This window comes from Ostrinia nubilalis, chromosome 4 (assembly GCF_963855985.1).
Source record: "Ostrinia nubilalis chromosome 4, ilOstNubi1.1, whole genome shotgun sequence".
NCBI lineage: Eukaryota > Metazoa > Arthropoda > Insecta > Lepidoptera > Crambidae > Ostrinia > Ostrinia nubilalis.
In genome coordinates, this window is record NC_087091.1 from 18009016 (window position 1) to 18153194 (window position 144179).

Sequence of the window (144179 nt, forward strand, 5' to 3'; positions counted from 1 at the left end):
ACGTGTATTGTTTTTGATGGGATAATTATTATACGAGTATACTATTTACATAAATTACACATCAATATTTACAAATTGTAAGTAATAGCTACTAATTTTGTTAAAACATTATGTACACTTGGTCCGTTAAGACAATGTTTTGTGATAATTTACATACATAATATACATTTACATATTTAACACAACAAGAGTTTGGATAAGCCTTCGAATCGGGGCCTCCTAACACATGTATTATACTTAAAAGGAGACCCCAGCCACTTGCAACAATATGTTAACTTCAAAGATAATGAAAAAAAAATTAAAAAAAAAGATACTGAATAAATGTTTTTTCATTTTCATTTAACATCGTCAACCTTAATAATAATAATTAAACCTTACATAATAATAATTAAAAAAAAAAACAAAAGATTATAGCCTCGTTAGACACTTGACTAGGTACCAATCGAAAGATCGCTGGTAAAATACACCTGAGTATCCATCGTCGGACTACTAATTATGCTAAACCTACACAATACAAAGTGTTCCTTATTCAGGTCGCTTCAGGACTTTAAAAGGTCTTTGTTTTATATTTCTCTATCTTTCTAATAACAACATCAATGATCCATCACGTTCCAACTGCATTGCACGAGACCTCGAGCGGATCCTACGCTAAGCAAATACTCGGGTGTTTATTAGCTTAGCCTTAAAGGCTGCAAACGTAGACACTCTAGTGTCTTGTATCGTATACAATCCACCAGTGAATTTTCATTTTTTAATCAACATGAAATCATGACACTTTTTGTGTAGATTTACTTCCACATGATACATAGTAGATACTCATCTCCGATTAAAAAGAGTTTAGTGGGTAACCAGAATCTAAAAGTCGTTAGTAAACGACACGAGGTTTGGCCAAACCATCGCCATCGCTCACGCAGGCTAAGCACGTTGATTTGGCCGAACCATTACAATAATTGTACAACAGCGATAGCCCACAGAGTACCTTAAATAGAAATGATAGCCGACAGTCGCTACCTGATACAGCAACTTGCTTTCATGTAACTTGACCTGAAACCTAGTTGCTGCTATCCGGCTGAGTTGCTGTATCCAGCCGAGTTGTTGTATTTGCCGTGTCGGTAAATGTTAGATTGACACACGACACAGTTTCCTGCGATGTAGTGTGCCGTGTCTCTATCAAAAAGTGTCTACGTTTGCGCAGCCTCTTAGACGCTCTACCCACAGAGCACGTCGCCTTGCTTCAACACAATTACGCCCTTCCATGAAACATTGAGGTTGGTTAGCAATGGAGATGAATAGCTGAAAATCGATACACTCAATTAAGTGAATAGTCAGATACACGAAGAGCTTTGTATTTATTTATTGCAAAAAATATTTCCCTAAAATTGTGAGCCAACGAATTGCTTTTTATTCATTACTTCTTGTTGTTGGTTATGAAAATTGAAAAATTACACCGAGAAAATACAGTCTATTACTCATAATTGATGTTGCAAATAAGTTTCGCAAGTATTTTAATTCGAGATCTTACTTTGAACTTTGAAGGTACAAATTCTAAGTAATTGCCGTCTGTTTGATGTAAATTTTTTTTAGGAAATATTTGATGTATTGATGTCAATAATCAATTAGAGAATGATACGTCCTTTACATAAGTATTTAAACATTAATAAGATTCTCAATTTAATCTTCTAAAAGTATAATTAATGTTGCCATAAAATTGGCTTCGTAATAATCTATAAAAATGTTTCGATCAGTGTTTTTATCTAAAAACAATATCAATATACAGTATACATAAAATACGGTTAAATACTTATAGATGTAATTATAAACATAACATATTGTTTTAATAGTTATAATATTTACAAAAGTCGTATACATTACGCAAGTAACTAATGAATTTTTGGTTTACCACAACCTAACCTAACTCTCGATACCTTGTCGCCTACAAGGTTATACACGTGGTTACCTACTGACGTTAGTCAATTATTATTAGGCTGGGTTGCACCATCTTATTTTGACTGTAACAATCGTCAAAAATCTGTCAAACTCCAAACAAAAAGCACCGGTTATCGTTATAGTTACCGTCAAAGTTAGGTGGTGCAACTCAGCCTTAGAAGCGCACTCGAGATACTCATAATGGCCGGCTGGTACAAAGCTTGAAAACGTGCCGATACAGAGGACATATTAAAGAACAGCCAACATAAAGTAAAAGAAACCTTTTCCAAGTATTTGGAGCGCTCGTTTGTGAGCCAGACTGCAGTCAAAAGACTTATCAAAGCCCGATGGCCCGATAGAAACGCTTTGCCGATGTTTTAAACGCGCTGCATTTCAGGCTGCAGAATGCACAAGTTTGCAAATTGAAAGGCAATTCACAGACGTTCGAATTCAATGTTTGTATATCAAGGCTCAAGCGAGTTATTATACGTTATTTTTAAATCATTGTAGAGTAGTAATTTTTATGTATAAAATCTTTAACTAGGTTTAAGGTGCAATTTGAGGTTTTTGTATTATTACCATAATAAAAGAACTCGTTATTATAACGACTGATAACAAATTAATTTCTTGAGAGATTAAGTCTAATTAGTATACTTTTTAGTTGAGCTAAAATAATAAGTCTTCGTATAAAAGAAATACGAGTAAAACTAGCGAGACTAACGTAATGACTTTGCAGTTAGACTTAGGCTATTTAATTGACAAACTTAATTGTGTTTTTCACGGCGTTATATTGCTAATTATTTCATTGTAATTTCGTCGAGTCACGTTTTGTTGAAAGGTACCATTGCTACGTGACAGGCCACTGTTACAGTTTACTTTATGGTCCATTTTGTGCTCCAACAAGAAGGGAAGAGGAAAGTTAAGTTTCCTCGTGACAAAGCCATGCCTTGCCATTCTTCTGCCGTAGTTGTTTTTAAGTTAATTCGGCGTTTTTGTCGTTTTCTTTTGACCTTACAAAGTTTGATTGGCACACTTTCATTAATTTGGTTCCTGAAAAACTTTTTCCTTTTATTTTCTTAATTATTTTATTGTAGGAAAAACATTTTCATTCCATTCAATTTAACAGAAATCATCCAATTCCCTCCAAACCGACAGTAGGTATGCCCCAATATGGTGTTTACTGTTTATAAAGTGGCTCAAAATTGATTTGACATGACACAAAAATTGATGTTGACAAGGATGCAAATCCAAAGGTAATTTGCCTTCCTGTCCCAAATTCGGTAACTAATAAGACATTCCCGATATTTTCCAAGTCAATGAACTGTTACTGTCGAAAAATATTTGCCTTTTTACATTCGCTATTTACATTGCCACCCGGAAATATTTACAAATTCAACCCAAGCTCGTTTGACGGGAAAATTAACGCAGTGCTGCCGGGACAAAAAGTAACTTGGAACGTCTTGGATTTTTCATAATATCCCAATTCGCAATCTTACGAGACGACGACTTACTAGATATTAAAAACGCAAAAGGAACATTATACTTTACAATTATGTAACATGGTGCGAGAACTTTTAGTAAATTTAAGGCTGGGTTGCACCATCTTACTTTAACTTTGACAAACTTCAAAAATCTGTCAAACTCCATTGCAAAAAACGCAAGTTATCGTTATAGTTACGGTCAAAGTTAGGTGGTGCAACTCAGCCTAAATCTTGATAATCTAAGGGAGAATCAGATCGAGAAAAAAGGAACTTCTACAAATTAAGTTACATTCGTGAAATTAACAATGAGTCGAAAGCAGTCAGGATTCTTCAGGTGTGAGTGAACTGTGTGTATTGACTTAGAACCGTAGTATAACCAAATAATATGGGACGGGATAAGCAAATAATGATAAAGAGATGAAAGGAACATTCAAATCTAATTTAGAAACAAAGTTTCCCGAAGCCACTTGCACCATTGTTAAGCGGCTAAACCCTTAGGGCTTGTACACAAAACTGCTATGCGACGTAGCATCGTAAAAATCTACGAACTCTCAATGGCAATTCGTGTCCCAGTGTGAATTCTCACCGCGCCGATTTTCAGTTTTCTGTAAAAGGCCTAAGGCCTCCTCAACTATAACTTCTCGTTCACACCGAATCGTCGAAGTAACTGTAGGAACGATATTACTATGCTTACTTATGCCATAGGGTCAAGTGGACTAATCTGTCAGTAGTAACAGGCCTGTTCATCTCCGCGAGCTTACATCGAAAACAAAACACGCACGATTGCCCCCTACAAGAGTACTATTCGACAAGGCCTCACATACGAGCGAACATTGACTCACGCACGCGTATTCTTGTGTATGATGGAAAAAAATAAAGAAAATGGTGTACTAAATACTGTGCAGTATTTAACTGCCTAAATAATAATGAAAACACAGAATGTACTTTTTTAAGTTGCCTCAAGACACTGAGAGGTAAATAAGTAGTTAATATTATTCATGATAATTCATGCTAAATCATGTATTTCCTCCGCCATTTTCTGCAGATTGGCACCTCACGTCACATCATTTTACCGAAGTCAGCCCTATAGCTTCGGCGCAGTACCGATCACTGACGTTTGTCAACAAAACTTCTGACAAACTTGCTTGACTCTTGAGACAAGCTAAATTACACCATATTGTTAATGACATTGAGCATACATTTTTTTAAATACCTTCGCGAAGTAAAACTTCTGTACGTAGTACTTATTATTATTCTGTGGTAGTAATGACATTACTTCAGTTACAGTATGGTGCTTGGAATGAATGAATGACAGTTATAGTGAGAGAAGGCTATGTAGTATGTGGAAGATTTAGAATATCATCACCGAAGGAAGAAATGACAGTAATATTGATGTCATTTACTGATAGAGTATGTTCCGCTTTACAGTCTGACAATACGTCGATGTGAACAAGCCCTTAATTTCCACGTAAAATGTTTCTCTCCCGACCTACGTAATAACCGTCGTAACATATCTTGAGATACGATTACATGCTCTGTTAGTTAGGAGTATTACTTGAGTTCAGCCATCCAGAAGTCAACATTAAGGGACGTAAAATACAACAGGAATTTCACTTATTCAGTAATTGCCTTAAATTTTAAAGGGTTAAGTACTTTGTTACATTTTCCGCGTCTTAAGTGAATTTAGAATTAATTGTTGCATTGAAAGGATGTTAAAATGAATTTAAATTAATCTATGGTAGAAAAGGAGTACTGAGGCCTGAAAAATAAACTTTCAGGCGTATGAACTGAGATCGAACACTCGATTAAAGATAACTTCATTAGGAAAACTAGGTAATATCAAGAAAGCTGAGAAGAAAGTAGGTTAAAATTTACACGATAAATACAATAAAAAGAACTTAGATTTCTGACTCATTCGCTTCTGAAAATAAAACATTGACTGAAAAGTATGCAAATATTGTGTGTTGTGACTTTTAGCCAGTTCTTAGATATTTGAGTTTGGCCAAATTATTTAATAAATATTCATAAGTAAAAGTTCATTAATATTTACAAACAGAGGAGATTGATCGGTAATTGACTGACACAGTTTAATAAACTTTAGGTTTGCGGCGAATTTTAATTAAATTTTCTACTGCAACTTCTACGGCAACTGTCTATTCGTGAACTCTAGCTCAATAATAATTATCTTGACAATAATTTATGGACCCGATTTCTGATCCAAGTTATTAATAATTACTGAGATGGATTAACGTCCCCCGGGATAGAACGGGTCAGCCACGTATTATTTTGACTCGATCAATCCCAATCCAGCGCGGGCCCACATAAATACATAAGTGATGAAAAGATAATAACAAATTCAATTGCCAAAGTGCCCTTAACGTAAAATACGAGCAAAACCCATTACATTTATAATTACAAATAATTATTGTTGCTTATTCCAAAGAGTAAATACTCAGTTTTCGAATAATATAAATAGATTTTATATTATTTACAGTCCAAACGTGGACTGTTATAAAATGCATTGCTATAATACTGTAAGAAATAGGATGAAAAGGTATTTTTTTTTAATATTTTATCTTCAAAGTAGGTGTACAACAAAACTTAAAAGCATTACAAAGTCCAATTTAATTTAGGCCCCAAAATACGAGTGTGGATATTAAATCCACAACATGAAACTACAAGTGTTTATGTACTGTCGGAAATTGTTAATTGTGTCAAACAAGTCGTGTTCTTAGCGATATTACGATATATGCGTGTGAAAGTGTGTCTGTTGTTACATAAACGGGTTGTTGTAAGCTATTAAGAGCAAACAAACTTAAATTAATTCTTGCCGAGGCAATTTCACTTACACAGACATAATACGTACAAAGCGTTTTGGATGTTAAATTAAAAAAAAATGTAGATCAACGTAACACTTTTTTCTCAAAGGGAAAAAACATTCAAGTTGATTCAGAAACTTTTTAATGAAAGTAATAACATTGTTTTCTTACTTCAAAATACGAGTATTTACTAAGGACTTTCGTTTGCTTGCGACTTTGACTCAATAAAGAGTGTAACGCCATTTCATCAAAATCTGTGCAGTTCTTGCGTGAAGGTGCAAAAAATTCCAACTATCCTCACTCGGTGTCATAATATTCGTATTGATTTTCGTATCCAAAATAGGTCGACGACTCATCAGCATTTTTGTCCCTTGGGCTTTCCCTGTGAAGAGAAAATAACTACGAGTACAGTGTATAAAGGGCAGCTTTGTAAGGATTCAATTTATTTTTTGCACAAACATAACATCCCTATTCGGGTATCATTGACACCACAATCCATTGACTTACTTTTTATAAGCTATCTAAATTCTAGAAAACTCTGAAAATAAATAGGTGCAGTTGATTTAAAAAAAAGTCAATTAGATGTACGTGAAAATTAATTAATTGTACGAATTATCGTAATGTTAGATTACCTAATCTTTATTTACGTACATATGAATTGAAATGACTTACGAGTATATCCATGGCTAAATCATGGTGTTATTTCTAATGTAGGTACACAGTATATTGCACTTCATAAAGGAAAATAATTTCAATCCCGGAAATCTACTGGTATACAAAATACATTATGTATTAATGTCTTTTTAGTCAAAACGCACTGGCATTTCTAAATAACGCACACACATTACACAACTGTGTCTGTTAGAACGCGCTATTTGTGATATTAGCGCTTGAAGTTGACGTGGCCGTGCCGTTATAACATCGTGAGAAATTCTTCACTTTATAGACTAAGAGCTAGTGAACGCCAGACCTACGTTATTTTATAAAGGCTGAAAGTTTGTCAGCGCATGCTCCCAACATAGCTAAAAACCATGGCCAAACATGAAGTTTGGGTCATGGTGGCTTTGGCAGACAGACGGTACTAAAGGTGTGTAAAATACCAACTTAATTACGTCAAAGTATAAAGGCTGATTTTTTGATATTTCCTTCAAAATGTTACTAGAAATGACGTCATTAATTGACAGACACCTACCATGGTGGCAGCCCTTAGCCAGACACCTTAAAGTTCATGAAAATGTAGTCCTACTTACGTCATACTATAAAAGCTGATATTTACATAAAATATTTGAACTATCATTTGATGAAGTTTCCTCATCAGCCAGACACTTCTGATGGTTCCTTCGCCTTACCAGACAGCTTTTAGGGTGGCTGAAAGTGCGAACGCGAGGCACTATAAATATTGTTTTTTGTACTTTTTCTTAAGTTACTCAAGTATTTGAGTCTGTAAATCATCATCTCATGTTGATGAGCTGATGATGGAAGGTAAGTACAACTCCTTAAGGCTTAGGAGTTGGAGGACAATTCTTTAACCAGTATATACTCGTATAAGTATAGTTTTTAAAGTTATTTGGGTGTTTGCATCAGCTAGTCATCATCCCATGTTGATAGAAGGTACAATTCCTTAACGCTTAGGAGTTGTAGGATAATTCACGTCATGCTCCCCGGCGGAACTACTTTTGATTTAACTAGTCTAGTGTAAGTTTCTAAAATAAATCTTTGAAAATTGTCTATAAAAATCTAGTCCTATTTTAAAAAAAAAATGTATCATAGGTTTCGACGTATTTTGTTATTGAAAGTGGTTGCGCTGCAGAGTATCCTTCCAGCGAAACCATCACGATATATCTGTTACGGCTAAAGATAGGTGTGAACATAAACTTAAGATTAGCCGGCTAAACTTAAGTTTATCTTCGACGAGGTGTTAATGTTAGTTTCTTCTATCTTTAGCCGGCTAAACTTAAGTGTAACCGCAGGCCCTTGGCTAAAAATGTAGAAGGAAATGGAAAAGGAAACAATGTAATAATGTTTACTATTTTGACACGAAAACTTTATTAAAAAATAATCATTTTCATTACACATACTTTTATGTAGGTATTCAAAATTACAATTATTACAATAACAAAATATTAATTACTTAAAAAAATATCTACCTAATCATTAAAATAAAATAATAAGGTAAACCATTTGGTCATTACAGAATCTTCTGTGGGTATTTAAAATGACAAAATAAAACTGCGCACGCGTTGTCTCCCCACCGTCCCCTCAAGCCCTCCGCCGGCCTGGCGCGCCCATTGAATACATTTTTAGCCGTTTCGTTTTGGCTAATGTGCACATTAGCCGGCTAAAGATGGAATATCACGACGCAAACTAACATGTTATCGAACTTTAGCTGCTTCTCGAAGATAAACTTAAGTTTAGCCGGCTAATCTTAAGTTTATGTTCACAACTATCTTTAGCCGTAACATATCTATTACTATGCATAGAATAATCAAATTTATAATATCAAATAATACTATAACAATTCTATATGGAGTTAGGACCCCCAAATCCTCACTAGAATTTATATACGCGGAAAATGTGGTGCCACAAATTTTATCTTCAAAATAGTTGCTAAACGCCTAGAGTAAAGTTCTTAGCAACATTAGCATTAACATAGGTAATGATAATGTTGCTAAGAACTTTACTCTAGGCAACTTTCAGAGGTAATCACTTTAAAATTAGGGATTACCTAAGCCTTAAGGAGTTGTACTTACCTTCCATCATCAGCTCATCAACATGAGATGATGATTTACAGACTCAAATACTTGAATAACTTAAGAAAAAGTACAAAAAACAATATTTATAGTGCCTCGCGTTCGCACTTTCAGCCACCCTAAAAGCTGTCTGGTAAGGCGAAGGAACCATCAGAAGTGTCTGGCTGATGAGGAAACTTCATCAAATGATAGTTCAAATATTTTATGTAAATATCAGCTTTTATAGTATGACGTAAGTAGGACTACATTTTCATGAACTTTAAGGTGTCTGGCTAAGGGCTGCCACCATGGTAGGTGTCTGTCAATTAATGACGTCATTTCTAATAACATTTTGAAGGAAATATAAAAAAATCAGCCTTTATACTTTCACGTAATTAAGTTGGTATTTTACACACCTTTAGTACCGTCTGTCTGCCAAAGCCACCATGACCCAAACTTCATGTTTGGCCATGGTTTTTAGCTATGTTGGGAGCATGTGCTGACAAACTTTCAGCCTTTATAAAATAACGTAGGTCTGGCGTTCACTAGCTCTTAGTCTATTAGTCTTGATAGAAGAACACTGTACAATTGTTTTACATCAGTGTCTGTGTCGCCGCTGCATTTTCTCGGAAGCGCAAGAAACTCATCAGTTATCAATCGGGACACTCCAATTATTTAACCATAGGTAGGGAGGAGAACACTATTTAATTATTTCAGATCAGTGTCTTCCAAGTCACAACGCACTGGCATGCTTACAAATGCATTCCTACAATGCACACAAATCGGTGTATGTTAGAACGCGCTATTCGTACATCAGCGCTTGAAGTCGATATGGCCGTGGCGCTACAGCATTTCTACGAAGAGCGCGTCACGTGACTGAGCTGCGTGGTTTGCGAATGCGTTTCGATGCATTTAGACAGCGGCAGCGCAAAGAAATCGTCACTTTTATCATTGCAGTCGTAGAAATACTCTTTAATTGTTTCATGTAGATTTCTTTCATGTCAAAACGCACTGGTATAAACGCACAATGGTGTCCGCTCAACGGCAGCGCTAGAAACTAGGCACATTTGTCATTTTAGGGGGAGGAAAACACTCTTCAATTGTTTCACAGGGGTCTTTCAAGTCAAAACGCACTGGCATTCCTACAATGCACACAAATCGGTGTATGTTAGAACGCGCTATTCGTATATCAGCGCTTGAAGTCGATGTGGCCGTGGCGCTGCAGCATTTCGACCGACAGCGCGTGAGCAGGCGCGGTGCGGCGCGACGAGCGCGTCACGTGACTCAGCTGCGTGGTCTGCGCGCGCGTCTCGATGCCACGCGCGATGTGCGCGCCGTGCACGTGCCCGTTGTGGCGGAGGTTGTTCATCTGTGGAAAGATAAATGTTGAGAAGTGGAAATAGTAAAATAAATTCACTGAAAAAAATACTAACTGAACTTTTAAAGGCATTGCTGACGTAGCTAAAGCCTGGTCCGTGAGCACGTAAAATCCCGTCCAATGACCCGAAGCTGCCCATCCTTGTCGCTCGCAGGTAATTATGTTGCTGTCGCGCTCGCACACTCACTGCGGGCGCGCGTCGCACAGTCGCGACAGCAATATAATTACGCGTGAGCGATAAGGATGGGTAGCTTGGGGTCATTGGACGGGATTCTACGTGCTTACGGACCAGGCTTTAGATTCAATTATATTTTAATACTAGATAGGAAAACTTGAAGCCCGCTGTGTACGATTATAATATTTCAGTGATGTTTGGAAACTATTATAAACCATTTTGGGTCATGTTTATTTTAGGTTGCCTTGAAGGTATTGTGTACTTACGTTTATTATACAGATAAGTATTATTACGAGTAGAGCAGTATATTTTTATTATAATTTTTCAGCACTTTCCAGCTTGACAGCGAGCATCAAGTCTATTTTATTAGTATCTTTAAAATTACCTTTTACTTTGATATAAACTCAATAAGTACTCTGTAAATAACTTGACGCTTTTATCTTAAAATGGTGTTTGTATTTTTCTATTAATTAAGAGTACGAAACAAACGCCACAAACAGTAAGTAAGATGGTTTAAAAATAGGTACATTAACCTAAGAAGAAAAAAATAGCTCTAAAGCTCTAGCTAGCTAAAATTTTACGAAAAATGTTTGTAAGAGTTTTAAATTATTTCTTGAGATGTTCTTTCATATTTTAAAATAAAAACAGTGCTCAACAAAACTTAATAATAGCTTGTTAAAACCTTAAAGGTAACTGAAATGAACTGATAATATTGAAAAGTAAAAGGTAACCAAGAATAATAATAAAGCAAAAGTCTGAGAAATACATATTTCATTATTATTGGACGGAGTTTTCAGCTTCAGTGATTTACAAGAATGAAAATGTTAAACTCACCATACGTTTCATACAAAATCTTACATCGAGACATCGTTGGAGATAAATATTAGAGATAGCAAAGGTAAAGTATGATATTATGTAAATATACATCAAAAAACTCCTTGGTGTAGTTGTATACATCCTTTGATTCCCGATCCGGAATTTTCCGGTTCGAATTTTATTTCTCTTCAATATAGGAGGAAAATATTTGCTGATAAATTCGTTTTGCTGTCGGTGGAGTTGAGTAAAATTGACAGTTGAAAAGGAACACCTGAAAATATGTTAAAAGGCAAATAAATTAAGGTTAGAAAAGGAAATAAAGGTTCGATAAAAACATTTTTTTGAATAAGGTTAAAAAAAAACATAAACAACATTTTAATGAATGAAATACAAAATAAGAATACATTTTACTTACACTAATGTACTCATTCTTATGAATAAAAATAAATTGGTTAGTAAAGAAACTGAACAAAAGAAGTAAGAAACCAATATGAAACACGTGGAAAAGTGCTAACGATTATAAAAGTAGAGTTAATTTTTGATGCGTAGCAAATTAGCTGTCCTAATGTAATCAAAAAGATTTTTTCCAATATAAATAGCGCTCTTTTAAACATTTAACTGTTAAAAAATAATATGTTGTTTATTGTACACAAAATAAAAATAAATACACCCTTTAGTAATAAAGTCTCAAGCAAAGAAAGCGATTTGTCAAAAGTAACTCGTACTCCCATGCATCGTTCAAAATATTTGGTTTATATGTCTGCTTAATTTATATCTTGGAAAACATGGAAAACATGTGCCGCGTTCATTTGCAGCCTCATTTTCGTTTGTATTTTCCATGATGGTTTATAGACGATTTTGGACTGAACGAGGGGTGGAATTGAAATACTTTCATCCCTTGTATGAGCTTGGATTTTGGAATCCAATTACGGTAAAATGCAATCATTATAATTTGGGAATATTTCCGTAGACTTTTTCGTTTTATCAAAATAATTTATATTTCTTTGCAGCATCACCTTCATTAAAATATTTAAAATAACTTACTAAATATATTTTTATCTAATCATCATAATGATTTTCAGTATACATAAGTAAAATGATGCGTGAACTATCAAACAATAATTCTAACAAACCAATCGACTTTTCAGCAAAATATGTTGAAACCATACTGATTTAAATGGAGAAGGTGACGCTATTCCTATGATTTAAAACAAATTTATTTAACCCCATCAATCGACAGACATTTACAAAAATAAATGTATCCTTATTTATTTTATTAATCTCTATCAAATATGTCCGTACATACTTTTCTACTGAAATGAATATCCTATTGAATATTCATTACTGTATGTTAATCATACTGTATGTTAACAATACACAAATTACCGTTTAAGGTTATTTGGAAACTGTTTACCAATTTATTTTTTTGATAGACAGAAGAGGCAGAGCAAAGTAAAGGAGTATTATTTTTAGTAGAACTTAAAATAGAAAGAAAGAAAAAAAAGAAAAATTATATTTTTTGGCCACAAAAAAAGACATACCTACACATAAATTAATAAAATCTGTCAATTCATATAGGTAAGTATCTACTAGTAGATTGGAAATACCCTTAGGGTACGATAGATCGCACCGCCAACGCATCTACGTTACGTCAGCGTTGCGGTCACGTTCAGATGTCGCAGTAGAGCGATGTGGTGGGTGAAGCGCTGCTGTTTCACTAGGCCGTTACATAAATTTGCATGTTTTGCCTTACTCTAGACTAGTTGGCTCTTTGAGAATTTGTGTACATTACGAGCATGCTAACTTGCAAATGTGCTAGATATTGTGTGAGCTGTTATGTGTTTTATTTATTTATTTTGCAGACAAGCCTTTTTTTTGCCTACAGGACCTTATGGTACACGCTATGGTCCTCAAGTACCAGGTCCGACTCAAACCAAATAAAACGCGAAGCAACCTGAAGATGTAAAAAATGACAAAACTGCACCGTTTCACATTCCTGACGGAGATAAAAGATATAAATTATTTGCTGTATTACCATCACTACCAGCGTATTTTTATATACAGAGAAGGTGCTAAAAATAATAGAGCATAACTTGAGATTCTTGAGAAACACCCACGTTTTATTGTTAGGCTCTAAAAACTACGAAATATCACGTAACCTACTTAAGATGTGATTTGGATAAGCAGAATTTTTTTAGGACAATCTAGATAATGTTGTTTAAAATAATCGTTATTTTTACAGTTTCATAAAGAGACAAAACACCCCGAAAACTTTATACAGCGCTCACGTCACGCCGTATTAGTGTACCGGAGGATTTTATCGGTTCAATTTTCCTTATAACGACCAGCACAGACAGGCCATCGACCTTTTTAATGTATTTACATACTCGTATACAATGTGTTAAGTAGCAATGGCTTCCGTGGCAACAAACCACATTAATCCTGACCTTATCCTTGGTAGAAAATAACAGGTATACAAAAGAGGAGTTCCTTAGAAGAGTATTTGTGCAGAAAAAATCAGTCATGAAGATACTACATCCATTCAGATGGACCCAAAGCTGTGGCCCCAAATTCCAACTACGCACATACTATGTTGTACGAGTACCTATATTGAGGGATAATACTCACCTGTATATAACACCTTTTGTGCGGCTCGTGATAGAGTTCGTAGTCGCTTGACGACCCCTCGGGTTTTTGTGTACACCGCCACTGGAACAAATTATTTTATCAATTATAGTGTTGCAGAACTATCGACAGTTGACTATCGATTCCGGAACAGTGTGCTTACCATGAGTTTACGTTAGGTGTGCTCGCTAGCGACTGCGTAAAAAAAATGACATTAATTGCATGGACCTATAAAAAAAGTCGGACGGATTCTCATCAACAAAATACTGTGACATTAGGATACACCAGCTTGCCTGTACGTACAGGCCGGCACGCACACATTCACACCCTGACGCACCACTTCGAGTCCAAACTTCACACAGTTGACACATTTAGGCGGCGAAAAAACAACACGAACACGACATGTCTTGTGTGATGAAATTGTGTAAAAACCTTTCTGTTCGAACAAACAAAAATTTAAGGAATCACATTTCACAGGTAAAATAATAATCCAATCACTTATTTCCCGACATTAAAATATTTAAATTAATTGAAATTAAACGTCATTCACTCGAAAAAATAATACGTCAAAGACCAGTGTTCTCAGTTATTTACGTGGGAAAATTACCCAAAATATGGGAAATTAATAATACTTTTAGGACTTTTTAGTTATTTATTACGCATACTATAGAAATAAAATAATTTATCATAATAATTGTGTTTTAATGGGATATATACAAAATAAATTTTATAAAATCCGATTTGTATGAAAATTAAAATAATTAAAATGAAGATAATATCAATTTTCTGACTTCACCATACCATTTATATGCCCATGTTAACATGGGCTAGTGTCGGCTCATATACCCATTTACCTAACACCCTGTATTGATGATGCATAAGATTATGATTATAATGTACACAAGATTCGTAATTTGTAATTGCGTGAATCATTTTTGATCAACATTATGTTACATACCCTGACACATTGACTTGCAAACAATGTAAGAAAATTTGAACATTGAAAATTTCGCGCCTACCTCAACGCATTAACCTTTCATCCTTTTCAAATTCTGTCTACATTTCCAAGTAACATCTGCCGATCTATGTTTTTCTTAAAATAAACGGGTAAAATGTTTTGGCTAACATGGCATCCCTAAATTCACTCACACAATAGACAGACGTCAAAATTTTGCGTCACAGTTTTGTTGTAGCGCGAGTTCCGTCCGCCTTTTTTTATAGGTCCATGATTAATTGTATAACATATTGTGCAGCGCCCCTAGCGGCTACTTTTAAGAAACAAAATCTTCATAGAGATTTTTGACGTACTCGCTAGCGCTTAACGTAAACTCATGGTAGGTACACAGAGGGCCTAGTGTGAGTTTACATCAAACGCGCTCACAAGTGAGCGCGTCAAAGAATGAAATTAAATGAATGACGGATTGTACAGCGCCTCTAGCGGGAAACGTTCAAAAACTAAAAGAACCCCACTGGAAAACAATAATTCAAGATCGATAGTTTAGTTACTATGTACAGACAACGGCATGCCAATCTAAAATCTGTTTTATGCAACTGCATAGGGGCGATTTCGTAACAAAAATAAATAGAGCCTGATGCGCTGTCTGTACCTACACTAATCTGATTAGGATTGGAAACACAAAATATGGTTATAGCTTTATTCCTGTACCTATTACCTACGTTAAATTTAATGCCTCATTTACGTTAATCAACTTGTGAATTTTAATTGGGAATAATGACCGGTTGATTACGTTATCTTCCAAGAAAAGAGCCTTGCTAATGCTGATCCAATTCTGAAAACTTGCCAGCCAAAGAAAAGATCACCGATATCCGAGCATAATGAGATGTTTTATTCTGAGAACAGACCTTTTTTAAAATGGTTAAGCTGCGGTTTTTAAACCTCTGAGTGGGTTGATCTAAATCTATAAAGAGGGTTGACGTAGTTTACTTGTTTTGAATAGACGGTAGACAGAGGAGTAAAAGGATTTTTGCGGTTTCGAGTAGAGCATGATCTCATTAAATACTATTTCAACTTATTTATTTTATTATAGGTACGTCTTAGAAGTCATCATACAGAATTAATGAATATTCATCCGCATCTTTTCTTATTATTCCTTAGGAAAATGTGTTACCTAGCGCGCCTGTTAAAAATCGTTGTTTAGCCAAGTGTTTAAAGCGTCCCAAATGTAACCATCCACACGTTTCCTAGTTTTACTCTGCAAGATTGATGACACCTCAAATAAAACCAAGAGTGCCACTCAACCCGTAATCTATTACGCCTGTGAAGAAGAAAACGAGCCTCTTTTCGCTGCTTGTAACACAAGCATTTCCTTGCAACATCGAATCGCGAAGTTTTCGAACTAAGTCGGACAAGTAATCGGCACAAACTTTGTTGAATCAGGGAGTTGGTTCACTTGCGTCAAATAAACAAGAGCACATTTAATGCTGCTGATTTTTTAAATTTTACTTAACGTTTATTCTGTTATTCGCTTATAAACTCGGAGGTTAAGTAGATATTAATTTATAAGTAAATAAGCTTAATTAAAATAATAATTTCATGATAAAATTATTTTTAATGCGCGCGAATATTATGCGATACTAAGAGAATAATAATATTATTTAAAACTTTAGAATTTTGTAATGCTTATGAAAGATAATGGCAATATGATTGTCTCTCGTTAAATGCTTTAAGTTTAGGGTCTACGTTTAAAGCTAGCCTTGCATTCAAACTAAATAGTTGTCAAGAATTATTTCTTAAAGAATATTAATAATTTGTTTTTGCACAATAGTCCCTTTAGCCTCTCGTACTAACCTAGATTTGTCGAGCATCAGTGGGGTTCGAATCCGCGTTCTTCAGATGACGAGTCGGCTAATCCGACCCCTATCGTGGCTACACAGTGAAAAAGAGTAAAGTAGCAAACAAGGGAAACGAGTACGTGTGTGGTGTTACGAGATTGATTAAGCTAATTTTGTTGGTACAAGAGTTTAGTCTGTGTTCGGCGAACTCCATCTATTTATCGAGTAACTTTGTATCACCGTAATTAATTCCATAATAACTTGTTTTACTTAACAAAACATGAATGTGTAACTTAAATAAAAACAGTACAACTTACGTCACATACTATCATAATTGCTGTTGCTTTAGTCTCTAACGCATGATGTTTTCACCTATAATTAAGTTTGCATTTAACAAGTGTCATTTTTATAGTTACTTTTGTGAAGCCTCAATGTAACCTTGTTGGTGATCAAATAAATAAATAATATTATGAAAATACCTTTGTAGAGTCACAGGTATAAATCATATGCGAACTGCGAAGTTAAATTTGTAAACGGTAAGCATTTCCACATCACGCATCTTCAAGACAACAGTACAATTATTATCAGACAGGTGTATACTGCCTGGGCTGAGTCATGGCAGCGTTGTAATTACTGAGTGGATGTGCAAGACACTTGACTGAAGTTTCAAGGCAGTTCTTATGTAAGCATCGGTCCTATTATCCAGTGTAGAGTTAAATATACCCAATATAAAGTAGATACAGTCTGCGTCAAATAGTTCGTAACAGCCAAAGCAGGCAAAAAGTTTGCAACATGTATTTGTTAGGTGGTTATCACACTGCGCCGCGCTCCGCCGCGGAGCGCGGGACGACAGATTTAATCATTGTATGACAATGGACAATTTCACACAGCGCCAGCTAGCCCCAAAGTAAGCAACTTAATGCTTGTGTTATGGGTGCTAGCTTAACGGATATACTACTTATAGCCTGACCGGGAACATAAAAACCCTCGCCATGTTGCGGAAAACTAATGGTACTAATTTCTTTTAATGGCAACAGTAACTGAAAACTTCTTTGACATGTCACCTTGCATGTCAGTCTATTGCTGTCAAAGTGTAAACAAACTTTATTTTAAATGCGCGCAATTGATTTTGTGAATTAAATTGCTAAAATATTTTTATAGTCGTGAAAGAAAAGTGGTTCACAATGTGTTAAAGTATTTGTCGAAGAGAAATACTAAGGGTTCGGACAATATTTTCATTGAATAATGTTTCCGACAAAGGTTGTCAAATTGACTGACATGTTTATCGTATAGTACAGTCCACTATGAAAATTAGCTGTGGTTTGTTTCAACTACCTATTTTAATTTTTTTTGACACTTTCTAAGTGTTGAATTTTATGGAATTGGGAAAGAAGTACCGAGTTTGAAGCGTTCATGAGCAGACATTGCATTGATGAATAATAAAATAAATCCTACTAGCTCGATTGATGGTTTCATTTAATTTATTTAAACCAGGTTACCTATAATAATATTTTTTCGTTAATTTATGAAAATATCAAATTAGCCCGTAATCCTAAATCCTGATACATAAAGTTAGTCTATTAATTTAACACGGGTACGACTCTACTCAGTGTTGCACTATCAAATGCAATTGACGCGCCTCTATGCCAGGGTTTTTATGTTCCTGGTCAGGCTATATATACTTTTTTTTTAAATACATACATATTATACATAGTAACACCCAGACCCGTCACAGAAATTAAAATTCATCATTTCAATTTCTGCCCGGCCGGGAATCGAACCCGGGACCTCTCGGCATAGTAGTCCGCTCTGAACCACTACACCAAACGGCCGGTATAGAAAACACGCGCGGCACTTCACACTGGCAACGCGTCTGCGCGCGTGATTTTTTATATGAAATAACGCGCTCCGCGGCGGAGTGCGGCGCAGTGTGATAACCGCCTTAAGGTTGTCCTGTCAACTTTTTGGCCACTTTGGGTGTCACGAACTATTTGACGCTGACTGTAATACAAAGTAGGAAGCGGTTCACTTTCTTTGGGTATAATAAATGAATGTTTTGCTTCATGCAACTAATTGCACTATTACATTTCCCACTTATTTGGTGTTAGCTTTCCGCCCGCGGCTTTGCCCGCGTGGAATTTTGTCTGTCACAGAAAAACTTTATCGCGCGCGTCCCTGTTTCAAAAACCGGGATAAATACTATCCTATGTCCTTTCCCGGGACTCAAACTATCAAAATCAGTTTAGTGGTTTAGGCGTGAAAGCAATACAGACAGACAGAGTTACTTTCGAATTTACAATATTAGTATAGATTAGAAATGTAACCCTAGAACCAGGTTCACCTGATATTAATTGTTCCCGGATGCTGTAATGAGATTATGTTTCATTATGCTGTTTAGTTCTGCGTGTATTTGAATATTTGACGAGAACTCATAGGGTTGACACGTGTTAGACAGCTGCGGGTATTATAGGATTCGACAAAGCTATGTAAAGCTTGTCTAGACGATATCTATTTATCATAATAAGTATAGGAATAAAAAAGAAATCCTTGGTAGTTTTGAGAATCAGACGGTAATCTTATTACCTGTGTAGTCTGTATTTAAATGGAGACGACTCTTGAAAGAATCGAATAATACATTCGAAAAACTACTAAGCTTTCTTAGAAACTATAAATAACATAAAATTCGTATAATGCTATTGTGTAAAATAATAATGTGACAAGCGGCTTGTGTATGGTGAGTCTAGTGAGCCTACACGTATTTCAGTAAAGTGAATTTCAGCATTCGTTATTAGATGTGTTTGCCTACACTGAAAAAAATGTTTGGTTACTGCTTACACAACAAAAGTGACCACCGAACACTTTGGTTATGAGGAACAAAATGTTGTGTAAATTAAACAAATAATTCTGTAGTGAGCTAGACTTAGTTTGGTTATAGTTAACACTTAGTTCGGTGGTCACTTTTGTTGTGTAAGCAGTAACCAAACATTTTTTTCAGTGTACGTTTGTATCATGATTGTGACTGGTCAACCCTTTTTTTTTACATGAGGAAATGCTTTGCGCATACCCCGGGCCGCGGGGGCAGCCTGGGGTTATGTGGAACTCTCCTAGCCAAAGGGGCAGGGCCTACCCACTAAAACTTCACTAGTAGGTTTGCGTTTACATTTATAACCAAGGCTAAATCTTATTCTATTATGCATGATTAATACTCAGAACTCCCTTGAATAGGATTTTGTGTTTGACTACGGAATCCTAACGCTGTTCAAATAGAACCCTTGGAGGAAACTCAAATAACAAGTATGAGGTTGAATAAATTGAAAAAGTATTTAAACTTAGGCTTTTCTGATTTAGTAGCGATTCCTTTCCTAAAGATTTGTTCAGTCTTTATTCCAATGTTGAGTTGCCTACGGGCTGCGAAAACGTAGACATTTTTTGTTACCAACATGGCACACCATGGCAGTCATTATAATGTATTGTGTCAAGTGAAAGCAACTGGACACTAAAAATTTTCTACTTTTCCACCGTTGTGTCTGATTTCATGTCACATGAATATAAAATATTTACTGGTGGGTTGTACCACATAGTAAGACATAATATTGTCTACATTTGCGTTGCCTCTAAAAGAGTTCTTCGTACAACATGATGTTTTAATACAGCGCGATATTGGCGAAAAATATTGCTTTTATTTTGAGCTAAACTTCACCCGCGTTTCAGTGGAACGTGCCGTTTCTTTCGTAGTTTCAGTAAAGTGATTATGTCTTGCGCATTGCGAAAGACTCTGATAGTTCATCCCTTGGGTTGATAGAAAAGTTTATCGGATTACCGTCTTTGTTGAAGGTAACATGATATTTTATAATTTTCTGGAGCTGAAGGATAATTAATAAAGCGGTTTATTGTAACTCGATTTTGTCCTAAAGATCTACAAAATGATTGTTACTCTTATTACTACGCTTAGCATCATGATCTAGGAATCATTTTATTTGGGTATTTGATTATTGTATTGCAGTTAATGTGAAGTAAGTTGTAGTTTTGTTTAAATTCTCTGTTAAGTATCTTGGAAATATCAAACCTTTATTTTTATGGCATCACTGTACAAATTCCCAGTGTGAATATTGCGAATCACAAACCGTTTCATTACACAAAACATTGGCGATACCCGCTTTAATGGCTGGTGACATATCCAATAGCGAACGGCATGTGCGTTACAAAGCGGGCTCAGGAATTACGGAATGTTACAACAATGCTTTTTATCTCTGCTGAGAATGTGTTTGACGTTTCCAAATGTATTGCCAACTTAGTACAGTCGGGGCAGAGCCAGATTTCTAAAGTAAATACTGTAAACATATTAATTTGATAAAGACCTACCTAGTTCAAGTAATTCCAAGGCACTTCTTTTGATTTCATATTCTAGGTATTAATGTCAAAAGAAAGTTTACTTAGGCTTGAATAAATTAAATATTCTATCATGTTGTGCGTAACAACTCAATTTATGTATAAGGTATAATTATGTTGCCTAGCCTTTGAATGAATTGAAAATAATGGAGCCTTTAAAAAGGCAAAACTTATTTTGCGAAACAGTTACAAGATTTACAAGTTAAACTTATATTAAAAAATAATTCGCGTTAAGTAATGACGTTTTAAGTAAATACAAGCTCATCGAGTGATTTGAACTTTTGGGTTTCATAAAGTGTAGCTAGTTCCTTTTTCACACGGGCATCTCTAAAGCATGATTAGGCGTATTTAAGCACGCGAGGTTACAAAATTAACCGAAAACGTCACGTTTAATATTGTTTTCAAAGGTGTTTAATGGGATCGTCGAAAACAGAGTTTAGGTACGCATTAAATTTTATAATAAGGATTTTGCCCAAGTAAATTAATAAAATAGTTTGAGCCTGTTAGTAAACTTCGCTCCAAATCAATAAAAAAACTGACAGAGACAAAACGCGCTAAGCTCAAAAGTAGTTGTGACGTCGTAGCAAAAAAGTGTAGCACGGCGTGACGTCACGTGGAACTTCAACATACCATAGGTAACATACCATAATTAACTTATTTGATTGACAAATAAAAACATAGGTACGGGTCTAATTATACTCGTAGACTGGATGGACTAATACCCGTACTTACAAACGATGCTTGCTCAAGTGAAGCAGCAACGCTATGCGAAGTCGAACGCACAGCGTTGAATAGAGTTCTGTAATTGATTCGTGTGCCACTCAAGTATTGTCTATGGATAGGTTTTTGGAACCCTGTGCGTCCACACGAAAAGTCGAAGGAACCCGATCGCGTGGCAGGTCACCAATGCGCTGGACCGACCAAGTGAAAGCAGCAGTGGGAGACAGCTTATGTGACTGCACCAGACAGTCTGCCAATAGAGAGAGATGGCGGGAGATCGTGCGGAGAGTTGTATCCGCCTCTACAACCGATGTGAACAACGCCTCAACGTGACCACGACCGCTCTGCCAAGAGCGTAACGAATAAGAAGCGTCCACGCGCACTCTGAGACCTCATAATAATGTTTGTGAGTACAGGTGTAAATGTTTTTAGGAAACAGTCTATTATTCTGTCAATAGCAGAGTGTGTGTGTTAATTACCGTGAAATGCGTCTGTTGACACACGCCTCGACCGCAGAGCAGCTTCCTGGCCGACCGCTGGAAGTTACGCGTCATCAGGCAGTACACGATCGGGTTGATCGCCGAGTTGGCGTGCCCTGGAACAAAGCAGCATGTACAGACGAGGGCACAAGCTAAACACCATGTTATGTAGTTTTATTTATTTATTTATTTAATTAAAATGCAAGTGAGCTTACAGATTTATATCCAAAGCGCTCACATTGCCAATTTGAAATTACATTTAATGTTAGTAAGTACTTATATCTATTTATGGTTAATAGTAGACAAATACAATCTTAATTTTTTTTACAAAACACTCTAAGGAGTTAGCAAAGATGTCGACGTCTTGGACGGTTTGCGTAAACATGTTTAAAAGACAGAGTGCCCTGGGAGTCGGTGTGTTGTTAGCATGAAGTGTGCGCACTTGCGCAGGCCATCGGGGGCACAGAACAGGCGGTGCTGACGACGACCCGAACGTGTGTAATTATTTGGAACAAATAAACTAATACTACGAAGCACGACAGGATTTTCTATTTTGCTACGTAGCAATAAGTAGTAGTGAATTACTACCGTCACTTTTTGGTCTAAAACTTTTTAAGGACACCAACATAATATTAGAGGCGTGAGACAGCGCTGCAGTGCACTACTTCTAGTTCTCATATAGTTTCTAGAAGCGTAGTTGGCTGCAAGCCTGCAACAACAGAGACTTCAGCACTTCCTCACGCCTCATATTAGTTTGGTTTTATTAATTTTGCAAATAAACTTCCATAAAATTTTTCAACATTTTCAAATAAATCGAACGGTACATCCAACCATTACCTATCAAAATGTGGAACGTGTTAGAATATTACCAACGTCCGACTCTACGTCACACATAAAAAATTCGGGACCTCGTTAGCGGCTAAAATAAAAGACCAAAAAGTGCCTTTTTTATAAAAAGCATTGAGGCAACTGTATTTCGTAGAACCGAGGACGGTGGTCAAATTAAAGGGGTTTGGCATCGAGACATGTCCCGGCAAGCGTAAACAACAACAAACGACGCTTCCCTCTACCAAAATAGAAAATCTTTTTTTTTCTAGGAAACCCCCGACTCTGAAGTACTTATCTTCGACCGTTTAATTATCGTCTTAAAATAGCACTAAATCAGTTGGAAGTTTTTGCCGACACCAACAATTTTATTAGGGCAAAGAAACGTACGAGTATTATAATGAGCTCATTCCCCTTTGAACAAAAATATAAAAAAAACATCCAAATGGAAAAAGCCAGGTAGATATTAAAAAAAAAAAAAATAAAGCTTTAATACACCCGAGTTATAACATTTATCCAACATAATCATATTATCAGGGCTTACATAAACTGAGCTTGTAACGAAATAACATGCAAATGGGAATACTAAAATTAAATACACGTCTGTGATTTAGTTTTAAATGCCATTCAGGTTTATTCTACATACATGTACCTACACTGTATATTTGGGACTCGCCACTGAACTTTCGGGCCGAATGGCCTTTGGCTATTATGAACTTTATACCTAAATTAATGCATTTTGTAAACAGTATGACCGCTATTACTACAATACTAGATCGGGCTAGTGTTCTCAAATAAAGTTAGTTTAGTATTGATTATAATGCATGGAACCCACCTGCATAGCACGCTCTATAATTTACCTATATACAACATAGCTTAAAAATTCTAATTTTTCTTTACTTAACAAATGTAATGTCATCAACATCGTCTAAAATATATTATGCATAATAATAATTATTCATATTTAATAAGTATCCATTGGAAAATATTGGTGATCTTTGCCCTATTTGTCCCATCTCCAATACAGCAGTCCATCGATCAAAGAAGCATTGACTCTGAGAACCTACCTACAATATTGCTCACGCCAGTCACATCCCATAAATTCGTGTCTCGTTGCAATTTAGACACGTCTGAGCAAGGTAGAGGAGACCGAGGTGAGTTGTAACAGAGGAGAGTTATGATTATGTCGATTATGAAACCTGTTAACTATCAGCGAGCTCGCAGCAGCGCGCATTTGTTAACTTAAGACTTATTGAACTAAAAAACGCGCACTGTTAAGAGCTCTCTAGTAATAATAAAAACGAATTGATGTTCGTTAGTCTCGCTAAAACTCGAGAATGGCTGGACTGATTTGGCTGATTTTGGGTTTGAAATGATTGTTGTAGTCCAGAGAAGGTTTAGACGGTGAGATAACATGGGAAAATTACGATTTGTTTTCCATGCGTACGAAGTCGCGGGCACAGCTAGTAATAAACAATCAACAATGCCACAACTTTACTCTCCTCTGTTACAACTCACCTGTCTCCTCTACACGTACAGTCACTGCACGACAGTGTAAACTTCTGTCGAATATTGAAACTTAGCTGCTTGCAGTAAAGTTTAAAGTTATTTAGATGCCTCTGACTGTACTTACTGGTTACAGGAAGCTAGCAGAGGCTCGGGATAGACCTCTAATATCCTTGTCTATGATAAATGATCAAACATGGAGGATGAATGAAGGCTGTGATGGTTCCTATTACTCTACAATGTTCAAGAAAATTCGATGCCACCTCTCCAACTCAAAGGAAATAAATATACAGGGTGTTTGGCGCATCGTGTGCCAAAATAATTTGGCGGATAGAATGGGTCATTTCCTATATTTTCAGCCCCCATAACACGTTCCATGCCAGGCGGCTACTTTTATATTAATTTTTTTAGTAATTTCACCAAAATACCCAAATCGCATAATTTAATTTCGATTTAAAAAAAAACTACTAGGCGTAGCTTTAAAGTAAATATTTTGTTTTGACATGCATTGATGTAGGGTTGCATCAAATTTAAATTTAATGGCAAATATCATCTAGGTTTTTTTTAATTCAACTTTGAAATTTTCCGATAAGTTAGAAATGGACTGAACATTTAAGTTTACATGGCTATAAAAAAATAAATAAAAGAGATAGCGATCTTCGGATTTTATCAAAACTTCTCTAGTCTATCCCCATTCAAATGGTATACTAATCTTGTTTAAATAATAACAACAACTTCACAAATTCCTTAAATTAGTGCATTGACTCTACGCGGACTGATTTGCGAAATTTGTGTTTATAGCACGTTAAACACCTAACAGGTAAAAATTATTTATCTTATGCAATGTAAAAACCTTTTCCCTATCGTTTATCAATGTGGATTCCTTTTATTTTACAATGGAAATTTTATTCAAGAGACAAAGATAAATATTTAATAAACAATTGAAACATACAAGATGAACTGATGTTAAAGTTAAGTATAATAAAAAAAATATATAATGGAATATTCAATTAATAGTAAATATAAAATATTGTGTACAAACAGAGTCATTAACTTACGTGTATAACGTAAGAGCATAATTTTTTAGATACCAATGGCAAAGTCATTGGAAAAGTTTACCTCTTTCGGTAAATATTTACTTACATGATTTAATGTTTTTCGTGAAAAGATACAAAGCTCATCTGAATTTTATCATATTATTTTTTATGGAACTCAAACTCATGGTCAAGGGACTCTTTGTTATAAGAACAGTTTTTACATTTCAAGCTTGTCAAATGAATAAGCTTAGTAGGTATTATAATATTATTATCTTTTGGAATTTCTGAAATAATTATGCTTATTAAAATATACTACATAACTTTTACACTTTACAACGAAACCTTTTTGTGAATTTCTCTTACTTCTATTTTAATGAGCTTGTTAATTTAATTTTCTTCTTTAGAGAAAATACCAAGGCTTAGGTAAAGAATCTTTTCACGTATCTTTTTTATCGCAAAGTATCTGTAAGTCTATATTAATTTTCTCAGTAAAATGTTATTTAGCAAATGGGAACGTTAATTTTCAGTAAAATATTTCTTATATCTGTAAGGTATTTTACTTGTCTTTATTTAAAAGTACCTACGTATTAGGTAGTAAGTTTTTTAGAAGTTATTTATTTAATAACTCTTCGCATCGCAAAAAGCCTTTTCAGAAGAACTTCAACAGTTTGTGAAATCTCACAATACAATATTTATTAAGACTAATTAGATAAGTTACTTTGAAAGTGCTTAAACCTGAAATTCCAAAAACCAAAAACCTGAATAATCTTATTTTTAACGTGTCAAACCACAGAAGTACGTTAGTACTTAGTACTAACGATTGGAAGTTTTAAATGCAGTAACAAACAAGGTGATAAAAAATAATATAAAAAAAATTCAAAAGGTTGAAAAGGTTCTAAGGTACATATAGGTACCTACCTACTATGAACCATCATTATTTATTGCAAGCACATGAATATATTTATAATATAGGGAACATAATTTGAGCTCCCAAGGCTCCACATTTCCATAAACACCATAAAATAAATGTCACGTACGTGGTCCACTGGAACTCACGTAGGGGTTAATTTGATATGATGGACATGCATTGGGTACTAATATTATTAACATTAGGTCAGATGAATGAAAGATGAATGAAACTTATCCATAATGTAAGATTCCTGTACGTCGGTCACAGATTGATATGAATACTAAATCGTATGGACAAATAAGAAGCAACTTTGGGTGTAGAGTGTAAATACACAAAATTTACGCCTTCTGAAATTGTGAGGTGTTTTCACTGAGCTTTATTATACGGCCCGTGCACTTCAGACGAAGGGCTAAAATAATTTAATAAGCAAGACCTGGTTTACTGTTTTTAAAACAAAGTTAAAAGCGAGTACAGCTAGCATAATTATGTTAGTCTTTGAGAAATGAGAGAATCATTCCTAAGAAATTGCGAGAAACTATTCTATTCTCTGCCTGACTATCAACAAAACACCGGTTCGAAAAAAACTATCGGTGCATTCAACCGTTAAAGTGAAATAAAAACCTGCATGTACCTAATCTAACTACAATAGAAAAAAAAATACATTAAAAAGAAACAAGCTTTTGGTACATTCTGTAAGAGCCTCATCAAGACAAAACGAATGAGCCCTAACACTATATTTATGGTTTCTGTAAGTTATGGAACCTAGTTTTGGGTGACTTATAGGTAGCCCTGGTAGCAACATTAGGTACATCTCAACTTAATAATTTACTGTCATCAGGTTAAAAATTAAGTTACAAAAGACCTATATAAACTTAACTACGACTTAAGTAAAAGCACCAAACTCACCAATAAACAAGGCGTAAGGCAGGTACATGCTGAGGTCCTTAGCATTGACCGCGTTGATGTCGAGCAACAATTGCATGGTGTTGTACGGCATCCAGCACAGCGCAAACAGCACCGCCAGTAGAAGCAGGATCCACGCCACACGCTTCCTCTCCTTCATCAGACGCAGGCCCTGCTGGAAACATACTAATTACAGAAGTCTGTTCTTGTAATCTCAAACAAGAGAATAGAACCGCTCGCAAAAGCGGTATTCAGGCTACTCTTTCATCAACTGGAAACGAGTTAATTACAGAAGTCTTGTTCAAAATCAAAAATATTTATTCAGTTTAGACCACAATTGGCACTTATGAACGTCAAATATAGCAAACAATAAAAAGAAAAGGTAGTCCTTATGGGGCAGTTTACATGTCTCCTTATCTTTTGGGCCCTACCAGGGCTTCGAAACAAACATAAATGGCAAGTGCTGAGAAGAAACGCCGGAACAAACTCAGTCACCTTCTACAGTCTATTTTATAGGACTTGACTGGTCAAACTTTAGAAGTTGCTATTCTTCTTCGTCGTCGCTACACTCTTGCCAGAGTGGTCGTGGTCGTCACACCAGGTCCGGTGGCAAGCCTCAAAGTCCGTCGCCGTTCCTCCCGCACACTGCAGCCTTTCTTGAAAACTCGCGGAGTGGACCATTGAGTGTGGTTTTGACCTGGTCACTCCAGCGCATGAGCAGAAGTTGCTATATTATATGTTTATAATATCGTTCCGTCAACTGCTGGACAAAGGCCTTCCCCAAAGATTTTCACAAAGATTGGTTATCAGATGGTTTAGTGGACTATGATCTAGTGAAGATCGCGGGAAGAACCTGTATGAAATCAGCGCAGGGCCAAATCGTTGTGAAAATATTTGGAGGAGACTTTTTTCTAGCAGCGGACGTCCTTTAGTTGGTATTTTTATAACAAAATATTCAAAAAAGTTCACAATATTATGCAAAAAAAAAGGTTTTCGTAACGAATCCCATTTTCTTTATTGTAAAAATTCGTCCCCTTGGATTATTCTGAACAGTCGACTGACGAGTCACGGCCTTAATTTATCTGGTTATCAATGGAGCCAGTAGAGTAGAAACAATTGAGAACGTTTTTACGATCTCGCTACAGTAAATACCTTTATTCCGCACAGTGACTCGAATTTTGTATTATTTCCAGTCTGCTATTGTGAGCAGATGTTATTAGTTTGTGATTGTAATTTTATTATAATTATTCAATTAATCATTATACTTTATGGAGTCATCCTACTAGTCCTACTAATATTATAAAGGCGAAAGTTTGGATGTCTGGATGTTTGTTACTCTTTCACGCAAAAACTACAGAACGGATTTTGTTGAAACTTTACAGTATTATCGTCATTGGTTAAAATGTAGAATTAAAATGTAAATGTAAATGTAAATTCTAGCGCTGGATAAACTACTGTTTTTGACTTTCGTAAATATTCATGCGGGGGAAGCCGTGAAACGCCATCTATCAACATGATATCTAACGGGGTTAAAACGAGGTCCACGCGTACGAAGTCGCGGGCGGCCGCTAGTTATTGATATTTAACGAGATCTAAACGGATGAACCATGTGACAGTATCATTCGAATAAAGCTCTATTTTCGTGAAAGGACGAGACAAGGAAGAAATCTGACAGCCTATTATCGCCTCACGCCGTGGTAAGCTTCACACATTTACTGTCAATCTGCATGGCAACACCACGCCACGAATTCGCCAAACTCTCTAATGCCACAAGCTTTAATGAGCGTGCGATATAATGTAATCAAACAATTACCAATCACACTACATCCAAGGTAATTGCTACTAATCAACATGTTTACACGCTTTTGAATATTGAAGACATTAATTTGTCTTTAATTATTATACGATGAGCGTGTGCGTTAACGAAGCCTTCTCCGATTAATATTGATAATTGAAACTATTCAATTTGAATATTCTGTGCTTTAAATTCACAGTAAGTTTATCAATGGTCTGTGCTATTCGGCGAAATCAAAATTACATTAAGTTTATTGAGTATAATATTTCAGTAATCATTATAACATTATTAGTGATAATTAACATCTAAAAGGCAAAAGCAGACAGGAGATTTTAGGTTTGCTGTTTTGTGGTTTTGCTAATGAAGCTTAATTTAACGAATGTATAAATAAGTTGTATGTAGCTACATATCGGCGAGGGGTCAACTGCAATGAGACCTGATAGTTTTTTGTGTAAAGAACTTGTACTCAGTCAATGTTTATGCTATAAAAGCTCTAGATACTTAAAATCCCTGAGCAAGAGAAAGACATAGTACAACGAAGATAAGTCACACACATTTCATCTCATTTAAACTGTTTTAGAGAATAATTTTAAAACGTTTAACATTTTGTAAAAGCCAGCGGTCATCACGTCAACCCAATCAAAATGTAAAAAGCTTAAATTGTTTATCATTTTGTCGGGTCTTGTTTACTAAGCCAACACAACTTGGCTTAATAAACAATGCCACAATGGCTTAGTAATCAGATTTTTGGGGGAAATATGTTTGCACAAAGCGTTTGAGTCGGCCACTCATTGTTTTGCAGGCCTTTGTTTTTAATTGATTAATTAATTTTATAAAAAATCTATCATTATTTTATATTCTTAGTTAATCGCTTAAATTGCAAGCGAAACAGCGAATTAACTACGAATACCATTTCAACCTGTAATATACGAATGTGCCATCGTAACACGTCACCCATCCCATTTTATATCTAGCCAGGAAAACCAGGCACTGCTCACAGTGTCCGCCTGAGTAGTTTTACGATCGCATAGTAAGCATAGGTCACCACGCACTACATGACGCAATATTTATCCCTCACGTTTCCACTATTGCACCTTTTTAGGGGACCATTCTCACCTTTCGTTCCCAGGATTTACAGCGTGCCCGCTAATAAAAAGTCACCCAGTGAAAGCCAAGTTTATTCTAAGAGATAAACTGCCACTTGATTCTTGTCTAGCTGAGATCTACACGAGAAATTGTCCCTGTTACGATTATAATGAAATAATTGTACCTTGCACAAATAAATCAGAGCCAAGGCGTTTTTCTAAGACTCCGACTGCAGGTCGTATCTGAAGAAAGGAATGCAGTCCGACTGTAACTTAAAGAAAATAAACTGCGAGGAATCCAGTTCACTTTGAGAGAAAACATTTTATTTGGAGCGGACGGGGCCATCTACTGAAATATGCGGAAATAAATGGGGCTCTTAATAGTTTCTGTCCCATTTTGCGGAATAAAATAAGTGGGAATTCGTTTCAATCCATTTCACTTAAAGAACATGATCTTTAATGTTTGTGGTTTTTCCTTTTTTAGATCTTGTAAATCGTACAACTCCTTGTATTATTATTTAATCATAATACATAATCGACACCACATCGTGTTGGCCTACGCGTTGTTTAAATTCAATTTGTAATTAGAGAAAACACCGTTTGTGTTTTGAGGTTAGACCGACCTCAATGTTTATTTTATAGCGGTGGTTAAATTACAAAAAATGTTTGGAGCTTTTTAACAGTTACACTGCACAAAGTTTTAAGAGTAACATAAAAGTACCCACTAAAATAACGTTGCTAAATATATACTGTACCTAATTACGTTAGAAAATTAGCAAGTAAAACATTACATTATGAATGTTCATACAGAATGCACGAAGTTAATAATAAAACACTCATTTTACTTTCTGTCTTGGGGGAAACATTGCCTGTACTCGTTCTAGCTACCAGAGTATACACTCGTATTCATTTTTCAACGTTGACAACTCATATGTTACTTCGTCTGAAGGGTTATTAAGCCATTCAGGTTACAAGCTTAGTTTATGTTAGGTTGTGTTATTCTTGTGAAATGATACAAAACTCAGTTTTTCATGAAGCGCATGAAAAAAATACTGTACTCCATAAAAATCATCACGACCTAACATGCAAATGGACGAATGTCGAAAAAAATAAACGTATAATTCACTGTTAGTTAATAGAATATTATATCGTCAGCCCCCTTTTTCAAGTTATTCAATATTTGGATCATGCGAGACAGACAATTATGAAATTCTAAACATTTTTACTTTATTAAATACCAAAAACTTTTCATAACTGGGATGAGAAAAAATCCCAACGATTTATGCCGCTAGCACACCACCGCCGCGAAGTTTCACAGCAAATCCACAAAATATAACAGAAGGTAAACTCATGTATGTACCTCGCTTTGCATACCTCTCTCGCTCGCACGCTCGGCCGTCGCGCTAGGGTTGTCTTGTCATGTGTTGCGTTTGCGTTTATTTGGATAAGATAGAAAAATGTTACTCTTAATACTATGCAAGAAAGACAATAACAAATATCCACGTATACTTATTTATATTTAGTACGTTATTATAGTAATAGTTTGCAAACAAATACACGAGAAGGAAGTAGTATTTAGTTGAGTGACACTATTATCCAACTTCCAACTAATATTATTAAAAATGCGAAAGTTTTGATGTCTGGATGTTTGTTGCTCTTTCACGCAAAAACTACTGAACGGATTTTGATGTAACTTTACAGTATTATTGTTTATAACCCTGAATAACATATAGGCTATAATTTATGACGATCTGTGACAAACTAAATTTCACGCGGGTGAAGCCGCGGGCAAAATCTAGTTATCCAATAATTCCTAAAACCTCTCTAAAACAATTTGATATTCCTAATAATTGAGTTGGCTTTCAATTTCAATTGAAATTCAAATAAATAACTTACTTACCTCCCCGAATCAACTGGTAATTTAAAAAATGAAAATTCGGTATTTAATGATGAGTTTAAGCAACCAAATACCGAACAATTATAATACGACTTTTTCTGTTCACTCATTTTCGTCAATTTCGCAAAACAAAATAATATCACAGGCGGTTGACCGGCGCGTGACTCAAGCGAACCACAGCGAACGTGTGGCGAACGTCTGTCGCGCCACGTCGCGCTCGCATTCGTCCAAGACAGTCTTGCTAGAGCGGTGTCTATGTGTGCGTGGCTCGAGCGCGTTTAGTATGGAGTTTGTCTTCTGTTATATTTTGTGGCAAATCCTTTTCAATACACATTTCTGCGTTCCCTATGCCATATTGATAATACAGGAGAGCAAAACGCAGTGATGTGTGTGTTCATTCGTTTCCCTTCATAGTTTTGTGGTAGAGGTAAGCTACCGGCTTCAGGCATCGGATTTCGATACGATATCGACCCCTGTCGACCATTGGATTACTGCGGTGAGCCAACGTGCAATAGTTATGTTGTTCCAAAGAGCCAGTAGAGTTTAATTCTAGAACGTTATTGGAACACCCCTGTAAAGAATGTTTTCCCAAACCGTGTCGAAATTAAATGTCACCGATGCTTAGCCGCAGACCCATGTCAGAGGGTTCGTGGTTTCGGTTCGAAGACAATACATAGAAAATTAAGAAAATGTCTTAAGGTTACGAATAAATTATTGTCTAAAGGTTTAATCATGATATTCATGATACTTGTTTATCATTATTCATATGTATGTATTAATTAGCATAGGTCTTACATTGGATTTCCATTACATATTAGTATGCAAATAATTGTCTTTGATCCGTTTTAATTGTGTTTATTTTAGAGTTTATTGACCTGTGTGACCTTTTATTGCTGTTGGTGTTCTTCAAGAGCTTGTTCCCACGGAGACATTCTGTTTTTTGCAGGATCCCGTTTAGTAGTACTTAAATGCAGTATTTTAATTAACGTTCACACGAACATCCCGTTTGCAGTGTTCCGTATAAAACAAATCCTTTAGATTTTGTCGTTTCTGATTCGAATTTAAAACACACATAACTAATATTAGACAACAGTCTTGTGAGATCCTGTATTAATGAATCCCGCAAAACTGGATAGCCGTGGGAACAAGCCCTAACTCTCACAATTACAATCTCACGGGCATTTTCCAGAGCTGAGCAATAAAATTTGTTTTAAATTAATTGGCAAATTGCTCATTCGATTGGACTTCAAAAAGCAAATTGGAATTTAGATTATCGGGCTTTGTGTGAGCAATTACAATTTTGATGACAGTGACTTTTAAAACACGTTTCATATTTAAAAAAATCTACCTGGACCGATGTATCTCGTACCAGGTCATTTAAATGTTCACATAGAAATCTATATCTCATTAAAAAGGAACGCACATTTTTTCTCAAATTTAAGATGTATCCGGAAAACTTTTCCAATTTTTTCTTCACAAGAATCTTCCTCGCACTTCAACGAATATTTGAAAACTTAGTATATTGTCCAGCCTTTTATGAGTTTTGTGCTTATCATCATCACATTTTGCGATTTTTATTTAAACTGATTTCTTTTTGGCCACTCTTACAAGTCTGATACAAGAATATGAATCGGAAATTAATACTACTCTAGAAGTCTACGTATAACTGTAAGTTGTAAGAAAATCTGACCAAAAATAAATTATAATATCATCATCATCATCTCAGCCATAGGACGTCAGCTGCTGAACATAGGCCTCCCCCATGCTTTCCATGCTACCTAGTTGGTAGCGGCCTGCGTCCAGCGCTTTCCTGCTACCTTTATGATGTCGTCGGTCCACCTTTTGGGTGGACGTCCAACGCTCGTCCCATTATAATATACCTCATAATAATAGTCCAAAACTTTTCACTTACCTACCAAAATACACACGTGCAAAACACAAAATGAGTTTGTGCCCTAAAAAGCAAGCTCTATTAGTTCCCGAGAGAGCTATATGTCCAAGCGTGAATAATCTCTTTTAAAAAGCTTTAAACTCTTTTCACGTTCATCGCTTGTTTGTCGATTCGGATCTAGTGGAAAGTTTACAGATTCAATAAATCTGTTGACTTGTTTATCTACTATGCTTGCAAGTTTTTAGGTGGCTTAAGTTACGAATCTTTTGTGTGAAATATTTCCATTTTTATCACTTTTTTTTCGATTGTACTAATTCTCTTTCGCAGTCTAAAATTAATTTAGTTATCAAGCCGAGTCAGTCACATGTAATTCGATTAAACGATGTATCTGAGCAATTAAATTGATCACGCCGCCTTAATTTAATATGATTTCATTGCGTTAATTTATTAATATTTTTAAATTAGTGCCGTTTTCACTAGTCTACAATCATAATAAAACATTCCAAAGCACTTCAATCGATTGTTTGCTTTCCAGGATTAGAGCCGACGCGGCGGACCCTGACCGAGTAAACACAAACAGTATTAAGTTTACTGACCAGTCTGGTCGGTTCCGATTTGAGACTGTAAGCAAACAGTTGCTGGGAGCTTTGTGTGGTATGCGAATAGAGTGGCGGCGGGAGACCTTAGCGTGGCAGTTTAACTTGGCGTAGCAACCTAGGGTGGCGGGAGACCTTAGCGTGGCAGTTTAACTTGGCGTGACAACCTAGGGTGGCGGGAGACCTTAGCGTGGCAGTTTAACTTGGCGTGGCAACCTAGGGTGGCGGGAGACCTTAGCGTGGCAGTTTAACTTGGCGTGGCAACCTAGGGTGGCGGGAGACCTTAGTGTGGCAGTTTAGCTTGGCATGGCAACCTAAGGTGGCGTGAGAGTTCATTATGTAGAGGGAGAGATCTTAGCGTGACATCTTAACATGATCATAGTGCATGCCGAAATATTGGAAACTCGAAATTAAGGTACATCGTAGCAATCCCGTCAATAATATTTTTTAAGCTTAACATGGCGTAAAGTAGCTAGGAGTGAGTGGCATTAAAACTAAGCGTGGCATAAGAACTGAGCGTGGAACGTGGAATTAATATTTGAAAGATTAGAATTAGCTTGTTAATTGAACGAGTAGCCCGTTTTTAAATTATGCGCATTAAGTTGACTGCAAACACATCCTTGCCACATTTGAGGAAATGGCTAAGCAGCTTACTAATGAAGTCATAATTGTTTTAAACATAAAACGACGAAACGTGCGCGGGAGAGACGTGTCTCGGTTGCTCACTCCACGCACGTTCGACACTGTCTTTTAGATAAGATAAGATAAGATAAGATAAGATAAGATAAGATAAGATAAGATAAGATAAGCATTTATTGTTAATTGTGTTGATACAGTGGTGTTACATAAAAGGCACATAATGCTAAAGTACACAATTTATCCATTTCGGACGTACAATATAAATAAACAACTAGACTTCTCGCGTAGTTGTTAAGGAATGGTTCCTAAATTTCTCAACATGTCCCATTTGTCACCTAATGTATTCAACTCTAGCTTTGACACTAGCAATTTTTCCGGCGATTTGCCAGCATCGTTTACTGGAGTGACTGATAAATGCATTAGTGTAACCTTATACTCGTACTTTTAAAATGTGTAAAGAGGAAATAGGTAACGTAAAGAAAATGGCTATCTGACTTCACGGATGTCGTATATTTCTTTCTAGAAATAAAAAGTCTGAAGACGCGACAGCTTGGATATTAAAGTTTAAAATAAATTCGACTGATCCAATGCATTCGTATACAGTTTAAAAGTTTGAAAACAAACTGCCCAATCAAACTGTCGACTTCGCTGCAAAGCGTTGATTTGAATAAATACATATTTTTCTTTTCTCTCTGATTAAACACTGTTTGACTGTGAATACTTACTGAATTTTGTGCAATCGTAGAATAATTCAGAATGTTATTTTATTTATTTAATACTAGCTTTCCGCCCGCGGCTTCGCCCGCGTGGAATTTTGTCTGTCACAGAAAAACTTTATCGCGCGCGTCCCTGTTTCAAAAACCGGGATAAAAACTATCCTATGTTCCTTCCCGGGACTCAAACTATCTCTATGCCAAATTTCATCAAAATCGGTTGCGAGGTTTAAGCGGGAAAGCGTAACAGACAGACAGACAGACAGACAGACAGACAGAGTTACTTTCGCATTTATAATATTAGTTGGGATGGGATTAGTTGGGATAGTTGGGATTTAAGTAGCCAGACCCTTGTGATATTAAGAATAAATAAGATAATAAGATTATGTGGCATAAATGTTATTTTAACAAGGTGGCTACGAGAACAAAGTATTTGTTATTGAAATAATAACACCATTACACTATCACCTAAAATATTACTCTCAGTTTACTGTCTAGTTACAGCCTATAAATAGAGCCATTATGAATGTTCAAGGTTCCTGAGTTATTGCCTAGGTATAACGTTTGCTTATTGCGTTATAAAAATATAAGAAGCAATATCCCACGATTAAAGTTCAATGCTGTCACTTGCGGCTATAACCGCATGCCACATAAACTTGGCCGCACCGTCAGCACAATAACTGTAAAGTTTATGGCACGTTATAACTTATAACTCACCTGTTGCATGCTGACGTTTCCCTCGTCAATGTCAAAGGGCGGTCGCACGGAACACAGGGTCCGGCCCATACACGCGTACGACAGGATCGTGATGGAGCCTGCGAACAAAGAACCGGTTATCTACGCCATTTTTATTGGTTTAGTGACGACATGGGAACAAATAGGGTCGTTTCCAGAACGCAGCGTCGGACGTCCACTCACACGGTGGACCGACGATCTGATAAAGGTAGCAGGAAGGCGCTGAATGCAGGCCGCTACCAACCGTTCGATGTGGAAGTCATTAGGGAAGCTATGTTCAGCAGTGGCCGTCCTGTGGCTGAAATGATGATGACGATGATGATGATGATGATGATGATGAGGGTCGTTTCCTACATGTGAAAATTCTAATAATCCTTCCCGCGACATTCCATGGAAAAAGAGGTTATTACTTATTTTAATACTTAGAATTAACCCATTTAGTTCGAACATAGGTATCTGCATTAAAGTGACACAGTGACTCTCGTCTCACACACCCTAAAGACTCAAGATAAAAATACACATAATAGACAATACTAAAAAATAAGTATTCTGGTGAAGTAAATAAGTTTATCTGATTCAGACGTGGCTTCAGAAAAAATGTATCATTTTCCAAGAAATGTACTCCGTATGTTGAAAGAAAATGTTCACGCACGAATTGCACAGACAGAATCTAAACCTTTATGTATTGTATCAGAGTAATTGTAGACACGCGTAGGTATTGTTTATTTTTCCAAGTACAGGCAATTTTAGACTAATTTTTGTAGAGCTTTATCTATCTGTTAAGAACTGAATTGGTCGTCGCACAGATTCTACTAATTAAAGTTCTATTTTCTTTGGCTTAATGGTCAGAGTTTATATACCATCAGGGATCTGGCATAATTCCAACGACAGCGTCTCTTAGCACTTAATTTCTCACCGCAAAACTTGTAATAGAGCAAAGCTTTGGAAAACTACCTGAACTAATTTACAATGCTCCACCAACCCTAAAACCCCACCTAGGTAAGTTAAGTGACTTTAGCCTTCCTTCATTTCCTGTCGATATAGTGAAGTTCCATGTCAGAGACAGTAAATATCAAAGTTTTTTTTGTAAAGTTATTAATTTGACAGAAAAAACAATAATGATTTTAATATCATAAGGTCAGAGTTCGTGTATTAATAATGCCTCAACTTCGCGAGCCTGTCTCTTCCGCCCATGTCTGAAACTATTTCAAGTACATAGTAGAAGTTAGAACCAACAGAACTATCATTGAATTATAACGAGTTGGTGTCTGAATATGCAAATTAAGCCGCGGTCTAAGGGCTGAGCCCTGGATCTGGAGAATGATCGGTGGTAAGGCCGCTATGCATATTATAAAGTATCATAAAAATCTCGTGAAGGCCGCACCTTATTGTGGTATTTGATTTTAATATTTGGCAGATGTATAATATGAAATTACTATAAATTTAAATTTAAATTCTTCAAGTGCAAGGTAAAATGAATAGGTAATGAAAACAAGCGAACAAGCGAGAAATAGTTGAATAAAGAAAGGATTTTCAGGGCGTACTAACATAAACTTATGGCTTATGGTTTTTGTGATGTCATACATATTAGTATTATTATACAGGAGGCTTTTTGGTCAGAGAGTTTCTAATTAGTCCAAAAGGGAACATGGGTGATTCACTCCGTGGTCTTCTCAACAAAAGTGTTATTTTTATTTTCAGTTACTATCCCAATTATTTCAACTAACTTTACCATTTCAAATAGGTACCCAGTAGTTGTAACCCGATATCCGATTTAATGTGACACTAAGATAGTGTCACATCACATCACTTATCAGCATCAAATTGTTATAGGCAAACAGGATTCTAAAAAATACGATACTTCACAGTAAATTCGCCTTGTATTTACAATTTAACAGCCTTCACTAAAATATTAATTTTCTATTCTTATTTTCCAATATTAAATTTTCCATTCAAGTTCGACCACAGCCGATAGTTAACTATAGTTTTCCACCGCCTTCTAATTACAACTTGAGGTAATTGGCGAAGAAGGGTGGTGGTCCGAAACTTCAAACGATAACAGACACTTCACAGTCGAGTTTTGACAGAGTAAAATTAGTTTGAATATTAAATCGGATAATATCGGCTTACAATTCTGTTAGTTACCTATTTGAAAAGGTAAAGTTAGTTGAAATAATTTGGATAGTAACTGAAAATAAAAATAAAACTTTTGTTGAGAAGACCACGGTGTGAATCACCCATGTTCCCTTTTGTACTAAATAGGAACTCTCTGACCAAAAAGCCTCCTGTATAATAATACTAATATGTATGGCACATCGCAGAATATTCTTGTCATCATAACACCATCTTACTAACGCCCTCCATAATGAGTACATAATGGATGGCTAACAAAAGAATATTCATACATTGTTAGCATTTGTAGATCTGTATTCTGTATGGTCATGGCTTATTCATTCCCATTAATCCGAAGAAATCCAATCGAGAGATCAAAATATGTTATTCCTTCAAGTGTGTATGTAGTAGGAAGTAAGTAAGTAGGAAGTATAATAATAATATGACGTACTTAGGTACAGGACATCCGTATTATATATTTCCAAGAATAAATAAAATACATTTCCTCATTTGATGAAATCTTATCAGGAGACCGAACAAGTCCCCTCTAGTGGGCACTTAGTCGTGATGTGCCGGATCGTCGAAACTCCGCTGATATGGATATAATCTGATTTTATTTAAGACGTAAGTAATCATTATTTGATAATCATGTTACAAAGATTGAAAGTAATAAGATGTCTAGAATGGGGTCTTATGACAAATTAATTGTCTTTTAATACAAAAATGATAGATCCAGATACATATTTCTTTTGTCCGAAAAAACAAGTAGGGTAGTGTGGTATAATATTATAATCTGCTACGAAATAAATATGCAAGCACTGTCCAGACTCCAGACCGAATCCATAATATTGCAAATTACGAAATGCTTGAGAAAAGGTAGGTAGAGCTCTGCGCTTCCGTAGTCACGTCTTGGTGGGCCAAGACTACCGTGTAATGTAATACAAAATTGTTGGTATTTTTTAGTTTCGGTACCTAATAGGTACATAAAAACAATTAGAAGTAGTTTTGTACACTTACCTGGTATTGCGTATACAATGGTAAAACTAAAGGTCCCGAACTGCTTCCTGGTGTCGTGACCAGGCCACTCTTCTGTACAAAAGTGCACATCTCGGGTTTCTATCTGGAAAAAAAGATATTTTTCAGAATATTTCTTAAAATAAAACTTTTTTTTTTTAATCTTTATTGTTTGTAGGTGGTTTTGTCAAAACTTTAAAATTAACCACCTCATATGGATATAGGTAAAGGACACTACATAATCGACACAGATGTTATATTATATCATTGATATCATTTACAAAGCATTTCCGAAGGGTCGACGATCATGAAATTGCCTATTATATAAAATAAAATATTTTAGTCTTATATTTCCTATTACGTACCTAATGTTACAAAACAACTATTATACAACAGCAAAGAAAAGGCAGCCGTTCAAATACTGTTTTTTACAAAAGCCCTAAAAGCACATAAGAAAAGTGTTATGTTATAAATATAACATTATAGTTCTTTCCCAGATCCAGTTGCTAACGCTTCTTACATTTCGCAAGGTTGACTTTTGTGTTTATGAATATCCAGTTAGAAGTGACGTAAAATTGCTTTTGTTTTGGTCCCAAATCGTTGCTAAGTCCTAAGCCATATGTAGATGACGAGGGTTGACGCATGTTTTCCCGTCTTTTTATGTTGCCTGATCAAAATATTTACAGAATACAGCACTGCAAAATGTAGATTTTGGTTGTAAATAGCACCTAGCTCACAACTTTCGTTCGTTTCAGCCAAATGACGTCCACTGCTGGACAAAGGCCTCCTCCAAGGTTTACTTGATTGAAATACCGGAGGCTTGTAAATATGTAAAATGGTACATGGTAGCAATCCCGTTCGTTCGTTTCAGCCAAATGACGTCCACTGCTGGACAAAGGCCTCCCCCAAGGTTTTCCACAATAAACGGTCCTGCGCTGCCCGCATCCAGGCTCTTCCCGCGACCTTTACCAGATCGTCGGTCCACCTAGTAGGAGGCCTACCCACGCTACGTCTTCCAGCCCGTGGTCGCCACTCGAGAACTTTCCTGCCCCAACGGCCATCGTCTCTACGAGCTATGTGCCCCGCCCACTGCCACTTGATTTTAGCAATTCTGCGAACTATGTCGGTTACTTTGGTCCTCCTGGGGATCTCCTCATCCCGTAAATAATAATTATTCTAATGTTAGTGACCATGAAAGTTTAAAACAATATATGGATAGAGAAGATACCAAAGTAGATTTAACTTGGTCCACTGTCCTACACGACAACCAGATGCTGCCTCAGGCTTCAACCCATGACCTTCATTTATCGGCCGACTGCTCTGAGCAACACACAATTTTTACACTGAGCCAATTAAAATTTGCTTCACGTTTTATATTACAACCTACGCGCAGTTACTGATTGTTTAACGTTATTAGAATTTTGCATTTATAGACCTACGTGAAGATTTTCACTAAAATTAAATCTGCCACTATTAAAATTTAGTGAGTAATACAGATATTAGTGTTTCATAAGTTTTAACTAAAATAGAGAAACACGAAACGTTGAGACTCTTGCTACTCTATTTTAGTTGAAATGGAACGCGAAAGTTTAAAATCTTATACATAAGTTTTATCCAGCAAGCGCGTTCTTCTTAAAACATTGTCGCAAATTTTGTAAATCCAGTTTTAATTAAAAGTAAAGCTAGCGTTTCAACATAACTCCGGAGAAATTATGCAAGCGATGATAAAGACAACCCCGGAGCTCGCTTAAATCCGGTTGAAATCTTTTAAAACAACAACTTCAGGTTTACTAAATACATTTCTGTTGTGCAAAGTTTCAACAGGAAGTTGGTAAATTCTTGCCAAGTCAAGCGAACCTTTATTAGATATCCTTGTTGGACTTAACCGACTTAGAAAAAAGTTGGCTGGTTTGGAAAGGCAATAAATCATTATTACTTAATATAAACTTTTGGTTATCCTGTGTGTAAGGCAGCGTAGGCAGGAAGACAAAAACTTTAGCCGTAAATTCGGACCACAGCCATGGTCCTTTGCTGAAAACCACTGGATTATTGTATTCGCACTTATGAAGCTGCTTCGATTTCACCTATACTTAAAAACTAAATATACAACAACTCAAAGGTGACCTACTGCCTGACTGACTGACATAGTGATCTTTCAACGCACAGCCCAAACCACTGGATGGATCGGGCTGAAATTTGGCATGCAGGTAGATGTTATGACGTAGGCATCCGCTAAGAAAGGATTTTACGAAACTCCACCTGTAAGGGGGTAAAACGGGATCCACGCTTACGAAGTCGCGAGGGGCCGCTAAAAAATAATAATACTGCAGGATGAGATACCATCCATGAACGGTTGAAATACTCATATTATATTATCTCATATTATTTTGCTCACACTTGAATGGTATTTTGTGATAACGTCATTCTTTCCCAATACATAAAACCTAAGTAACATATTATGCATAGGTATTTTCTGGGAAGAAAACTCGCTCCATCATGATCGCATCTGCACCTTTGTAATATTATGATGGTGATTGAGAGATGAAAAATTTATAAATGTTCAGCAAGAACGGGTAACACCTGTCTATTTTGTATGTATTTATAGTAAAGTATTGCGCCGAAAATCTTTGGAAACTATAAATAGAATATTCTGAAGCGCTTACTTGAGACAGAACATTAATTTTGAAACCCAAACTTTTAATTAGTTTTGTTACTAAGAAAGTAACAAAAACATTTGCGGATAATATAACTTTGGTTAAGACAATATATTATGTACATAAACTGCTACTTTTTACTTAACTGGGTAAAGTTTTTTGAGTTTATAGAGTAGATAGTTAAAGACGATGCTAAATATACCTCTAGGCGAGAATCTCAAAAAGATAAACAAATAAACTAAGTAACATAATTAAAGTCTAGTCTCAAGACTGTCCTTACCTGTTTGCCATTCGTCTGGCTTTTATGTTATCTAAGCGCCCCATAACGATTGCGGTCAAATACCTGCCTTGTCTAGCATAAAAAAATAAAAAAACGTAGGTACATAGTAAATAAGATAATGATTATAGTTAATAGTTTATAACATCGTTTTAAAAACACTTAAAGCGAATAAACTCCCATTATCGATTGAGAGTTTATTGATATACCTACTCGTAGATTTCACCCTCAGATAAATGAAAGTAGGGTTTATAATACAAACTAAAATATTATTTATAAATCATTACAAAATGAAGGGTTAAATACAAGCTGTAAAAAGCAATTAAAATGGACCATTATAGCATCTCACCCCTTTGCCATTTCACGTCTTGTTCATTAAATTAATCAATCAATGGTTTGTACCGCAATTATCTGTATTAATTAATTGAGAAAGGGTTAGACCAATTTATCTGATTTCTTTTTGTTATTGGACAATGTTTGACCGAAAAAAAATAAGGTCAATGAATATTATTAAACGAAAAAAGTATACACATCCTAATTATAGAGTCGGCTAATTTTTAACAAAGTTCTTTGCAAAAAACATTACAGGTTGATTGTTCTATTTATGGACTAAAATAAAAATATTATGTTTAAATCGGTCGGTACTTACGTACATACTAGACAAATCTACTAAAGTAATTATTTCCATAGATAGATTCAAAGGGATTCCACGAAACCAGTAACGTTGGAGCTAAAACAACAGCGCCTTACCGTGAAATTTATCGAGGCCTACATAAACAGGCTTTGTAACTGAAATTTATCGTAAAAGTGCCAAAGAAATGGCTAATACCGAGTTGTTTAGATACGAGTATCTATATCGAGTATAAAGCTACGTTAAGTTGCAGGATAAGATAACAGCTTTAGCAATTTTCAAGGCTTTTTCTTTAGTGAAAAAGAAATTTTTCTTGGAACTTTTAAGTGATATTGAGTAAGGTTTTAATGGATGAGTAGTGTTTCTGTTTAGTATAGAGCGACCTTGGATGGTGCGATAAATATTGGATTACTTATAAAGTAAAAATATTTGGCAAAATATATTTCGAGCTCTTTTGTACTATAAAACGCTTTTAGGTGCTCACTCAATGATTTAAATTAATCACGGAACAGAGTAAAACTAAATTGTCCATTACTGTCTAAGTGGCTTGTTTTTGTGTTACTTTGCTAAAAATAAAGAGAGCTTCATAATACACTGGTCATCATAAAAATCGACCACTTTCAAACGTATACATCCCCACTTCCCACCAATATTACTATACTATATTACCATTTAAAAGCCTAGTTCTAAACTTCATACCCTTAAAGGAAAGGTTTTTACCCCAAAAATGTGTCTGTAGAAGAATCTAGAGTCACTTCTTCAAAAAATAGGTAGTTACGCTTGAGCCAACTTTTATGGCTATAAAACTGTTAAGTTGGGATTAATCGCTATCCATCTGTTAAAGAGGACACGTGAGATTATTATTTGGTTTTATAACCATAAAAATTGGTCTAATTGATCCCAGAGGTGAGCCCAAAGTGAGGTCTTTTTTCAAGTTTTTCAAGTCACATTTATTGCATATGTTAATAAACGATTAACTAAATTAGGAAATTAAATGTGTTTTTCTTTAAGGATATTTATTATGCTTTCAAATAACACCAATATTGCTGGGGCACCATGATTGTGTCAGTAGAAACGAGTTTTCCTGTAAAACGTAGGTGGGCCGATTTTTGTGATGACCAGTGTAGTTAAGACTATTTACTACGAGTAGAGATTAGTTTTTTTAAACAACCACGGCGAAAATCTTGGCCTCTTGATATCACGAAGCGTAAAGCAAGGATAACTTAAAATAGCAGATAACAAAACATACCGAAATATTCTTATAAGCCTTCGAGATGATCGGTACGGTCTCCCTCCGGACCACCGCCACCATAAGCAAGGGTATGAAGATGAGCAGCGCCGCGAACCACAGCAGGCCGAGCAGCATGACGGCCTGCCGCCTGCCGGGCGGCCGCATCCTCGGCTCGGGCGAGATGGACAGCCAGCGGTCTACCGACATCGCGGTGAGAGTGAACACGCTCGCTGCTACTGCTACACCTGGAAAAAAATAGTCTTTAATGAGGGCTATCGTTTTTATACTTAACAGTTGGCACCCCTGGCGATAGACAGGACCTTACTCTACAGTGGCGCCATCTTGATGAGTGCAAATGCGATAGTCCTCCTACCACTTTAGCGCTCACCAGTTGATGCCACTGTCTTCGCTACTAGCAAGTGACAGGACCTTACTCTACAGTGGCGCTAACTGGTGAGCGCTAAAACGATAGCCCTCATTCGTACGTTCGTTTCAGCCAAATGACGTCCACTGCTGGACAAAGACAAAGTATTTCGGTAACGATCGGTCCTGCGCTGCCCGCATCCAGACTCTTCGTGCGACCTTCACCAGATCGTCGGTCCGCCTAGTGGGAGGCCACGCTACGTCTTCCAGCCCGCAATCGCCACTCGCGAGTCTTTAGTACTTTACACGTGATATAAGAATTAGTTTAGTCGCTCGATGTGCTAAACAGAAAGCACTTTTCAATTTTGACTACGCAAGGCGTCAGCGTATACAGCTTATACAGACAAGTACAAGTTTGCTTGTGTTGATGTCCTCAAATCATTGCGCCGTTATGTGATGAAAAGCGAATATATCAATAAAAAAAATTAAAAGACGTAGAAATTGTATTACGTGAAAATTCGAGGGCCGAAAGCGCGAAATAAAAACAAAAGAATATCGTTATTGGTCGTTGAAAAAAAGAAAGCAGTTTTTTTAGTGGCCAGTGTCGCGCGGCCTATAGGAGGCGGCCGTGTGTGAAGAAAAAAGATTTACATTAGAAAATAGATTAAAACCTATTTAAACATTTATATTAAGACCCGTATTCACAAACATTACTTTGAGGCCTCATAGTGCGCGTGGACGCACAGGGTCCCAAAAACCTATTCATAGACGATACTTCAGTGGTGACAAGCACTATGCGTCCCCTAGAATGAACGCAAAGCTAAGGTAGACAGGGAGCTGTATTACGCAACGCATAGTGTCTATTTACGTCAAAAATTTTAGGTTATTCTCGTTTTTGAGGTTTGTTTGCTTTATTTATGGTTGTATTCGATTAATATTATCTTACAATGGATTACAGTAGTGAAGAAGAATTTGATAATTATATCAATGAGCAAAGTAGAATAAGTACCAGAAAAGTGATACGGGATTCCCAAAATCCCTTTGATTATTACAATTCAGACGAATTTAGTTTAGGTTTTCCAATGATGGGGTACTTTTCATACTTTTACCACTGATAAAAGAAGACCTGAGGAAATTAACTGCGAGGAGGCCTTCCAGTGCCAGCTACATAATGTATCAGTTGCTAGTGGCAAATAAAACATAAAATTTTTGATGAAGTTTTATTTTCATCAACCTTCAATGTCTAATTTAATTTTATGTATTTGTAAATCATAAATCTTTTTTTTTTGTTCTAACAAATTATTTTCTCTTTCTATCAATAATTTTTCTCTTTGTAGCCCCAACTCGTGCAAAGCTTCGTCTTGTTGTATATTATTCAATGTGGTGCGTTTGATTCTTGTTTCTGTCCTAATCTTCATTCTTGCTACTACTAATCTTAATTTCTTGATACCTGAAAAGCAAATTATGAATTTAATTCCTTTGAGTATATTCTGCTTAGTTATTCCTCATAAATCTACGTACTATATATTTTAAAAACATTACTTACTAGTGGGTGTTGAGAACGTTTGATTGATTCCTGAGAAAGTTCTTTCTTTCTTTGGGTCTTTAAATTATTCCAGCAGCTTTTCAGTTGATGTGTAAGCCGTTCCGTGGGAGAGCCACGCTTCGGCATGAATGGGCCGGCTCGACCGGAGTGATACCACGGCCTCACAAAAAACCGGCGTGAAGCAGCGCTTGCGCTGTGTTTCGCCGAGTGAGTGAGGATACCGGAGGCCCAATTGGGGGGGAATGGGATTTAAAAGGTTGGCAGCGCACTTGTGACTTCACTGATGTTGCGGGTGTACATGGGCGACGGCAATTGCTTACCATCAGGTGATCCGTCTGCTCGTTTGCCTCCTATCACATAAAAAAAAAAAAAAAGAAAAAAAGCCACTGTTAGACTTTCCCAGGCCTGCTTCGTCAACTCGATATTTTAGAGAGGATAATAATATGCTTGTCTTCAATAATAGGCCTTTCTCTTATAAGCTACAATCAGCAGCTCTCTTTCGGAAGAAGAAAACGGCAGCTTTTTTATCTGAAAAATAATGATTGAAACATGATTTTCACTATTATTATTAATCGAAGTATTCATACTAACCTGATAGTTGTAGTTTTATCCATATTTATTTAATTCATAAATCCACAAAATAACGACACTTATAAACCGTTGCACCGTTTGAATGACAGGAATGTCATGTCAGTTGGCGGAGTGAAGTGCGTAACATAAGCGAACCAATCACAGAACTCTATTCAACACTCTGATTTTGCATAGTCAAGGGTCGTTTAAGTATTGTTTATGAATTGAAAGGCTTGTCATATGGAACGCATTGAGAAATGTCTCATTTCGCATAGCGTTGCTGCTTTGCATAGGTAAGTATCGTTTGTGAATACGGGTGTAAGTACGGTAGAACACAGCGCTTTAGTATTTTGGTTCGCGCTGCGAATTCTTTTATAAACAATGATTTTATCACCGATGTCACAATAATTGTTATCAAAATATTTTTTATTAATTTAATTAACTAAAACCTGCAAGTTGTTACCTATCTACAGTAGGTACAAGTGAAAAGTAAATGAATGATAGAAGTTAAGATTTAATTTCCAAAATTAACCTGAAATCTATTTGTGGTCTCCAATCCCGTAAAGTGGTTACAGTTCAAATAAATGATTTCGTGGAACAGGAAGTTAATATTAGCATGAATGATTTTCCTTCCGATGCGTTCCAATTTATTTATTATGTAATACTAGCGGCCGCCCGCGACTTCGTACGCGTGGATCCCGTTTTACCCCCTTCATCTATCTTACGCGGCTTAGATTTTTTCATACAAATGTTTTTTCCCGCTAACTCCCGTTGCCGTGGGAATTTTGCAATATCCTGGTATAACTAACCTTTAAGTTTACTAAGGTACCTGCATGCCAAATTTCAAGCGACTAACTTAAGCGGTTTAGATTTTTCATACAAAAGAATTTTTCCTGCCTTTTAACCTGCCCAGGAGTATGAAGAATAATTGTACCAAGTTTCGTTAAAATCCGTCGAGTAAGTAGTTTTAGTTTCTATAAGGAACATACAGACAGACAGACAGACAGACAAAAATTTTACTGATTGCATTTTTGGCATCAGTATCGATCACTAATCAGCCCCTGATAGTTATTTTGAAAATATATTTCATGTACAGAATTGACCTCTCTACAGATTTATTATAAGTATTATAGATTAATTTAATTAACTAAAACCTGCAAGTTGTTACCTATCTATAGTAGGTACAAGTGAAAAGTAAATTAATGATAGAAGTTCAGATCTAATTTCCAAAATTAACCTGAAATCTATTTGTGGTCTCCAATCCAGTTAACACTTGAGGACTCGCGCCTTAATTTGTAACATTCATACTCGCTACCGGGTGCGCTGGACCCAGTATATAAAATCCTATGTATATTTCAAAAACTCTTAATAAAAGTGAAAACTACTTTATTAGAAGGATAATATGACATAAACAAAGACAAAATAATAAACCAAATAGTCATGTTTAATGCTTTTTTCTAAAATAACAACTTATTTAAAAAATTGAAGGTTTTTTGGCAAAATGAAGGTTATTTTTGTAAATTTCTGTAATTAATTATTTAAAAAAGTACCTTGTTTATTTTCGTAAGCTACTATGATTTGCCTACTTATACCAATTAACAATTAATGAGAAATTTGTATAAAACATTAAAAAATTCACTTTGTTTACCGGGTCCAGTGGACTCAAAAACACATTTTTCGTCTGTAGCAATCACATGCAGTGGGCTATTTGACGATTATGACCGCTGTTGGCTGTGCTACAATGTCGTGGAAAGGTACTAAGAGCGACAACATCGCAAACGTCAAACTCTAAAAGTTATTACACAAAAATTTAAGAACTGGGTCCGTTAGACCCATTAGCGAGTCCTTAAGTGTTAAGTGGTTACAGTTCAAATAAATGATTTCGTGGAACAGGAAGTTAATATTTGAATAATTTTTCCATCCGGTGCGCTCCAATAATTACCTATTACGAGTAAAATTTTATGTAATGTTTTCCATGAATGAGTGAGACACTGTGTTAGTTTTACGCAAACCAAAATCTTGATCGCCAGAGCCTCAGGCGAGGACTATTCAGGTAAATAGAACTCATAAAATCTATTTATAGACGGAAACGTAATTTTGTCCGTCAATAATACAATTTCCTACATTACAGACTTAAGCAAACATTGAATCTGATTTGCCCCTCCTACGTTACTTACGTTATTCGTATTGAAATGCCTTCACTTTACTCCATTAAATGTAATTTTGTAACGAAAATTATAATAATAAGTACCTAATATACCGAGGGGGAAAAGTCCGTTAATGTATTTCTTATAAAATAAGTTTTGAGATACAAGATGGCGATTACGATCAGAATGTATTTATAGACTTTTAATAGATTTAGACGCAGGCCGCTACCAACCGGGCAACATGGAAAGCATTGGGGGAGGCCTATGTTCAGCAGTGGACGTCCTATGGCTGAAATGATGATGATGGTGATGAATAGGTTTAGATATTTTTTATCTAAACTAATAACTTTTACTACGTATATTTATAAGAATGGATGATTTATGACGACTTGTTGTTGATATACTTAAAAACATCTTATAAAAAATCTATAAGGGTGAGCTCCATCACCTAACTTTAACGGTAACTATAACGATAACCGGTGCTTTCTGTATGGAGTTTGACAGATTTTTGACGTTTGTTAAAGCTAAAGTAAGATGGTGCAATTTAGCCTAAATCTGTTCATAAACAACCACATTCCCCATGACTGACGGGTTGTCATGTCAACAAGTAAACAAAATATTATTGTGTTTTGAGAAATGATAGCTTTTCGCGCCCAACCGAGTGCCTTGAAAGGGGTGATGAATGCTCGGCGCGTACTCTGACAAATGACGAACGATAAACGGAGATGAGTATCTACATTTCGCAGCAGAAATCTGTTTGCTAAAAAATAAATCGCAAAGAAATACAAATGGCATACCTGGGTAACCTGTTATTTTTATGAAATTTTTTTGATCTTCTTCAATTGAGCAAAATTGTGATTATTTCTGAATTAACCGCGTCCGCGACCTCGTATAGTCAACGTTAAATCCAAATTAAATTTTGTTACAAAACTGCATTAATACCATAGCGTTTACCTACCTTAATGACTTGTCATTTGTCATTGTAGATTTATTTTATACTATCGTGTAAAAATGCGGGCCTTCGGTTTTGTAAATGCCTGCAATTTGTACGGACGACGGTACATTAGGCTAAAACTATAGCATATCTTTTATGTAATGGATGCTATTTTTAACGTAAATGCTTGAACCCTGCAACCAAAACGACTATGCTCATGCATGTAGCCAAAACTTCGCGCTAGAATGAAGCAAAACTGAGATAGACTAAATAAAAAACCAATGATTGCCTCAGAGTGCGCTCTGAGATATATTATTTTTCATGCTTGTTTTTACGCTCTATGTAAATGTTTTGTAAATAACTTTGTCACCAGCTTTTAGTTAGCGATTACTAGCACTATTGGTAAGCTTCTCATTCCACGTGTTCGTAAATTATGCACGTGAAAAGCAACTTTACGTCCTGTTTTAGCTCAGTGCGGTCTCCGCGTCCACGTGTATGTGGCCTAAATCATCAGTAATAGTATCTATTTTTAGTAACTAATCACAAAAATGCCCGAGGCTACAAATAAAGAGAGCTTTTTACGTATTCAGTTACTCCCAACCTGTTTTTTTTATTCCGATATGCATGTGCGAGACAGATATTGAATTGAAAAGTTATCGGCAAAATTATTTTGCAGAGGTATATTTTATAAAGCTAGTGTTAGACTGGAACCAACAAGTACTGAAATAATATAATTTGTTCAATACATTCAACCAAAAAACATCCTGTGCGAATCCTGCCTGCATCCAGATACTTCCCGCGACCTTCACCAGGACATCGCGTCGTGTTCCACTGAGTAAAAGTTCTGTCTACAGAAATTTCGAAATATCGTACCTATAGGTAAAATAATGTCATTTTATATGAAAGCGCTTTCACATTTAGCATCCATATCACCTGATAGAAATGATAATCAAAAGTTGTTTGTTTTTTTCTGCAAAGATGGCGAAAAAAGAAAACAAATCTAGTAGTAACCTTGAATGTAATTGACGATCTTGCACACCGTCTCCCCGTAGAACCAGACGAGCGTGATGGCCTTGCTGAGCTGGATGGGCATGCACACGCCGGTCACCAGCAGGTCTGCAGCCGACAGGTTCACCAGGAATATGTTCGTGACACTGCGAAAGAAGGACATTTTCAATGTTTCGATTTTCTTGATAACATTATGAAAAAATGTCGAAGAGATAAGCTCGCCAATACTTCTATAAAATGTCTATGTTAAATAATTAAATATACAAATGCTTTTTACGAGCTTCTGAAAATAATCATAGGGTATAATCGTACTCATAAATTAGTTTAAGGTGACTCTATGTTTGCTAAACGTTTAATTTTAATAGTAGGTAAATATCCACTTCAGTATCAGTTTTGTGTTCTTTTCATAACATGGCAACTCACTTATTGCAAAAATATTTTAAACCTGTTATTTCTCCACAAAACTCATTGCATGCAGCACCAAACCAATAGGAAAAAATGTCAATATTATCATAATAGAAAAATGTCATACGCGTCACATCTGCGGAGGTAACTATTCTTCAGATTTTTCATTCTAACACTGTTATTATACATCAGATAAATAAGACAGATCATCAAATTGACTGGTAATCTTTAAATTCTAAACAAACAAAAACAAAAGTTGCTAGCACGAGAAATGTATTTTACATGCATATTGTCATGACAGTTCATCGCATACGAAGTGTAATCGAGTTTCAAAAACGTATAGCTCAAATCGATTTGCCGCAGTTCGACACCCCGCTGATTTCATCAACGCAAATGGTAATTTTTCATTGAAATTGTAAACGGGATATCAGAATACGTGACAATTTTAATAAATGAGGGATACAACCGGATAAAGAGATGCAGTGATTTCATGATTAATTTGTGATATTGATGATTCATATCAGAATATCTTAGTATGCCCAAACAATATTAAAATTTAATTTTCTTCTACGAAGAGAAATACGTGTCAGATTTAATAACCAAGCGTCCGAAAATGTCTTTACCAAACTAGGAAAATTCGTTTAATCAAACTCAATAGACTCTCAAAACTCCAAGCTGGCGTTACGCAAAAAAGAAAACCATTAATAATAATAAGCCATTTTGCGGCAGCTGGAATGGAATAATTTGTATGTCTATGTTATCTGGTTAGAGGACTCTCTAATGTCGACAAATAATAGTATTTTATTATAAAACTAGCGACTTGCCCCTGCTTCGCACAGGTACATGTATTATACTTAAAAGCCTTCCCCTTGAACCACTCTATCTATTGAAAAAACCGTATCAAAATCCGTTGGGACAGGGAGGAAACCGACTATGTTTTATAGTATGTAGCGACTTATAAATGGCCAATTTTCAGTTCCTTTTCATACTCGTATTTCCAGCTCTTCAGTAGAGAAGGATCTCATGCTTCGATTGAAGACATTTTCCATTTGCCTCGTCGGACACCTTTGCCTCCAAGTGGCGATGCCACTGCCACCTTTCTGAAGTGGTACAGACACGCCGTGTTTATAAAGTGTGCGCTGTTAACATAAATTAAATCCGTCGTTTGAGCGCTAACAGCTGCTTTATTTTATTACCCATCCCGTTGTTTACAGGATGAATAATTGTACCGAAAATATTTTGTCGGTCTTTTTGTACGCGGGCCGCATTTTCGCAGAACTTTTGGGGCGTTTTGATTGCGTTGTGTTACAGATATGACAAAAAGAACATTTGACACGAGCTTGACACATGCACGAATTTTATATGGTTGTGATACGGTTTTTTTCAATTGAAGGTAAGTATTGAACGCAGTCCCATAAAGGCCGTCTTTATCTAGATAATAATGTAATTATAAATCTGTATTAACTGAACAAAGTTCACATAAACAAACATAAAACAGCACTACAAATTACCCTAAATGCACATCTCATTAGAACCTTATCAGTTGATACAACTACATGGAATTAAGTTCCATATTAATGCTGCAAATTAACAAGTTCAGGGTTTCCCAAAGTTTATGTACTCTAACCTCCAAATGTTCGAAGATTTCAGCTTTCTGCAGATCTGCCGCTTGCGGAAAGGATGCTATTTTACTTTGCTCTAACTTATTTCCATACGTGCCTAGAGTCCTAAAGTTAAGTTCAAGAACGTCGCGTGCCTATTCCTAATATGAGAGTGTTTATTACAAAAAATATACAAAAAATAAAATACAAAATATTTTATTCATACAAACAAGTCATATTATAACAAAGTTTTGGATCTAATCCTTTTAAGTTTTATCAACTTGTGTTAGGATCAGACCGCTCTGTCTAAATACAATAATGGAAACAGACTCGTTGAAATGACGTTAAATGTTATTTAAATAATGTTACTTGAGTTAGTGTTATATGTGAGAGGTAGAATTAAATAGACATATAAGTAAGTACATATATAAGTAATTAAATAATCTATACTAATATTATAAAGAGGTAAAGTTTGTGTGTTTGTACTATATTTATTAAATTGCAAGGGGCAATCACGGGATCTACTGAACCGATTTTAAAAGTTATTTCACCAATAGAAAGCCACAAAATTGCTGAGTGTCATAGGTTATAATAATATAAAAACCGAAAAATTCCACGCGGGTGAAGTCGCGGGCGGAAAGAAAGTAAATAATAATAATAATAATACACAAATACTTGTAGAGAAGATAAAAGTATACACTATGTCCACAGTTCGCACCTTTAACCTGTAGATAGTAGCCATAGAAGTGTTAATTACATAATAACTGTAAGTAATGATTCCGTGCCGTTATAATCGAGTTGTTTTAGCCAAGATGTAACCAAAAATTTGCATTCAAAATAAGGTTTGTTGTAATATTTTAGTTTACTATTTATTTTGTTGTATACGATGATAGATTGAGATTTGAATTGCATACGAGCAAACTTAGTATTTACAGTTGGGGCATGAGCCACAGAAAAAGGATTTCGTTTACTTATTATTTTGGGATCAGGAATAATCGATTTGTGAGTTTTAAGGACACACTTTAAGAGGTAAAGTTGTCTCACAGTCAGAACATCACAGTCTAGATACAGTTGGGAGGTCCTAAATGTAATTTTATTAAAGGTCATTACTTTAAGAAGTGAGCGTTGTGCTCTCTCTATCTTAATCATTTTTGTTTTGTGGGAACCACCCCAAACCGGCAGGCAGTATGTTAAGACGGATTGAACCAGAGATGTGTAGATATATAATATAAGATCGCGGTCAGTGATGTGTCTCAGATATTTAAAAATCCATAACAATTTCCGGACGCGCTGAGTGCACATATCAATTTGTTTTTGCCAGTTCAGATGTTGGTCCAGATAAATTCCTAGGTACTTGGCATAGGGGACTCTCTGTAGTGGTTGACAACTACATTTCTTCAAGGGGTTGGGATTAGGATCATCGCAAGTGTGTGCCGTAAGCTGACAACTGCTGCCAGGTTGAGTAGATGAAATAATTGAAAACGTTATGTAGTTAGTTTTATTTGTGTTCAGTGTAAGGAGATTATTGTCTAGCCATTTGGTTACAGTGTTAAGGCCACTAGAAGCGGTTTCAAATACCTCATTCCAACTCTTTCCATAAAACAATAGAGCCGTGTCATCAGCGTACGACACAATTTTACCGTTGAGTAGAGCAGTATTAGTAAGATCGTTGATGTATATTAGGAACAGTGTGTTTATTATGCATGAACATATTTGTTTGTATTGGACTGGGTGTTTTCTATGTATAATATGTATGTATTTACAAAAAAAAAGTATTTAAGTATGTTTATATCCGTTGTCTAGTACCCATAGTACAAGCTTTGCTTAGTTTGGGACTAGAAGCGCAGTGTAAAATGTCCAAGGAGGATATAATATAATAAAGTAATAATATATAATATAATATATAATGTTATTCTGAAATTTGTTACGTTTATTTGAATAGTGTAATTGGTAATCGTTCTATTCATAAATAAATTAGTTTGGCAGCTACGTTTACCAATTACAAAATAACGTGAGTAAGGGATCTAGCCCAGCTCATTAAGTATTTATTGTCTTCTTCATCAAATGTGGTACAGTTTTGGAAACACGAGGTATGCAATAGAGGGAAAAGTTTGTATGCTATTTGTTTTTTGACAATAGGTAAGCATGAACATAAACGAATAAAAAAATAAACGTAAATCCATGTCAACTGTTCTAATCATTTCAGTATAGGTATCGTAGATATCCTCAAATTGTCGTGAAAATAAAGTTTGACAATCCTAGAGATCATTCAATCAGTTTACCGTAGACAATATCTACAACTAGTGATAACAATTAGTTATAAATTGCACTCCGTATCTACAATATAGTTTAATCGGATAGTTTACTGCCTCGACTTTAATTAGCAAGAATTCACCCAGAAAAAGAAAAAAACGATAACTCGGAAAAAATTTCGCCCAGAGGTCAAACAAATAAATAACCCTATACAAAGAACCTCAATATTTCCTTTTTTCTTCCGCCCGGCACTCCAATCTATTGCCACCCAGTCACCCGGCACGGTACCCTTGGATCGACGGCCGATGGGTCTACTTGTACAGTCCTACCTCTTTACCTTCACTTTCCAAATACTAGATAATCAAAGACAGCTATAATTACTGGGTAAAAGACGGGTAAAAGCTTTTACTCTTGTAACACTGCCTCGGGGTACGGATTAATAGCGAGGCTAAATTATTAGGACGCCGGATGAAAGGCGTTTTTGGGGATATACTGTTGGAAATTCGTGGAAGTAAATATTGAGTCCTTCTGCTAATCATTTATGTTTTGAAACCATTAAAGGTTGTATCCCATCAAAAACAATACTTGTCAAAAAAACCAAGTCTCGCAACTCAGTTGTTCTACGGTAAAAAGTTGTGAGATCCATGTAATACCAAGTCCAGGCCAGGAAATCTTTAACGTTTTACATAAATTATTGACTTGGCCATCGCACTAAAATTTTAATTTACACGTGTTTTCATGCGATGGCCAAGTCAGTATATTTATGTAAAACGTTAAAGATTTCCTGGCCTGGACTTGGTATTACATGGATCTTACAACTTTTTACCGTAGAACAACTGAGTTGCGAGACTTGGTTTTTTTGACAAGTATTGTTTTTGATGGGATCTCATTTCTTTTTGTATTTTATAAACAGTTCTACTTTTTTCCTTTTCGGTACCTTTTACTTATTGTATGTATATCTAACCAGCAACGAATTTTCTTAAAGTCCTCTCTTAGACTTATGAAATTTTCTTATTTTTGTTACTCGACTTGGCGGGGACACTAGCGTGTGCCTTTATATTTAATTTTATATGATATTATAAACTTATTTAGGTAATTAGTTAAATATTTATAAAACTGGACCGAAATTGAACAATTTTGCTAGACTTGGCGGTTGCACTACCGTGCCCCCAAATATTTTAGTTTTTCCTTGATTCATACACCAAACACTACTTATATTCCAAATTTGAAGCTTCTAGGTCTGCTAGAAGTGCCTTAGAATTTTGATGATCGGTGAGTCAGTCAGTCAGTCAGTCAGTGAGTGACAAAATTAAGAAACTTTGACCCGTTATAATTCTTAAACTACTGGTTCAAATTGAATGAAATTTGAAATATACCGTGTCTTTACAATGCCTGCATGAATACTGAAAATTCAGTCTTCTAGTTTTATCCACAACTATGATACAGGGGGTCGAAAATGACCTGAATTGCCTCGAGAAAAGGATGGTACGGCCGTGCCACTTTTTTGCTCGACTTGGTGGGGGCACTGCCGTGCCCCCAGATTCACAGCATAAGTTTGCTATGTAAAAGAAATTAAACTTGTCCACTAAAGTGTAATATAAATATAGCACATAATAGCACGTCCCAAGCGTAGGGTGAATACGTGCTCCATACGTGTGTATTTTGTATTAACCACGGGGAAGCCCACCTACCCAGCGCAATGTGTATCGCATATTGATATCGCAGGTAAAAGGCACGGCCCATGCATGCCGGGTTTGACGCAGACCGTCCCATTTGCATTCAAACGTCACGAATGCAAAAAGGGTCATTCATTTTGTTCCATTCGCAAAGTGGTCATCATCATCATCGTCATCATTTCAGCCACAGGACGTTCACTACTGCTACAAAATATAGCTATTCAATAACAATATTTTCCTACGAGTTGAGTTATATTGTTTTAAAAATAGTAAGCTTTATCTGAGTGTTTTGCGAATGGGACGGTCTGCATCAAACCCTGCATGTCAAATACTGTGAACACACCCTTTTACCAATCTGGTCCGCAATTTTGGTTGAAAATTCCGAGTCATCGTTTACTCCTGTTAGCAGCGTGTGGAAACTGAAACCGGCGGCGAGCGTGTTTAAATTCCTTTGATAACAAGTTTCCATTAAAATTAAATCTGTTATTTTTAAATTAAAACTCTGTACCGCTCGTTTGAAGCGTTATTTTATGTGAACGTCATTGCTATTGTTTAAAATGGAAAATACAAAGTATCATTTTGAAATACTGCACATGCTTCTGCATTTAGAATAGTACTGTGAGCTTTGTGTTGTTCGAAATACGTATCGAAAAATATTCCCGAAGAAAACTGGAATTATATTTTTTATCATTTTTATGATGGAATACGCTTTTCATTAAAAAGGACTCTTTTATTAGGTCCATATTAGGTAGGATGATAATGGCCGTCATACTGAAGACGGTCTAGATTAATATTAATGAATAGAAATCGAGTACCACTTCTGGCAATCAAAAAGATCCAGATATTGAAGACACCTACCTACTACCTAATGAAGATCACTAGATATTATGTTACGTGTTTTTACTACTAAATAAAATAAATACTCGTAATTTCTTCCTTCATCTTGACTCTGTTCAGCACACATTGAATATTTCGCTATGTTCTTATAATTTCGGTATGATTTATAATGATATAAACGTAAAATACACCTAATAAATATATTTTATGTAAGATAGGGTTAGGTACTTCTCAGGAACTGTCAGAAAGCGATTTCCTAATAGCAATCGGACCTTTGATGTTACCTACTCGCTACCTGAATTGACTGTTTACGATACGATTTCGAAGAAACTGAAAACCTCATTTTCCAGTTAAGGCTTGGTATTTCTGCTACAGTAGGTTTAGTACTTCAAAATGAATAATGAAAACCTCATTTTCGCCATTTTCTCTGCTACCCGGCCTTAATTGAACACTGATTGGTTTTGCAGTATTATAATAATTTCGAAGAAGTTGTGTATTGAACCTAACCTAACGTAAACTAACTTAAGTACTTACTAAAAACCTTAAAATGCATTAGATAAAATGATACAATATCTAATCTTGTTTGGAACTTGATACAATAGAGTTGTTTGCTTGCTATGAAAGCAAATATCAAGTTTTCTCATAACTCTGAACGACCGGATGGGAACGATCAAGATCTCGCAGTAATCTTACCTCACAACAGAGTATTAAATTATTTATCCTTGTTACAGTTTAATAGATATCTCTATTATTTTTGTTTCTAACTGTAAAAGACAATGCCGGAAATTGGCGTCTTTTTTTTTTCGCGCGGCCATCGACCAAACCTTGTTTTTTTATTACAAAATAGTGTAATAAACCAAACTTACTACGACATGTATACCTCTAAACTCAGTCTGAACTGAGTTACGAGCATTAGAAGTTTGATGATTTACATACTAGTTAGATTTGCTTTTTGCGCGCAAGTTTTGTAAGAAATTGCAACAAAATAGTGACATTGTATGTGTAAACATACAATACCATCCATTAAAGGCTCCAGACATCAGAATGCAGCAGAATCAGCGCTATAAAAAAATAGCGCAATATTTTGTTACAATTTCTTACAAAACTTGCGCGTAAAAAGCAAATCTAGTATGAAAATCATCAAACTTCTAATGCTCGTAACTCAGTTCAGACTGAGTTTAGAGGTATACATGCCATAGTAAGTTTGGATTATTACACTATTTTGTAATCAAAAAATAAAGTTTGGTCGATGGCCGCGCGAAAAAAAAAAGACGCCACCTTCATAACATTACTTCTGAAAGAATTGGCCCGGGTGTCTTGTACCATTCAACACCTTTTTAAATCATCAATCAAACATTGTTTAAGCCAAACATTTTAGACTATTTACAACGCGAACAGGTAATATCATAAATTATGACAATCAATATTAACTACCTACGCTCTACTATTGTACGAATATGAAGCTACGTACTATGGCCACTACGGCATCATACTTACCTAGTTGTAATGAGAAAGGCTTTGAAAAAATATTGTGTAGTCTGTATGTAGTCAACAGCACATCAGTTATCAGACCGTCAACCGTTTCTATTAGAAATAAATACATAAGAATAACATAATTACAGCGTAAGACTTGATAAGCCGTCGTCTGAACAATAATCTTCAATATTTCTTAAGCTAGTCCGACCATCGAAAAAGCGATCCACCCACGCCCTACCAGTTAAAGTCTTATACTGACACAGAAAATATTATTTACGAGTAGCACGTGAATCAGAAAAGATTAGAACGGGCTCATCATTGTTTTGGTTGAAAACATTTTTATAAGAATGGGATGTTTATTGTAATGTTGCCAGCGGAAGAATTTGAGTGTGTGCCAATACAATTTATGAATGGGAGTAGACCTTCTTGACCTTCACCCGTGAATAAAATTTGACTTCTTCTGTTACTAATAGAAAGATGTGACAAATCATTTCATCTGAGTTTCTTTCACCACTTTTTCTCAACATCAGCCGATATTATGTTCCCAGAGCCACAAATCTACAATGTATTTATGCTGGTGAGTGTATTTTAATAGTTATCTCTAGTTAGTGCTAATTTATTGTCTAACAAAAGTTACTTGATTACCCAATGATCATGATAACAATGGTTTAATCAAATTGCAAACTTAAATCAAAGTTAGTTTTTTTTAGATTTCAAAGATAGAAATGTAATAAATATTTATAAAGATTGCGAACTTAACTTATATTCACAAAATAAATAAAAAAAGAAACGTTGACATCGCGTCGTCCCAAACTTGAGACAAATGAACAAAATATGAGTAACTTTCTGCATGCAATTTGAATATTTTACGCGACCCGTCCCCTCCACTCTCGATTTGATTGTGATTAATGACCAAAAGGGGAATACTTATCAAGAAAATATTATTTATCTATACTTACTATACTTATAATAAATCTGTAGAGAGGTCAATTCTGTACATTAAATATTTTTTCAAAATAACTATCAGGGGGTGATTAGTGATCGATACTGATGCCAAAAATGCAATCAGTAAAATTTTTGTCTGTCTGTCTGTCTGTCTGTCTGTCTGTCTGTATGTTCCTTATAGAAACAAAAACTACTCGACGGATTTTAACGAAACTTGGTACAATTATTTTTCATACTCCTGGGCAGGTTATAGGATACTTAGGAATTCCCACGGGAATGGGAATTAGCGGGAAAATCGTTTTGTATGAAAAATCTGAACCGCTTAAGTTAGACGCTTGAAATTCGGCATGCAGGTACCTTAGTAAACTTAAAGCTTAGTTACAACAGGATATTGCAAAATTCCCACGGGAACGGGAGTTAGCGGGAAAAAACATTTGTATGAAAAATCTAAACCGCTTAAGTTAGACGCTTGAAATTTGGCATGCAGGTACCTTAGTAAACTTGAAGCTTAGTTACTACAGGATATTGCAAAATTCCCACGGGAACGGGAGTTAGCGGATAAAAACATTTGTATGAAAAAATCTAAAGCGCGTAAGATAGATGAAGGGGGTAAAACGGGATCCACGCGTACGAAGTCGCGGGCAGCCGCTAGTCTAGATTAAAAGTGTAGGAAAGTAATTTACATTTTATTGTAGATACTTTCAATAGAAGCAGGTGACTGAAGTTTAAGAAACCTCATTATCATTGATCAAACCTGAAGTCTAAATCTTAGACGAATGTAATTCAAAAGAAAAACTGCAATGTTATAAAATACAATCTAAACATTTCCCATCTTTCAAATGTTAGTCCGATTTTTCATGACACATTTCACGGAGTAATTTTTCTTTCACAGGCTACAGATCTCAGAAATGTATTTGAGATTCATCTACTTTCTGGCATGAAAAAGGATCCGAAAATTTTATGCAGCAAAAACTAGTTGGGTTGGGTTTATATTTTTCTTTACAAAATATCATACAGAAAACACAAATTAAAAAGAACGAAGGCGTAAGATTTTAACCTAGGTAATATCATAAATAAAGTTAGGTACCCAAGAGCGACGCGAAAGAGGATAAAGTTTTTATTTACTAACATTATTTATTCAAAGTTGCTTAAGTACCTATTCGTGTTTCCCTGTTAAAATATTTATTAATACGCAGAAGGAAATGACTAATAGTTTATCCGCTTTGGGGCGATTAAAGCACTATCCCTTAATTATATCTATACGATGTTTGAACAATATCTGAGTCTTATTACGAGGAAAATAAGGAAAAAATTAGTGATTTCTGACCGTATATTTTGTGACTTATCGCCACGAGTACATTTTCCTCGCGTAGAATATTCTGTGTCGTGTGTATTTGATAAGGCGAGGGATACTACGTGTGTCATTAGTACTTATTTCATCTTCAGCGCGAAATGAAAGCGGATAGAGAAAGACAATAAGATTATAGATCCAGAATAATTTGTTTCCGGACAAGTAAGCAAGTGCCAATGTGTGCCTTGTGGCTGTTAGATTAACGAGCACTTCTATTTGCGATTAGTATAAGACACAATAAGATTAAGAATAAGAATACTTTATTCAGCATATTGTAAAGAATACAGTACATAATAACAATAACCATATTTAGAAGCTGGTTCTATAAAGCTTCAGTCTTAGGTCGTATGTACGATTGATTGTAAAGATCTAATTTTGACTCTGACTTTGACTGTAAAGTATTATTCTACTTTGAATATATTTGTATCAAAGTTATAAAGCGTGGGTGGAGCTTTTGTTTCTAAATATAGTAAGTGTATGAAATGTGAGTGAATTTAACTTTTGATAAGGTAAAGTTAATATCTGATACTATTACAGCAATTCGTGATCCGATTGATAAATTTGCACGTCTGCTTTCAGGCTGAATAAATAATAGGTAATAATTTAAATAGCTTTAAGATCTGCATTGTAAACGTTGCATGTGATAATTGATGTATTCTCTAGCAAATAAATAATTGAGTTTGAATTCTTATTTATAGTATTCCAATATCTCGATGATTTATAGTTTTTCATTACCTATCTTAGTTACTTTTCTTTTTCTTAAAGAGAAACTGCCCCATCGGCCGTCAGTTCTGCGTACTATGTACCCTGCCCATTGCCACTTCAGCTTGCTAATCCGTCGGGCTAGGTTCTGGAATGGAGGCCGCGTACCGGAAAACGCAGCGTGGGACGTCCACCTACAAGGTGGACCGACGACATCGTAAAGGTAGCAGGGAAGCGCTGGACGCAGGCCGCTACCAATCGATCAACGTGGAAAGCATTGGGGGAGGCCTATGGTCAGCAGTGGACGTCCTATGGCTGAAATGATGATGATGATGATGATGAAAGAGAAACTAGACCACGAAGCTGATAAGCATTATTCAGATACGTAGTAGCGTGAACGTGACGATCCGCTCAAATGAAATTTCCTCTTACTTATTTGCCGAGTCATCCAGCATTGTCTTGCCCGAGGGTAAAAACACGCTGTGTTCATTATTAATCAATTTTCCATTTCAGTTTTGTTAACAGAAACAAAAGACAGCTGTAATTTGTTCAATAAATCAATTACTGAATAGGACTTTGTCGTCGTTATTTGTGCGACCAATAAATCAATTGTGAAATGTATTGGATTTTGATTATGAATTCAAATAAGTAATAATTAAAACGATTTTCAAAGGCCTCCTCCAAGAATTTCTATTATGACCGGTCCTGCGTTGCCCCCATCCAGGTATACCACGCGCGCGACCATCACCAGATCGTCGGTCCACCTTGTAGGTCTTCCCACTACATCTCCCGGCCCGTGGTCGCCAATCCATGGTATTTTATTTCAGGATTATTCGTTCTGATACGGAAGTTACTTCAATTAATTCCCTTTCTCTATATTTCATCACTTTTAAGTTTTTCTTTATTTTCTCGTTCAACCTCATTATTTCTACTGATTAATGGCTGATGTTTACCAAACTGTGACCAATTTTCGGAATTAGGACGCAGGAGCGGCCGTTTGTCAGTCATAATGTGCTTTGGGTGTGTTACGATTTCATGTCTCAGTTACGAGCGATTCGGAATTCATAGCCGCCTTTGTTAAGGGGCTAACGTAAACCAATATTTGTCAATCTCAAAAAACCTATTAGTTATACAAATACACACACATACACACACACACACACACACACACACACACACACACACACACACACACACACACACACACACACACACGCACACACACACACACGCACACACACACACACGCACACACACACACACGCACACACACACACACACATGAATTAAGTATGTACCCAATCTAGTTGTAGTTAGGTCTGTAGTGGCGAGGGCCTGGTAATCGGTTAGACAGGGTGTCTTAGGCACCCTAGTAGGTACAGATACCAGTCTCTCACAAAGGTATTTTGCTGTATGATAATAACTTACTGTAACTAGATATAAGTTTTTATACCTCTGTGAAAGAGAAATAAAGTTTATTTATTATTATTATTATTATTATCTCTTTATTCAATTCCCTTCTTATTTTTAATATTTTTTTTACAATGTAAATTATAAAAAAACTAAAAATACATTATAAAAAAAATTCTTAAAAATAGTTAATCCGCTGGTAGCGGAGCAGGGCCCAAGCTACCGGTGGTCAGGGTCACAGGCTGAGGAACCTCCGGACAATGCGTGCCGTGCTGAGGATCACCGCCTTTTGAATCTGACCCTTGAGCCAACCATCTAGCGAGAGCTTCTTTAGATGTTGGTCGAAGCTCTTCGCTATTAGCCCGTTCGCCGAGACAACTATCGGGACAATGATCGTCGAGTCAACATCCCACATGGCGGTCACCTCGTGGGCCAAGTCAAGGTATTTGCTTTGTTTTTCCTTCTCGGCCTTCACGAGGTTTTCGTCATGCGGGATGGTGATGTCAACGAGCACTGCCCGACGTTGGGATCGATCAACCACCACAATATCAGGTTTATTACAGACAATAGTCCTGTCTGTGATGATAGACCGATCCCAATAGAGCAATGCATGACCATTTTCAAGAACTGGCACCGGCTGGTACTGGTAATATGGCGACTCAGATTCAAGAAGGCCGTACTGAAGAGCAAGTTGCTGATGGATGATTCTGGCTACTAGGTTATGCCTGTGCAAATACTCACCGTTAGCAAGATGCGAACAACCAGAAATTATATGCCTGAGTGACTCTCCGGGACGGTGGCATTATTATTATTATTATTATTAGTTATAGATTTTTATAGGCAGATATGTACCATCCTAGACTGCATCTCACTTAATACCAGGTGCGATTGCGGTCAAATAGCTGCCTTGTCTAGCATAAAAAAAAAGTTGAAAAAATTACTAAAACTGTCGTTTTGAAAGTCGCTAGTTTGATCCCTGGTGATCCGGTTCCTAACACCAAAAAAGTTTACTGTAGACAGACCACACTGCGCTCGTAGCAGCCTATGACTACCGACGCAACTCAGGCGTGTTGAGAAAATGTCTGATACACATAAAGCCCGTACTCACAGTGCGCGAGAATGCACAGGGTGACACACAAACCAATCACAGAGCTCTATTCATCGCTGTACGTTCAATTTACTACTTCACAAGCAAACATCGTTTGCGAATACGGGCGATGAACATTTTAATAGACTATCAACAGCGTAAAATAAATATGGTAGGAGGTAACATTAATAACTTGCAACCAACTCCTAACCGGAATATTAGTAATTTGAGCAGTAATGACATTATTAATGACTTCTCTTAAAAATATTCTAGACATTTTTTTTTGTTTTTCATTACAAATGTCACATAGTACTCCGTTCGACTCTTAACGGCCCATGGCCTTAGCTTGACCCAGATTGCGTGCGGGTAGTGATGAATACCAGCGTTTATTTCAATTTTATTAGCTTGATTCATTTCAGTTAGAACTAAACCGTATTTATGTCTTGCACTTGTTAAACGGATCACTAAATAGTACCTAATATAGTAATAGGTTATAATGAATTTAAGAAGTTGTTTACGAACTGTTAAATCGCTATGCTTTGATATGAAAGAAGACTTTTGATATGAAAATCTTTTCTTTCAAAAACGTCTTATAAGGATTCAACGGTACAAGTGAATAGTAGCAATAATAAATTACACTCTGAGGGAATTAATTACCTCTAATTACTAATATTTAAACAGATAAGTTTCTGATAATTTACAAGCACTCGTAAGGAATGCTTAAAAGTAGTTAACTTACTCAAAGCGTTCCAGAAGTTATTACGGTAGCTTTATTTATTGAGCAATAATAAGTTTATCCTTTTGAAAGGTAGTTCTGTGATGTAAATAATGTACTACTGGATGTTATTACGCTGAAACGAAGTGGTACGAACGAACGTACCTTATTCTGATGTTTCACCGTCTGAAACGTCGTCATATTTTAGATAGTAGTAACAGTCTTTTAACGAGTGTCGCAGTGAAAGGAACATCGTTTTTCAGTAATAAAAAGTTATATTTTATGTCTACAGCCGAGCCGCATAACAATTTAAGAAAAATAAAACTGTGTTTTATCGTTCGCTATAAAAATATTAGAAAACATTTACTTGATAAATGGTTACCTAATAGTTGTCTGATACTATATTCTATTTTAATGTAAAGTTTACTTATTAATAATTAGGATTATATGGCAGTAATCTGTGCTTGAAGGAATTTCGCGATTTGAAAACAACACTTTTCAAGATATAGGTAAGGGTTTTATTTGTACATTCATAAGGGTCCTGATATTGATTCCAAGTAAACCAACAAAACGACTTGGTGAAACGGCCAGGCCTAAAGTAAGCAATACCAGGATATAATATATCAGGATAAGGCAATACAGTTCCATAAAATTCTTTGATAACTGATTCTAGAAAGCAATAATTATAAGATACAAAACTAATACGAACATTATCTCAACACAAAAAGAATTGCTCAATAAGTTTGAGGTAAATATTGGTGTACCTTTAACAGATATTTTGGGTCAGACCTTCTTAAAACCTTTTAGTGATATTGTAACAAACGTTGCAGAACGGAAATAAATACTGAACAATTCTAGATTTGCTTTCTTTTATACATTTGGTTCAATCATTTAAAATATTTGAATATTTGAAGTTTATTATTTTGCTAAAAAGTACTATTCATATTTTCAAGTGTTTATTTGTAAAAGTCTCATCTGTAAAAGTTTATAGAAAAACATTTTATTGTTATAAATGTTGATAAAACAGGCTACTAAATTAACACCAATATAAATTCAAACGAAGTTATTATCTAAATAACAACTTTGTTCGAATTCGCACAATTCTCAACTCCGACCTGTTAAACTTTCCATGACCTGTTAAAGTTCTTTGCGAATTCTTTGCTAATATAATTGTTGGCGTTAACGAACAGGAGCTTTTAATTAGCGAACTGTTTACGAAGCTCCAATAATTTGCGCTTTTGACATCCTGAGCGGTTACGTCTTTCAGCAAAAACCTAAATATACGAAACATGAGAACATAATTATTATGTTTTTGGTTTTTATGGTAAATAACGCTTTTATGTTTCGCTTTTGTGTCTTTTTCAAAGCGTCAGATAAAATTACACAAAAGCTGTGCCTCAAAAGCGGAAGCCTACACGATAGAAAATAAAGGCTTACAATTTGCCTCAAATCAAATCAAATCTCCACCTGCAAAAGCGGCAATACAGTGAAACCAATCAACTTAGTCGATATTCGATGGCTTCAATGTAATTAATGTTATAAATTTAATGAAATCTCGCTTCTCGAGTGAACACATTTATCAGCGCGTTCCTCCGAACGCGAAGGGTGCCGAAGTGAAAGGAAAAGATTACTGGATTAGAAAACAATTGAATTGTGAAACACCTGCGTATTTTATTGTACAGGCAGTTTCAATGGAATGAATGATGATGATCATTAATGACTTTAAGGTAAGGTAAGAAATAAATATATTTGTAAGATGTATCACACCTAATTTATATGATGAAATTGTATGAACTTATTACTTAATAATGTAATATCGATACCAACTGTTTGTGTTTAGCTTACCAAGAGGGATTTAATGGGTTAAAAAAGTGCTAAGTTTCAACTTCCTGTGATATCTCACAAGTAGTATTTTATAACATTACTGGTGGGAAGAGCTTTTTCAGTAGGGTTATCGTTTCACGTTCGTACCACGCAAGCGTTTTAAAGTAGGCGTTTCATGCACGGTAATTTGGGGTAATTAATCTTAATTATCAAAGTAAAACCGCTCGGAATCCCCGGTAAGTGGTTCAGGTAGACTCAGGTGAAAGGCCTAGTTATATCACGGCTAATAGAGTCATCATGATGTAGGTGTTCTAAAATAAAATGTTGTAGGTATATGGAAACCCAGAAAAAATACTCAAAGTATTTATTACTTTACTAAGAATCTTAACTACTAATCTACTAGTGACATGCACAACAAGTAAGTTAGTTATTATCATTTGTAAAATATTTTACTCTAGCTATAAACGTAATTCGAGGTTAGAATGTTTCCATCCTTCCCACACAAAGCGAGTTACCAGCATGAGCAACAGTGACAGAATTATCCGAAACCAGGTAAAGGGCGTTTTGGAGTGGCTGTGCAGACCCAAATTAAGCTGAACAGCTTGTACGGTGTGACACAACTTTAAACATTAAAAACCAAGAACTTTGGCGATTATTTTGAATAAAGTTGTTTGTTTTTTACAGTATCAAGGATACGATTCTCATGCAATCGAATTTTTTCCATAAACGAACTCGTGTTACGGTCCGTTGCGACGTTTTTAAAAACACTGTAACTTCCGTATGATTAATTTATCTTTTCTTAGTCAAATTTTATTATAATGCCCATTTATTTTTATAATTTGATACAATACATAATGTTGTAAAATTTATACGCAGTAGGTAATGCCAATGTCGTTATTGAGAAAATATAACAAATAATTTATTTTTTTTCATACGAGTTATAATGGAGGCTATTTTATATTTTATAATCAATTTTACATGAAATTATTTCACAGTTCATAGGATTAAGGCTGGGTTGCACCAGTAAGATACTTCAACTTTGACAAACGTCAGAAATCTGTCAAACACCATACAAAAAGCACCGGTTAACGTTATAGTAACGGTCAAAGTTAGGTGGTGCAACTCAGCCAAGAGTTGGAGTATTTTGACAGGTAAATTCGTGTACGAATTTCAAGTTTGACTGTTACTTAGCACTCGTAGCGTTCGAGTGGTTTTCGATCGAACTTTTTCGATTGTGAACTTCTGAGAATGCACAAACGGTGTAAATAGTCGAAAAAACCTAAGAAACCCCTCTGAACGATCTTCGAATTATTTTTCGTATGTGAACTTTTTTCGATTGCATGAGAATCGTATCCCAGAGCCTGCATACAGAGCCTTAAACCAACTGAAAACTAAAGCAAGTAACTAACCGTTATCTTAGTTAAACAGACCAATTAATTTACTAACCAAGTTTGTTGTGAACCTTAGCAGTAAATTCAATGTTATTTCTACAATCGAGTTACGAGACGAGACAATTGAACCCAAACTTGCTTGGTCCATTGAATTAATAATACAATACGATCAAATCCGAGAGCCAATCCTCGTTCATTTCGCTTTTCTTTATGGTAACCTAAATTACCTCTTGTCCTAAGGAGTGGTGGCCCAAAGCAAATATTGGGACAAAGTTACAGGTCCAGTTAAGAAAATAAAAGATCCCGATAAAAGATCTATAAGAAAATAAATGAAATGTAATTGTAACAAATTACTAGTATTTTTATAATAAATTGTAATAATTTCTTTTTGTTTTCTCTTATGCAGCAAAAATCAGGTATTTGACCGCAATTTCACCATGTTAAAAAGTATAAAATTAAATGTAGTAGATACCTGCTCAGTTGCTCAGTCAATGCCTATTCACTCTTGCCTTGAAGAGGCCCAGATTATAAGAGTTCGGGTTCACATATCTGTAGATATAAGTCCTACCTATACCATCAATTGTCATCGATGTCGGATAGACACAATTTATTTTTCCTTTCCATTTCGTTGTCCTAACGAAATTAAGAACAAACAAAGTAAGTGTTATAATTTGTGTCCTGTTTGCATTCCACAAATCTCGAAACCAAGCAACTAAGAATAATTTGGGGTCAATACTTGCTTATTATGTACATTGATCACTCAAATTCAGCCTGTGTGAAGGTCTTCTCAAAGGAATAACTATTTCTAAGACGATAAACTTATCGTCCTTTGTGAAGCCCTTAACTGACTGTTTTCACCGCATTAATAAACAGGTGCCAATTCAACTTCACTTCAGATTTGACTAGTCTTTTGTTACGACAGACAGACAGACAGTGGTGACTGAGTTTGTTGCGGCGCTTCTTCTCAGCACTTGCCAAATGTTTGTCTCGAAGCGCAAAAAAAGAATGAGACTTGTATAGGCTCCTTAAGAGCATTTTGACGATTTGTAAGTACCAATTTAATAAGACTACCTACACAAATAAATATAGTTTTGGTTATGATTTTGATTTTAATTTACGGCTAACGCCACAGAATAATAATAAGTACTCTAACGCTTAGAATTAGTTGGTTTGACGCAAAATGTCAACGTCTCATGGAAACTAAAGCGAGGTTTAGACTAGCACTAAACTTGCAGAAGTTGACTTCCGCAGGGTGTTTACCATTATGCAAATAGCTGTGGCAGGCTAACTTCTGCAAGATTTACACAGTGGTAACAGATGGCGAAAGTCAACTTCTGCAAATTTTATTGTTAGTCTAAACCTCGCTTAAGACATTACGAGTATGTACAGCCAGCTTCAAAAGTTTGCGACACTCAAAGTGAACAAAAAGTGATAACATAACCATATTCCAAATATTACAAAGATATAGGTATCGCACTTTTTGGCTACTTTGGGTGTCACGAACGTTATTTAACGCTGACAGTACCTATGAAAGTTAAGTAATTCTTAAATCGGTTAAAATCGGTTTAATCTAACTAGTTGAAATTGTCTAATTTAATTTTGTCAATCTAAATACTATACCTAAGCATTTCATATCATAAAAGTTTTGGAAACTGTAAGGTTTGATTCTTTTCGAGGAAATATGAATATCAGAATTATTTTCCTCTGTTTATCAATACACATTTACACAATAAGCCGGGAAGGAAGTCGCTCAGAAAATATTGTAGGTAATCATAACCATATAAACGTAACAAAAGATCCCAGCGTTAGGTATAGACACCTACGTCACTGCGTCTGAGCGAACAAGCTTTAAGACAACATGTGATAGGTTTTGTCTGGTGACCTACATATATCAAAAGGTGAATATTGTCAGGTAATAACGTAGGCAAAAGCTTATTCACGTGACGACACGGATATCAGTACCAGTGATAATATCAACTAAACTAAAACGAAACTTTGAAACTTTGCTGATTTCTGTCCTATTTTTTGTGTGATTATTTGTCTGTATTTCAAAATTGTTTGTTTCCCTAATATAAATAAATAAATAAATAAACTTTCCCCCGCCCGGGACAAACTTGACCTTCTTTGGTTGGGATTTTATGGCGGTCAAGCTGTAGATCCTGGCTACACAGGAGTTGCAGTGGTGGGAACGAGAGGTGGGAATAGTCCCGTATATATCGACTAACAGTCAATCCTTACCCTGGGAATATAAGATTGGAAATTAAGAGGATTGTCGTGGGATTAATTTCCTGTCTCTGAATAAAAAATAAGGATTAAATAAGTTACCATTCTTAAGGTAATCATACTTTTAAAGGCTCTTCACTTTTATATAAATAGCCGACACAAAAAATATTGTTAATGTCAGTAGCCTTCATTGTTACTACGAATCAGCTTTGTAAAAATAGCCATTTGAATTTTACATTTACATAAATTGTATTCCTGTCTTATTTAAACTTACTGTGTGGACTATGAAGTAGGTAAACCGTAAACCCGGGAAAAAATATTTGCTTTTAGAAATCCTACCTCTATTTAACCAACACTGATAATATTAGTTAGGTAGATTTATTAAAAGGATAACCACTTTAAAACAATTAAAAGTTTGGTTCTCGTAAACTGCTCGCTTTGTAGGTTTCATCAATTTAACGCCGAAGGAAAGGACATTGTCAGAAACCGCCTAAAAAACCGCCCAAAAACATTAACCCATCATAATTATTTTCTATTTTTTTTAATACATTAAGCACCCTTTCATTCTAATGGACACTTAAGCATTGAAAAATTAAATAAATAAGTCTTTTAACGTTTATTCTATAATACTATTACAACTTCCGGACGTTTTGGTGCGTGGCATGGTCTAAAACCTATCAAGTTCCATAATTTTTGCCGATAAAATCTGTACGAGGCATTACCGTACTTTATTGCTGGGAGTCCATGTATAGTGATGTTCCTGCGGCCATCATAGACAATAAAATATCGATTTTGAAAATAAAATAAATCGATTAAACTGCTTTGAAGACTAGATTTGCGTTAAAAGCTAAAAAGATATTGACAGTTTGACACTATTACAAGAAGATATCTAAAGTGTCCAACTGGTCGAAGGTCGTAAATAAAATAAAAATAATTAGGACCATAAACTGATATTCATGGTATCATAACTGTAAAAGTGTCAGAATCCGATGTTGAATCCAATGCCAGTTGAAGTGTGAGAAACATATATATATTTTTTTTATGTGACAGGAGGCAAATGAGCAGACGGATCACCTGATATCAACCTAGTATAGTTGCCAGTCTCTCATAATCTATGCCAATGAGGGTTTTCGCGATTGAAAAATCCGCCAGATGGCAATACGTAGACGTGAGGTCCAAATGCTGCATGATTGGTTATTTTTGACATGACATTGACAGATATCCACCAATCATGCAGCATTTGGACCTCGCGTCTACGTATTGCCATCTCGCGGATTTTCATAATCAATCGCGAAAACCCTCATTCATAGCACATGTATAATAATAGACCAAATGAACTTTTATAGATTGTGAAAGAGAAGATAAAGATTTTATTATTTTATTAAAATCTTGCCACGAGGTAGTTTTTCAGTAGAAACCAGGATTGGATAATCGCTACAGGCAAGTATCAGAACATTTTATAAATATTTTTAATCGATTATATCCATGTGAATCGTTTTAATAAATTGTCATTTTACTTTTTCAATTAAAACTTTTTCAATCCCTAGTCTTGTCAAACTGTCATAATGTCAACAAATTATAAATGTCACGTCAGTTGACTCAATTTCAGTCTTCTGTGCGTTTATTGTATTTTTATTTCAATGAAATAGTGCTAAAGGGTTAGTACTAAAACTGAAAGCCTTTTTTCAGAAAGAAAACCAATGTGGTGCCCTTATTATTCATGCTGTTTGAAAGTTACAAGTCAGTGATACAGAGTTGCCGACATTATAACTCCGTAGTGATACCATACCAAAGAAGAAGTTTTCCTAAACACTTGTGTTGTTTTTATATGTGATCGAATAAAAAGGATTAATTCTACTGCTCAAATGGAATAACTTATCCCAAGAGACCGAATATAAAAAAAACCTCTCCATAGAAATTATCACCATCACGAGGATGTGAATTTTTTTGAGAATTTGATATTGGTCCTGTAAGAAAAGTAGTTGTATTTCAGTAGTAGAATCAACCCTTCTTGTTTCATCAGCAAGAGTAACTATAAAAACGCCCTGTAGGTAGGTATTATTAAGCTGAAGAGTTTGTTTAGTGTCAAAGACTGTCACACAGTGTAACTTAAATTGGCATATTATGATAATGAACATAAAAACTTAAATAAATATTTATGTTAATATTTTTTCTATTTATTTATTTTCCCAAAGCTTCACAGTGACAGCTGAAACAGCAATACTGTTAACAAAACAGTAAAACTAAACTTGGAACAAACTGTTACAAATATGAGGGGTTTAATATTTTACAAATTAAAATAAAACCGCATGTTGCTTTACTTTCTCGTATAGGTAATAAATGTAATTAATGGCTAGATTATTAATGTTACTTTGTTACCCTCAATAGTGAGGAAATCTTATAAAATGGTAACCCTGATTTTTATTGTCATTCAAGTGCTCTTTCTTCGCATAGGCTTCTGTGATTTGGCCAAGGGCCACACACATTGCGATAACATTATGCGACATTGATTTGACAGCAGCGGAGTGAAGTCTTGCGACTATGCAAAATGATACCCTGTAATCGTAGCGCATACAGACATAGACGGGGCGGGGCACATAGCTCGTAGAGCTGATGGCCGCTGGGGCAGGAAAGTTCTTGAGTGGCGACCACGAGCCGAAAGACGTAGTAGTCCAGTCAAATTAGACATGAACCCTGCAATAATTCGCATACAGCTGAAAATTGGTACGAATGTTCGGAGCACCATTATGAATTAACTGTGAAAAGTCCCCATCGATCCGACGTGTGCTAAAAAAAAAATTCAAGGTCAAACTTAAAAAATACGGGTTTTTGAGATTTTCAGCCAAACGGTAAGTTTCATCACAAAAATATGTATGACAAGGTTTAAGACCATACAATTATCTATCAAAATTGTCTATACACTTTCTCCTAAGAGTCAGCGTTTCTGAGATTCGATGATCCGAAGAGTCAAAAAAGTGTTTTCTTCATAACGGTCTTACACATAAATCCAATGTGATATCGCCTCGTGCCACGACTCAGCATTGTATAATGATGTGTTGTCGACGTCGAATATAAAATAATCAACCTCAATGTCGTCTGTCATCTTTAATTATCGAAAAATGGGTGCAACTTTGACGAAGGACTGCACCGTATGTTTCTAAGATACGAAGTTTTCATGTCTATTATGTTTAAGAGCTCTTATATGCACACGTCACTACTCTAACTTGTAACTCTATGGTCACTCTTTTAGCCCGACCAAGTTAGACAGTCCAGGTTATAATAATTCACATAGAGCTGAAAATTTGTGTGAATGTTAAGAACACCATCCTAAATGAAATGTCAAAAGTCCCCGACGATCCGTCATTTAAAAAAAAAGTTTTAGAAGTCCCAAGTTTTTTGCATTTTTTGGCCAAGTAGTAAATTTATCATAAAAATAGATAAGAAAAAATAGTAGATCATAAAATTATCTATTAAAATTGTCTTTACCCCTTTTTCCTAAGAGTCACCGATTATGAGGTAGAACGATTCAAAAAGTTAGTTTTGATGTTCTCGTTATATGCACATGTTTCCACAACACCTATGAGGGTTATTTGGCGTAATTTTTTTACCAGGTTTCCCCATTAGGCCTTTTTTAAGATGTATTTGTTATCCTGATCAATTCAAAACTATTTTAATAGAGTTGAAGTTGTGGACTTTTGGAGTAGTTAACAGAATGCGAATTCTCCAACTTTTTGCATCGTTACCACATAAACGGTGACTCTTAGGAAAAAGGGGCAAAGACAATTTTAATAGATAATTTTATGATCTACTACTATTTCTTATCATTTCTTATGATAAGTTTACTGTTTGGCGGAAAAATGCAAAAAACTTGGACTTCGTAAATTTTTTTTTCAAATGACGGATCGCTGGGGACTTTTGACATTTCATTAAGGATGGTGTTCTCAACAATCACACAAATTTTCAGCTCTATGCGAATTATTATAACCTGGATTTTCTGACTTGACCGGGCTAAAAGAGTGACCATAGAGTTACAAGTAGAGTAGTGACGTGTGCATATAAAAGCTCTTAAACATAATAGACACGAAAACTTCGTATCTTAGAAACTCACGGTGCAGTCCTTCGTCTTAAGTTGCAAACATTTTTCGACAATTAAAGATGACAAATGACATTGAGGTTAATCATTTTATATTCGACGTCGACAACACATCATGATACAATGCTGAGTCGTGGCACGAGGCGATATCACATTGGATTTATGTGTAAGACCGTTATGAAGAAAACACTTTTTTGACTCTTCGGATCATCGAATCTCAGAAACGCTGACTCTTAGGAGAAAGTGTATAGACAATTTTGATAGATAATTGTATGGTCTTAAACCTTGTCATACATATTTTTGTGATAAAACTTACCGTTTGGCTGAAAATCTCAAAAACCCGTATTTTTTAAGTGTGACCTTGAATTTTTTTTTTAGCACACGTCGGATCGATGGGGACTTTTCACAGTTAATTCATAATGGTGCTCCGAACATTCGTACCAATTTTCAGCTGTATGCGAATTATTGCAGGGTTCATGTCTAATTTGACTGGACTATAGCGTGGGCAGGCCTCCCACTAGGTGGACCGACGATCTGGTGAAGGTCGCGGGAGGTGCCTGTATGCGAGCGGTGCAGGATCGGTCTTCGTGGAAATCCTTGGGGGAGGCCTTTGTCCAGCAGTGGACGTCTTTTCGGCTGAAACGAACGAACGAACGATACGTATTACCACTATTTACCAGACATTACTATTTATTGCATACTCGCCGGATTACACGTAGGAGCACGCGCGTAACAGCTTCGGCCTTGCATTATTATAAGATCTTGTTCCGCCCTTTTACGAACTTCCTCCGTGAGGATATCCCCGCCGAATTCTATGATGAACCTATCAAAAGTCATATTCTGCAATGTCAACCCACCACAAGGTGGACCGACGACCTGATAAAGGTAGCGGGAAGGCGCTGGATGCAGGCCGCTACCAACCGTGCGATGTGGAAGTCATTGGGGGAGGCCTATGTTCAGTAGTGGACGTCCTGTGGCTGAAATGATGATGATGATGAAGAAATGAATGAAAATGACAAATCTTCGAACGTGTATAATACCGTGCCAAAGTAATCATATAATTTTGGCACCTTAATAACTATTGCCGTTTTTGTTGTAAAGATCATGCAGCGCTACTTGCGGATATTATTGGAAAGAAAACTATGTGGGCTCTAGATCTGAAGCCGCTTTAACGAACACGAAGTGCTCATACAATGCGGCGTATTTTCTTCCAGTCTTTAGTCAGGACTTTAGTCGAATTAAAACCCCGGTTGAACGTGATATAGCCGCACTAGAATACGATGCTTTTTTGCATAATCGCAAGACTTCGTTCCGGTGTCGACCGAATGTTATCATGATGTATGTGGCCCAGGGGTTACCGTAGCCGCTAAGGTTTGAAACTTCTTGCTTAAAATATTGTAGTCTTTGGCATAGACTACGATGGTAGTCATGGAGATAGGAGTTTGTTATCTCGTGTCAGATGTAAATGGTGAAAAGAAAACTCATGATTCGTGGTATTTTTATGTAATATGTAGGTATTTTATAAAAGTGGAACCCCGAGTGATCTCCAAAACCCATTCTATTATTATATACGATTCGGCTTCGATATCTATAATACAATAGGAGTTTATTTCATGTGTCAGATGACAAGGGTGGAAACAACCTACGATTCATGTTGTTTATTTACGTGCAATATGTGGGCATATTGTAAAAGTGGAATGCCGAGTTGTATTTCTAAAACTTGTTCTATTATTTTATACTATTTGGCTGCGACTCGGCGTGACGACAATACAAAACATTTTTCGCGAATCGGTGTTCATACATTCACACAATACATTAGACACCATGTTGTCATAAACGACATATTATAAAATCGCTGTGATTTAATATTCTTAATCATTAATTTTATGGCAAGTGTCCATCAGGAATCATTGTTCTTACACACAGAATCGTATTATTTCGCTTTCGGGTAGTAATATGTCAAAATTGTTGGTTCTTTAGGCGAACAATGTATGGAGAACGAACATTGTCCAAAAATGAAAGCTTTCGTTTAAAGCTCGAAGACATAAATTAAAATTACAATTTCGAAGCTCTACTTAATTCGAATTCGTAATTCTAATTGTGTTATAATTTAATCGTAATTAATTACGTTTGTATTATGTCTAAGGTTTGGAATTTTATAATATCGGTAGTTTACTTGGCATAGTTAATAAAAAATAGGTAATTACTAGACTAGTTTTTACCAACTTGTTTAAGCATGACATAATTAGGTAATAATAAAATCCAGTTATTGTAACTCAAAAGTGACTGACTGACTGACATAGTGATCTATCAACGCACAGCCCAAACCACTGGACGGATCAGGCTGAAATTTGGCATGCAGGTAGATGTTATGACGTAGGCATCCGTTAAGAAAGGATTTTACGAAACTCCACCCCTAAGGGGGTAAAACGGGATCCACGTGTACGAAGTCGCGGGCGGCCGCTAGTTTAAAAATAAATTTAGAGACTACCTACCTACATTATGTATACTTTGTGTTGTTTATCCTACTAATACAAAGGCGAAAGTTTGTATGGATGTTTGGATCATAACATGTTTGTTACTCTTTCACACAAAAACTACAGAACGGATTTTGATCAAACCTTACAGTATTATTGTTTACTAGCGGCCTTCGTACGCGTGGTTCCAGTTTTACCCCCTTAGGGGTGGAGTTTCGTAAAATCCTTTCTTAACGAATGCCTATCCGTCCAGTGTTTAGGGCTGTGCGTTGATAGATCACTATGTCAGTCAGTCACCTTTATTTAGATAACCCAGAATAACATATTATAGTCTATAATTTATGGCAATCTGTGACAAACTAAATCTCACGCGGGTGAAATCGCGGGCAAAAGCTAGTAAACATACATAACTACAGTTAAGTTGCCGCCATATTGACTTGTCCCAAAAATAAGCAGAAAAAAATTTTCTTCCTATTTCCTGTTAGTTTCCTAGAAGTACATGGTACGTGGAAAAGCTTACTCGGGTAATTTGTGAGGCGTCGTCAGCACTTCATACTATATAACATTAGTGGAAAAACAGGCTCTAGGTGTCACAACGTGTCTCTCATAAGGTTTGACAGTTTTAGGTGGCGAGTTTATCAAGGGGTAAAAATATATATACCCACATAATAAATATACCGGCCATTGATCAATAGTCTCTCTATGACATTGGCAGAATCACTGCGTGGAGCCCTGTGCGCTTCAAACGCAGTGTGTGCGGTGCTACCTGCCAAACTTTGCATTATAAAACTAAAACAAATAAATAACTTTGGACAATTTTACACAGCTCCACCTAGCCCCAAAGTAAGCAATGAATATGCTTGTGTTATACGGATGTACCTACTACTTATATGTATAAAAAAATAAAAATTCATAAAATTCATTTATTTTTGCAAATAGGCTTTTAAAAAGCACTTTTACACGTCCCAATATTAACCCTACCACTGCTTCGGGACAATAAATGGGCCAGTGCTGAGAAGAAGCAGCACAAGAAACTCAGTCACTATTGTCAGCCTCCTTTTCAAGGGTTTACAGTATTTAAAATATACAAATTATATTCATAAGTATTGATGCGAGCTAGGTAGTTAAACATTCCAAACATTTTTATCTTTTATATAATATACTTTTTAAATACATACATTTTTTAAGTAACTCCCAGACCCGTCACAGAAATTTAAAAAATTCAATTTCTGCCCGGCTGGAGATCAAACCCGGGACCTCTTGCGTGGTGTCCCGGCATGTTGATCTTTATACCACTCTGGTCGTATAATTCGAATTCAATGACACCTGTCTTAAGTACCTACGTGTTTAGTACCCTTACGAATCTACGAGACAAACCTCAATCGCTCATGCATGAGTCTTGCAGACTAATCAGCTCTTCAAATATTGATGTTGACGTTAATGTAACCACCAAACCGCACTATCGTGCTCTGCAATATTGTGTCCCCACAAATACATACACACAAGATGCTGTGGATGAGACAAAATAATATTTGCTCAAAGATTATTTCATTAGGTACCCTTTATTAGGTCTAACTGAGTTGTATAGTATAGGATGTGAGGGATTGGTTAGCAAAAACAAATAGTGTAAGGTTACTACGAGTTGGTGCTCATTAATAGATACTATTAGATTTTGTCTCATCCCGACTTTCTATATAGATAGTCAGGGAATCCTGTGGGTAGTCGGCTAACTGCTGGACAAATAATAGACTACCTTTGGTCACCCGCTAGGGAAAAACAAAAACTAGGTCTGCCCGTGACGCTTTAGCACATACCTAATCGGTTTTGTTCTTATAAATTACTTTCTTTGATTAATAGAATAGAAAGGTCAAAATAAGTAAAGATGCTATTTTCTGATGTTCTGGTTACTATACAATTTTATAAGTAGTGCAAAATAGTTGCAATATGACTGCAAAGTGGTTGAAATGTCGTTAATATCTACTTAACGTGTATGAGATTTTAGATCAGTAATAGATATTTCTTGAGATGCTCCAAGAAAAATATGTGTAAGTAATTTTTTTTGCTAGCAATTTACCGTAGCCTTAATAAAACACTTTAAGCTAAATTAATAATACCGAGAAGTAAGAGGTTAAAAAATAAAATTCTACTATCCCGATTGTTTTCTAAAACCGTCTATTTGAGAATTCCGTACAGAAACATTAAATAAAAATAAACGATAAGAATTCTATGAAACATAAAACCCATCTACCAGAATAGAGGGTGACCAAATAAAAGAGATGGAAAAACTGATCCCCTGACTTGACCTTCCTACCCATTTCAATCAAACTGCATGTTCGATGAAACTGAATGTCGTAGATATTGCATTAAAATCAATATACGGAGAAGGACCGACGATTTGGTGAAGGTCAAGGAAAGAACCTGGATGGGGGCAGCGCAGGACCGGTCATTATGGGGGTCGTAATATCCTTGTGGAAGGCTTTTGTCCAGCAGTGGGTGTCATTTGGCTGAAACGAACGAACGATATTATTATCGTTCGTTCTGTCCGTCCGTCGCTGGATTTTATTTCCGGAATAGTGTGCTTCCCTTAGTTATATTTTGTTAACAAATGAAAAATGAAAATGAAATATTTTATTCAGCGACACAAAACAGCATCAAATACACGTAATTGTGTAAAAACCTGTTTGCTTAAGTAACCAGAACTGGCTGTACATACATTCTATATTTTGATAGCTATGTTTGAATATGACTTTTGTACTGTTTATTTATATCTGTCACTTCTCTCTCAAAAAATACACGGTCTATCTCTCTCTCTCATCACTCTCTTCTTTTTCTTTAAATCTTAATTCTATCAGCACTCTGCACCTCTACTAGTGTTTCTAGTTCCTAGAGTTCCTAGAAATTGTTTAAATGAAACCTTACACCCTGTATGCAGCTTTTTAAGACTCGCGTAGAGATACGAGTATCTAAAGTGCAAATCACTAGAAAACCTGTCCCGATATTGCTTTTAGCTTCCAGGCTTAGCCGTAGAGACTCCGGTAAGGTACTTATATAGATTCCCGATCACAATAAATGTTTTCTTCCCAGTAATTGGTAATACTAGTATTGGAATACCGTGGTTGATACAAAGATCTCAAAAAACAATCACCTAGACTTAAGCTTTCGCTGCAAAGAAAATTTGTTACAATGGAGGATAAATAGATGGTTTTAATACGTTACGTAGAGACGATTATCTTACAAATAATATGGTATTTGTTTTTTTATTCTGCTACAGAGTACGAGTACATACAGTCAGCGTCAAATACTTCATGACACCCAAAGTACCAAAAAGTTCGCAACATGTCATTGTTGCATTTGGAATAAAGTTGTGTTGACAATGTTGACAACTTTTTGCCCACTTTGGGTGTCAGAACTATTTGACGCTGACTGCACATTCACACGCACTTAACATGTGTGAAAAAATGTACCAGTCTTAAAACGTAATCCAATTATAATATGAATTTTACGGGTATAATAATCGACATTTAATAAGATCCACAAGCGTAGGAGGCAATAATCAGTCTCCTAATAAAGGTTACAAAAAAACCGGCCAAGTGCGAGTCGGGCTCGCACACCGAGGGTTCCGCCGTACAAACGTAGCGGTTTACAATTTATGACGTATTAAATCAAATTACTTACTTGATTCCGTTGCGAGTAGTGGCGAATTTCAAAATATGCGGTATGATTATTTTTTATTTATTTATTTTTCCTATATTTGCATTATAGGTAGGTACCTACCTCAGCGTTTTGAATTTTTGCGTTGATTTAGAATTTCTCACAGTTTAGAGGCAATTAGATTTAAGAAGTGTTTGATATGAATTTCAACTTTAATATCTCTACGCGTTCATGTGAAAAAGGGTAGGTAGTAAGTTTATAATTATTAAAAAAATATTTTATGTCATGTAAGCAAAAATAATATTTTAAATTTTATATAACTTCAAATTTATCATTTTCGCAATTTTTCCTTTATCTGTACTATATAACGTTGCTTCGTGCCGAATTTCAAGATTCTGAGTTCACAGGAAGTAGGGTAAACCAGAGAGTGATTGCCCACTGGTAGTGATTGCCCGCTTTAAGAATGATATTGTCAGGTGCTGACTTTGAATCACTCTAGTTAGATTTGAATTTACTAAGTAGATGGCTCCGAGATCAATGTACAGTACATTTAAAATTTACAATAGGAAACACTAAAAAAAACAGTTATGGCGGATTTTGTCAAGACGGATGAAAATGTTACTCAAACAGGTAAAGACTTTAACAATTTTACTAAGGAATTACTTGCTTAGAGGTTAATTTTTTTTTGCAAGTTATTTAATATTCAACTAATGGTGTATAGTCATGATGAAATTATAAGTGTTTTATCGATTATCAATGAAAATAACTGATAAAATTTGATTTCTAACGGTCATTTTAACGGTGGGTAATCACTGCACGTAAATCTGTATATTTTTAGTTATTGCCCACCATCATTTCAGTTATTGCCATAATATGTTAATGTATAGTTATTGCCCACGGCAATTATTATTAGAGTGTTGCCACCATGCAGTAGCAGTGTTTAAGTTGCTCATTGCTAGACTTTTTTTGAAATTTACAGGCATAAATATTTAAATGGCTTTTAATGTTTCATTTTCAGTATGCCAAAGACTCCAAAAGTTCAATATAGCATAGAAAATTTGCAAAAAGCGATCGAAGCTGTACAAGATGCATCCAAAAATTTATCTACAAGATAAATTGTTGGATGCATCTTGTACTGAAAAATATGGTTTGGCTTGAAAAAATTGATAAAAATCCAAACGCAATTTATTTTGAAATTTTGAAGACTGTACTACTAGAATTTAAGTTTAATGTTTTGTTTTGTTTATTTAAAGCCTTTTTTGTCATTTTATATTTGATTATTTTGTTTTAAGATACTGGGCAATTACTGTGCTTTGATGTGGGCAATTAGTGTAAGTAATGGGCAATGACTGTACTTTTTGGAGGATTTTAAATTTATTTCAATATTTTCTAAGTTACGTAAGTTTTAACTAAAAACTGTTAATATTCTGTTTAACAGTTTATTGAGTTATAAGAAAAAAGTCATAAATGGTCGATAATTAAAACACTTTCTTTAATTTTTCATCTCAATGTGTTTGAAATCTTTAAGTGGGCAATAGCTATACGGTTTACCCTACCTTGTAGGTTTTGATTCCCTAGCGTGTGACGGAAATTCGTCTAAGGTGTCGGTATAAACTGCTGTATCTTTTGATCGCGTTAACTTAGAAGTTTGATTTTTTTACTTCTTAAAGGGACAATAGATCTAGGTATTTGGTATAAATTTCAATTTGATACCTTTATTCGTTCGTGAGAAATAAGTTTCATTTTATTAAAATATTTTTATTATATTATATAACTAAAAAAATGTAATTTTCGCAATTTTTCCTATATTTGCATTATATGACAATGCTTTATGCCAAATTTCAAGATTCTGAGTTTACGGGAAGTATCCTGTAGGTTTTGATTCCTTTGCGAGTGTCGAAAATTTGTTGAAAATATCGACATAATCGGCTGTATCTTTTGATTGGCTTGGCTTAGAAGTTTGATATTTTCACAGCTTAAAGGGACAATAGACCTGAGTATTTCATGTGAATTTCAGCTTGATACGTTCACGCGTTCTTGAGATAAAGGGTCTTGACAGACGGACGGACGGACAACAAAGTGATCCTATAAGGGTTCCGTTTTTTCCTTTTGAGGTACGGAACCCTAAAAATAGGTAATACTATTTTTAGTACCTACTCCCTAATAACATTGCTTTTTTAACTTCAAGCAGTACCTAATTAAGTCACGCTTTTGAAGCCAATACCTGGATGTTTCTTGTAATTTAATTATAATTATCTACTTGTTTTAGTTGGGAAAATAATTAGTTCACAAAAAATATGCTTTTGTGTTGAGATATTTTAATTCTCGAATTTTATGCATTTTAAAATAGGTTTAGATTCACCGTAATAATTAATCTATTTGTTTTCGGCTCTACGAAAGTCTGTTAAAGTTTCTAGGTGACAGCGAACTCCTTCTAGCTATTAAAATCCCCTCTGGGTCCAAAGAAATATATTATTAATATGTGATGAGTGTGCCTGTTTCTTGTCGCAAATGGAGTAAATTTTACGAGTCATTTTGGACAATTTCAAGCTTAATTCTGCCACCATTACGTAAAACTTTGTCGCGAACCCCCTGGCGTCGAACGATAAACCCCTAGGGGTTCGCGTATCCCACTTTACTAACCCTGTATTAAGGTATTAATATTATAATACCATTTTCAAAATAATAATTATCATTTTTACTTTCCATTGTAGTGCTTCCAGAGAATTTGCTAAATGAAGCCATCCCAGAAAAAAAAAACTGTTCCCACGCGTCCACGTGCCCAGAGTACGCAAGTAAGAAACCTAGAAGTTTTACCAAACATAATAATATTTTTGTGAATACTGGTCCAAGGGTGCGGCCAACAGCATAATAATATCAAGCTAAACGCAGTGGTTTCTTATCTCTTTGTAATACGGGTTATTATGCATCAAAAGCATATTATAATCTGATGTGTTGTTGTCTGTTTTTTTTGTCTGCACATGATTTTCAATAATCTCGACATACACGTGTATTGGCACTGCGTAACATTTACGTAACTACAGGATAAGCTTCCCCGGATGAAAATATTTCGTATAATAAGGCATTACGTACCTACACTATTTCACCAGAATAACGAACTGAAGTCATTGACTGTAATAAAGCTTGCAAACGATCCATTATCATTACATTTAGCGACACGTCATCTATGTGTCTATGTAGCGAAAGGTCACTGACTCACTTATAACGAAATCTCAGAAACACCTACAAACTTGAAATTTGGTATCTAGGTTCCATAGGATGTTATGTAGACATCCGCTAAGAACGAATTTTACGAAACTCCACCCCTAAGGGGGTAAAACGTGGTCCACGCGTATGAGATGGAGGGCGGCCGCTCTAGTTAAATTATATCTTTAAATGTATATTAACCAGGTAAAATTAAATTGTTATACAATATTTTAAACGTCAATTACCATACTATGAGTACACGTCAATTACATACTCCGAGTAAACTAAGTTTAAGCTTGACTAGACAACTAATAAACACTTAATACTATTAATTTATTTTCGTTGATCAAATATTCGATTTCTAGTTTAATAATATTGTAAGGTTTGTACCAAAGAACATCCTTTGCTGTCGTAAGCATTTTATGTTACACAAACCGTTGGGTTTTATTTCAAAGAAAATGAATCCATTCTACTAGAAATCCGTCCAATGCATTCGGATTTTACATATAGGGTAAGTCCAGGATAGATGCCCCACTTTTTGAAACAGCTCTGTAACTCAGTCAGTAAGTTTTTATCAACAATTTGACCTTAGTATCTGTAAACTTTGGTCTTTCGTCTATGATATTACTATTATTATTTTAGTTTAAGTTATACCGATTCTGAGAAAATACCATTTTAATTGATCTCTAAAAAGTGGGATAGACGCCTAATGTGGGGGATAGAAGACTCACTGTATGATTGCTTCAAAGGATAGATGCCTGATGCACGGATAGATGACTCGTTAATATAGTTTTTGAATTCTAAGGATCAAATGCATTTTGAAATCAAACAAGCCAAGTATTATTATTTAAGATTGTTTGTTATTAAATGAATTCAAAATTAAATTTAATATTTTTTATTAAAAATAATACTACTCCTTCTAGCGCAGTCGGGTAAAAAGGTATTTCGTAGCCATGATTCGGCACCCTATTTATTACTTTCCTAAGGTTAGCCGTACTACATTCTTTTTTTCTTCTTACTTGCTACCTGTGACAAAAAGAGCAGGTTAGGATAGATGCCCCTAGGTGCATGGGACATGGCCCTAAGGGCACCTATACCCAAAAAAAATTAGGCAACTATCCTTTTAGTATAGGATAGGTGCCTTTTTTAATAAAAAAATATAATAACACTAAAAACCGAATTAAACATAGCTATCCCGTATAACTTATAAGACAGTCTATCAAATTATATAAAAATCTGCTTCATTTTACAGCTGACAAAAAAATTATCCATTTAAAGTTACTTACCAATATTATTTCAACGCTCGCTAAGGTCTGGCCGCGGAAGATTTTTGCTCTCACTGGCTAAACGAATGCACTCTTTGATGGTTTGGGAGGCGAAAAGTGGTACGGGGAGGTCCCTTTCTATTATACGTACTATAACTTTAGGCTAAGTTGCTAGTAACATAGTGTACTTAAAATCGCGGCACCTATCCCACTGGGGCATGTATCCTGGAATTACCCTACTCGTATTTTCTTGTATGTTACATGTTCATGTGATGGGTAACATATTGTGGCATTACGTCGAAGTGGTCGAAGCATCAGCTAGTGTTAAATAATATTATTGCTTAAGAAAATATTTTTCTCAATTATCTACGTCATCCAATATTACAAAATTACTTTATGACATTTAAATTAATAAGATCTTTTAAACTTATTCTTGTTCCAGGACACGGTTAGGAAACTTTTTGTAAAGAGCGAGACCCAACTTGAAGGAACTATTCAAGAGTTTTTTAATATAAAATCGAGAAAGGCCACGAGAGTTTAATATTAAAATCACTTTCAAATAACGAGCACTGTCAGAAACATGCAGAGTTCTGACGTGTTGTGACTAGCGTGGCACAGCGGTAGGATGTTGCGCTATAGCGCGATCTAAGTGATCAAGGCCATCGGTATTCATATCCTTGATATGCATCGTACCTCTTTGATTGTGCGATACCTTGCTTTTGTTATTTGGCGTCATATATTGCGTTCGTCAAGCCGCGGCCTTTGTAACCTTTTCCCTACGGGAGGCACCTATCGATGCCAAGTCAAAAGTCACTTCTCAAAATACAGGTGGCATCTATTGTACGACAAAAAATACAAAAGAAATGCAAATGAAGTGTAAAATGAGTACTTAATTATAAAATTACATTAGTTGCAGAAAATTATTCCAAACTAGCTGACCTGGCGAACTATGTTCCGCCTTAAAGGCAATAAATAAGCCATCACAATTTTTCCTTATTTGCTTACCGTTTAGACCTACCCTGGACTACGACAAACATTTTAAAACCAAAATCAGCTCAATCGGCCCGGCCGTTCTCGAGTTTTAATCAGACTAACGAACAGCAATTCATTTTTTTATATAGATTTCAATTCCGTAATTCTCATACATACATACATTTTTAAAATATCTGGATGTAAAGTGAAGCAAAAATTTTGAGAGGCGCACTTTGGTTCCCAAGAGCCCGTAGGGAAAGGGTTAATGTAATTAGCCTAGACCCAGAAGTGCGAGGCGCACAAGCTGTTACTGAAAAACAACATAAGTACGAGTTGTTTCGACGGCAACATGTGCGAATAATGTCTTTGAATTTTCAGGAACTTTTTTCAGCATTATTTTAATGCCCTGTGTCCGGAGCCATCTGAGGATACTGTCAAAACTGTTTAAAAACAATATAAATAACACTTGTTTCAACTTCAGGCGTTACCTAAATATTTTCTGTATGAACTGAAAGATAGCTGTGCTATGTAGCGCTGAAGTATTATCAACATCATAAAATATAAAACATTTATAGCCAAACAATCTCAATTTATATTCTAAACAATCATAACTCAGCTACTTAATTGTTTTCAAAAACTTTCAAAGATAATTTATTCATCTATTAATTTATTCGCTTAACTGAAAATAGAATACTTTACTGCAGTTTAAAAGGTCTTTAAAGATAAATAATTGGCTCGAAAAATTCTTTGATTTTTAATATTCTCTCTGAAAACTAATAAAACTCTAACAATAACGTTTTTGTAAACGCAAACTTGAAAGGTTTTTTTTATCGTCGCATCATCATTATTCTAAAGTCGTTCGCAGCTAAACTTTGTTGAGTTTAGTTATAAAATATTGTGACGTCATACAGCTCGTCAGTTCTTTTTTCAGCCAAGTCGAGTCTAACAGGGAAAATCAGTCTAGTAATTTCCTAAACATGTACAAAGGAAATGAGACGGTGGATAACCTTGCAACGGGTTTTAAGTCTACGTATAGTATTTGACAGCAAATTCATGAAGATGCAATGGAGGGTGGCACATTATTATTGATGATGACTTTTAAAATCGGTGATTTAGTCGGCTATTTCATGAACAAATTTTATGTAGGTACATCGGTCTCCTTAATAACTATACGTCAGCTAAACTTAAAAAAAATGTAAAATGAAAGAAGAAAATGTTTGTTTCATGGCCATGGTTTCACACACATAAGCCGTTTAAAGTTCTAACTTATAAAATAACTAATAAGTATTATAGGCTTACGCGTAGAGAGAATTGAGCTATTTTCATGGTTGTGTGTTATCAGTAACTCCTAAAACTAAGTAAAAAATAAAATAATCATACTCACTTCTTAGTATAGTTGCATTTCACGGCAACTACTATCAATAGTATGTTTGCTACTAATGATAGCAATATTATAGGAACATATAGAGTGATCAGTATGTGTTCCGGTTGAAAGAATATGTCCAATTCTGTCCCAAACTGGAATGTTCCGTTTAAGCCGACACTTAAATTTAACCCTTCTAGAGGGTTAAAATCCTTCACTGTCATATTCGGGATCATTTTTATCCCTTTTGCACATCAAGGCTAATGAAAAATTGTTGGCGAAGTGACACTGGACCGGTAGAATATATCACTGGGATTTGTTTGCACATTTTATTACACAATACCATGAATCACTCTTAAAAGAAACTAGGAGTAAGTCATTTTTAGTAGTCAAATGTATGATTTATCATTCTTTATTAACTTATCCACTTTCACGAAAGTTTTTGAATGGACCACTAAGTTCACAGCGCACTAAAGAAAACTTTCTCTCACATCAATATTAAATATAAAACTCTATCAATATCGGTATTATTATTTCTAAACACACTCAACACAGTTAAAGTTTCACTTTTGCTTGCTACGAAAAACTTTCAAAAAGCTTTTCTCGAATAGTTTCCGCACTTTCGCCTATCTTCGAGCTTTTGCCAAATTGCGTCCGCTGTATGGGGTGGCGCGAAAATGACTGAATGAAGGCATTTTCCCGCGGGAGCGAGAGGGCTGCTGTGCAAAAAAGAGGCAAGATTTCGAACTGAATGAAAAGGTGGTCCCGTGAATTTTTTAAGTTCGTGTATGCAACGTGCCGTAGTTTATTGTAGCGCGATCGCTTTATTGAAGACAAACGTTGTACATTATTTGTTTATTATTCGGATGGTATTTTCGGTACCGTGAAGCAGGCTTTTAGCGTGAACAATTGTGAGGATTCACGTAGTTCAGTAGTAATAAAGCAGGCTGTGATTGAGACCTACATAGGTACATCACACAAGACTTAGCCATAATATAGTTTGCCAAACTAACAACATCAACCCATTCAATTTTCGACAAATTATAACCAAGCAAGATTCCATAACAACATTTACCACCCACATTGATAACATAGTAAGTAACCTAAAATCTTTTAACAAATAAAATTCCAAACCACGTAGGCGAGAGCAACGCGTAAACCGATAGCGCCGCGCTTTCGCTGAATTTCAAAATGCCCAAAATAATTTAAAAAAAAACGTATTTCAATGTCCATTTTCCGTATAGAAATTATAATATTAATCTGAGCACGCAGACTGCTTATATTAATCTCATGAATTATCATGTAATTATGTTTAATATGTTTTGATTAATATGATGATGTACGACTAACATATTTCTAAGAACATTGTTACTAACTCTACTAATTAGTCTCTAAGTTCAAATTGTTACTAACCAAACTATTGACTGCTTTTGTCTGAAAATAAATGATTTTTATTTTTATTTTATTTATTTATTTAATATATGTTTGTGATCACAAACTACACGTGGCGTCTGAAGCCGCAGCCTTAAAATAGGTCGATGATCGGGATTTTGATTGAGTTTCATAGCGCGCATAGAGGAAGCTGTCCGGCAGTGGATTGACGTATTGTTATGGTAAAATATGTAAACATTGCATCTTTACACGCCGGCCTGGTGACCAACAAAGCTATGCTGGTGGATTAGAGACTGCTTTTTAGTTCCTTTGAATCCGGATTTTTGCAATGCTTTTTACTATACGGCTCTGTCAAAGTAATATCAGTCAACAAATCACTATATTCCAAGTTTAGGTATACAATTCCTGTAAAAAATATGAACTGCAATGTATCCTAGTCACAATTAATCCTGTATTAAGTATTTCAAAAGCGCGCGAGCCACAGATGCTCAAACACACGTTTAAGAGAGACTTAAATATTTAATTGGGTACTAAATCAGAGAACATAAAAATATCAGTAATAAATATTTTAGGCCAATTCCTCAACAAACAATCACTATAAATACCTCGTAGATCACGGGAACAGATTCATAAACAACTCCCGGGCAGGCATCGATTGTATTTGGCAGCGGAACAGATTTATCTAAATGAACAAAAAACAAATATTCTGCCTACACCTCTTCCATATCCAATTTTCAAGCTACTTTCTGCTGAGAATTACATTTATTATGTAACATTTTTTTTTTTGTTTTGAAGGTCCTTTGAATTATTGATTCGAAAAATTTTAAAAACAGGATATTGATGAGAATGAATAAAATAGTTTAGTTTGAAGAAAAGGTCGACCGGAAAAGATGCTACGTACCTATTACTTAAGTCTATTTGAAAAATGAATGTTTTGTAAGGGTCGTAGGTATCCGGAATTGTTTATTTGACAAAAATAGGTTTCATCGGTGTAATGTGTTTTCGTCTTGGGACTATCATCCATCACTTCCGGAGTTAAGTATCTGCGGCAAAACTTACTTATTTTTGTTATAAAATTCGGGAAAGTTTCGTTACAAAGAAAAGAACAACATACAACAACAAATCGAATTTGGTTTGAAAATAGATGTAGCAGTACCACAAGCAGTACAGTAGGTAGTGATAAAGGCGCGTAACTAAATAATTAAAATATTTAGGCCGATTGTGCTCATCAAAACAAACAAGTCTCAGCACAAAAAAGAAAATCTTTATAATACGTTTTCTTCGAAATGAAAAATACGAGTAACATTGTTACTTCATTATTTTGAAACACGTAGTCTGTAATAGACGAAACGATAAAATAATACAGAAGGAGTTAGCACAGTTACATCTTACGAAGTATGCTAAGCTAGGCCTGTCCTATAGACAATCTTTTGGCACAAGTTTTATGATTTACGCGACTTAGTTCAGTCAACATAATAATAGTCAGATATGATAATAGTGTGATACAGAACTTTTATGATGAATAAATCGTTAGGAAAACTAAAAAATTAAAAATTCATTTATTTTTGCAAATAGGCTTTAAAAAAGCGCTTTTACACTCAATAAGATAAACGATTAAAGCCAGACCAGTCTTGGCATAAAAGAAACCTTCTTAGCCGGTCCTAAACAAGCAAATGTCGATGGGCTCTCATATACGACGTATTTAACGGAGCTGCCCCGTGCGTCAACGGTTTTACTGCGTAGTTAAAGCGCAACAAATAAAATGCTAGCTTATTAGCATACGCAAATGATAGCAGCCATTACATACCATTAAAAAATCTTCAGATGCAACGTAAAACTACGAATAACAGACGTCTATTTAGCTGTAAAAAAGAACATTCAGTGAGTCTGAATGCTTTCATAGAATGCAAGATAGCGTTAAAACTGGAGCGCTACCCAATTCAATGTAACTTGAAGAGATAACAACGCATTTACATGTTACATGACGTACTTTGTTTTATCAGCCACCTCTCTATATAATATTTTCAAAATGTACATCATTTCAAAATTGTCACATAACAATCTTATTTATTTTAACTTGATAATAATTTGTCTATTTAGCTAAGAGGCAAGTCATACACACACAGTCACAGTTCATTTTTAGTAAAAAAAATGTTATGACGATTGCAGGAAGTATTAAAAAAAAACTGACTGTCTTCATTTAACTATGCAGGTAGTAAACTGTTATACTAGCGACGTGTGATGACGTAGGCAATAACTGGAATGACGTCATCATGAACTTCCAAATCGCAACAAGACGGATTGCTACAGAGATTACGATCTCGAGGGATTCCGGGGGCTATAATAAAAGAAAATCACGCATTTTTCGGCAAGAAACACAATACGAAATTATTTATAACAGCAATTTTCACCACACGTCCTTTGGTTGAAGGTTTAAGTGTACAACTACATAGATATTGTTCGTTCGTTTCAGCCAAATGACGTCCACTGCTGAACAAAGGCTTCCCCCTGAGATTTCCATAACGATCGGTTCTGCACTGTCCGCATCCAGATGTACACACGACAGCACATCAGGTTACCCATTTTTGTTGCAAACTCGCCCCTATTACAACTGCAAAAGTCTGTTGTCTGTACTTCCCGCGACCTTCACTAGATCATCGGTTCACCTAGATATACACCTCTTTATTTGATACCGTTATACTAACGTACAAAGCTTGCGTGTTAGAATGCATTCCACACACATGCTTCTTCATCATTATCATTTCAGCCATAGGACGTCCACTGCTGCTGAACATAGGCCTCCCCCAATGACTTTTTTTTTTTATTTTTATATTAGTGCCACTGAAATGCACTTGCAACTGGTGCTAACGGTTTACTCCAATTGCAATGCGGTGTTTTAGATGGAGATTTTGTGGGTGTTCATTTATTAAAATCTTTCAGGCTGTTTACTATATACCACATCGCACGGTTGATAGCGGCCTGCATCCAGCGCCTTCCTGCTACCTTTATCAGGTCGTCGGTCCACCTTATGGGTGGACATCACACGCTGCGTTTTCCGGTACGTGGCCTCCACTCCAGAACCTTGCTGCCCCATCGGCCGTCAGTTCTGCGTGCTATGTGCCCTGCCCATTGCCACTTCAGCTTGCTAATCCGTCGGAGAATAATAGGTTTAAAGGTGCCGAAAAGGGCAAGTTACATCTCTTCCTTTATGGTCACATATTACGAGAAGTATCAGATGAAATTGAGATCAAAAGCAGACTTATCTTAAATGAAAATGTAGTAAACCTAGTGATTTGTCACTTCAAACCTTTTTTCCTTTGATGGAGCTCCAATTGTCGTCGCTTGGTGCTAGGTAATTTGCGTGGGGTGTCACGTGTACAAATAATAATGTTCTGTCAACCCTTACCCATGTGATATGCCATAGAATAATTTGAATTAGGTATTAAGCTCAAACTAAAGGAATATTTAGAAGTCAATTCTTTTTTGTTATTATTTCGCGAATCGAGATGACATAAAATAGAAGCTCCAAACGGGACTGATCCCACCTCCATTACTACCGATGCAAATCCTTTGATGGTCAAGTTCATCCCTGGGGAAAGTTAAACTTCTAACAATATTATGTTTACCGACCTCTATTTTTTAACAACATAATTATAAATTGTAATGTGACATGCAAAAAACGTTTTGAATTTGAATTTGTATATCTAACTAGCTGACCCGGCGAACTTTGTGCCGCCTTAATGGCAATAAATAAGCAGACTTTTTTTTATTTCGAACGGAATAAAAAGTATCCTATGTCCTTCTCCTGGCTCTAAACTACCTCCCTGACAATTTTCAGCTAAATCAGTTCAGCCGTTCTTGAGTTATAAGTGGAGTAACTAACACGACTTTCTTTTATATATCGATGCCTCCTAAGTAAATAATCGTAAGCCACAAAATATCAATTTTGATTTTATAAGCATTTTATAATTACTAAAATACGTATTATCGAACCCGCGAACAAAAATTGCAATATCATTTAAAATAAAAGATTTTTCACACGTATTCAATCGTATGTAATCCACGATCGCAACGTATACTATCGTAATGTCCTGTGCGATCGTCTACAGGGGAGAAGCTGTTTGGTTCACCGCTAGCGAGCGCATACTATTAGGTAAGTAGTAATTACAGTTTTTCTTTTGGTGTTGTAAAATTGCCTTATATTTTGTTACTAGCTATTCAAAACTATAGTAATTAACACATACGATTCTTTACGTTCCTTTTTTAAGCTAACAAAGTATCGTATGTTTTACATACCATGATAAACGTTGTCAATTAAATTTATTTTTTATCGTATGTAATACATACGATTATTAACGTGGTTTGTTTTCGTACGTTTGATATTGTATGTGCAATTTAATATTGTTTACGTTGGTAAATTGAGTATTTATTCCTATTGTAACGTTTAATTACGATTTTTTCGTCTTCGTTGTGAAGTTAAATTATATTTTATGTTTGTGTTTTTTTAATATTTTCAGATTCGCCATTGCCTGAAGGAGCTGATTTAATAGAAATCCAAGCATTTTCTAATTTGATCTCCAGTGATTTACTTAGTGATGAAGGTACTTCGATCCTACTAATATTATAAATGCGAAAGTTAGGATGTCTGGATATCAGGTTGTCTGGAAATTTGTAACTCTTTCGCGCAAAAACTACCGAACAGATTTTGATGAAACTTTACAGTATTTTTGTTTATAACCCAGAATAACATAAAATATAGGCTATAATTTATGACGATCTGTGACAAACTAAATTTCTTTAATTAGTGACATTTTTATGTATTTTTATAAGTAATCAATAATAGGTAAAAAGCTTTATAACTAAAAAAAGTAAATCTGAATCACTCTCAGCATTATGATTAAAAGAATCTACAAGAAGATTGTGATAGAATTGGTGATGCACCGCTGGAATGACACCTCTAGTACAAAGGCTTACCAAGTATTTTTTTTTAACTTTGGTTATAGGTAGCATATTTTATGGTTAAAAAGGAAGCAAACATCAGAGTAATCTTGCTGTCGTCGTCTCGTGTTAGTTTTAGTAACAACAGTCATATATTGAGACTCATCCAAATGATATTTATAATGGAGTTTATTTGAACACAACATCACCGTTCAAGTTCTTAGTCCAATTTTTGCAGCCTAGGATTGACTCAAAATCCAAAAATTTGGTATGATGCAACTCGATTACAGTATATGGTTTCCCATCTTGTTTAGCCCATCGTACCAATGAAAACCATTCTAAAGGAGTATAAATACATTTATTTTTGGCACATCTTTCAATCAAAGCATGAAACTACAACCATGTACTGTAATCGAGTTGGATCATACCAAATTTTTGGATTTTAAGTCAACCTTAGGCTGTAAAAATTGGACCAAGAACTTGAACGCTGTTGTGCAATGGATGAAAATAAAAGAAGTCAAGGTGCTTCCTTCTGAGCCAAATAAACTCCATTATAAATATCATTTGGATGAGTCTCAATATATGACTGTTGTTACTAAAACTAACACGAGACGACGACAGCAAGATTACTCTGATGTTTGCCCCCTTTTTAACCATGTGCTACTATAACCAAAGTTAAAAAAATTACTTGGTAAGCCTTTGTACTAGTGGTGTCATTCCAGCGGTGCATCACCAATTCTATCACAATCTTCTTGTAGATTCTTCTAATCATAATGCTGAGACTGATTCAGATTAACTTTTTTTGGTTATAAAGTTTTTTACCTATTATTGATTACTTATAAAAATACATAAAAATGTAACTAAATAAAATAAATATCTTTAAAAGTCCAGTAGAAAAAAATAACTCATAACTTAAACTTAATTGATTTCAGAAAAAAAAAACACAATTTACTGAATTATCATTAATTATTATTCATGTTACCTATTATATAGATTCCTTATGTACAATTTTTGAATAATATTTGAGGCTCTAATAAGATTAAATACTATTTTTTTTTAAGTAAGAACAATAACGATATAACTTTGTTAATTGATTTTATCAATTAAGAATAGATTTTGCTTATTTTAAGGTTAATAAAGAAGATAAATATTCCTTTTATCACTTTATAAATAAAACTTTTTAATTTAATCGTATTTGCTATGTTTCAAAAATAATCAATGTTTATTAGAAAACAAAAAAAAATTTATTTGATCTCGTCAGTTAATTACTTTCGATTTAATTATTTGTAATAACTTCACATTCTATGTTAATTTAAAACTATTTTAATTATATTTTCATAAGAAAGAAAGACTGTTATAACGTGATTCTTTGGTACAAATTAATAAATATGGTATTAAAACAGAGGTTTCATTTCAAGACTTTCATTGTGTTCAAATTGATTTTGTGAATCCTTTTTTCCAAAATAGATGAGTACCTAATTGAATAATTTAGTTTTAGCATGAATTTACAATGAAAAATTAATAAATATGTAACATACCTTCGACAGTATAAATTATTATGTTCCCGTACAATGGAGTATGTGGCTCTTACTATATATTTTACCTACAGCTAGACAAAGTAAATAATTGTATAGTTATGTTACGATTTCTATGACTAATTTTATCCGCCGTAAAACACCGTAACAACAATATCTCCAAAACTACAATATATTTACAAATAAATGTTATTGTATGAGAATACACCTTAAATTGACTATAAGTTTTGAAAAAATCGTATCCCTAGCTCAAAAGATGGGAAAACTGCACACATAAATATCTTTAAATGGCTCTACTGTAAAGTTTGGTTTTAAGACATACGATAGTTTACTTAGGAGGCATCGATATATAGATGAAGTCAGCGCGACGATCGAATCGATCCTAACAAGAATCGAGCTGGATTTCTCTCGATCTGTCATTAGGATGCCGAGATCTAATTATGGATAGTCCGACTCGTTACGTATTACGGTGATTGCATATCGATGCTGGCGATTAAAACCACAAATCACGTAACTAATACCTTACAACCCTTGTTAAGATTTCATTGTAACTCACGTTGTATGTTTAAAAGATAAATAACCTTTACCTAATGCTTAAAATGTAATTAAATTATCACAAACAATAGTTTACTCTACAAAAGTAGAGCTGCCTATTTGTAAAACAAATCATGTATTGAAAGTGGTACTGACTACGTCAAGGCTATAAAATAGGAAATTATTTTATAAAAATGAGTTTTTTGTGCTGCTTTTTCTGTGCACTGGTTCAAAATGCAAGCAATGGTAGGATTATATTACAGACACGTGTAAGTAATTAGTGTCCTTTAATAGTGGCTATTTTTATGCAGGTTTCAACAAAAGCGACTGAAAAATGTTTACATTTTCATTGTAATGAACCATTATATAAACTTTGTTACAAGCTTTATATTTTTATTATTTTTTTGTAAATCAATTACTTATTGCAACTTGTTTTTACAACTCAGAATTGTACTATGTACAGTCGCAGAATGAAAAGGTTCGTCACCTTAGTGTCGGTTTTCGCTTGCACTAGGTACTGTAAGAGTCAAACCTGCCAACATAACAGTGCAAGAAACAGTGCTGCTAACATTTAAATAAATATGACGTTTGCTTACAAATAAGGTTTTGCTTGTTTATTTTTCTATCCCATCAGTGCAATGCAATGATGACATTGACCAATTGACAATAGTTTTTTTTATTTAATAGAAATAATAATGGCAGGTTGAACCAACAAGAAGGTTTTAGTTTATCAATCATAATAATCTTCTAGACAAGATAAATCGTCAAACAACTTTGATCTGGATAATTTTGAACTTTACTGACGAACAGTTAAAGATTATTTTCTCTAACTCGAGATTATTCTGTAACATAGTTTCAAAAGGTAATAATAATATGTGCTCGCGATTCGTTGAAGGAATCAATTTGAAAACTGACGAACCTTTTCATTCCGTGACTGTACATAAAAAGGTTAATTACTTTTTAGCAACTAATTGATTTTCTTTCCTGTCCCATTTCAAAGAGGTTGATCGTTACATTTATTCCAATATCCTTTTATTAAAATTCTTTGTAATTTTTCCGGTTTTTTAAATGGAGGAAGTCAGGGAGTTTTGTCAAAACCTCTTCGTGTTAAAAAATAACGTTACCAAAGTTTGTCACTGAATTACTACAAAAGTACTTTCATTCTTCTAAACTATGATGTAATTTCTTGGCTGAGTAACCAGAACGGTGACTAGAACGGTCATCATTTATTAATGGACCAGCGCTTACCTCAGCATTTGCTTGCGTATAATAGAATGACTACAGTCGACAACATGAGACCGTACTGTTTTTCTGTACTGTACTGTTGTCTGAAAAACAGTACGGTTTACAACTGTTACTTAAAACACTACAGTGTAACATCCCGCGATTAAAATTACTGATACTTCATGAATGCTTTTAAGCAGTTTAGATCAGTGAGCCTTTAATTAAAACGTTCTCTATTTATATTTTGATATCAATTTCTAGGGACCTGTACAGCGGGATAGAAATTCTTATCGTTAAGTAATTTGACCAGATTCCAAGTGAAATTTTATATTCAGAAAATGTTTGCCGGTTTGTGAACTCTACTGTATTATAGCTTGGTCATATTAAAGAAAATTATGTTTGCCATTTTCAGAAAATTAAATAAGTTTGTGTAAGAAATCTTTGAAACTTGCCGGTTGCTCTCGGACGGAGTTAATTTGGAACGAAGAAAGTCATGCCACTTGTTACTTATTTACTTGTTGGAAACGAAAAATAAGATTTCTTTATAATTAAAACAGATCTTTGAGCTACTAAATATTGTTAACTACGTCAGTATAGTTACATGAACATTTTTTTAGTTAGAGAAATTAATTCAATTTATTAGTGAACATGGCGTGGACTGGTCAATTCTAGAGTTGCAGATGACATGTAACGTCAATAATATAATGTATATGTAGGCATGCCTGAATCTACAAGTCAAAACATCATTTAGTGATATGAAACGTCTGTAATTTTATACATTCATCATCATCATCATTTCACCCACAGTACTTGCATTTCTGAACAAAGGCCTCTTTCAATGATTTCGATACTGCCTCGTTGGTAGAGGCCTGTATCCAGCGCCTTTTTTATGGGGCCGGAGGCAAACGAGAAGATGTATCACCTGATGGTAAATGATTATCGTCGCCCAAAGACACTAATAGTCCCAGGGGCGTTACACGTGCGTTGTTAGCCTTTGAGGTGAAAATACGCTCTCTTTTGAAAGTTTATAGGTCGTATCGGTCCGGAAATTCCGCAAACGACAGTCCATCCCACAGCCTTCCTGCTATTAGGTCGTTGGTCCACCTTCTGGGTGAACGTCTCACGCTATTTTTTCTATACATTAAAGTATTTAATAAAGAAATCTTCATAAGTTAATCACATAAACAGGTTCAATGTTTGCACAATTTTTGACTCAACTGTAGCAAATGACTTCCACCTGACTACAAAAAGTAATGCAAATCGCAAGTTCATAATAAGCCGCGGTGGAAACTCACATTCGGAAGTTTGTTTCAGACAAACATAAGGATATAAGAACAGTCACTACATTTTTTTAATAGGGGTCAATTCTGTAGAATGAGTACCTACTGCAGTTTGATTAAGATCTACCTACTGAAATTTAAATAAACATTTCGTTATTAATTAAAATAGAAAGACACGGTTCTTACCGCGACATTTTATGAATGAGTTACATTATGTACTCACGGCTTGACGTTTCGGCTGCTATGCTGCAGCCGTCGTCACAAGCAATTCGTTATTAATTATTATTTTCGATAGAGTAATTTTACACATAAAAATCCAGGGATAAAAAGTAGTAAAATAAAATTCAGCAGTGGTGCATCCAAGACGTAGTTCTAAGAAGAAGAAAGTTCATCTTACAAAATAAATACCATAATTTCCTACATTATTTAAGATAGAGCTAAAATAAACCATGTTTTTGTTGTTATAAGGCTGTAGCTCGAGTATAATGTGCTCATATTTTTACCTACCCTACCCGGCACAAAGTTAAATGTTAGAACCTTGCCCTTTCCATTGAATCAGGGTTATTGTTGAATTACACGAGATGAAAATTCATTCTCATTATTTGAAAACTCAAAAGGGTCGAAGAGGCTCAGAACAAGAAGCATAATTTGGAAGATATTTTTCCCTCTCCATTAAAAAAACATAGATGTTACCCATTCCGTGTATTTATGTAAGGAGAAGGACTTTTTCTTCTAATAATATTAAGTATTTTATAATATTTTTTTATGGTGAGAGCGACATGTTAGCGCTGCATTTGTAAGATTCTATCTAATATTATAAAAAATAAATATTTTTAAAATGTTTTATTTTTTGGAAAAAAAAGGATTACTTTTTTTGTATTGCATACTTATTCATCTCGTTAACCAATCTTGATAAACTAAATAAAGATTCACCATAATAGCCCAGTGAAGACGGGGTTCGAACCCGCGTTCTTTGGCGTTCTTTGGATCTCGAGTTAGCCAGACCGGCACCGACGCACTGTGAACCAAAAGGCCAATCTAGCTGGACAAAATTATTTAAGGCTTGGAATAGGTACTAAACGCTTTAAAAACTCTTACTTTGATATAATATGTTAAAAGAAATGAACAGAAGCTTTTAATAATGATAAAACTAAAAACCAGCATAAGCTGACCCTCTTTATTAAACATTTTGTACGTGTATGGAGGTCTAGTTAAACTGGACTGTTTAGTTAAGGTAAATTATTGTTTTTTTTTTATACTGGTGCTTGATATTTTAACATCATTGCATTAGTTCTGTAAAAGTACTAAGGTATAATGCTAACACTAAGCCTAAGTACTTTTAAGATGGCTTTCTATACTGAAAATTACAAAGCTGAAGACCTTGTTTGCTACGCGCTAATTTCAGGAACTAAGCTACAGCCCGATTTGAAAAATTATTTTTGTATTGGAAAGCCCATTTATCATGAAAGGCATTAGTCGATATAACACCCTACAGCCAACAGGGGTGGAGCAGTAAAGAAAAATTTTGCAAAACGGGAAGTATTATTCAAACTACTTTTACGCATACAAAGACGCGAGCACAGCTGGTTAATAAATAATGGAAATTAAATAAAACTATAACAATACTTGGCCGGCCATTACTAAATCGTCAGTAGGTACTGCAGGACTTAAATAAATCGTCAACTCGTTGCGTCTTCTTTTTGTTTTGAACGTGGCTTGGACGAAGTCAATCTTTGGGCGACCAGGACTTGAAGTACTAGATTGACTTTCTGAAGATGACGTAGATGGATGCAAAATACGTGTATCAATTTGAAGTTTTCACCATTCAGCCATTCAACACCAATCGGCCTTGTCACAAAATCGTCCCGAATTTTACCAAACTGAACCCATTTTTTGCCTAATTTTGAGCTAATCTGACTAAATTCTTTATAATGTTTCTTAAACAACACTCCATAACCTCTTTTTAGTCTTATCTAGCTAAGAAATAATCGAATAGTCCTGAAATTGTATTGTTTTTGTGTGTTTTAACCATTCGTAATAAAACTCGCTTCGGGTCACCGCCACTACGTTTTCTGCAAAAAAATCAAAGTTGTGCTTCAGTGTGCTGTCTACAACCTACAATTTTTTTTGTAGCTCACATATGTGGCTACTTCATATAAAAAATCCAGCTCGGGGACATGAGGGGACATGTAGTTCCTGGTCTCGCAAATACAGAAAAACGTGAAAAAATACGAATTTTCATTTTATTTCTACATGTATCTTAACTAATTAATAGACTTTAGGAATATTTTTTTGGTTTAATATGTAATACATACCTTCTACTTCACGATCCATAACAAAAATTTTCACAATTGTATTAGAATTAATCAGGAGACACTGATATATCAACCTCAAGAAAGTGAAGATTTTGATCGTAAAATACTCACTTGTTCAAGTTCGTCTTAAAATTACTAAATTATCAGAGGATAGTGGCTAAAAATAATGACTGAATCGTTACCTCTGGTTATTAAGCTATCGTTTTTATTAAACGAATGAAAGATATGCGATGACCCTTTTTGTCCAGCTAGATTGGGCTTTTGGTTCATAGTGCGACGTCGCGACGTTGTTGGGCAAAGTCGCCTCGAGCTTCGGGCTTTTTTTGTTTTGTTTTGCCTTTTGTTATTTGGACTATACCTATTTCTATGGTTTTATTTTGTTGTTTCCTGCCCCGAAAATCTTAAATGTTTCTTCCTTTCAAATCGTCACACAATTACTGTCATTATATTTATAATGGCTCCCTTACTTACTCTCTTCTCTACTCTTCCCACTCGTTAATTTTCCTTACGCTCCATTGTATTCATAATCCACATACACGAGCTTTTGGTATCGGATGTTTGAAAAAATGAATTCTTATTCAAATTAATTAAGGCTTCTCTCCTTTGTATAAGAAATATTGTGTAGCACGTGTGTTAATTTGAATTTATTTATGAAGCTGTTAAATGTATTTTTAGCTACCATATTTTTATGTACGTATTTTGACGGCATTTCAGGGTAAATAATGTAGTACCTACCTTTTTTATCCTTGTAACAAGTACCTACCTACTATTATTGAACAACAAAAGCATATGTTCACTGTACAAGTCATTATAAAAGCTGTCGTAACATTCCCAATACCGTTACCAAGAAATTCGATTCGCAACAAGCAACAGTTACTAGTTAAAAGAAAATATTTTTCTTTTTTCGAGTTATTACTCGAAACGCACAAAAAAGACTAGTTTTTTTCTCACAAACGTAAGGTAAAGTGGAAATCAGAAAGAAAATACAATACTCATGACAACAATAACAAATAAGTACGTAAGCGAGATCTGTCTGTTAAGACGCCGATACTGAGCAGCATCTTCAGAGGACTGCAGAACCAAGTTTCGTCTCTCTTCCATAAGTTTATTGGTGAGGTCAGAGATCTTTTTGGTTCCTTTTGGACGACGGGTTTTAAAGAACTTAGACCCAGTCGTTTGGACAATTTCCACGAACCTGTCATTGTATTCGTCCACATTTTCGCAGTCTCCTAGGCATTCGAAACGATTTTGCAACTCGAGCTGAAAGCTTTCGGGGTTTTGGAGTTGGATGGGCGCTGAGCGGAGCGTAGACTTCATCAGTCGACGCCTCTCGAGCTTGGGTCTGATATTCAATGTGCCTCTTACCATTCGGTGATCGCTTCCTGTTTTGACCGAGTTGATCACAGAGACATCATTGAATATATATTTCTTCGTCGACAAGATGAAGTCGATCTCATTTTTTATAGCGCCATTGGGATGCAGCTATGTCCACTTTCGCTGTTTTGGCTTCCCGAAGAAGGAGTTCATCATAAAGAGGCCCTCCCTCTCCATAAAGCCAGCCAGCAGTTGGCCACGTGCGTTCCTCTCTCCATACCCAAATTTCCCCACTTTCAGCTCATTATCGCTTCGTCTACCCAGCTTCGCGTTGAAGTCCCCCATCACAACGGTAAAATGGGACCGGGAGCTATGTATGGCTCTGGAAATATCCTCATACATAGTCTCCTGTGTGACCTGTATGACCTTCAGCGAATACCGTTTGGTGATTCTGAGTATAAGGTACGCTACCCTCGCCGAAACACTCTCGATGTGGACCACGTTGTTGACAAGGGACTTGTGGACGATAAACCCGACACCACCCTGGGACTGCTGGTCGCCCTCCCGGAAATAGAGCAGGTTTCCGGATTTCAGGATTATGGTGTCCTCCCCCTCTCTTCGGACTTCGCATAATCCTACGATATCCCAACCTGCTCAGTTCTTCCTCGAGTTCGGCGAGCCTCACGTCAGTCCGCAGCGTGCGAGTGTTAAATGTTGCCAGGGCCAGAGGTTGTCGGGGTTGGTAGCCTGTCGGTACCCGGTGATTCTTAGCACCCCTCGCCCCACCGTTACCGTGACCGCTACCGTGGCCCGGGATAGTGGGGCCGCCGGGGACTAGGGGCCGTGTTTTTTTGTTCCTCTCCATGGGGGGGATTTGCCTTAATCGCCACGCTTGGCAGGCGGGTTGGCGATCGCAGTTTTTTATAAGGTTTCGCACGCAGACGCTGCTGCCCGTCCGGTGCTGCAGGGATTTTGTCGCCTCTTACGACACGCCTCCTGTTGGCGGTGGGGAAGAGTATTCTTTATGGCCGTCCCCACACGGCGTCTTTGACTCGCGATCTACGCCAATTTAATACAGATCGTATTAAAGAGGCGATTGAGCGTAACAAAGGCTCTAAAGTGTTCGCTAGGGATCTGTCTGTTGGCCAAAGTCAACTGACCAAGCTGAAGACCGAGGATGGCAGTGACATCTCGTCGGGGCCTGAGTTATTGGAAGAGGTTGAGAAGTTCTACGGACAATTATACACGAGTGTACGTACACCTGTCACAAATCTAGCCGAAGACCCAAGAGCTAGACTGACCCGACACTACACCGAAGATATCCCGGACGTCAGCCTGTACGAGATTAGAATGGCTCTCAAACAGCTGAAAAACAACAAGGCACCGGGTGATGATGGAATCACGGCTGAGCTTCTGAAAGCAGGCGGAACGCCGGTACTAAAGGCTCTTCAGAGGCTGTTCGATTCCGTCATACTTGAGGGAAAAACGCCTACGGCATGGCACAGAAGTGTGGTGATACTTTTTTTCAAAAAAGGCGACAAAACCTTGTTGAAAAATTATAGACCCATCTCAGTTCTGAGCCATGTCTACAAGCTGTTTTCGAGAGTCATCACGAATCGTCTCGCACGCAGGCTCGACGACTTCCAGCCTCCCGAACAAGCCGGTTTCCGAAAAGGCTTTAGTACCATAGACCACATACATACGCTACGGCAGATTATACAGAAGACCGAGGAGTATAATCAGCCACTTTGTCTGGCGTTTGTGGACTATGAAAAAGCCTTCGACTCGATCGAGACCTGGGCAGTGCTACAGTCTCTCCAACGGTGCCAAATTGACTATAGATACATCGAAGCGCTGAAGGGCTTGTACGAAAACGCCACAATGTCGGTCCGCCTCCAGGATCAGAACTCGAAACCTATCCAGTTGCAGCGAGGGGTGAGACAGGGAGATGTCATATCTCCGAAACTGTTCACCACCGCCCTGGAAGATGTTTTCAAGCTTCTGGACTGGAGCGGATTCGGCATAAATATCAACGGCGAGTATATCACCCACCTTCGTTTCGCGGAAGATATCGTAGTCATGGCTGAGACCGTGGAGGACCTAAACACAATGCTCGATGGCCTCAGTAGAGCCTCTCAACAAGTGGGTCTTAAAATGAACATGGACAAGACAAAAATTATGTCAAATGCCCGTGTTGTACCCACTCCTCTGAAGGTTGGAGACACTACACTCGAAGTTGTTGACAATTATGTATACCTGGGACAAACAGTCCAGTTAGGTAGGTCCAACTTCGAGAAAGAGGTTAATCGTCGAATCCAACTCGGCTGGGCAGCGTTCGGGAAGCTTCGCGAAATTCTCACGTCCGAAATACCGCAGTGTCTCAAGTCAAAAGTATTTGACCAGTGTGTGTTGCCAGTGATGGTGTATGGCTCTGAGACGTGGTCGCTTACTATGGGCCTCATAAGAAGGCTCAAGGTCACCCAAAGAGCGATGGAGCGTGCTATGCTCGGAGTTTCCCTGCGTGATCGAATCAGAAATGAGGAGATCCGTAGGAGAACCAGAGTGACTGACATAGCCCGCAGAATCGCTAAAATCAAGTGGCAGTGGGCGGGGCACATAGCTCGAAGAGCTGATGGCCGCTGGGGCAGGAAAGTTCTTGAGTGGCGACCACGAGCTGGAAGACGTAGCGTGGGCAGGCCTCCCACTAGGTGGACCGACGATCTGGTGAAGGTCGCGGGAAGTACCTGGATGCAAGCGGCGCAGGACCGGTCTTTGTGGAAATCCTTGGGGGAGGCCTTTGTCCAGCAGTGGACGTCTTTCGGCTGAAACGACGACGACGTAAGCGAGATGTTTTTAAATGAAGTGATATTTATTTTACATTTTTTGGAAAACTTACAGCTCAGTATAGAATATACAAATATCTACAGAAAGGCTCATTAAAAGTTTCTACTTATGGACAAGTTGATATAAAAATTTGGAAATATTTTAATGGCATAAATATCGCGTGAATTATAAAAGTGTGATGTCAGACTTCACGCTATCACAGGCTGTCACGACTCGTTCAGACAGGTGGTAACGTGTCGCCAAGCACGGACTCGTTAAGTTATTAAAACAAGCCAAGTGCGTGTGAGGAGACTTGATTAATATTAGATTCATTAGTTTTTTTTCTAAGAGCTTCTAAGTAAAACTGTGAGCAGATAAGCAACATATTAGTTTCTTTGCAAGTTTCTTACCTCTTAACTATCAACAGAAATAATATGAATTAATTAAAAATGTCTCAACAAGATCATTATAATGAATCGACAATAGCCCGATGTGTCAATGTCAGACTAACAATACGAGTTTCAAGCCACAGGTCTATCGCTTAAAACAGTCAGTGCCTGAGGTAATGGCAGCAGTGGAAGGGTGTTTTTGAGACGTCAAACGTGAACGAAACTTCAGATTTCTTTCAGATTTGTATGCTCTGTCACGCTATAATATGTCACCTATAGTTCGTTCCCTGACGATCGCTGGACTAACTAAACTTAAATATAAATAAGCCTTACTTTGAGGGATTTACAGGTAGGTTAAACCTTCTTAAAAAGACGAAGTACTACCCACACAAATCGATTTAAAATTATCTTTACCTTCGTAACTCGCATTAAAAGGCCTAAAACCTTTAAGCCTTGGTCAGACCATTTTTGCCCGAGTTCCAGAATGTTCCCTAATTTGCGATCCAGTCGGTACCTAACTGTCTAAATTGAACCGAAACTGACGCAAACAGCATTCTTGGGCATACCTCCCGAATACCGCGTTCCAAACTCCCAAATCCTAATACTAGGCCCAAAAATTTTCAATTTGTCGCTAAATTACACAGTTCTTGTTTTATGAACCCTTTATATTACCTAGAGGTTATGTAGTTCTAGTTACCCTCCAATTTTCATAACCTAAGTAATGAAGATTATAAGATGAGAGAATTCGAAGAAAACTCAACACTATCAGCCGGATAATACACTACTTATCTTTTTAGGATGACCCATTAAATTGTACACAAATAACTTGAAAATTAGAAAGAAAGAAAGAAAGAAAGAAAAATATTTATTCGATGCAAGTAGGTACACAGCAAGATAATAACTAAAACTAGACAACAGAACGTCTACAAGCACCAAAATGGCATCAGCTCAGTATACGCCGTGACGGCAGAGAGCGCATCACGACCACTGGTATTCTGCGGATGCCAGTTGAGGTAAAGGGCGCAGCTCGCCCAGGAACAATCGGTTAACGTAACAAGTAATTTTAAACATAGATAGCCTAGACAGATTATTTAATTACATTACTTATGTATAGCTAAGATTCTAATAATAATTAATATAAATTAATAACTACAACCATGAACAAACAACTCATGCACAGAAATTAGTTCTTACGATTTTCTTTTTATGATATGAATGGTATTTCTATAATGCTATTATGTGTGCTTTTGAAGGTTTAAAAGATACTTTTTGTAATTTAATTTAAAAGAATTTAACGTGTGACAATTTTTAAAAGGCGGTGGTATATTATTCCAGCATTTCGTGGCAGAGTAACGGAAACTACCACGAAATGCTGCGGTACTGTGGCTTGGACATCCAAGGCGTGAAGCAAGCCTCACACTCCGATGGGAAAATAAAAGTTTCTCATATAAATATGGCGGACTTTTAGTACGCACAACCCCAAACAGTAAACACGCGTAATGGAGTGCACGCCTAGATTTCATGTTAAGCAGGTTTCCTTGATTGAGAAACGGCGAGACATGGGCTCTACGCGGGATATTGAAACAGAATCGGGCGCAGGAATTCTGCACCCGCTGTATGACCTTTTTAGTGTAACCATAGATACAGTCGCCTATGACGGTATCGGCGTAGTTAAGCTTGGACAGAACTAAAGATTCACAGAGCTTAACTCTCAAGTCCACATCTAAGTAATTTCGTACATGGTATAGTACTTTGAGCCTATAATAGCAGTTCTTAACCGTCTCCAATACGTGGCTGTGAAACTTAAGCCTGTCGTCCATAAGGACTCCAAGGTTACGAGCTTCAGTTACCTGTTGGATAACCTCATTATTAATTGAGATATTAGGGTTGAAGTTGTTAATATTATTTATTTGTATGTTGGAACCAAGAACAAGAAATTTGGATTTTAGTGGATTCAAAACTAAACAATTTTTATTAGCCCAAGCACTAATCCTATGAAGGTCTTCATTGATTTTCCCCACCGCGCCGAGAGTTTCATGAGGCTTGAAAGACAAATAAATTTGCAAATCGTCTGCGTAGATGTGATAATTACAATGTATGATATTACTAGTCAAGTCAGCACTATACAAAATAAAAAGAATTGGACCTAATATGGAACCCTGCGGTACACCTCGCCTCAATAAGGTAGATTGTGAAAGTGATGGTATTCCACTTTCATCACTGACCTCCACGCGCTGTGATCTACAATGAAGGTAACTATAGAACCACCTTAATGCACCAGAATCAAAACCGTAGTAGGACATTTTAGATAGCAGAAGGTTATGGTTTAATGTGTCAAATGCACGAGAGAAGTCGAGAAGAGCAAGAATAGACCCACATCCCACATCCTGCCCCGCCAGTATATCGTCAACCACATCCAAAAGAGCAGTGGCTGTGCTGCGACCAGTTCGAAATCCAGATTGCTTTTGTGGTAAAATATTGTTAGCAGTAAGAAACTCTGTTAGTTGTTGAGAAATGGCTTTTTCTATGATTTTCGACAAGAAAGGCAGAATGCTAATGGGTCTGAGGTCGTTTAGCTCGTTAGGATTGCCTTTTTTTGGGATTGGTTTAACAAGAGCCTCCTTCCAGACATCGGGGAAGATGCCAGACTGGATTGAGATATTGACAATTGCCGTTATTACTTTGAGTGTTCGTGGTAAAGTTAACATAATCATGTCACGGGAGATTCCGTCTACACCTATGGCATTGGACGTAAAATTCATAATGATTTTCAAAATGGAATCTTCATCGACAGTTTTGAGACCAAATGTTGATGAATTGAAACGGTTGTATTCATAATACGTGAGGTCTGAAATAGTAACACTATTGCTTCCGGGAAGGCTAAGAAAATGATTATTAATGAGATCTGGGTTATTAATATGAGGGGGAACTGGATTATGCTTACTTTTAAAATCAACTACGTTTCTTTTGATATTTTTCCACAATTCCTTAGAGTTTTTACTATTCTTATTAATATTTTGCTGAAAAAATGCTGCTTTTTCAGCATACATTGCTTTGTTTACTATTGACTTTAATTCTTTGTAATAATTCTTATCTGAATCCTGTTTTGTAAGACGACTTTTGGCATGGGCTTTATCCCGTAGCTTCATCATTTCCCTAACTGTCGGTGTTATCCAGGGGTAACTTTGATGTTTAACACAGGAGCGTATGTATGGAGCGTTAATGTTATAGATATGTGTTATGTAGGCATTGAAAGATGACACAGCTTCATTTACATCATTACTAAGCAACTTTTCCCAGGGGATTGCATCTACAAAAGTGTTAAATTCTATTGGGTTAATGTCTTTAATTGGTCTGTAATGTATCCACTTAGGAGATATTTTAGGTTTAGTATGTCGTAATCTACATGAAATAAAAGCATGATTAGATAGATCAGGGATGGACTCAACAGAAACATCAACAATTTTAGAAGAACTACAAATAAGGTCTATCAAAGTTTCGGAATGATCTGTAAAATGTGTCGGTTGCGTAACGAATTGCTCAAGGTTAGAATACTGAAGGAAAGCTGTCAATTTCTTTGTATTAGAGTCGTGAGGAGCAAGTAGGTTTATATTGAAATCCCCCATAAGAATAACGTGATCAAACATGGAAAAAGAGCTAACTGACTCAGTGAGTGCATCAATAAAAGTATCAACGTTAAGCCACGGGGGTCGGTATGCAGTTCCGATCGCAAACTTGAGGCCGCTTAGAGTAACACTCAGCCACATTTGTTCTACTGAATTAATATTTGGTGGTTTGATTTGTCGGGCATAGACACCTTTACGAATGTAGAAACCAACGCCCCCGCCGCGCGCTCGAACGCTAGGCGGGCGCGGGATGTGCCGGAGCCTGTAGCCTGGTGGTGCAGGAGCCCGCTTCTCCTCACCGTCCCTGAGCCAAGTCTCATTTATGGCCATGATGTCAACCGAATGTCTCTCCAGTGCAACTAAAAATTCCTCGTGTCGAGTACCAAGAGATCCAGGATTAAGAAACCCCAATGTCAAGAATTTATTTTTGATGAATTGGAAAACAAAAGAACAAGAAATCAGTATTAATTTTGAGTTATTAAGATATTTCTTAACCATTGTTAGATGACGTATATTAAGAAAGACGAACAAAATTAAAAGACATTTATGGCGAGTCATTGAACACGGGTATAAACAACACTCTTGGAAATATATAAGTTTATCACGGTTCATAATAGGACTAAAGAGTTGCATGTTCATGGCAGTATCCATATGAGGTAGAACCAAAAATAGTACATTTAAGGTACGAAAACGTAATGTCTTACACACAACGTAAATAACACATCCAGTAGAGTATGTGTAACACATAGCAACAGCGTCATTAATTATGTAATAAGCACATAAATACTTTTCACGAATAAAAGTTATAACGATGCATACATTTTGAAAAAATAATAATAATAGTAATCGGCTTAATACAACGGAGGTAAACCACACCTATTATACATTCCAACACACAAGGCAGGTATGACCCTAATAGTATTCTTACATATAGAAACCAGCACATACATATAAACAACACATAGCATAATTAACTTAAATAAAATATATAATTGCAACCAAAATAAACAACTCTCTAAAAATAAACTTATTTCAAACAAGAAACAATGAAAATATAAAGTATTTCTCCATGTTAGAATAATAATTTTAAGAAACAAAATAAAATGAAATGCAGAAACATAATAAAATGTTGTCCTATATTTGTTTAAAAACAACGTGAAGCGTGTAACAGGCCGCAAAATTGGGCTATTAGCATTATTATTATTGCATGTTAGACTGAGCATCACTAACAGCGTTAGCCCCAAAAACACGGGGGAGGTCAGCCTCAGTGCGAAGTCGATGACGTGCCTTCCCATTTTCCTGGCGGGCAAATATTTTGCCATCTCGCGTCCACACGTATTTCCATTGCAATCGTTTCGCAACCTCTCTAGATTTCAGGAACAGCAGTCTATGATTACGGGTGAGCCGCTCGTTGACAAAGAAAGGACGAGGGGTATTGGGGGCTCCCGAGATGTCTAAGTCGGCAGTGGTAAGACGGCGGCGAACTCGCGCGGCATGCAGAAGCGCATCGCGCTGCGAGCGGCGCGCCAAGCGCACGGCAATAGGCCGCGGTCGCGCTGCGACGCCGTCGCCGGCCGTCGGGACCCGCGGGCCGCCCACACGCTGCGCACTCACCACGTCGCTCTCCTCAAGCTCCACGCCCAGTTTTTTCGCTACTGTGAGCATGACATGGATGGAGTTTTCGTTTTGGGTCTCTGGGAAGCTGGCAATCTCGATGTCATTGGCCAACGACTCCTGCTCTCTTTCTTCGATGTCTAGTTTAAGTTGCGTAATTGTTTGTTCTAACTTAACAACTACTGAGTTATCATGCTCCTCGGCCTGTCTGACTTCGAGAACATCCACTCTGCTTTCAAGAGAATCCAGGCGCGAGTTTAGGGATTTGATTGTCGACGTTAGATCTGAGATCGCCGAACGAAACATGCTCATTTCAGTACGCATTGCTCGCATTTCTTTTACGAACATCTTCATATCCGATGGAGATACAACCTCGTCCGTCAGCTCGTCCGATTCCTCGTTCATATCGCCAGTACAGTCCTCCGTGGTTGTTGACTTCGCCCGTCGAAGGGTAATATTACAAGCTGGCTCAGGTGATTTGATAGGTCGCGCTGGGGTAAGGGGGATGTTTTTAGTAACTTTGTCACATTTGGGGCATTTCCAACTATCGCGTCGCTTCTTATCCAGCTTGTAGAACGAATAGTAGCGTTGAGTACTTAGATTAATACAGTCAAGGTCATAACCAGCTTTACATATAGAGCATCGCATGAATTCACTCTTAGGTAGCGACTTTCCACAGCTGGCGCAGTCGGAGGAAGCAGACGTTGGTTTAGACATTTTTTGTGTAGTAATTTATTTCCAAATATTAATATATACAGGGCAGATCCCTCTGTTGCAAGTTATCAAAACTATAACAAGTCCAACCGAAAGCAGTCAAAAAGGTGCACAAGTTACTTTAGGGAAACGCTCATAGATGGCGCTGCTTCATATAATAGCAGAATGAAGATGTTAATATTATTTTGATTAAGGTTATGTAGTTTTCAAGATGACTTATTTCAACACAATCACTTTCCCAATGTCACAGAGGTAGTTCCCTTGTCTTATCTTCAGTTCACGTACTTTAACAACACCAGATGGAACGTCTTTCATCACTTTCGACCGGAGGCCATGAGTTACTTATTTGCCGGTTTAAAGCTTATAATATCGAGTTTCTATCAGAAATAACACTGTCACAGTTAGTTCACATAAATCACTGTTTGTAAACAACCAACATTAATTGATTCACACTCATTTTGTATTTTTACTAATAAAATAACACGGGTCCGATGTTAACCTGCCGGGCAGCGCCCTCTAGATCATAATTAGATTAAATGAATAAATAATGTTTCTATAGGGTACTACAAGGTTCGAGACTATATTGATGACAAGGATGCGTGGTCAGTTCAGTCTGCACATATTTGATGTACTTAAATTTGACTATTCTTACCGTTAGATAATTCCTGGCAATAAGTGGTGACTGAGTTTGTTCCGGCGTTTCTTCTCAGCACTTGCCATATGTTTGTCTCGAAGCGCTGGTAGGGCCCAAAAGATAAGGAGACATGTAAAGTGCCCCATAAGGGCTACCTTTTCTTTTTTTTATTATTTTCTATTGACGTTCATAAGTGCCACTTGTGGTCTAAACTGAATAAATATTTTTTGATTTTGATTTTGATTGATTTTTTCAATAATCTTACTCTTTTTGGCACAGTTGGGTAAAAAACCAATCCATCTGTGAAACAAAAGATCTTACAAAACATGACGTCAGCACCGGTAACAACATCTATTACAGAAAAGTTACAAATTACAATGTCACTGAGAATGTTATTTTTGTAGCGAAATTTGCGTGTGATGTTTAATCTTTTGTTATTTGTGTTTGACACTGACATATGTTTTTGTATTATGTATGTAATCTGAGTCGAAGGTAAACTTTAAGGTCTATAACAAACTAGTGACAAAATATTTGTTGAGATTAACTTATTCAACAAGTAGGTATTATTTGAGCGACATTTTTAAGTAGAACATAAATACAAGTACTTAAAGCTGACGGTTCAGTTGTCGCTACAGCCGTGGTAAGAAGTTTTTCAAAACGATTCAATTACTATAGCGCGAGGAGTTACTTACACAAGTTAAATTTCAAGTATAAATTACTTTCGTTATAAATGAAAGAAGTTTAAAAACTTCTTTAATTTAAAACGAAAGTAATTATAAAAATAAACATGTTTCGATACTTTCGATACCTTAAAATTGTAGGTCATATTATTATCTCCCACAAAAGAGCGAGTAAAGTATGATACCCCGAATATGAATTTCGAATGTTTTGCTAATGGCGAATTAAAACTTATAATGAATTCGCTGCTCTCATTTCCAACGGCAGGAACTGATTCTCAAGTAGGAAGTTGCGAATGGGAGCCATTTAAGGTTATTAAACTTGACAAAGCTGTTATGGACGAAATTAATTTATTTCTTGGAGTCTGTAACTGGTGTTATGGATACATTTCTGCAAAGATCTCATCCGATCTTCGTCTTTAAGTATTTGCTGAAAACACTCAAAATAACCATATTTTTAAGCAAAGACTGCATTTAGCGAAACCTGCCTAGATTGACGACATTCTAAGTTGTTGTTTCTACCAAATTACTAGTTCTGTGTGTCATGCTACATTTCTATCTATATCTTCCGATAATAATATATCGAATACCAGTTGTCTGGATATGTATGTACCTATAAATACGATATATGCATGCATAATATAACGTTATTTCACCCAGAGATTGCAGCCAGGTCAGATGACATGAAACCACCTATATTCGTAGTCGAATAACTAAGTTGAGATTGTAAATAAACAAGCAAGCAAAGACTAGATCCCTTTAGTAAGGTGCGTTGATTGCAAATATTCCCAAATCGGCTAGCAACTATTGGGAAGCCAGAAAACAGAGTGGCAGATAACTGGCACATGAGGAAAACCTCACGCAGATCTGCACAGATAACGCTTCTGGCGACTAAATTAAAATTAGAAAGTCTTGAGATCTCATTTGCATGATAGAACTGCTGATTCGGCGAATAATAATTGAATTAATGAGAAAGTAGTTACTTGACATGCAAATTCATCTTCGGTGAAGTGCGAGAGGGCTTGGTCAAGTGTTTTCGTACTCGATTGACTTTTGTTTATAATGGTTATCAAAGATCTGTACTATAAAGCGATTGTATTTTGAATAGTCGGATGATTCTATTGAAAATAAACTTTTTATTGTTATAATAGTCTTAAAGTTTTTTTTATTCTCTGTGCTTGTTCTGTATGAGATGCTAAATATTTTATTCACTGTTTAATCCAAATTAACTTTGTCCAAAGTTTCAAAATTGGTCGGAAATTTAAAAACGCTCAAGGAGTTACAGAAATGATTCACCGAAGACATTTTTTCCTTGTAAAAAAGTACGCCCTTTGGTGAAGAACGGGAATTAGTAATGGGATTTTTAATTAGTCTTGTCTTCGAATCGAACGATAAAATTTATTGTCAAAAAATAGGTTCGATTACAAAACAATCCTAAAAGCGTTCGTTTATACAAAACTTCTCTTCTTGTCGTGTCGATAACTACACGGTGTCAGCCCAACACTCAGTTACAAGAGTGGTGTTATCAGTGGCACTCATTAAAACTTCCTGCGTGCAGTTGTTTGGGCACGTAGGGCACGACATCACGTGAGATAAGTAATGGATGAAGACACAATATAAAGAAGCAATAACGATAAGACAAATTTGTATCCCAGTACTAAGGTTTCCTTCACTGAATGGATTGGATTTAATTTGCGGTCAATCTGATGATCCTCGCTACACAGAAGTGGCCGAGGGAAACTAAATTGATAACACACCTACGAGTATAGTAGGTACCTAACTTCGAAAAGAAATGGAATATAGAAGCACTACACTAGTTTTCACTGAAATAAGCTTGTTCAGAATTTCTAAGGTTAGATTGCGTCACCAAAACATAATAAGGTGAAGCCCCCAAAATACATATCGCACACCTAGATCTAAACTGAGACAACTCAAAAATTGCCAATTTTGACTTATGCTTGTATTCAAATACTCGGTTATCAAACGCATCTTTCCAACATAACAGGTTTAATAAAGCCTTGATCCATTTGCCGCTAGATGGCGATAACTTACTTTTGTTGAATCAACGCTTGTCAACCCCTTCCACCTAAACAAGCGTTTTGTCAGTTGACCTTCGCTAGTATCAGAGAGTGCACGTATTAAAATAAACGAAAACGCGGATATTTCGATTTGTTACAGTTAAGCAGAAAATATGTAATGAGCTAATTTGAGTAGTAACAGTATTGATGAATTGTTCTGCAATAGTCAACCAGATCATTTTGACTTGTTCCAGTTTTGTTTGATAAAGTAACTTATATTTTGTTACTATTTTGAGTTGAGTTTGTTTTGATGAATCAACTTGTGAATTTCTAGTTGGCGTAGTTTTGTTGGAACAAATTTCAATTCAATGTTTTTCTATACAGAACGCGTAGTTTTGCATGTTTCACCTAAAATCAGGTACAGTATGATAATCCCTGTTTCTAAATAAAGTTAGTTTTATTCAAACTGTTCAACTGTTGTGTTTGAGAAGAGTGTTTTGAGTTAACTTACTATTGTTGGATAAGTAAAAATTACAGTGGATATTTTTTTTATTTTCCGAAAAAAATATGCTAGGTCGTTTTCTTTTAAATATTTTGAGAGAACAGTGTAAAGATAGTTAAAATGGCAATGTACAGACGACGGCACTTCAAGTTAAACACTGTAGTAACTAATGTAGTTGTAATACAAGTGTATAGTCTGATATCTGTTGTCTGCACAAGAGATAAAACCTTCTTTATAATGTAGAAATAAAAAATAATGTAGAAAAAAGGTCTATAATAAGTAAATAAATAATAAATAAACATATCAATCAGCCGATGCTAAGAAAAAGTGGCTGAAGAAACTCAAACACCTATCATGTTCACCATGTCATGAAATCTTCATTTATATCTCTTATGCTGATCCAAATCGTGTTAAAAAGAACTGCTTTCTCAAACAATTCCTAAATTGATGATTAAGGATATCGAAACATTCAATGAAAACACTTTAATAGTGCAGGAAGAGGACTCAGCCACATCTTGAAATTTTGAAATACAGAGGACCAAAGAACGTGGAAGAGATGACATTTGAAAAGTTTTGTGACACTAAAATCTTGCAAAAAATGTGGGCAACTAATTTGGTTGTAGACGAAAATCGGAATCAAGTTAAATGGCACGATATAAAAATTTTAAGAGTGGAAAAGGAGGACTCAAATCTCAAAATGTCCAAACAAAACTGATTCAAGTCTAAATGTACTTTATTATTTATACAAAGTCATTCCCCTAAAATGTAACAACTAAAAAAACTGCGATTAAAGGTAAAAAGGATAGATTTTTTGACCCAGTTAATACACAGGGTCATTTCACAGCCTATCAATAATCCAAAATAAAACTGAGTTTCATAACCTCCCTAACAAAATATGTAGTAATACGTTTTTTTCGTCTCCTGAAAAATGCCCTTTTTTGAGTTGTCTCAGTTTAGATCTAGGTGTGCGATATTTTTCACAAGAACGACGTGTCAACACTTCCTTTCCGTTTTCTTAGTAATTCCTAACACTTCTTATGTTATTTATTATATTATTTTATTTGTTGTCCTGTTGACATCTGGGGGCACGGCAGTGCCCCCACCAAGTCGAGCAAAAAAGCGGCACGGCCGTACCATCCTTTTCTCGAAGCAATTCAGGCCATTTTCGACCGCCTGTAACTTCGTTGTGGATAAAACTAGAAGGCTGAATTTTCATTAGCTATGCAGGCATTGTAAAGACACGGTATATTTAAAATTTCATTCAATTTGAACCCGTAGTTTAAGAATTATAACGGGTCAAAGTTACTTAATTTTGTCACTCACTGACTCACTGACTGACTGACTCACCGATCATCAAAATTCTAAGGCACTTCTAGCAGACCTAGAAGCTTCAAATTTGGAATATAAGTAGTGTTTGGTGTATGAATCAAGGAAAAACTAAAATATTTGGGGGCACGGTAGTGCAACCGGCAAGTCGAGTAAAATTTTTCAATTTCGGTCCAGTTTTCTAGATACATAACTGCTGTCTACAAAATACAAAAAGAAATGAGATTTGGGGGCACGGTAGTGCAACCGCCAAGTCGAGTAATTTTTTTCAATTTCGGTCCAGTTTTCTAGATACATAACTGCTGTCTACAAAATACAAAAAGAAATGAGATCCCATCAAAAACAATACTTGTCAAAAAAACCAAGTCTCGCAACTCAGTTGTTCTACGGTAAAAAGTTGTGAGATCCATGTAATACCAAGTCCAGGCCAGGAAACACTTTTTACCGTAGAACAACTGAGTTGCGAGACTTGGTTTTTTTGACAAGTATTGTTTTTGATGGGATTCTATTTACTAGGAAAGGAATGAAATTATTCCTAGTATATTAATGGAATCGAATTGTTAAGTTATAATAACTTAAGTTTACTAAGAAAACGATCAATTTTCAAATTAAAAATATTCTCTACATTTGGCACATTTATATAAAATTGTCTACACTCAAAAAGTAAAAAATAATTACATTATGGTTAAAAAATGTATAATGGCTGACGAATAAAAAATTTCTTAATTTTACTTTGAATAGGCTGAACCCGTAATAAAATTTGTTTTTCCTTATTTTTTTCTTTGAGCATTGACATACTTATGGTACTTTTTCATCATTATAAACGACACACGTGATAATACACGTACGTATTTTTTTGTTATTTATAGCCTTTATCTGCTTGGAACATAATCATCTAAGGAAAAATCTAAGAATTTTCTTTTATGTTCTTAAAGGAAACATAAAAGGAAGTCCAACGTTTGCCATAGCATCTCATGGTTTTATTACGCAAATAAGTGCGTCCAGTTTCAAGTCCAAGGGGACTACGATACTATTTAATAAAAAAAACTCAGTTAAAGGAATAAATTATTCAGATTTGCCAACTAAATTTTATCTTCCAAAAGCTGGCATCCTAATTCCCTTTGGGAGTCCCCTCGTTATAATTTAATCACCTGTGATTCTCAGCTACACTTTACGTAAACGCGTAGGCTGTTTGCACTCGAGTACAAATTAATAATTTGCCTCTGTATCCTTGGCGAGACGCTGAATGAAATTAACTATTGTGTACGAAGCTCTTTCACCTTTGAAATGTAGGCATTTTAACTGATGATTTTAGATTTCGTTTGAGAAATTTATTGCTTTACAGCCTTGGTTCACAGCCTAAATACGAAATACAATCCGCTTTGAACACCCGGACCCTTCGAAAAGGAATTTGGATCTTATTATTAGTATTCTATTTTTGGATTAGTTTCAGTGTTTGTGTAATATTATCATTATCTTATTGGATCAAATTAATGCCCAAGCACGTGTAACCTATAACGCGTTTTATTACATACTAGCTTTCCGCCTGCGGCTTCGCCCGCTTGGAGTACATTATAATAATATAGCCTATAGTGGACCCGCCCTCGATTATTTTATTTTTTTTCAAAATAATATTTAGCCTATGTTACTTGTGGATTATTTGTAGCTTTCGAATGATGAAAGAATTTTTGAAAACGGTCCAGTAGTTTTTGAGCCTATTCATTACAACCAAACAAACAAAGTTTTCCTCTTTATAACATTAGTGTAGACGATTTGTTAATAAAATCAATAAAAATTTGCAAAAAGCAATCAATATTGTGTTGAGCAATTACTTTTGTTATTATGTTTTGATATATTTTTTTTATGAAAAACAGCAAAAGATTTTTGAAAAATAAGACATTTTTTTAATATGATATGGTATTAGCACAGAATAATAAAAAGTACTACTACTACGTAGTATTAGACAAAAATACAGCTTAATGTCACAATACACCTGCCAGCGACATCTAGCAGCTACGTTCGTACTTAAATCATCAGTCTGAAAATGTTTTCACAATTTTCTTGTACACTGGCGCCATCTAGAGGAAAAACGTGTAACTAAACTAGCCGACAGAAACTGTGGGTGCGGTGAATGTGGGAAAAAAAGCAACTGAAACTAGTCCATACCAGATTTAACAGGTGGCGTTTGAAATGAGTTTAATGTGCTTGTTATTTTATTTATTAACTACATTTATAAGATTTTAGATCGAATTAAGAGTCGCCTACTCTTAACGCCAGAAAAATGTAAGATTCTACCTCCAAGGACTGTATACCACTATATGATGGAGATTTAAGGGTCAACTGATTAGTAAAAATCATCAGCAACTTTAGAATAGTTGCCTTTACATTCCCTGCAAAAAATGTGCGTGGACATGTGATAGATTCATCCAAGAAATATCTGAACTGAACAATGCATTTCAGAGAAAATGCTGTTGTCACCCATAAGAATTATGTTCAAACTCCAAACGACGCTTTTTAGTTGTGAACTTTCTGGAAATCGTAGTTGTATTGAATTTATCCAAATACCTAAACCAATAAAGCTTTGCATACACAGTGTTCGTTACGCTCCGTAAATTCAGCTTATCAGCGAAAGCTCACTGCAAACACAAAGCTTTAGAGATATCTAGATGTACTAGGAATATTAGTTAACGTGACGAGAAAAGAAATTAAATTCATTAAATAACATACTATCGAAAGACCAATTGACATAATAATCTAGCCAGTTTTTAGTGACAGTCATTTTAAAAGTTTGAGATTTGGTTGCTAAATACTTTTGAAAACCGTGATTGCTTCTATTTAACGAGTGAATTACTTGAATTAAAATAAATATAGTTTACTAAAAGATAAATAAATAGTATACTAGTGTCTACTAGTAGTCTGTTTTATAGTGGAGGCTATAATTACAAATTACAAAACACTTCATAGAATTGTCCAAAACTATCTTTACCAGTTCCCTAGTCCTCACGCACTTGACCTACTCCAAATATTAATAGCCCCTCTTAGTAAAATGGCCCATTAGTTTAATTATTTCAGCCTTATCCAGTCCTGTATATCATTTGGGAGCTCAGTTACCGGCAACTAGTTTATTCTAGATAACATCTCAGGTGCTGTGCGTCACCGCTCCGGTTAGGGCTTGCACTTTGTCCTGGATCGTTATGTGATACAATGTTTCATGTGAAATGTGATAATTTTGACTGCTTGCTTTTACATAGGTGGTACAACAGTGCAATGATAAAATCCCTTCAGAAACTATTGTTACTTGAGATTTTCAATACAATTGACATAAATTGAAGTAAGATTGAGAAATAACAGTGATTGGTTAATACTTGGGTCATAGCGAAGTTTGGCCAAGCAATCGTAGTGAACTCCTGCAAGCTCTTATAAGCAAGCAGAAGAGATTGTGTATAGACAGAGGTGTTGGGGTCCATATAGGGTTTTCAGCCGAATCGTTCGTTGCCTTTCGGCTTGTTCTGAAGTTTAACTTTACTAATAATGGGGACTTTTATAAAGTCTGGCATTTTATGGAAGCAGCTTTTGCCGCCGAGTCCTGCCTCTTCATATCCTCGAATCATAGCGCTGTTGACCACAGCGCCAGCCCTGACCACGTGATCCCGCGCCCAGAGCCTGTTCTTTGTCGTCCGGCCGTCTGCGCCGGCTTAGGGCTACGTCACATGGATTCAGTTGATTGCATACCGGTGAGGGGGTAATTTATAGAACAGTCTCTAGCACAATAGAATATACATGCTTATTGCAAAATCATATCTACCACAACTACACAAGCTGCCACGGTGTTGACCACAGCGCCAACCCTGACCACGTGCTCCCTAGCCCGTTCTTTGTGGTACGGCCGTCTGCGCCTGCTTAGGGCTACGTCACATGGATGGAGTTGATTGCATACCGGTGTAGGCAGGTAATTTATAGAATAGAGTATGAGCTGAAAACGAGGGGATCAGTTAATTGCATTAGGAGTCAAGGGTAAGTAATTATTGGAGAATTAATACTCACGAAGGGTAGAACGTTAAAGGTAGAAATGAAGAAAGGAAATCAGGAAGTAATATTTTAGCATGGATATGAGTTTTTTAAAACTGATTGACAACAGCTGTAAAGAAAAAACCCTGAGATTCATTGTGACTGAGTTTGTTGCAGCGCTTCTTCACAACACTTGCCAAAATGTTTGTCTCGAAGCGTAGGGCCAAAAGAAAGATAGTGAGACATCTAAAGACTCCTTGAGACTAATTAACGATTTGCAAGTCAAAGTCAAAGTCAAAGTCAAAATTTCTTTATTTGTATAGACTATTAAATAGTGCTTACAAATCGCCAAATATTTTGCTCTTAAGGAGCCTCTACATGTCTCATAATCTTTTTACCCTACTAGCGCTTCGAGACCAACATAATTTGGCAAGTGCTGCGAAGAAGCTCCGCAACAAACAAAGTAATAATTGAACCGGACAAAGATACCATGATTTTGAAATTTACCAATGATTATTTTCCTATCCATCTCGAGTAGATAGATTTACCGAGGACAACCAGAATTAGATATCAATTCCATCACCACTCATCAAACACCGGACGTATCAAACAAACACACAAACAAATGCTCCATTACAATTATCTAAATGGTAATCAGCTGATTGACTGCAAACATGGTCGCAATATGAATTTTGTAAATGACGCATGTCGTAGACAAATAAAGCTCTAATAAGCTCTATAAATAGTCACTTTTCCAGATATTGTGTTGGTAAGCGCATAACTCAATAACGCCTGCTCCAATTTTCCCAATTCTTTTTTTAAAGTGTTCTTTGAAGTCCAAGGACCCTAAGGGAAAACCCTAAAAACAGTCCTTTTTTCACGCAGGCGAAGCCGCGGGCGGAAAGCTAGTTCTAAATATTTTTTCATTCATCATTATGATTGCCTAGATACCTGACAAACATGATCTATTTCATTGGATAATAATAACTTAATACTTTTTTTTTTTTATTGATATGTGACACTTGATATTGATCTTGCAAAAGCTTTAAATATTTAGGTGTGTTGCTGTCTATTTAGGATCAGACCTGGGAAAAGTACTGCCTGAATTTCTTGCAATTTCTTGTAGATGCAAATAGACCTAATCCCTTATTATGAGAAAGTGTAAGATAGGAAGGAAAATTATAAGAATAAGACTAAAATGGATCTGGTAAAGGTCGCGGATAGAGCCTGGATGCGGGCAGCGCAGGACCGTTCATTGTGGAAAACCTTGGGGGAAGCCTTTGTCCAGCAGTGGACGTCATTTGGCTGAAACGTACCAAGACTAAAATAGAAATTGCATATAACGTGGGAAATGCATTTCGTTCATGTGGCGTCGGATATTCCCATTTGTCTGTAATTGAAAATGATAAAGTCTATTTGTCATAGATACGATAATAGGTGTGATTGAGTTAGGGGGTGGAGGGGAGGCAAACAGGCGAGGCCAGAGGTTAACGTAGTTTGGCTGCAATATTGATAATTTGTTTAACCCTTAACTGGTATCGTGGGGGCCGCGCGGCCCCCACGCATGACGTTTTCTTTGATTTCTAAGAAACTACGCATCGTGGGCAGCCAAAATTTTTGGTATTCTCATTTCGGCGCTACTCACGTCTGGTGCAGGCGTTTCAGCACTGCATCATTCACCAGGACGAAGAAATGCACGTGTTGGGGTCCGCGCGGCCCCCACAACACCAGTTACGTTAGTTTGTTTTTCATGGCAATTTTTATTTGTTTTTTGTTTTTTTGCAGTATTGATGACTTTTAAGTGATAAAACAATAGAAGATACCTAGAACAAAGTGTTTGATTCCAAATTAGTGATTATTAGCATGCCAGAAGAAGAATACAGTGATAATAAAATTATAGGTCATTGTAAAGACCCAATAACCAATATTCTGTCGATAATGAGGAAATTGATTCTGATTCTGAAGTTTTTTCTTCAGGGAGTGAAAATGAAGATGTTATAGGACCTAGTCAATCCGGCTACTATGAAAAAATAAATACAAGTGGTCTGAAAATCCACCAGCACCTGCTAATGTTTGTCAACATAATATTTATGTTTTTATTTATATAAAGTAATTATTATTTTTATTAAACATTACATTTAAACGTTATTTATTATTATGTTCACATTATTATGGATTAATTAAAATAATAATATTTTTGGTTATAACTTTCTAAACGATATGTTTCATAGATATTTGTAACGTTAAAAAAATATTACGTAAAAAGTTGTTACTATTATGTAATGTCTTGAACTATATAAGTAGGAAGATTTAATAAAATAAAAACAAAATGATTACATAGAACGAGCCTGATATTTATCATTTATGAGCATTTATTCAAGTATATAGGTAAAACATGCTTGCTAGAAGCAAAAATAGTATGGGGGCCGCGCGGAACCCACGATACCAGTTACGTGTGTCCAATTTACGATACCAGTTAAGGGTTAAATAACTTGTTTTAAGCAAATTTTGAACGGTTTATCGCGCTTTTTGGTTATTTTACTGTTAAACAACCGAGATAGATTTCATCGAATATTTGCCATGTTAATCAATATATCAAAAATGAGTATTTTGGGAAAAGAAAGTAGGAACTAACGTATGTAAATATCTCTCTAAAGGCCTAACAAGTTATAAAATCAGATTTTTGGTTTTCTCAGTTACTGCTCATGGACGCGATATTCCTAGAAAATTAGTTTAAATACGTTGTAAATATTGATTGTCTTCTAGTGTGTGTCTTGTTGGTTGTCCTATTAAATAAAAAATAAAAATTGATGACCTGAAAATTACACTATAAAACAATCGCTTATAACAGCAGTTTGGCCCAGAGAAAACATTGTAAAGTCAACATCACCTTAAACTTTGATTTAATTGGCATTTTTATTCGCACAAAATGCTTTTGCATTAGTAGTTTGTTGGTGCTAACATGTAATACTATACCTACGTAACAGATTACAGTGCACTGATACTATACCGTGGCGCGCAACCGCACCGAATGGCCGCTTACAACAGCTAGTTGGGCACACCGACCCAAGGGTTAATGGTGCCAACTTTCCTGTAATTGGGAATTGGATTTGGATCTCACTGAGCACACAATGAATTAGAGAAGTAAAAAAAATACTTACTTGGTTATTTCACTCAAGTTTTTCTGCAATCAAAATACTTAAAAAAAATACCACGGATATTCTGCCGCAGGCGCAGTCGTAATAATAAATAGGGAAGACAGTGTGAAATAGGGGATGAACATTTGCATGGGGAAATTCCTCAAGGGATATGAATTCACAGTTATGCTTTTGGCAAGAAATATAGCGTTTTTGAAAAGCCAGTCACGGGCAAAAGTATGACTGATTTTTGAATTAAAATCAGACTTAAAATTATAATTATGTTTGGAAAACTAATTTCTTTAATAATAAATAAAATTATTCAAGACGAAAATCTACAACTTTGGACCATAAAATTTAATTCGCTTATTATGCCTTTGCTAATGATAGCAAATCAAAGAACTGACCACTAACATAAAATTACTAAACAACAAGACAATAAGTTATTCTCAACTGCAACTCTATTACTATCTATACTTATAATAAATCTGTAGGGAGGTCAATTCTGTACATAAAATATATATTTTCAAAATAACTATCAGGGGGTGATTAATGATCGATACTGATGCCAAAAATGCAATCAGTAAAATTTTTGTCTGTCTGTCTGTCTGTCTGTCTCTGTCTGTCTGTCTGTATGTTCCTTATAGAAACAAAAACTACTTGACGGATTTTAACGAAACTTGGTAAAATTATTCTTCGTACTCCTGGGCAGGTTATAGGATACTTAGGAATTCCCACGGGCACGGGAATTAGCGGGAAAATCCTTTTGTATGAAAAATCTAAACTGCTTAAGTTAGACGCTTGAATTTTGGCATGCAGGTACCTTAGTAAACTTAAAGCTTAGTTACAACAGGATATTGCAAAATTCCCACGGGAACGGGAGTAAAGCTTAAGTTAGACGCTTGAAATTTGGCATGCAGGTACCTTAGTAAACTTAAAGCTTAGTTACAACAGGATATTGCAAAATTCCCACGGGAACGGGAGTTAGCGGGAAAAAACATTTGTATGAAAAAATCTAAACCGCGTAAGATAGATGAAGTGGGTAAAACGGGATCCACGCGTACGAAGTCGCGGGCGGCCGCTAGTGAGGAATATTTTAATTCCGCGCAAGCAAACCTATAAGCGATTTGCCAAGAGCAACAACAGTTAAAACTTTGATAGAACTTGCCGCAGTAACTACGCGGCGCCACTTTGAATGCTAAACTAGTTCATAGACTAGGTAGAGCAGAGGGATGACTTTTGTTTTTATACATAATTAGAATAACACCAGCACAAAATGATGTGAGTTTACCTATTTTTGCAGAAATTACGAACTCAAAGTATTTTTAGATTCTATTGAATTATGCATAGCTTCTAGTAATAGTGTTCGGACATGTGCTACACTTTCTGTGGCAAACCAGAATCAAGCGGTCACGGGAAGAAGCTAGTTTAGGCAAGGAATAACACGATTACTTTGCCTCGCCGTCATTTAGCGAAAAAACTAGTAAACAGAATAGTTCTGGGCATACCTACATTGGCCATTAATACTACTTTAGTTTTTGGCCTAGCTAGTTATGGCCATTACCTACCACTTTCTATTATAACAGTCTTCCGCCGCGCTAGTCTTACACAAAAAAACTTCTCAACGGATTTTCATATGGCTTTCGTCAATAGATAGTAATTGATGGAGAAGGTTTTAGGTAGGATATTTTGTCCAGGTGAAAAAGATGGGATAGTTTTTATCCCGGTATTTGACAGAGGTTCGCGCGATAGTCTTTCTGTGACAGACCGATATTCACGCGAGCAAAGCCAAGGAAAATACTGTTGCTTTTCACACCAATTTTTAAGTAGTGGCACTTAACTCTCTCACTAAACTTTGACGCGGTATCCCAGGTGATGAAGTTACCCAATAATTATTAAAGTTTTTCGAGCTCGAGACATTTTAGCTGGAGCGGTAAATTTTACTTTGCTGCAATACTCGTAAAGTTGTTGTGTTACAAGATACAACTACTTCAAGAAGTACGTCCGATCCACTTTATGTTTGCTATATACTTCGGCGGATAAGTGCCAGCTAGTGTACAATAAATAGGTAGAAATACTATGATGCACTTTTAACACAAAGGTCAAGAAAAGCAACAAGAGATAATTATACGGCACTAGCGGCCGCCCGCGACTTCGTACGTGTAGGTGGATCCCGTTTTACCCCCTTAGGGATGGAGTTTCGTAAAATCCTTTCTTAGCGGATGCCTACGTCATAACATCTACCTGCTTGCCAAATTTCAGCCCAATCCGTCTAGTGGTTTGGGCTGTGCGTTGATAGATCACTATGTCAGTCAGCCATGATGGAGTTTACCTATATGTATATTTAGATTCTTACTGGCAGCGGTTTGTTCTCACCATCCAACAGGTACAAAAAATAGAGTCTAATACTGGAGAAACACATAAGAAAAGAAGCTCGTCAAATATTTCACTGGATAAATTATAATACCATTTCTCTCTATTCTCTGTTATTAATAAAGTCATCTTTCTACACAAATATTTGTATTTTAAACACAACAAGGTCTAAATGACCTAGTTAAACAACCCCAAAACAAATCGCACCTCCAAGCTGCTGTTACAAAAAATCTAATGGACTATCATTCACCGCGACGTTGTCTGGAAATTCACAAATAACAACAATTTATGACGATGTTTACGTCTTCCTACGAGATAAAGAACATTGAAATTCAGAATGAATACAGCGTTCACTTCCGTTGCGTTTCTTACGCAGAATGGCGAGGGGTTATTCTGGAGGGCGAAGCGATGTCGATTCGATATCGAGTCAACAATATGAAATTTAAATCGCTAAAAATGTATTTGGTGCTTTGAACAATATAGAATGATTTTAAGTTACATGAAAAATTTAATATTAATACCTACTTGTCCAGCAGTGGACGTCTTTCGGCTGAAACGAACGAACGAACGAATGAACCTACTTGTAGGCTTGATTACCTTGATGAACCTACTTGTTCGTTTGTTTCAACCAAATGCCGTCCACAACTGCCCAAAGGTTTCGCCCACAGATTTTCATAACAATTTTTTGAGAGAAAATACGCTAGTAAATATTATCCCAATTAAGTACCTACTAATAGAATTAATACAATAACCTACAAGTAACTAGTTAACCATAATATCCATTTAATTATGACAAACTTGATGTGTCACTTTTCTATAGATCCTTCAGATATTTTCTCTCGGCGTCCTCTCAGAATAAGGCCGGCCATTCACGGCCTGAAGAAAACCAACTTTTATTACAAACACATAAAAATCTAGTACACGTTTATTACGCGCGTTTATGCGCCCTAATAATATTCCATGTTTACTGATAGCGGCGCGTTATTTTATCTTTTTTTGAGTGCTTCCCTTGTGAGCGGTGATGTATTGCACGCGAGCTTTCTTTTTGGACGTGTAATTATTTCTTGTAACGTTTTTCATGCCCTTAACGTCATGTTATTTTTAGAAAAAAAGACGTATTAGCTTGAACGTTTTAATTTAAACACCCTGTTATACATAAGTATAGGTACTTTTCACTTTCAGGATAATTGTGAGAGCTAACAAAATGTTATTGGTCGAACCTGCCAAAAGCATCGCCGGGCTTAAAAATAAGTTAAGAAATTAGAAACTGCTCTTTAATTAAGTAGATCTCAAAATTCTGTTTTACAAAACACGTAATTCCTTATTTTGGAACATATTCTTGAATAATGAGTGTAAATATTTCTTTTGCAAATCAAATTTTAACAGGAAAAATAGTCAAATAAGTCGTAGGCGGAGACAGCTAAATTATTTATATTAACCTACTATTCATAAAAGCTTTTTTTACGAGACTTCATCATGATATAAAATCCCTACACTGCTGCCTATAAAAGTGTTATAAGTAATGTTTAGTAGCTGCGCTCGCGTCACAAAGTGGCCATATAATAAAGAACTTATTACACATTCTCGCCGTGCCCGCGTGAGAAAACCTGAAATTGCTTCTACTGTTATTAAAATTAAAACGCAGAGCATTACTTTCGTAGGACGTTGTTGAAAAAGTGATAGAGTGACGTGGGTAATATTTTCCACGGGAAATTTTCATACATTACTTAAAATTACACTTAAAATTAGTGTAAGCTTGCAAAAAATTAGGAATCAACAAGTAATGGAATGGAAACTGGTTGTTATTAAATTATAATCTTGCAAATGAGAACTATGATTATTATTAGAGTGTTGACTATTATTATCGATAACAGGATTTGTAATTCTGATACCTAATGTTATTATTGCATGCAATTTTCAGCGTCTGTAGTTAGGTATGGGAGTAAATCAACGTTATGTGTTCTTAACAGTAAGAAAATCAGAAACGGATAAGTTATATATTTCGTCATCTAGCTCTTGTCTTCCTTAAAAATGCCGTGAATAATTTTAAAACAACAAGCAATTGAAGCAATTGACGCAAAACTTCTTGATTATTTGTCTTGTCTAAACAAAATCATCTTATTTTTCAAAAATACTAAATAATACGTATTTTTGCTGATAAGGGAAAATATCTAAATACGAGTAGGTATTTATTTAGCCAAATAATATACAATTTTAAAAATGCTTGCCTATGATAAATCTCCCTTCCCTCCCCTAAAAAGTGAAATGTTACACCGTTCCTCCCGCATTCTCGGCACGTTCTCAATATTGAGATTGGCTGCGGATGGCTATCAATTCTTGAGAACTGTGGATTTAATTATTCAGTCTGTATGTATGAGAAACCGTGTTGATTTTCTAAGCGAAAGGCGAATGTAATATTTAGGGCTTTGGGAGAACTTCGTGCTGGCCGGTTTATTAAAATAAATTGTAATTCTTTGGATTCATTTTTCTAATTTTGAGATTAGTGTTGCTACATAAGATTATGACTGTAACAACATAGCCGAAAAGTCAAGCTGTGTTAAACATAATAAAATTATATTAAATGAGTAAGGCCGAGTTGCACCACCTAACTTTGACCGTTACCGATAACCGGTGTCTTTTGTATGGAGTTTGGCAGATTTTTTACGTTTGATAGTTAAGTCATGGATGGTGCAACTCAGACTAAGTATTTATACGAGTAAATATTTGAGAAACGTTTGAGGCCCATTGTTTACAGTTTCAAATCACATAATATAATGCACCGCAAAAGCTTAAAATCGTACAATTTGTTTTTTATCAAGATTGAAGAAGATTTATTACCTACATTTTACTGTACGATGTAATTGGATTAAATCAGCTAAAAGTATTTCAATTCACGAGTCACTCTCACTTCCGTAATATTTTATAAATGAGCTTCTTTAAAATTGCAAATTACGAAGTAAATCGTGTAAAATTTTATAATATTCATGTAAAAACTAGTTGTAAAGTACACTCAGCTGAAAGTGTGACCCCATTCCGGTCGGCTCGAGGGCGCTCGACCTGGCTCGCTCTGGGCAGCCAAAAGGCCGTGTAAATTATTTATTTAGCCTTAAATTCATTTGGAATAAAGATGGATTTTCTTTGAATAACTTTATCTATAAAGTTTATCAAATGAATATGCCCCACACATAAACAAAGACCAATGGATGATGAGAGCATCAGTTTCTATTATTAATGATGGTGGTTACTCATTCTTTTTAACAATTAAAATGACTTTCTGTTAATCTTCTTTTATAATTCAAACCAATTGTATTAATAGTTTCATAACGGATAGGTTGGTAGATAATATATGATCATACTATAGGTAATGGTACTCTTGGAACTTTAGTAATTTGCAAAAAAAAGCATTTAGAATGAAAAATAGATAAAAAATCCGCTAAGTTTACATTTCTTGGCCCATTCTAGCTGAAATAGTCGAGTGTGCCCCCGTCGTCCGTCGAGCACGTATGCCGTAAATATTAATGCTGCCAGTCTTCACTAAATAGAAAACCACATAAAACTGGCCAATATCAAATTCAATTGTGTGTCAGACTTCCACCACAAACATTAATCTTTAATGAATGGTTTACAATAAATTAAACTTTATTTTCAAATGTAGGTAGCCAAAGTGCGCCATGGAAGTGATCTCTACCGTGAAAAAAAATGAATGATGAACCAAAAATCCTTTAACGGTTTTAGAGGTAAAATGTGACTGCAACAAAAATGTATTATGATGTTGTCAACTGTACTTTCATTGTATTTTTTTCTTGTTGTGATACCTAGATAACTACTATGTTTACAGTGAATATGAGCAAATCGTGTAATGAATGAATATGTACTTTAACTTTTAAAACGTCAAGTAACCAATGTTCTTTTTCTCAGACACTTTTCCTCTTTACCCATCCAACATTCAAATATTTCCATATTTAACGAAAAAATACCTGTCGTAAAGAAAACACGTGTGGGATCCGAGCTCAATATGCAAATGGCTGCATGCAATTCATTATTAATACAACAAATTTGCCGTTCGTGATACAACGGCAAACTTTCCGCAGCTTCTGTGTTTGCTGCAAACGCAAAGTTAAGCCACAGGTTGTGAGAGAACAGCAAGGACAGTCAATTTGATTGTCAACACTGTGAGTAGATTTAAATAGGGGAGACTGGGGCTGGTTTTAACAGGGGTAAATACTAACAGCGTAATTACATAGAACCTATTCGACTTACCACGCTAATTCCAACGCACTTTGTGCCTACGAATAAGCGCGAACGTGTTTCGACCTGTCAGTTGCCGGCCAAGCGTCACGGGAGCAGGTTGCGTCAGACGTCTCAAATTTCACAGGAAAATGAACTTTTTTACGTGTTTAATTTTTTGCATTACTCTTTAAATATGTATCGTAGAAAATTGGCTTTGGTATTGCATAAATCCGAATTTATTGTATTTTTCATTAATTTCAAAGTTTTAATCGAAAATATAACCGGTAAAAGAAAAACAATAATTTTGTGCAAAATGAGGTCGTGGGGTTGGTTTTAACAAAATGCACGGGGTAGGTTCTAACGCGTTAATATTTGCCCCGAACATTGAGTAAGACTGACTTTTATAACCAAAGTTGTATGTTGATTTATTAGAGGAGTATTTTTTTTGTTATTTTATTTAATAAAGATAGATTTAGTAAGTTTTAAGTTTATTACACATTTTTAAACGGTAAGGAGCCGAATTTCAATGATCATTTGATGATCAATAATTATTTTTTGTTCTTTGATTTGAGTAATGCTGATTGAGTGAGTCAGTTTATTTAACTAATAAAATTTAAGTTTTCTGTTTATTTTATGAACGATAAGGAACCGCATTTAATTTTATTAGTGTTTCTAATAAACATTGATTATTATTTTGTTGTTTATCTTAGCCAAAATCCCATTCCCAACTATAAATCATTTCTTACCCCCGCTGTTAAAACTTTCCCCAGCGATGTTAAAACCAACCCCAAACGGGGGGTAAGATCTAACAAGTGACTTGTTTGGCAAAACTCGATTTTTCTCAGATATGGTAATTATTATATACATTTTGTTGTACTTTACGTAAAGCTCATTAAATTTGACATCACGTACCAAAAAACCATGTTTCTTGCTAAAGCAGTTTAGAAAATATTACGCTCAAATCAAAATTTGTTAGGACCAGCCCCAGTCTCCCCTACGTTCTTTGAATGGCGTTACTATAGCTTCTGGTCTATTATTTTAACCACTCAAGAACGTAAGTAACCTATGCAGATATATCTAAAAAATTAACGACAATTTACAGATTATGAAATTCTCTAGTTCCAAATTGTTGAAAAATGTTACTAAGTTATTATAAGCTAACAGGACACGATACCTAGACCAACACCGCACTATTGACTTTTATGAATTATTTTACCTGAGCAACTAGCCCCAGAAGAACTAGTAAAAGGCTTCATAAAAGCCTATTTGCAAAAATAAATGAGTTTTTTTTACTACGTATCATCATTTCATTTCTGTAAACTGCATGTCCATGGCGTTACCATTGCATTGTTGCATTCCAGGCAACACACGATGTAATCAGTTGGCTGTCCTATCTGCCTTACGACCAAACGCAAAGTTGAGTCGCGGTGCGTCACACGAGTGAATTTATTCGGGTCGTTTGCTTCCAAAATAAATGTGCAGAACTAACTGTAAAACGTTGTAATCCTTGTTCGAGCGAGATTTATGATAAAATAAAAAGGCGAAAACATTTCACTGGAAAATCGAAAGAGATTTATTTAAAGTCAGAAAGTACCGTCATGACGGCGCTAATGCGTTTTTGAGCTGGACTGGCTAGATTGAGTTCGGAGTTGAACGCTTTTGATGCCGTGTTACAGCGACTAGCATACATTTTTGCAAAACAAAATTATTTATTTTGTAATGCATCTACAATACGCTTTTAACTGGGAATTCAAAACGAGGTAGGAGTACCTATATTGTTAATACGTATTGTGACAGCTATGTATGTATAGTTCAAATAGCTATTAACTACACTATAATAATGTTACTGTATCGTTTCAACTTTTAATTTAATGATATCCACTGCTGGACAAAGGATTTCCACAATAGGTAACCAGTTCTTGCACTGCACGTATCCATTTCCAAGTGGGAGGCCTGTGCATATTGCGTTTGCCGCTCTGTGGTCGCTCAAGTTGTGGTGGTTACTCAAGAACATAGGTATCCTCTAGTTTACTTTCTTTAATCATGATTTACAGAATTAAAAATTGAAAAATGTCGTAGCAATTTATTTGGAAATTTTCAAACTATGTTCCACTTTGAAATACCTAACTAAATCATAGTACTTCATATTATTGGTGTTTCAAAAGCAGTCGGCATGCATCACCAGAATCCAAATAGAATCTTCACAGCATCATAAACTATGACGGACGCAGACTCTCAATAGGCCATAACCCGTGAATTTATTACATAATATTACCTTTAGCAGGTGTTAATTAAACTCGTAGCGTATCTCATCAAATTAGTGATGTTCGATAAAACATCGATTTTACAATAATTATTATCGATAATAGGTTTTTGAATCGCTTAATAGAAAAATAGAGCTGGCTTTATAGATCACAATACATCTGCACTCTTCAGCATAGGTACCTAGAGGCATTTCTTATAAAAGCTTTTTTCAGTCTAGCTACCTAGGTTTTATGCTATTCAAAACTAATCAAGGGCATAATATTTAGATGAAATTCTGTTTGAGAAAAACTGCCAGTGGATTATTTTCTAGATGGTGATAATGATGGCTTTTGAAATGTCCCACAACATTTTTAAGTTTAAGTTTTGAAACTTAATTAATAAAGTGTATCTATTTATGATCATGCAATTTACTATTCTTTGTTATCCATACAATATTGTCGATAGATAGTGCACATCACTGCTTTCGAGTTTATAGCGCCCACAAAGCCTCTAATACCTGTTAATTTCTAGCAAATCGCAAATCAAGCCGGTTATTACATTAACAGGTAATTCGGATGAAACTTAATTAATTATTTTGAGATATTATACTATCTGCTTCAAATGTAAAACCACTTAAAACATAAGAAATTGAATGCTCTAGAATTTATCAATTACATCAAATTAAAAAGGGATGAGCAAAAATGTTGGTCCTGCGAAAAATGCTTATAAAATTTTGTTTATACTCGTATTCCTCTCGATATGTATTTTAGACATCCATTCCTTTTTCAAGAATTGTGATTTTCAGAAAATTCTAAGCTAATAAGGTTAACTTTCGTGCCATATTGGTTTTTAAAAAACAGTGAGGAAGTAGGGTTACGTAAAGGTGGAAATGAGCTTCATCTGATATCCTCAACTAGGACTGAGGATCTGGCTATCTTTATTATCACTGCAGACGACATACACAGGTAAAATATTTCTTAAACGCATCACTCTTCCTGTGGCCTAATTCACGTATTTTGTCACAGTCAAAATCTCGTTGACGTTTAAAAGTCGTCCTATTGAAAAACATCTAAATCCGTATGCACAAGGGTCATTTCGATAGAACGATTACTCGATAGGATCGCAACGCAGCGATTTGTTGTCGTTGAAGTTTTGTTACGTAAATAAGGCTACTGCAGGTCTACTATATTTTAATGTCAAACAAACTCCCGGGCGTATTTAAAAGGTAATAAATAAAATCAAATTAATAAGAACACAATACTGAATCTTAATTGGCCAAGACTGCGAACAAGGCTGTGGTTTAAAATATTTGGCAAAACAGCGGCAACAGTACAAGCCGATTTAAGGAGGTGAGAGGGCCGAAAAGTTTTTATTGTTACGGTCGGAATTTATCTCGAGCATCGCGGGCCAGATGGTTAAAATTTTACTTTTCATTACTCTACATTTTCTGGGTTAAACATCGGGTGCCTTTTTTGGCCTAAATAGGTGAATGTGTTTTGTTTCGAAATACCTACACACGAGTATGTAGCTGCAGCAGTTGTAGGTTATTGATTTCAATGGTTTATGTAGGTTTGTTATTCTCGTCTATAAATATTATGAGACGTTTTTTGAATTCTTTAAATGTGTGAGAATTTTTGATTTTGATATTAATTTAACAACAGCAAGTTTCAAATTTCATTTCTAAAACTATTAAACTTTAACCTGAACAATAACTACCTACTACATTATCAGATAAAGGAAATAAAATTGATTTTTTCACTAATACCTGGAGCTTATCTCATAAAGCCTTTGTTATTAGCTACACTGCAACACAGCGCCATTTAATTTACGTAAGAAGTGAACCAGACAAAGGTCTGCGCATGACCTGTGCCTTTTTTGGACTCGTGGAGGGAGATAACTTTTACCCTGTTAAATAAAGACGACAGTTTTATTGAAAGTAGGGCCGTTTTCCTTCTGTAATTTCCTCGGAATACCCTTAAACTGTGGTTCAAGTGATAATCAAAATTGGTTTTTGTACAATCTTTATCATGATTATCCGAATCTTCAGTGTCGTATCCTAGTGTGTAGTATACAATACCAGTTGCGTTTATTTATTCCAACTGTCTTATCAACTTATCGGGTAAACCCTAACCAACCTAACATTAAAAATTTAAGACGAAATTTTCTCCAACAACTTCGTTTGATCCTTATATAATACTAGCTTTTGCCCACAGCTTCGCCCGCGTGAAATTAAATTTGTCACAGATCATTATATGTTATAGCCTATCTGTATGTTGTTATGTTGTATAAACAATAATACAGTAAAGTTTCATCAAAATCCGTTCAGTACTTTTGGTGTGAAAGAGTAACAAACATACATCAACACAAACTTTTGCATTTATAATATAAGTAGGATTAGTCGTAAATAAAGTGTATTAATAAATAATAATAATAATAATAAATATCCTTGGACATTTTACACTACGCTTCTAGTCCCAAACTAAGCAAAGCTTGTACTATGGGTACTAGACAACGGATATAAACATACTTAAATACTTTTTTTTTGTAAATACATAAATATTATACATAGTAACACCCAGACCCGTCACAGAAATTAAAATTCATAATTTCAATTTCTGCCCGGCCGGGAATCGAACCCGGGACCTCTCGGCATACCTAGTAATCCGTTTCCGAACCACTACACCAAACGGCCGACATATTGAATTCATTGTCTTCCTGTGGATCTGTCAAATCTTTGCCTACAGTAAGTACGTAGTTTACTAAATCGTGCATAAATTCTTCCCGCTCCCGCCCATGCCTTGCGCAAGTGCGTAAAGGAGATAGAGACATTTTTCGCTTTGCCACAAAGTTAAAAACTCGTTACTCGCGGACGAAAGTTAAGGGGCCGGCATTGTGCGGATTTATCGCGCCGCGATGCCGCGCCTTAATTGGAGATTGTTGTCGCCCTTGCCTTTGAATTTTAGCCAAACATATGGTTGGGAAAAAGTTTGGGTCCCGGAGATGATGAGGCTGAAGGCAAATTGCATTAGGAGTACTTATCACTCGGATATCTGGGTTATTGTTTTACTGTTCACGCTGTAGTTTCGTGATTACTTAGTTTAGATGATTGAACGACTGCAAGATAATATTACATAGTTATGTACTGCTGCCTTGTGTATTGGTATTCAGCCTTCAGTCGGTATCCTACCAACACGTATCTATATTTGTCCTTAACAACTCAGTTTATTTATTCCAAACATACGTTCATCGATTTCATCGATGTCTTCGAGCTCATTTATGTAGAGAGTTGTTCAAAGATATGTTTGTTCTATCTCATATTCTCAAATATTATTCTAGCTTTAACCACGCTGTATATTTGAATGATAATACAAATGTATTATTTACTAGTTCACACGTTACTAGAAACACAAAGCAAGCACTATCTCTTCATCACTCCCATCACGTACTTCTTCGTACTTCAACTGTGAAATTGGACAACCTTCTTACAATACTTTTCACATCTCACAGAATGAACCTCACATGCCGGATTATTATATAAAAAACACAGAAAAAAAACTCGTGGAGACGCATTTTATTCGCTGAAATAAAACAGCGAGAAACATATGCGAAGAACTGGCTCCCACATACATAAATATATAATATGGTACTACGGACGTATTCTGGCGAGGCGAAACTGGAATACCTACTCGATATTTTGTCGAATCGACGGCGAGTGTCCAAAAAGTTTCCGATTAGAAAATCGATTGTTTGATAAGTCGTTTCAGGTTCCAAAAATTATAATGACAGAAATATTTTCATAAGACTTGACACGTGTATGTAATGGTATGAAACTTATAGTAATTTAGCTGGTTTGCTGATTAGAAGGTCTGTTAATTTATTTAAGGACCAGGTAGAGATTTTTTTTTTTGTGCTGATGGTTACTAGTACTGTTAGCGGGTTAAATCGAATCTACGCATTCCATCACTATTCAATCGATGACTCGTGCTCTTCACTACGATCTGTCACTTGACTTTCGGTATTTTCGCGCGTATATTAATGCTAAATGTTTTAATGTTCAAGTTTGCTAATAAATGTGGTTAATAAGTAAATTCAGTCTTTATAGTACCTACAGCCCTAGGCGTAAAAGGTGCTAACTTTTCACCACTATGATGTTTTAGCTTAGAATATCAACGTGAAGTCGGATTCTTAATGGACAGTCAAGTTCGCATCTCCTTCTGTGACCGAACTCCGCGTGTAGACAGGTACACCCGCCAGTTCGTTTTGCAGAATAAGCAAATATCGCAGGGCCCAGATATATTTTATGGAGAGTGCGCACCGCTCTTTTTGCAATAGCGAACATAAGGTGCGCTCAACCCTTCATATTTACGATTAAGTCGTGATCAGAAATATAAAATACGCGTGTTTTTTGCCGATAGCAACTGATACCGTCGTACCGAACCGAAATGTTGGCTCGTGTGAATTCTGCGAGAGTAACTTTAGTTATTAAAACTGAGTTTAATGATAAATCAGAACCTATGACTTTTATCATGAATCAATAGAAAAAAATGGTTGCATTATTAGGGATAAGGCTAAGTAGTAGTAATTACTGATATTTTTACAGAAATATTTTTATTTAAGAGCTTAGTACACATTGTTTATAAAAAATATCAAAAGGTTATAAGCGGATTGTCGGATTAAACAAAACTTTTGAATATTGTATGTGACTTCTGTCCAATATTAGTAAAAAATGGGTGGCCGGTGTGCACAATTTTATCAGAATCACCAGTCAACCGATATTTCCAAACTTGCAAAATGCAGTCTTAAAACACATAATCTAGCTTTTTAAGCAGACTAAAAAGAAAAAGTATATGTTTAATACATTTTGAAGTTCACTGAAATCCACTAGAAGCTTGACAACATTCTGCAGATTAAAAATCCACTTTTACTGGAATAGGTACAGCCATTTAACCAGACGAAAATTTCTAACGCTGCCAACAATCGCACCAGAAACACCGAAAAACTAGCAACATTCATCAAAAGAGCAGTGTTGCCAGCATCGCACCCGTTTCACTCAATTAAGCGCCAGTTACAAATTAAGAAGCAAGAGGGTGAAGCGGGCGCGCTGTTAAGGGATTATGTAAACATGGTAACGAGAGCTGGCCACGGACGTGCGAAGTGTAGAGGCGGTACTGAGAACATAGCGTCCCTTATACGTACTTCAACACTGCGAAACTGCATTTTCATAACCTTACAGGAGAGAAGAAAAACGATTATGTTTTCATAAAATGTCATAAAGGAAGTCACAGTCACAGTGCATGGTGTATGATAAAATCAAATAAATAATCAAGAATCTGACTTCTTTTATAACATTGTATGAAAATATATCGTTTTTCTTTTCTCCTGTAAAATTACGAAAATGCTGTTTCGCGGTGTTGAAGTCTATAGACTTTTTTCAGTGAGAGAGTATCTACCTAGTAAAGTATGTAAGTAAGTAAAGGCATGGTGACGGACGGTTAACTTAGCAGAACAATGCTTTTTCAATATTTTTAATAACCTACATTCTTCGATCTACCTATTTAATTACGCCGCCGCGCGTTTATCTTTTTTGTATGACTGTGTGTCTGTCTTAGTACAAAAAAGTTAAACGCGCGACAAACACTATTTTAAAATGTAAATGCCAATTAAACTAGTGGTCATCGCGAGTTTAACTTTTTGTAATTTTCTACTACGTAGTTTTTGTAGAAAAATGATACTGGGGATCAACTTAAAGCTATTTTTGGCTAATTGTATCTACACTGTGAAATACAATAAAGTATTGAATACTAACTTTAACTTTTCCTGTTTTGAATGTTTCGGCCGTCCGTCCGTGAACGCAGTTACTTACTTTATAATTAAATTAAATTAAATTAAATTAAATAATTATTTATTTCAATCACATTGGGATCATATTAGTTAAGGTTAGTTTACATTCAAATTTAAAATTAAATAAATCAATAAAATATATCCAACATTACAATTTACATATTACATTAATTTCAATAATAATTTCAATAATGTCATGGTTATTTTAAATTAGGCAGCACATGAATCATGCAACAATGATTCATGTACTGACAGTCAAAACGCTCATTAAAACAAAAAAAAAATACAGATTGATATTGTGCTGTGTACTATCCTTAAATAAATTAATAAAATAAAAATATTTTAAATACGAACAAACGTTTACAAGTGCCACATCCAAGGCTTCTATTTCGCGTGTCGAGTACAGTTGCACTCCGTTACGTCCGAGCCTTTCTGACGAATCACATTGCTGACAGAGAGTTTGAGTTTGTCAACACTACACTTTTTGTTTTGTTCAGTATTTGCATGAAGCGTTGTAATAATAAGTAATGTTTCAGTTCCATACGGTCCAAATAAATAGCGGTAACTGAAAAAGTAGAATTGGCTCCGCAAAAGTTTTTTATCGCGCATTTTACCTTTTAGAGATTTAAAGAGAGCACAAGCAGTACAGTCGATTGTTGAGAACTTGATGTGCAATCATCAGTAGATACATACTGCTATTAAAGAGTGAATATCTATTAGCTTGCAGGGGATTCATATGCACCTGGATGGATCTAGGAACCGGTTTTTTGACTGATAAATAGTAACTTAGCTTTTTAAATAGATTGTTACTAACACCACACTGTATGAAGCGTAACGATCTGGAAATATTTACTATCCCAACTATCCCAATTCCAACTAATATTATAAATGCGAAAGTAACTCTGTCTGTCTGTCTGTCTGTCTGTCTGTCTGTTACGCTTTCCCGCTTAAACCTCGAAACCGATTTTGATGAAATTTGGCATAGAGATAGTTTGAGTCCCGGGAAAGAACATAGGATAGTTTTTATCCCGGTTTTTGAAACAGGGACGCGCGCGATAAAGTTTTTCTGTGACAGACAAAATTCCACGCGGGCGAAGCCGCGGGCGGAAAGCTAGTTCTTTATAAGCGTGAACATTAAGGCTGGATTGCACCATTTTGCTTTAACAGTAACGATAACTGTTTTTTGTATGGAAATTGACAGATTTTTGACATTTTGTAAATTCAAAGTAAGATGTTGCAGCGCAGCCTAATAATATGAGACTGATTTTATTTAGAGATAAATATTATGATGGAACTTAGATATTTTTGAGTGAATACAAAACTTAAAGAATGCGATACATTGAATGAATGTTACAAACAGTCCGTAGTACTACTGGCACCAGACCACGGCATGTAGACACGGCCGTGTCAGCCTAAATATTCAATGCGCGGTTCCGTCGCAAGTTATGGGGGTGCCGTGGCTTAGTTATGAACCCAGGGTGTCATGCGTTACAGGCGAATTAATATAGTTGCGTTTCTATTTAACGTACCAGTTGGTGAATTGTATGATACATGTGTGAAGAAGTAAAGAGAGCGGTGTTTTTCCGAAAGAAAGAAATTTAAAATTTTTGGACATCACCGCCGTAGATTATTAAAAAAGTTACAATCAAGATAAAATAGGTCACTTTATTCGAGACCTAGTAACAAAATTTTACCTCCTAAATATTAATTTTATCCATAAAGATTGGATTTCGAATATTCAAATTATCTTCAAGTGCTTTTTTATCCTCATCAGAACTTAATGCTTAGACCTAAACCACTCCCCATTGGCCATAAGTATCTCTTAAAACTTTACTTTCTGGTAGGGACTGCTCACATGGTGCCATTAATGTACCACATAATGTCTGCCATAAAACGCCCGACGTCACTCAAGTGCACAAAGAAGGCATAGACATAAAAACTCTTTGTTTACAGCACGGGCTCTAACACAGGATAAGTTACTTCGCCATCTTGCTATGCTTAGGCTAGGTTGCACCATCTTATTTTAACTTTGACAAACGTCAAAAATCTGTCAAACTTCATACCTACTTACTACACCGGTTATCGTTATAGTTACGGTCAATCTTAGGTGGTGCAACTCAGCCTTAGTATTAAAGATCTAGAGGTGTGTATATTTATCTTTTGCTCAATAAATTAGCCAATCCACATGAATATTTACATTGTCGACACGTCTGACATCTATAAAAACTGATACAACAAAAAAAAATCTACGGATAGCAGGAATTTTGAAAAAGTCAAGTGCTTTCTTTGCATAATCAAATTAGAACTTGATATCTCAGATCATCTCCCTAGCCCGTCTTCGAACTTCGAAGGCAGATTATCGTGACGGTCCGACTACCATCAATGGCACTATCACCAATAGACGAAAGATAAAAATTGAATGCCAGCGCATCAATGATTCCTCATTCTCCGAGTGTTCATCACATCGCATTGAAATTCTAAAATTCACATACGAAACTATTTCCCATCCGTCGTATTCGGTAAGCCGTAGTAAATTCTGCAGGTACTCGGCAAGGTAGCGTACTGTCTAAAATATTCAGGAGCGCAGCGGTCGAGACGGGGCATAAACCGAGCGCTCTGAACGTGCCAGTGTGACTCCACCTTTGGATATTGGGCCGACTTAATGCTGTATGTGCTGGTGATTCGTTGATGCTGGAAAAGGTTTAATGGCTTTGTAGATTTTCTACATGCCAGAACCTTTCACAGTTGAACGAGACCGCTGGCTGATATGTAGAATATTCTAATGGCGAGAATAAAATTTATCAAGCATTATTTCATTTGATATCCGATTGAATCTGGCATCTGTTCTTATACTTTGGCATAAACTGACTGTAGAACAGTCGAGGAATCGCATGACGTACTTGGCGGTAAATACTATTAATTATATCATGAAGAAGGACCTGACGTCCAGTATCAAATCTATGTGTTCAATGTTGCTCAGTATCCCGCGCAACATCTTGTGACGCATGTATGTTTATAAGTACTCACGCTCCGAAAGCACGGGCTTCCCTCTCCCACATGCGACATAGTCCTCGGACTTCTTAGAATAAGTTGTAGTGTTGTCCTTTAGTGTACCTCCGGCGCTAAAGTTCAAATAAACTAACCACCAGTTGCCGCCGCCGATAACAAATACGTCCAACTTACAGACAGCGCCCGAAATTGAACTGCATTTCCGAGCCCGTGTTAGCGCCAGGAAAAAGGTCGGCAAGTCCAAAAAAGGCCACCAATTACGTCGTTATCTCCAGCTTTAACTGAATAAAACTCCGCGTCGTTTCATCATTTTCGCGCTGCTAACTTTTAGTTAGTTTTTGCACAAACTTCTGATTTATGGAAGCCCGGGGCGTCTCACCGCGCACTCTAATAAAGGAATTTGCGAAAAAAGGTCACGGGAATTATGTTTTTTGGAGGAACTGATGAAATTTAAAGATGTGTTGATCTTTCGCGAGAGTTACTTTTGAGTCAGTTTAAATTTTATGTAATCAAAAATTTTATTATTACAGTCGACTTTTCATTATAACAATTATTAATTACATTACTACGTATTTATTTAACACTTCAGGCGATGTTTATTGTACACACGACACATGGCATTTATTAATAAAATACCTACTTAAAACTCTTAGTTACTTATTTTTCACGTGACCTTCTTTTGTAGATTTAGGTAGGCGTAAATTAAATAGGTGACACAAAATATAACATACTAACAGCTAGAACGGTGTATAATAGTCATAGTATATAATATTATACTCTGCAAAAGACATTATTACAAAATGAGATTCAGGATTTCCAATCAGTGACTGAATTTTCATTTATATCAATCAGCAGAAACGTTTAAAAATACTTCATTCTATTCCCTGACCAATAAAAAGTAATCGTAGAAAAAGCTTATTATGAAAACCGTGTTATTTCGCGCGCACACATGTTTCGCCCGCGCGATTGGCTTCTTTAGCGAAACACACGCGTGCGGCGGGGATGCCGACGCAGCAGAAGTTTCGATCAACCTGTGACTGCTGAAAAACGAATTACGATTTTCCTGACACCCATTAAAAATGTTTGATTGGGTTGGATTGCAGAAAGTCGGGTGAGGTTGTAAGGCTGAGTTGCATCACTTAACTTCAACCGTAATTAACGATAACCAGTGTTTTTGTACGCGACCATGCAGGCATCTCCAAAACCCGTCTGGCCAGTGTATATAAGGAGTGTAGCAAAATCATCTATTTGCTTTTAATAAGTTAGAGAGGCTAGTACCTAATAGTATTCCGGCAGTGGGGACGAAAACAACGACTGCGTCATAATGACAAATTAATATGCGTAGAATTATAAAAAGTGCGTACACGTCAGAAGCAACGCGACGTGATTCCGCCCGCGTCCGAAGTACAAACGGCAGATAAAGCTACACACTGGCATCTTATATAGTCGTAAAAAGAGCGATATTGCAATAAAAATGTATAGTCTAATGAGCTGTCTGTACGTGAATAAATTAGGACAGAGGCGACAACTGTTTGAATTTTAACCCGCTCGGCGCGTGACCGCCCGCCGCGAATTTAATATTTTACGCGCTTTACACAAGTCTCGTTACAAATATTAAGGAATGGACAGTTTTATTCTTTAAGTTAGCCGCGGCTTATATTTAAACTTGCCAGCACGCGCGTGAAGAGTGCAATATTCAGTACTTTTTTCTGTAGCTTTGTTTCAGTTAAATCGTAGCATTTTATTTCGGTTAAATCGTAGCATTAGAAGGTACAGCTACTCAGAAATCGTAACTATTTTTAAAAAAAAAAAGTTAGTGACTAGTGTGAGAATGAATGATTTGGAAGAAGAAAGTGAATGATTTGGAACGAAAACAAGCCTAAGTTTTTGCTCTACCAAATCAACGCATCGAACAACATATTATATGCATCATTATTCTAGATTATTTCGTAAACTAACCTATGATGATAATAATACTGTTTTTAATTGTAGCTTCATCTGTCTGCTATTTCTGAGATTGTATTTGGAATTTCTTTCTCGTTTCCTACATGGAACAGAAGTTTTATTTTTAGTGACTGAACTTTTAACTTTTTCTCTCTGATTTGATTCGAAATCGGAAAAAAATAGAGACAGATTGTGTGTAATTATGTCATGCATGTATAATGGCTATAAACATGCCGCCACCTGTGCCGCGACACTAGCGCCGCGC

At 35.9% G+C, this 144179-nt stretch overlaps 1 protein-coding gene across 1 annotated transcript; it reads right to left on the reverse strand.

Annotated features, from left to right (window-relative positions):
* Positions 1 to 9570: 9570 nt before the first annotated feature.
* On the reverse strand, positions 9571 to 88509 carry LOC135071286 (neuropeptide FF receptor 2-like). The gene is made up of 9 exons (XM_063965075.1): positions 88295 to 88509; positions 51353 to 51495; positions 44800 to 45026; positions 39992 to 40094; positions 36845 to 36942; positions 27515 to 27683; positions 22331 to 22446; positions 13953 to 14033; positions 9571 to 10324 (listed from the first exon to the last, which is right to left on the reverse strand). The coding sequence occupies exons 1-9, from the start codon at positions 88507 to 88509 to the stop codon at positions 10145 to 10147; spliced, it is 1332 nt and encodes a 443-aa protein (XP_063821145.1). The 3' UTR covers positions 9571 to 10144.
* Between the last annotated feature and the right edge of the window lie 55670 nt (positions 88510 to 144179).

Bases quoted from the DNA above. Each gene is read 5' to 3' on its own strand.
- LOC135071286 (XM_063965075.1), bottom strand. From the start codon at position 88,509: ATGATCCCGAATATGACAGTGAAGGATTTTAACCCTCTAGAAGGGTTA. The intron at 27,684-36,844 runs GTGAGTTATAAG...TGTTTCCAGCAG, and splicing joins GAAACGTCAGCATGCAACAG to GGCCTGCGTCTGATGAAGGA. The intron at 10,325-13,952 runs GTGAGTATTATC...ATCTTTCCACAG, and splicing joins ACAAAAGGTGTTATATACAG to ATGAACAACCTCCGCCACAA.